General features: G+C 43.4%; 5 protein-coding genes, 2 non-coding genes and 1 pseudogene across 9 annotated transcripts; 3 read left to right on the top strand and 5 right to left on the bottom strand.

Annotated features, from left to right (window-relative positions):
• Positions 1-35,404: 35,404 nt before the first annotated feature.
• On the bottom strand, positions 35,405-35,476 carry trnae-cuc (transfer RNA glutamic acid (anticodon CUC)). Its single transcript has one exon. It is a non-coding gene; the product is annotated as a tRNA-Glu (tRNA).
• Positions 35,477-36,236: 760 nt separating this feature from the next.
• Positions 36,237-36,308, bottom strand: trnae-cuc (transfer RNA glutamic acid (anticodon CUC)). The gene has a single exon. It is a non-coding gene; the product is annotated as a tRNA-Glu (tRNA).
• An 8,773-nt stretch (positions 36,309-45,081) lies between these two features.
• LOC106600207 (caspase-8) lies at positions 45,082-60,684 on the top strand. The gene is made up of 7 exons (XM_014191531.2): positions 45,082-45,370; positions 45,884-47,102; positions 56,320-56,666; positions 57,725-57,759; positions 58,086-58,191; positions 58,366-58,831; positions 60,050-60,684. Exons 3-7 carry the CDS (start codon positions 56,327-56,329, stop codon positions 60,207-60,209), a joined length of 1,107 nt encoding a protein of 368 aa, XP_014047006.1. The 5' UTR covers positions 45,082-45,370; positions 45,884-47,102; positions 56,320-56,326; the 3' UTR covers positions 60,210-60,684.
• Positions 60,685-65,531: 4,847 nt separating this feature from the next.
• On the bottom strand, positions 65,532-74,950 carry LOC100136459 (caspase 8-like protein). The gene is given in 4 exon segments (NM_001123591.2): positions 65,532-66,098; positions 66,207-66,382; positions 66,851-67,010; positions 74,691-74,950. Coding segments are annotated over 3 exon segments (408 nt in total). The 5' UTR covers positions 66,959-67,010; positions 74,691-74,950; the 3' UTR covers positions 65,532-65,974.
• Positions 74,951-83,762: 8,812 nt separating this feature from the next.
• LOC106599939 (protein lifeguard 3-like) lies at positions 83,763-87,335 on the top strand (annotated as a pseudogene).
• A 731-nt stretch (positions 87,336-88,066) lies between these two features.
• LOC123741638 (uncharacterized) lies at positions 88,067-95,378 on the bottom strand. 3 transcript variants are annotated; one of them, XR_006769127.1, is made up of 4 exons: positions 95,279-95,378; positions 90,127-90,415; positions 89,200-89,992; positions 88,067-89,164 (listed from the first exon to the last, which is right to left on the bottom strand). XR_006769127.1 is itself a non-coding variant. In XM_045714801.1 (3 exons), the coding sequence occupies exons 1-3, from the start codon at positions 95,373-95,375 to the stop codon at positions 89,836-89,838; spliced, it is 543 nt and encodes a 180-aa protein (XP_045570757.1). In that variant the 5' UTR covers positions 95,376-95,378; the 3' UTR covers positions 88,067-89,835. The 3 variants fall into 3 exon arrangements, 1 of the variants encoding a protein (XP_045570757.1); XR_006769128.1 differs by having other exon boundaries at positions 88,067-89,059; XM_045714801.1 differs by having other exon boundaries at positions 88,067-89,992.
• Positions 95,379-96,004: 626 nt separating this feature from the next.
• Positions 96,005-105,859, bottom strand: mc6zb (Zygotic DNA replication licensing factor mcm6-B). Its single transcript, NM_001173752.1, is given in 19 exon segments — positions 96,005-96,496; positions 96,617-96,756; positions 96,824-97,057; positions 97,133-97,160; positions 97,163-97,264; positions 97,462-97,626; positions 98,225-98,353; positions 98,433-98,588; positions 98,669-98,776; positions 98,849-98,990; positions 99,974-100,115; positions 100,199-100,349; positions 100,473-100,618; positions 100,726-100,891; positions 100,981-101,142; positions 101,286-101,373; positions 101,486-101,596; positions 102,310-102,456; positions 105,704-105,859. Coding segments are annotated over 19 exon segments (2,520 nt in total). The 5' UTR covers positions 105,802-105,859; the 3' UTR covers positions 96,005-96,391.
• A 7,570-nt stretch (positions 105,860-113,429) lies between these two features.
• Positions 113,430-115,185, top strand: LOC106600212 (C-X-C chemokine receptor type 4). The gene is made up of 2 exons (XM_014191536.2): positions 113,430-113,574; positions 113,758-115,185. The coding sequence occupies exons 1-2, from the start codon at positions 113,560-113,562 to the stop codon at positions 114,862-114,864; spliced, it is 1,122 nt and encodes a 373-aa protein (XP_014047011.1). The 5' UTR covers positions 113,430-113,559; the 3' UTR covers positions 114,865-115,185.
• Positions 115,186-132,867: the final 17,682 nt, after the last annotated feature.

The raw sequence follows: 132,867 nt of genomic DNA, 5'->3' as shown, positions 1-132,867 counted from the left end.
ATGTCAGGTCTGGGACAAGGTAGCACGTCCGGTGAACAGGTCAGGGTTCCGTAGCCGCAGGCAGAACAGTTGAAACTGGAGCAGCAGCATGACCAGGTGGACTGGGGACAGCAAGGAGTGATCAGGCCAGGTAGTCCTGAGACGTGGTCCCAGGGCTCAGGTCCTCCAGGATAGAAGGAGAGAGTGAATTAGAGGGAGCATACTTAAATTCACACGTGACACTGGATACGACAGGATAAATACTCCAGGTATATCTGACTGACCCTAACCCCCCTACACAAACTATTGCAACGTAAATAATGGGGGCTGAGACAGGAGTGGTCGGGAGACACTGTGGCCCCGTCCGACGATACACCCTCAGTAGTGCCTTACGGTCGGATGCCAAGCAGTTGCCATACCAGGAGGTGATGCAACCTGTCAGGATGCTCTCGACGGTACAGCTGTAAATCCTTTTGAGGATCTGAGTATCCATTCCAAATCTTTTCTGTCTCCTGAGTGGGAATATGTTTTGTCGCACCCTCTTCACAACTGTCTTGGTGTGCTTGGACCATGTTCGTTTGTTGGCGATGTGGACACCAAGGAACTTGAAGCTCTCAACCTGCTCCACTACAGCCCCATTGATGAGAATGGGGGCATGTTCGGTCATCCTTTTCCTGTAGACAACAATCACCTCCTTTGTGTTGGTCACGTTGAGGGAGAGGTTTTTGTCTTCGCCCCACACGGTCAGGTCTCTGACCTCCTCTCTATAGGCTGTCTCATTGTTGCCGGTGATCAGGCCTACCACTGTTGTCATCAGCAAACATAATGGTGTTGGATTCGTGCCTGGCTGTGCAGAATTGAGTGAACAGAGTACAGGAGGGGACTGAGCACGCACCCTTGAGGGGCCCCCGTGTTGAGGATAAGCGTGCCGGATGTGTTAACTATCCTTACCAGCTGGGGGCAGCCCGTCAGGAAGTCCAGAATCCAGTTCCAGAGGGAGGTGTTTAGTACCAGGGTCCTTTGCTTAGTGATCAGCTTTGTTGGCACTATGCTGTTGAATGCTGAGTTGTAGTCAATGAGCAGCATTCTCACAGAGGGGATCCTTTTGTCCAGGTGAGAGGGTAGTGTGGAGCGCAATAGAGATTGCATCATCTGTGGATCTGTTGGGCCAGTATGCCAATTGGAGTGGGTCTAGGGTTTCCGGCATGATTGCTTGATGTCAGCCACTACCAGCCTTTCAAAGGACTTCATGGCTACCAATGTGAGTGCTACGGGCGCTAATCATTTAGGCAGGTTACCTTTGCTTTCTTGGGCACAGGGACTATGGTGGTCTGTTTGAAAGATGTAGGTATTACAGACTCGGTCAGGGAGAGGTTGAAAATGTCAGTGAAGACACTTGCCTGGTAATCAGTCTGGGCCCGCGGCTGTGGGAATGTTTACCTGTTTAAAGGTCTTGCGCACATCGGCTATGGAGAGCGTGATCCCACATTCATCCAGAACAGCTGGTGCTCTCGTGCATGCTTCAGTGTTGCGTTGCTCGAAGCGAGCATAAAAGGCTTTTAGCTCATTTGGTAGGTTCTTGTCACCGGCCAGCTCGTGGCTGGGTTTCCCTTTGTAGTCATGAATATTTTCCAAGCCCTTTCACATCCAACAAGCATCAGAGGCGGTGTAGTAGGATTCAATCTTAGTCCTGTATTGACACTTCAGGACAAGACTCTGAATTTCCTTGAGTGGGGCAGCCAGAACTGTGACTTGAACCCAATCGAACATCTCTGGAGAGACCTGAAAATAGCAGTGCAGCAACGCTCTCCATCGAACTTGACAGAGCTTGAGAGGATCTACAGAGAAGAATGGGAGAACCTCCCCAAATACAAGTGTGGCAAGCTTGTAGCATCAGACCCAAGGCTGTAATCGCTGCCAAAGGTGTTTCAACAAAGTACTGAGTAAAGGGTCTGTATACCTATGTAAATTTGATCAAATTTTGATTTAATAAATTGGAATTCATTTCTAAATGTCACACCCTGATCTGTTTCACCTTTCTTGTGATGGTCTCCAACCCCTCCAGGTGTCGCTTATTATCCCTAGCCTCTGTGCCAGTTCGTCTTGTATGCTTTTAAAGGCAACCAGCGTTTCCCTTACTCCTGCTTCTATTCTCTTTTGCTAGTCCTCACGTTTTTTTTTACCTTTGCCTGTTTTCTGGACTCCATACCTGCCTGCCTGACCATTCTGCTTGCCCTGACCTCAAGCCTGCCTGCCACTCTGTACCTCCTGGACTCTGAACTGGTTGACATTTTGCCTTTCCACGACCACTCTTGCCTAGCCCTTTAGGATTGTTTAATAAATATCAAGACTCAAACCATCTGCCTCCCGTGTCTGCATCTGGGTCTCGCTTTGTGCTCTTATACTAAACCTGCTTTTGCTTTGACATTGTTCGCTATTGTGTGTAGATTGATGAGAGAACCAATGTAATCAATTGTAGAAGGCTGTAACGTAACAAAATGTCAAACAAGTCAAGGGGTCTGAATACTTTCCGAAGCACTGTAAATATTGATAAGTCACCTTGTACTGTTGGGTTATATTTTCTTAAACTGTGATGCATAGCTTATGAGTAAATTAATGTTAAACATAACAGGTTTGTATTGTACTAACATGGATTGAGCTACATATAATAATGTGTGACTAACTGGAGGGTTACTGGAGTGTAGGCTGAGTAGACTCGTGACACACACACACAATGCCTGGTTGTGGGGGCGCTCAAGGACAGGTGTATGTGAGGAACTGATAGAGGGGAAAATGGCTGTGGCATAAGAACAGGCACTGTCCTTGGGTGTCGGACTCTCGGGTACACACACGAAGATAAGCTAGAAGACAACTATGCTTGGCAACAAAGATGCGTCTACAGGCTGCACGCCAACGATAGGCTGGAGTAAGTCTAAACCACACCCAAGCCTCTACTATGACAGGCCCTCAGGGAGAGGGAACTAAGTCTGTCAAGAAGTATTTAAATAAAAACTTGTTATGTCATTCCAGTTCTCTGTCTGCCCTGCGTGGTGTCACAGTGAGCCCATATATACGAACATCATATTTACCATTCAAGTGTTTGCATTAATTAAAGTACAAAGAAATCAGAAGTTACTCTGTGCTGACTATTTTTGTTCTGATACCAGATTCGAATTGACGCGAACCCAACAGTACCAAATATGTTTTAAACCATATAGTTAAATTCAGAAATGGTAGGTTGAGACTAATACAGTCAGGATAGTATAACTTATCCCATCATACCCAAGACATTTAGTACAGTCTTCCAATACATTAGATTAATCAAGAGTCAATATCTTAATACCATTAAGGCTTTTTAATGCCACTGATGGTAAACACAAAATTCCTTTTTCATCAATATAATGGTTAACGTTCTTTGTAGAAGTTGCAGAAAGGAAAATACCTACTGTAGCCATGTAGGCTTCCTGCCAATTGTCACTCAAAAAACCATAAGAATGGGTTGTTTTTTAAATTACAAATTAAACTAGCATGTGCATTTCTCTAAGAACCTAGAGGTAAATTTCAGTCAGATAACTCAAAACGAAACCAAAAAAACAAGTTCACTGAAATCCACTATCATTCGCTTATGCCAGCTTAACCATAACCCATCTATACAGTTCAGTATTGCAATATGGCATTATCGGGGTACTGTTACTTTAATTACATTTAACTATAAAAAAATTACCGGGGGGAAATCACGTGACCCTTGATCGAGATGGCTGCATGAACTAAGAGCTCCGCACAAGTAGTTTCCAATTCCTAATCTTACCTCCACTTCAAGTTAAAACTCCTTTAGCTTTAGTCAGAAAGTCATGGCGCCTACAAAAGGCGATGTTACAAGTGACATTTTTACCCTGACTCGAGCATTAGCAGCGGAAAAAGACTCCAAGAAGCAGCTAGCTTTAGAAAAAGCTAGCGCAATTAGCCAGGAGCAAGAGGACCCGATTCCCCACAAGGCCCAACCTCGCACTCTGTCGAAGACATCCTTTCTGAACTGAGATCCCAACGTACAGAACTCAACATTAAATTAGATGCCATTAACGCTCAGCTCAGTGCGATAGGGTGCAACGTGACAATCCTGGAAAATGCTTTGCCTGACATCAACAACAAGAACCATCAACGCGGGGCGCCTGGACGAGGCAGAGGGGCGAATCCTATCCATGGAAAACTTACTGACAGACGCCATGGAATCAATAGCATATGCTAAAAACAAAATAGAACATCTGGAAGAGAAAACAGAGGACCTGGAAAACAGGGGGCGAAGGAATAACAGGGCTCTATTAAACCAGGCTGAAGAAGAGAAACATGCCAATGAGCCGCTACCTACAAGACAAACGCCGAGTGGCTCCACCTGTCCACCGACAGGCCCATAGAACTCGAGAGAGCTCACCGAGCACTGAGGCCCCCACCAGCAGCCAGACAACCACCGTGCCCAATCACCATACGTTTCCTGAGATTCACCGACAAGGTACGAGTCCTACAGGTGGCGAAAATCAACACCATGACAGTGGGAAACGCCAAACTCACTTTACACCAGGACCTGTCAGCTGGAATACGCCGAGAGTTTGACGGGGTGAAGAAATACTCCATTGACCGAGGCAAATTTAGGGGATTCAAATACCCGAACGAGCTCAGGATTCTTCACCAAGGAGCCCTGCGACACTTCAAAACTCTAGGAGGCAAAACGTTTTTTGAAAGACAATCCTGGTCAATGAAAAATGGACCAATGACTAAATGCGATTACTGTTATTACTAAAGGAGGGAAGACAACATATAGCCGACATCCAAAGACCCACGCGCCCCGCTAAATGTCATTATAGCCATCTATTCTATATTTATTTTCCTTTAGCTGAGAGGGATAGGCTCTATAGCCTGACCTACTAACGTTTCAGCCTACTTTTATTTCCCTTTTTTGGTGCTATTATTACTATGTCCCTTGGGGGAGGTATATGTAGGCTAGGCTATAGATTTTATTTTCTCCCTCTTTTAATGTGGTCTGGACGGGGGCTACGTTGTCATTTACTCAATGCGGGGCGGAGAGGAGAGGATGAGGCATTTCTTTGGTGGGTGGGGGAGACGTTGTGCGTTGCTAACTGTTCCCTTTTTTTGGGGAACAGAATTGAGACTAAGCGGGGGGGAGTAATAGATCCAACGGGATATGTCGAGTTGTTTGGGAACTCGGCTGGGGTGTTCAGAGATTGTTATTTTATGTGAACGCAGCTGTAACTATTATCCACCTTTACCCAGAGATGACTTGCACTAATGTTCGATGACGATGACTAGTACCTTAAATCTCTTGACATGGAACTGCCATGGTCTAGGTCATGCAATATAACGGAAAAAGATACCATTTGCTCTAAAAAAGGGAAAAAAGCAGACATTGCGCCATTACAAGAGACACACCTCTGTGATGCCGAACATGCCAAACTCCGCAGAGCCTGGGTGGGACTGGTGTATTTCTCATCTTTCAAATCAAACAGTAGAGGTACAGCCATACTTATCCATAAGCATGTTCCATTCATAATTGACAAAAACTTATCTGATCCGGAGGGGAGATTTATTTAGAAAACTGGGTCACTTTATTGGCAACCAATTACTATCTTAAACATATACGCCCCTAATACAGATACTCCTGCTTTCATGTCAAAAATGATAACCCTGTTCAATGAGCATTGTGCTTCCTTTGGAGGGCTGGCCGGAGATCTTAATTGTACCCTCAACCCAACCCTGGACAAATCATCTCAAGTCCCCACCACAAATCCTAGATCTGCAAAGATGTTGAAGTCTCTTACTAAAGAGATGGGACTGATAGATATCTGGAGAGAGACTAATAGCTCATCTATGGACTATACATACTACTGTAATGTCCATAACACCTACTCCCGTATAGATTACATTTATATCATCCCAAAGAGTTTCATAAATTCAGCCACGTGTACAGTCGGACCCATAGCACTTTCAGATCACGCTTTTGTCCACCTCTGCAACAACATTCCAAGGTCAAAGAGCTGGAAATTCAACACCTCCATGTTATCAAACGAAGCGTTCCATACATTGGTAACTACATGGATAGACAACTACACACAAGACAAAAGATTCTGCTGTTTCTCCGGCCACAATGTGGGACGCTGCCAAAGCCACACTAAGAGGTAATCTAATTGTATATGCTTCCTCTAAGAAAAAAGCAATGGAAGCACACAGGCTAGATCTTGAGGGAGCTGGAACACTATGAAAAAGTACATAAACAATCCCCAGACAGCACCTCCTGGAGTCAACTTAAAGCAGCCAAAGCTGAATTTGGACTATACACGGGAGATAAAAAAAAGTTTCACTAAATAGAAATACCATGAGTATAGCAATAGGCCGAGTAGATTGCTTGCCAATTAAAAAAAAGAGCAGTCAGAGTGTACAATCATGGCTATCCGAACAGCAGAGGACCAGGTCACATATGACCCAAAAAAGATAAATGTAACTTTTCATGATTTTTACTGCAAACTATATACCTCTGAGAGAAAACATACGGAGACAGAACTCCACTCCTTCCTAGAGGGAATCTCGCTACCTAAACTATCAGAGACCGACCGAGAAGATCTCATCTCCCCCTTCACTCCTGAGGAGATCTTGGAGGCAATTACCTCCATGCCAAGTCCCCAGGCCCAGATGGATTCCCCAGAGAGTTCTACAAAGCTTTTTGGCCCCAGCTTAGCCCTATTTTCATGCCAATGCTGGATGATTTTTACAAAAACTGAGTTCTCCCAGACTCAATGCACACAGCTCGCATTACAGTGTTGCTCAAAAAAGACAAGGACCCTCTATCCTGCTCGTCCTTCCGGCCCATAAGCTTGTTGGATTTCGACTACAGAATAATTACCAAATTGCTCGCCAAAAGACTAAACACTCTTCTTCCCAAAATAATACAAGCGGACCAAACTGGATTTATTAGAGACAGATACTCTTCTGATAACATTCGCTGTCTTTTTGATATTATTGATCAAGTAAATGCACAGAAGACCCCTGTCCTGCTGGCTTCACTGGATGCTGAGAAGGCGTTCGACAGGATGGAGTGGAGCTTTCTGTTCTCAGTCTTAGAAAAGTTCAATATGGGGCCAAACATTAAATGGATTAAGTCCCTATACTCTCATCCAAATGCCATGGTGACTACTAACGGACTGAACTCTGACAGATTCCCTTTGGGACGGGGCACAAGACAAGGATGCCCTCTGTCCCCCCTGCTCTATTTGTTGGGGGCGGAGCCTCTGGCAGAGTTGATAAGGAGCAATCCAAGTATTATGGGTGTTTCTGCAGGCGGCCTGCTGCACAAGATTTCGCTTTACGTGGATGATATCTTGCTCTACATATCCAACCCTGAGAAATCCCTGCCTCCCATTTTATACACAATTGCTCAGTATGGCAAGTTTTCAGGTTATAAGATACATTTTAGCAAATCCACTGTCTGCCCTCTCAATCTTACACTCACCAGCTCTATGAAGACACTATGTCCATTTCAATGGAAGACAGGGGTTTCAATACCTTGGGATCTTCATAACACCAGGTCTGAATAGCCTTTAAGGAAAATTATCTTCCACTCCTAGATCGAATCAAGAACGATCTCCCTCCCAATTAGCCTAGTCGGAAGAATTAATGTCACCCGTATGAACATCCTCCGTAGACTGAACTATTTATTTCACATGCTCCCATGCTATCACCCAGTTTCCTTTTTCAAAACAACTAACCAAAGCGTCACCAAATTTATATGGGGCAATAAAAAAAATAAAAAACCTAGGATCAACTGCTCCACTATATCGAAACCTGAATCTAAGGGTGGTCTTGCCCTTCCCTCCCTTCAATTGTACTACTGGTCTACCCAAATCCGCAACATGCTAACATGGTTCACAAGAGTCAACGTTGCCCCTAAGCTCAATTATATTAATTAATAACTTTAGTGAAGTGGGCAACATAGCCAAAACCTTTGTGATTTACAGCACCCTACTAGCGTGGAGGGACTAAGAAATACCTGGGCATTTCCTCCAAAATATGTTCTCACTCGCCTATAGTAGGCAACCCAGACTTGCCAAAAGCCCAGAGTGATGCCAACTTTGATCTTTGGCATACTGTTGGTATCAGGACCTTTTCAGACCTATTTCATCAGAAAATCACTACACTGAAATCCTTTCAAGAGCTCTGCAGTGAATTCAATGTGCCAAGATCCCATTAAAAAAAATATATATAAAAAGATAAATAATCAAATTAGACATGTCATTCACTCATTTACTTCCAAGAGGAGGTTTAGAGCTCAGCTGAATGAGGTTGAAACCCTTCTTGTCACAGCACAATCCATTATAGGCAAAATATCTTATATCTATAGACTCCTTTCTGAGAAAGGAGGCTCCTCCTTTACTCCTTTGAAAATAATCTGGGAAAATGACCTTGGTCTGACTATCAGTGATGAGTTATGGACGGAGGTTTGCGACAGGGTATACGGCTCCTCTACTAATTTAAAAATGAAAGAATCTAATTACAAATTGTATTACATTCCAATGAGACTCCACAGAATGAAAACAGACATTTTTCCTAACCGTAGAAGATGTACCTCTGAAAATGGAACCTATATGCATTTCTTTTGGAGCTGTAGAGAGATTGCCAGATTTTGGTAATCTATACATACTGCTGCACACAAAATACTAGATGTACAGTTTGATATGATCCGTGTATCTATCTTCTTAATGCCTAGCAGGACTTTGTTCTTGATCCTGACAAAGAAAATTAGCTCATGACTCTTACATACTTTGCTAAGAAATGCATTCTTCTATTGTGGGCCTCTAATACTTCTCCTACATTTAAAATGTGGATTGACCAGAGTGTTGACTTTCTCCCTCTTGAAAAGCTCACTTATGACCTCAGCAAGAGACAAGCCAAGTTTGATAGACTCCGGTCTCCACTACTCAACTATATTTCAAATTGGATAGAGTGAATGGGGTGATTGTGCTGTAAAAACTAAAGATTTGCTCGTCGTCTCAGCTTAGGCTGGAAATAGCTAATAAGAACCTTGATAGTGCTGCTGCAAGTCTTATATATAATTTCTATTTGAATAATTCATCTATATATATATATATAAAACATTTGTCTTTTTTATTATTGTTAGTTTTTATAAATAATATATGTTTTAAGTCTGTCACATCTGTGAATGTGGAATGTGTTTTGTTGGTTGAAAAAAACTACAAGTATATAAATGACAAAGTACTGAGTAAAAGTATTTTTCAAATTCCAACTAGTCTTTGAAATTTTTTCACTTTTTCTGTTACCTTAATGTTTTCACACATTACCTGTTCCTTTCAATTTAAGGGAGAAGTAGCAAATGTACTGTAGGAGGTAATTTAATTGGTTGCAACAAAGACATGTGTTTAAAAAAAAAAAAAGAGTCACCTCATTTCTATCAGCATGTTAAACGCACAACCAGAGGGAAACAAATTCGAGACCAGCTTTACTCCGCACACAGACGCGTACAAAGCTCGCCCTCCACTTGGCAAATCTTACCATATTTATCAGGTATGAAGGTAAGACCCAGATGCAGACCACATCAATGAAACAATAGTGTAATACTCACAGGGGCAAGCAATAGTAACTTTAGTTAACTCTACCTACATGTACATACTACCTCAACTAACTGGTGCCCCCGCACATTCACCCTGTACCGGCATCCCCTGTATATATTGTTATATTTTAATGTTGCCCTTTAATTACTTTTCTCTTATCTGTATTTTTTGAAACTGCAGAGTTGGTTAGAGGCTCGTAAGTAAGCCTTTCACTGTAAGGTCTATACCTGTTGTATTCGGCGCATGTGACTAATAAGATTTGATTTGACAGTACAAGGCAGGCAGGGGTCAGTAACCAGAGGTGTGGCAACAGTACCAGACCACAGGTAGGCTCAGGTTCTGGGTAGGCAGAGGTCAGAAACAGGAGACAAAGAGCTGTGAGACATGGTTTTAACTCAGGACACATTAAAAGGTGGGATGTATACGAAGAGTACGGAGCAACAGAAGATGAACAGCAGAGGGCCTAATAATCTTGGAGATGGGAAATGGGCCAATAACCTGGGGGGGAAGAGTTTGCGAGATCCACCCGGAGTGGCAGATCCCGGGTGGACAGCCATACCTTCTGCCCTAGCCGATACTGGGGAGCTGTGGTCTGATAGCAATCCTCTTGTCTTCGATACCTTGAGGTGGTATTGAGGAGGGCCAATCGGGCTCTCCTTCAGGTTAGATGACAGCGGCGGACAAACATCTCGGCAGAAGGTATGCCGACCTCTTCCTCCTGCTCGGGGAAGAGCGGAGGCTGATACCCCAGGGAACACTCGAACGGAGACAGGCCCATGGCAGAGCAGGGTAGGGTGTTGCGGGCGTACTCGACTCACACCAGCTGCTAGCTCCAGGTGGTGGGGTTGGCGGAGACCAGGCAGTGCAGAGTAGTCTCTAGATCGTGGTTTGCTCGCTCCCACTTGCCAGTGGACTGGTGGTGGAACCCAGAGGACAGGTTGGCCGACGATCCAATGAGGGCGTAGAATGTCTTCCAGACCCGGGATGAGAACTGAGGCCCCCGGTTGGAGACCAGGTCCACGGGCAGTCCATGGATCCGGAAGACGTGCTACACCATGGGCTGGGCCGTCTCCTTGGCCAAGGGAAATTTGGGGAGAGGAATGATGTGGGCTGCTTTGGATAACCGGTCGACCAGTCAGGATGGCAGTGTAGCCCTCAGACCGGGGGGGGGGGACCTGTGACGAAATCCAGAGATATGTTGGACCAGGGACGGTGAGTGTGACAGAATAGCCTGGAGGAATTGGCCAACTCCAGGACCGCGTAGCAGACAACCTCAGGCACGAACATCTGGTTATCTTGACCCCCCCAGGTTTCGGCTACGACCGCTGCGCCTCCTGGACCTGTTCCCCTATACCCCAGCTGAGTGCCGTCGCCAGGCAAGAGGTAGGAAGGATTGTCTCGGGCTCCGGGGTGCTAGCCATGGGGTTATAGCGGTGAAACAAAACATCTGGCTTGACGTTCTTGGACCCCGGCCAGTAGGAGGGGGAAAGTAGAACTGGGTAAACAGTGCCCATTTCAGTTGCCTGGAGTTGAGGTGATTGGCGGTGCGGAGATACTCCAGATTTTTGTTGTCTGTCCACACAATGAACGGATGCTCCACCCCTTCAAGCCAGTGCCTCCATTGCCATCTTCACTGCTAGAAGCTCCCGATTCCCCACATCATTATTCCTCTGTGGCGTTGAGGCGGTGGGAGAAAGCAGCGCAAGGATGCAACTTCCAATCCAGGGCAGAACGTTGCGACAGAACAGCCCCCACTCTGACATCAGAAGCATTTGCCTCCACCACAAACTGACAGGAAGGGTCCGGATGAACCAAGATCAGAACTGGGGTGAATCGCTATTTCAGGTCCCGGAACGCCCGGTCAGCGGCCGTGGACCACGTGAACTGAACCTTGGTAGAGGTGAGGGCAGACAGGGGGAGGCAAGGATGCTGTAATCCCAGATAAAGCGGCGATAAAAGTTGGCTAACCCCAGGAGGTGTTCAGCTGCATCCTGGACATAGGCGAAGGCCAATCCACCACCGCTTTCACTTTCTCAGGATACATCTGGACACTCCCAGCAGAGATCATGTAGCCCAGAAAGGGAATGTGGAGCGATGGAAATTGCTCCAGAAGGCACTGGAGATCCTACTGGACATGAAGCATGTATTCTTGAGGGGAGTGGGAAAAGACAAGGATGTTATCAAGGTAGACGAAGACAAACCGATTCAGCATGTCACGGATAACATCATTCACCAGAGTCTGGAACACGGCAGGGGAGTTGGTGATGCTAAAGTGCATGACCAGATATTCTTAGTGGGCGCTGGCCATGTTGAAGGCAGTCTCCCACTCGTCCCCCTCTCGTATCCCCACCAGGTGGTAGGCGTTTCATAGATCCAGAATACAGTTTCCACCTGGAAAGGCTCGAAGGGCGAGGAAATGAGTGGTGGCGGATATCGGTTCTTAACAGTAATGACATTGAGTCCCCTGTAGTCAATGCACGGGCACAGGGTCTGATCCATGAAGAACAAGCCTGCGTCAGTGGGAGGGGAAGAGGGATGGATAAATCCTGTAGCTAGAGAGTCCCCAATGTAGTTCTCCATAGCCTTCGTCTCTGGTCCCGACAACCAGTACAGACGTCCCCGGGGCGGCGTGGTGCTAGGGAGAAGGTCAATCCCGCAGTCATAGGGGCGGTGCGGCGGAAGGGAAGTGGACCGGGACTTGTTCAAAACCTACCAGAGGTCCCGGTACTCTTCATGAATGACGGAGAGGTCCGTAACCACCTATGAGGACCCAGGAAGCCTTCCCGGGGCAGGTTGTGCCAAATTCAGACAATGGCCGTGGCAGAACGGACTCCAGCCCATGATAGCACCAGTAGATGAGTGGATTGTGCTGTTTGGTCCAGGAGAATCCCAAAACCACGGGAATCTGGGGGTACTTAATGAGCAGGAACTGAATGGTCTCGCTGTGATTCCCTGACACCCATAGGTTGATGGGAGTGGTGTTATGGGTGACCCGACATATAGAGCGCACGTTCAACGCTCGAACATCAATGGGAATAAAGAGGGGCTGAGTAGTGATGTCAAAGCGATGAGTCAAGACCAGTGGGTAACTCCCCAGCAGCAAGCTTGTCCTTAACCTCCTCCGAGACGCCGTGCTGGAACATGTCAAACAGTGCTTCCGGGTTCCATGCACTCTCCACTGCCAACGTGCGGAAATCCACTGCATAGTCGGCCACCCTGCGGGCGTCATGCCGGAGATCAATTAACTTACAGGCAGCTTCTGTCCCGGAGAACGGGGCATCAAAAACCTTCCTCACCTCTCCCACGAACCCCTCCAGGCTCACGCATATGGCTGGATGCTGTTCCCATACGGCGGTTGCCCAGGTGAGAGCCCTTCCAGACATATACGTGATGAGGTAGGCTATTTTGGAGCGATCTGAGGGGAAGGAGGGCTGAAGCTCGAAAATGAGGGCACACTAGGCTAAAAACGCCTGACAGGTGCTCGGCTCTCCATTAAATCATTCTGGAGGAGGTAACCCGGGGTTCCCGGGAAGGCAGAGTGGCCAGGTGGTCAGGCTCAGGGGCAGGCAGAGTGGTCAGGCTCAGGGGCAGGCAGGCAGAGTGGTCAGGCAGGCAGAGTGGGCAGGCAGGCAGAGTGGGCAGGCAGGCAGAGTGGGCAGGCTCAGGGGCAGGCAGGCAGAGTGGTCAGGCTCAGGGGCAGGCTATCAGAGTGGTCAGGCTCAGGGGCAGGCTATCAGAGTGGTCAGGCTCAGGGGCAGGCAGGCAGAGTGGGCAGGCTCAGGGGCAGGCAGGCAGAGTGGGCAGGCTCAGGGGTAGGCAGGCAGAGTGGCCAGGTGGTCAGGCTCAGGGGCAGGCAGGCAGAGTGGGCAGGCTCAGGGGTAGGCAGGCAGAGTGGCCAGGTGGTCAGGCTCAGGGGCGGGCAGGCAGAGTGGGCAGGCTCAGGGGCGGGCAGGCAGAGTGGGCAGGCTCAGGGGCGGGCAGGCTCAGGGGCGGGCAGGCTCAGGGGCGGGCAGGCTCAGGGGCGGGCGGGCAGGCTCAGGGGCAGGCGGGCAGGCTCAGGGGCAGGCAGGCAGGCTCAGGGGCAGGCAGGCAGGCAGGCTCAGGGGCAGGCAGGCAGGCAGGCTCAGGGGCAGGCAGGCTCAGGGGCAGGCTGGCAGGCAGGCTCAGGGGCAGGCTGGCAGGCAGGCTCAGGGGCAGGCTGGCAGGCAGGCTCAGGCAGGCTGTCAGGCTCAGGGGCAGGCAGGCAGGCTCAGGGGCAGGCAGGCTCAGGGGCAGGCAGGCAGGCTCAGGGGCAGGCAGGCAGGCTCAGGGGCAGGCTGGCAGGCAGGCTCAGGGGCAGGCAGGCAGAGTGTTCAGGTGGGCAGGCAAGTGTCAAAACCAGGAGGGCGAGAAGAAGAGACACTTTAAAAAGCAGGAGCTGAGACACAAAACTCTGCTTAACCTGACAAACAAGACGAACTGGCACAGAGGCTAGGGATAATAAGCGACACCTGGAGGGGTTGGAGACCATCACAAGAAAGGTGAAACAGATCAGGGTGTGACATTTAGAAATGAATTCCAATTTATTAAATCAAAATTTGATCAAATTTACATAGGTATACAGACCCTTTACTCAGTACTTTGTTGAAACACCTTTGGCAGCGATTACAGCCTTGGGTCTGATGCTACAAGCTTGCCACACTTGTATTTGGGGAGGTTCTCCCATTCTTCTCTGTAGATCCTCTCAAGCTCTGTCAAGTTCGATGGAGAGCGTTGCTGCACTGCTATTTTCAGGTCTCTCCAGAGATGTTCGATTGGGTTCAAGTCACAGTTCTGGCTGCCCCACTCAAGGAAATTCAGAGTCTTGTCCTGAAGTGTCAATACAGGACTAAGATTGAATCCTACTACACCGCCTCTGATGCTTGTTGGATGTGAAAGGGCTTGGAAAATATTCATGACTACAAAGGGAAACCCAGCCACGAGCTGGCCGGTGACAAGAACCTACCAAATGAGCTAAAAGCCTTTTATGCTCGCTCGAGCAACGCAACACTGAAGCATGCACGAGAGCACCAGCTGTTCTGGATGAATGTGGGATCACGCTCTCCATAGCCGATGTGCGCAAGACCTTTAAACAGGTAAACATTCCCACAGCCGCGGGCCCAGACTGATTACCAGGCAAGTGTCTTCACTGACATTTTCAACCTCTCCCTGACCGAGTCTGTAATACCTACATCTTTCAAACAGACCACCATAGTCCCTGTGCCCAAGAAAGCAAAGGTAACCTGCCTAAATGATTAGCGCCCCGTAGCACTCACATTGGTAGCCATGAAGTCCTTTGAAAGGCTGGTAGTGGCTGACATCAAGCAATCATGCCGGAAACCCTAGACCCACTCCAATTGGCATACTGGCCCAACAGATCCACAGATGATGCAATCTCTATTGCGCTCCACACTACCCTCTCACCTGGACAAAAGGATCCCCTCTGTGAGAATGCTGCTCATTGACTACAACTCAGCATTCAACAGCATAGTGCCAACAAAGCTGATCACTAAGCAAAGGACCCTGGTACTAAACACCTCCCTCTGGAACTGGATTCTGGACTTCCTGACGGGCCGCCCCCAGCTGGTAAGGATAGTTAACACATCCGGCACGCTTATCCTCAACACGGGGGCCCCTCAAGGGTGCGTGCTCAGTCCCCTCCTGTACTCTGTTCACTCAATTCTGCACAGCCAGGCACGAATCCAACACCATTATGTTTGCTGATGACAACAGTGGTAGGCCTGATCACCGGCAACAATGAGACAGCCTATAGGGAGGAGGTCAGAGACCTGACCGTGTGGGGCGAAGACAACAACCTCTCCCTCAACGTGACCAACACAAAGGAGATGATTGTTGTCTACAGGAAAAGGATGACCGAACATGCCCCCATTCTCATCGATGGGGCTGTAGTGGAGCAGGTTGAGAGCTTCAAGTTCCTTGGTGTCCACATCGCCAACAAAAGAACATTGTCCAAGCACACCAAGACAGTTGTGAAGAGGGTACGTCAAAACATATTCCCACTCAGGAGACAGAAAAGATTTGGAATGGATACTCAGATCCTCAAAGGGATTTACAGCTGTACCGTCGAGAGCATCCTGACAGGTTGCATCACTGCCCTGGTATGGCAACTGCGCGACCTAACTAAATTATAAATCGCCTTGGCTTGATAAATCTATACATCTACAGAAATAACATCGTCCCTGCTTCTATTGGCTGTTTGAGTGTTTAATAGCTTATTGATTCCATGAGCGTCAAGCCTAACGCAACAGCAAAATGAAATCAAACAGTGTGCTTAAGCATCAGACAAGCTCAGTGCATATGTAGACAAGCTCAGTGCAAATCAACCAAGATTTTTTTTCGTTGGGGACAGCCCTAAAATATACCATCTACTGTAGTTGTAAATCGTTTACACCTCTGGACATTATATCGATTTGACACAGTATCAACCCAATAGTAGCCTTGGTGTGCAGGTCTTCAATTGTCGCAGGGTGGGCATATCCATTGTAAGGCAGGATTATCCATGTGTTGATGGTAAATGCTGATGGATACCCCAGCACAGGAGGTGTGGTACCAACTGGAGCATGTGGAGCACTCCATCTGTGAAAGTACATGTCAATTAGGCCATTGATTCCTTTATATGATGTCACAGCTGAAAGGATAGCGCAGCAATCCACGATTTGGTTTGTTTAACTAGCCACTGCCATTCGATTCTAGATGAAATCATTGACCGACAATCCATTCAACAGACGATTTAGCCATGAATGTGGCAAAGAGGGGAACTTGACAGTTTGGTGAAGAAATTAATTAGCATTTGTTGGCAGTGACTTGTTAAAAAAAACTGAAGATTGAAGTCACTACCTGCTTTAAACGTAAGAAAACGTTGAAAAGAGTGAAATTACTTATCCACCCCTTTAAGGTTATGAACATATATTTACTACAAAACTCAACACCCCCTTAGACCACAGTAATAGAAAGACAACAGCAATTGCCTACCCTCCAGCCATTGTTCATAGAGCAACGGACATGTTTGGGCCCCTTCAAACATTGAAAGGTCAAAGTTCTTAGAGAATTGTCATGTCAATTGTGTGACAAGGAGTTGGAATGCCAACTGACCGGCACTCAGGCTTTTTGCGTAGCTTACGTGAATATGTAAAATTATTCTCACCCAGTCTCCCCCCTCATCTGTTGCACAGAAACTGCAGTAGAGTTTCCTGTCAAGTTCTGAAAGAAAAAAGGAAACATGTCAGCTAATTCACATAATGCCTTAGGATGATATACTATATACAGTTATTGCCAAATATATGGTCACCCTTACAATTTTCTGAAATAATAATTAATTTCTTCTAAAAGATAAATGTTTAGGTGGATTTGAGAAGTTTAGTCGGGCTTTGCGTCTTTCAGCAGTGGGGTGTTTCTATGTTTACCAACAACCAAATTCATAATTAAAAGTAAATGGCAACCTCTACAATCAAACATGGGGAGGTTATGTTAGGTTATAGCCTACTGAGGAATTATAATGTAGTCGGTCAGCTACTTTGACATCCATGTAGGCTAAAACTACAACAAAATGTTGCCAAGCTCAAACATGTCAGGTAAAATAGTGCTATCGAACATTATTAATAGTTTATTAAAGTGGGGCCAGGACAATGTAGCAACAGTAATTGAGATAAGGCAGCAGTGACTTGGCCTTGGCTGCTGGGCTGTATCACCTTATTTCCCATCACACGGTAATGACACAAAAAGCAGTGTATCATGTAGACTAGGCTACGAGTCTTCAGCTTTACATTGTCAGATTAGAAAAAAAGTCAGACAATCTTACCTTTGTCCAGGATCTCTTTGGCCACCTCCATTCTGGCACCACCGATGTTAACATGCATTGGGACAGTTGGGTGACTTAGTGCCTTCTCTCTCTGCATTAACTTTCTGGCCATCTAGGTAGTACATAAAGGACAGACAATGGGATAAATATATCTACCATCTATAGGGCCATTGGGAAATATAAGATTTTGTGAAAGCAGGCCTCCAACTGCCTTGTCATCCTAACAATAATCATCTGATTCATTGTGATAATCTTACACTTTGGAAAACCTTTGTCGCTTGGCTGTAATCATGAAAACAAGGCAGCACACTGGTGATGTTGAAGCTCCACTGATACCAACATTTAACATAGCAACCAAGTTCCTTATTGACCTGAGTCATATTCATTAGTGGATACCATAGCACATCGGTTAGCAATAGGAAAAAAATGGTTTCCTCTTGAACACATACACATGGGTCCCTTCCTGTTTCAGACCATTTTCTTAGGTGTGCACATGACAGGTGTGAAATGTATACTAATTTGTTATGCTAATCTAATCCTTTCAATGGAATGACTTTGGCTAAACCCTCAAAGATCTCTTAATGTGAACATTGGGTGCATTTGCTTTTTACTCATTTTTGGGTGGCCTACCCTTAAGGGTTACGCACAGATTTCTAAAATAACAAATTTGCCTCCTGATTTATCCTGGGAACTAATTAGCATATGAACTCATCAGCAGCACATAAATTCCACAATTGTAGCCGTCGCTTTGCTTGGTGTGCGGTATTGTCATCGCCTGCCAGGGAACATTGCTGAAAACAGATTCTGTCCCAGTTCTGCGGGTTCGTTCCTCAAACCAGTATCTGTTTGGGGAGGAAAACATCAATTGTTTGTACATAGGCCATGACATTCTCTCCTCATTGTTATACTTCCAACAACTTATACACCTGCACAACACATGAATGGCTGCTCATGATCGAAAACAGCATGCCTGAACATAAATCAATAATGCTTAATAATTCTCTTCATAGCATACAACATTCATAAAATGAACATAGGCTAATTAAGTCAATATGCAACCGGACCATAAATGTAAAAGTAGTCTGAACATTGACAGGTCAATTTAACTTGTATGCCGGATATTGGAGAAATGGTCAAACAATATTTTTGGCTGACCATACAATAGATGTACTCAGTGGTGGAAAAGTACTGGGGTGGAGAAATCAGAACTGGCTAAGTAACATAGATAATTAAGATGTCTTATCTGCAGAACATGCTTATATAATTGAACTGTTGAACTCGTCATTAGAATATCTCCTTTCCGACTCTGGTGTTGGCAGCTGCACTGCCTCCAACATATGGACCTCAGTCACCTGGGGCCCAAAGAGGGGAGAAGTCAGGCTTGTCTTTCACATGTCCCCGTTGCTATGCAGAATATCAGCAAGGAATATGGCAAAGGAGGTAAGGAAACATTGCTTCCATATGTGAACTGTGTCTTTATTGCATCCTTCAATCATGCTGCCAAACATACCTTTGTAAAACTGACCATCCTACAGATCCCACTTTGGCGATGTCATCTATAAAATAGCCTCCAACACTCTACTCAGCAAACTGGATGCAGTCTATCACACTGCCATCCGTTTTATCACCAAAGCCCCATATACTACCCACCACTGCTTCATACTCGTTGCCAAACCCACTGGCTCCAGGTCATCTACAAGTCTCTGCTAGGTAAAGGTCCGCCTTATCTCAGCTCACTGGTCACCATAGCAGCACCCACCCGTAGCATGCGCTCCAGTAGGTATATCTCACTGGTCACTCCCAAAGCCAATTATTCCTTTGGCCACCTTTCCTTCCAGTTCTCTGCTGCGAATGACTGGAATGAACTGCAAAAAAAAAAAAATATATATATATATATATATATATATATATGAATCTGGAGACTCATATCTCCCTCACTAGCTTTATGCACCAGCTGTCAGAGCAGCTCACAGATTACTGCACATAGCCCATCTGTAAATAGCCATCCAACTACCTCATCCTCATACTGTATTTATTTATTTATTTATCGTGCTCCTTTGCACCCCAGTATCTGTACTTGCACATTCATCGTCTGCACATCTACCATTCCAGTGTTTAATTGCTATATTGTAATTACTTCGCCAGCATGGCCTATTTATTGCCTTAACTCCCTTATCCTACTTCATTTGCACATGCTGTATATAGACTTTTTCTACTGTATGTTTGTTTATTCCATGTGTAACTCTGTTGTTGTATGTGTCGAACTGCTTTGCTTTATCTTGGCCAGGTCGCAGTTGCAAATGAGAACTTGTTCTCAACTAGCCTACCTGGTTAAATAAAGGTGAATTAAATAAATAAAATCATTGCAAACCATGTAAAGGGATGGCCTAAGTAATGGGGAACCAATCACTTGTCTCCACAGTGTGTGAGTCAGTCACCTCCTCCTAGGGGGAGAGTTTTCACCTTGAACTAGGGGAGAGAAAACAAAGTAACAACAAATATCCTAAGTTCTTACTACAGAACGAAACAAGTTATTGGTATTTGGGGCCTAAGGTCTGGCACAGGATGTGTGGGGTTAGTGTTTGAAACCATTGTACGTCATCTGAGGTTGCACCTATCCTGACCTATGCTGAGATTGCTTCTGGGTTATATACTAACTCCACTCAGTGGGTTCTCACTATATCCACCTTGTGGGTATGGCGACAAGCTCCCTTGTGAAGAAGTTATTCGAATAAAGATTTACACTACCGTTCAAAAGTTTGGGGTGACTTAGAAAAGTGCTTGTTTTTGAAAGGATTTTTTTTTCTTCATTAAAATCAAATCATTAACATCAATTTGATCAGAAACACAGTGTAGACATTGTTAATGTTATAAATTACTTTTGTTTCTGGAAACAGCTGATTTATTATGGAATATCTCCGTAGGCGTAAATAGTGCCATTATCAGCAACCATCACTCCTGTGTTCCAATGGTACGTTGTGTTAGCTAATCCAAGTATATAATTTTACAAGGCTAATTGATCATTAGAAAACCATTTTGGAATTATGTTAGCACATCTGAAAACTGTTGTCCTGATTAAAGAATCAATAAAACTGCCCTTCTTTAGAGTAGTTGAGTATCTGGAGTGTCAGCATTTGTGGGTTCGATTACAGGCTCAAAATGGCAAGAAACAAATAACTTTTTTCTGAAACTCGTCAGTCTTTTCTTGTTCTGAGAAATGAAAGCTATTCAATGTGAGAAATTACCTCAAAACTGAAGATCTCTTACAATGTGTACTACTTCCTTCACAGAACAGGGCAAACTGGCTCTAACCAGAATAGAAAGAGGAGTGAGAGGCCCCGGTACACAAGTTAGCAGGAGGACAAGTACATTAGAGTGTCTAGTTTGAGAAACAGACACCTCACAAGTCCTCAACTGGCAGCTTCATGAAATAGTACCCGCAAAACACCAGTCTCAGTGTCAACAGTGAAGAGGCGACTCCGGGATGCTGGCCTTCTAGGCAGATTGCCTCTATCCAGTGTCGGTGTTCTTTTGCCATATTAATCTTTTATTTATAATGGCCTTTCTGAGATATGGCTGTTTTCTTTCCAACTCTGCCTAGAAGGCCAGCATCCCGGAGTCGCCTCTTCACAGTTGATGTTGAGACTGGTGTTTTGCAGGTACTATTTTATGAAGCTGCAAGCTGAGGACTTGTGAGGCGTCTCTTTGTACCTGTAAGCGAACCCACAAAGGCTGATGCTCCAGATACTCAACTAGTCTAAAGGAGGACAGTTTTATTGCTTCTTTAGTCAGGAGAACAGCTTTCAGCTGTGCTAACATAATTCCAAAAGGGTTTTCTAATGATCAATTAGCCTTTTAAAATGATAAAGTTGGATTAGCTAACACAACGTGCCATTGGAACACAGGAGTGATGGTTGCTGATAAAGGGCCTCTGTACGCCTATGTAGATATTCCATTAAAAAAATCTGCTGTTTCCAGCAACAAAAGTCATTTACTACATTAACAATGTCTACACTGTATTTCTGATCAATTTGATGTTATTTTAAATGGACAATTATTTAATTTAAAATAACAAGGACATTTTTAAGTGAGGCAAAACTTTGGAACAGTACAGACTTGTGTGATAAGTGTGTCTCTCCTCATTTGATAGCATTTAACATTTCCACCACAGTATCCAATTGTCATATTTGAGTAAAAGTAAAGATGCCTTCATAGAAAATCACTGAAGTAAAAGTGAAAGTCACCCAGTAAAATACTACTTGAGTAAAAGTCTAAAAGTGTTTGGTTTTAAATATACTTCAGTACCAAAGGCAAATTGAATAGGTAAAATATAGTTAAAAACAAACGTAAAAGTTCAAGAACAAATCATTTTGATTTCCTTATGTAAGCCAACTGGAAGGCATGATTTCTAGTTTTTTTTTTTTCTTTACAGAGCAAAAAGCACGCCAACACGCCAACACTCAGACATAATTTACAAACAAAGCATGTGTGTAGTGAGTCCGCCAGATCAGAGGCATTACGGATGACCAGGGATGTTTTTGATAAGTGCCTGAACGGGACCATTTCTCACCTGCTAAGCATTCAAAATGTAACGAGTACTTTCGGTGTCAGGGAAAATGTATGCAGTAAAAACTACATATCTTTAGGAATGTAGTAAAGTAAAAGTGGTAAAAAAATATAAATAGTAATGTCAAGTACAGATACCCCCAAAAAGTACTTAAGTATTTTTACACCACTGGATTGACCATACCTGATGTGCTTCACCAGGTTCTCACTCATATGGCTCTCCGCGTTAGGGGAACCAGTAGGGTCCAGGACAATGGCAGAGTGGGTCCTGCGATTGACATACTAAACACAAGCGGTAATTCCAAGTCAGTATATCAAAATGGCCTCAAACATAACATATTCAACAATAGTACTGTCTAATCTCTCACTAAAATGCTCATTCTTGTGGAGCTTACCAAGAATATCCAGTGGTAGTTTCCCACATTGCAAACTCCAATCAAGCAACTGTGCTGCTCCAGATTGGTCTACAGGAATGGGAGTGAAGATAAACTTATACGGTGTGGCAGGCAATCTTTTGTCAGGAAGGTGACAGCTCTCCCTACATTGACCCCTCTAGCCTCTTATTTAGAAACATGACACAAAAGCAACTCTGCGGACATGCCTTTACCTTTGACAAGGTGTTCTTGCGCATCGCCACCGTATCCTCATGCAGGATAATCCCTGCCACAAAGTGATCCACAATAAAAACATCCCCCTCCACTTGAAGGTCAATCCTCTTCAGTTGGAGGTAGAAGTCAATTACCTAAAGCAGAATGGCATACGGTTGGTCAAAGTTCACATGATGCCCAGGCAATACAGTCAACAACTCTAATTGTGCTTTATACCAACTGCACGCATGGAAATTTCATACAATTCAACCATAACATACCTCCCGCTAAGCCACTCATTGGGCTTCAACGTAAGGAAGTCATGGAGGTGCAGGATGGCAACGGATCCCTCCAACAACAATCTTGCGGTTGCCCTGTCCACTCCATCTGACGACATTGTATAGATGAAGCAACTGTGGGCAAACAGAATTTGACCATCAAAAAACTGCCTGACTGTACAGATGTGATCAACGTGCAGAATGTAACCAAAACAGTCACATTCCACTTACTCTATTCTCCAATTCTTCATCCCTGCTGGGGTGTTTGTCAGACAGAGACAAGTCACCCTATTGAATAAATGGTGACAGTTCAGTTTGGGACAGATCTGCATTTTGTGTTAACGGATATACATAAAACCCATGAGGACCACATGGCTTAGTAAATAGGTTACCATTTTAACATACCCAAATAAGAAATGTAACTAAATAGCAACACATAAGACCGACCTGTTGATGAACGGCCAATTGTTCTTCCTGGTGTTTGGCGCCCGTCTGGACATGCTCCTTGGTGGCACACTTATGGCCAGAGCGTTTTGCGGCCAGATGCCTTGTCCTCAGCTTGATTGGCATAGGACTGTCCACACTTCCTCCAATGGCCAGTACAGCTGCCATTCGGTGGACACACCTCTGGGCACTGTCAGAAGCAGAGCAGGAGCACGTCTCCGTTGGCAACAGAGTAACGACATACTCCTTGTCTGAGAAGCCCTGGTAGAGGAACGATTTGGTGCTTGGCACCAGGAAGATTCGTCCTTTTGCCACAATCATCCTGGCTAAGGCCTCCGCTCCAGTTTCTGCCATGACAACCTCTTCGTGCCACACAGGACTGGATGCCTTCAGCAAAAGACACCATGTCTTCCTCTGACATGTGGTAGGGGAAACTGGGTGGCCATTCGCCTGAAATATCTCATGGCACTCAGGTGGAAATTCCCTAGGTTACAGTAGCCCCGCAGCACTTCCCTCAAGGCATTGGTTTGGAGTTGGTAGAGTAGATAAACCAATTTATCTACTCTGACCTTCTTCCAGCCAACCAATGCCTTGAGGACAGCATTGAAGCTCTCTGAGCAGTTGTTCGTAATTCCATCTGACTGGATGCCCAAGCTGTTGAGCACATATTGTGAGCTCTTGTCCATGGCGTCAGAGAGCGACTGATGGAAATAAGCCATGAAACCAGGGCTCCAGTGAAGGCGCACACTCTCCAGTGTGCATTTGTAGTCACTCCTTGATTTCGTGGCCAAGAGCTCTTTGATGGCCTGCTGGTAATCGGCCACAGCTTCGGCACCCTCTGACCCCATCTTGTGCTTCACATTGTTGGAGATGTGGTTCCAGAAATTGACAATCCTGGCTTGCGGCAGCACAGACTGGATTGCTCCCTCAATAGCCGCCTCACGGTCTGTGCAGAAGATTGCTGTTGATAGTTGGGGAAGGAATGAAAGGATGGTGCGAAAGAACAGTTTGTGGTTTTCCATGTGCCGGGTGGTGTGAATGAGGAATGCAATGGGAAGGACAGGTGCCTCTTGAAATGCAACATGACGAAAAACAAGGGGTGAAACATAAAAATTGCCGAGGTCAAATGTGGTGTCATAGTGAAAAATGTGTGCCCCTTGGTGTTTGCTTTTAATAACTGCTTTGGCCTCAACCATTTCTGGTGCTGCCACTACCAGAAGGGTTGCAGGTCGAGTCTCCATATGGGTGACAAATCCGGGGAGAATGTCACCCATCATATGTGTTGCCACCAACTCGTCCCGGTCCAAAACAGTGATGTCCCTTGCTCGACGAATTGTGTTTTTCACTTGTGCCAAGTTCCGAGGTTGGTAAACTGGCATGAATGATGCATTTGGTGGTGGTGGTGGGTTATTGGTCATGTCTGAGTATACTTGGCTAGGTGTTTCACTCTTTCGCCGGGACATTTCATCTATAATTGATGTAGCCGAGCGAATGAAATCCCTTGCTTGCTGCTGTTGGCTGTTGCCGTGGGGGTGGGGGACATTGGAGTGTGCCTCCTCACCAAAGTAGTGAATTAGCACAGGAGTATCAGGCTGGTGAAGCAACTCATACTCCCTTTTTTGGAACCCTGGTGCTTTTTTTCCTGCATAGTACCGCACCCTTAGTATTGGTGAATGGCGAAGAAGGCTGTGGGATCCCTTCTGAATCCATCTTTTTTGGTCCGCCTTCCAGTCCTCACATGACGAGGAACTACCTGCAAACAGAAAAATCTCTCCAGGCTTGGGGGTGGAGGAAGGTGGGATACTTTAGCGGGATCAACCGTTTCAATCATTTCAGCTGCTTGTGCTGGTGTTAAAGGCAGCTGCCGTGTGGTGTATACTTGCTGGGGTAGTGATTGGGGGACCAGGGGTGGTGATGGGGCAATCTGGGAGACGGAGTGGGGTTGTGCATTGGCCATCCTTCCCTTACTCCACACGTCGTAGAGTTGACGGCGATAGCTGAGGGTGTTAGACCTTCCCAGTTCAATGACTATCACAGAAAATAATCCACTTTCCTGATGGTAGCTCGCTGCTGTAACTTCCTCTGGTGAGAGGCCTAGCCTTTTAACAACTGAGGCAATGTCATCAAAAGTTGGAGCTCTCTTTCTCTTTGGCATTCTGACAAGGGAAATGACATTGGTATAAGTATTGAGATTACACTTAGGACAAGTTTAAGACAGTTAACTAACTATATGGAATGTTATATGGAAAAATATCCCCTAGTGCCTCAAATAGTTTACCAAGCCAGACTGGGGTACATTCAGAATGAAATTGAGACCCGTTACATTCTACATAAATGACATATTTTTCAATAAAAATCTGCATGCAGAGTTTGACACTGAAGGTATAGGAAATGGATTTAAAGTGAATTAGATTATTTGAAACAATTCAACCATATCCCCCCTGTAATCAGTGATAATTTTTAAATACATGACTTGCCAAATCATGTCTAAGCAATGATTACTTCCAGGGAGAATGGAATTACGCTATCATTCATAACCAGTGGGCTGCAGGTATAAGGGACATAAGCAGTAGCTAGGGGGCCACATACCATTATTAGGATTCATGTATTAACTTATTGTATTAGAATAGTAAAATACACAAGGTGAAAATGAGATTTGGTTATGAATCAGCAGTTGGTTATCAAATAAAAGTTTGTCACATGCACAGTAATACCTAACAAAAGGTTTGTTTGTAGCTCCCACAATGCAGTAATACCTAACAATAGAAAACACAATCTTGAAAATGTATATAATAAATATCAGAACAAGTTGTGTAAGTCTGAGTCATGTCAGCTACAAACATTTAGATTGGTAAGTTAGTCTAGCCAGTTGTCTTAACATCACTCTCACTCAGATATGGTTAACAAACATAAGTCTTGGCAAGATGTGTAGAATTGCAGGAAATTCCCTGCAATACTGCTCCATGGCAAAATGAGTAATTACCTGAAATGTATTAGAATTGTCCATTTCGCTCCACCGTCAGGTGGGGGGGTAAAATCTTTTTGTACCCCAACAAAATCTCAGTCAGAGCCCCCAAAAGGCATGTTAAGATCCAAATGAACATCAGAACATGGACAGAGGGGGACCAAATGAGGAGAAACAAACTTCACACACCAGTCAGAGTTATACTTAAACTACATCTTTAATAATAAGAGCTTTGCAATAGCAATGACTTTAAACTATTCCCTATTTCTAATGAACCGTTGCGAGTGAGAACACAACGGCTACTGAGATCTTTTATAGCAAAATCCACCCCCTAGTCGACATAACAAACCACAGATATTAGGAACAATTCACAAAGGAAGACTTTATAATGAGAAAGGAGTATCCCGTAGCCAGATAGCATTCGCTATAAATTATGGTTCAGTTGGTTCTAATCTCGTTCTTGGTACTTAATAGCCCAAAAACACCAACTCATCCAATGGCATAACTCAATTGTCAACTCTAGATACTCCCATCTCAAGTAAAACCCCTTCTTGACCCCACTCCTGGACAAGCTCACTGAGGAGAGTGAGCCTCTAGGTCATACACTATCCAAGGATAAGTGCAACATCAGAGAGGACATACAATGGTTCCAGACACTGCCATACACCTCCCCCAATGCCAAAGGAGGGAGTGACTTGCGCACAGACATTGTGGAGACAAGTAATTGGTTCCCCATTAATCACGCCCTCCCTTCACATGGTTTAACAGATACAGTCACATATGAAGACAATGTTCCACCCTGTTCTCTTCCCTTTTTGATATTCTGCATAGCACCAGGGATATGTGAAAGACAAGCCTGACCTCTCCCCTCTCTGGGCCCCACCTGAGGGAAGAAGTGCAACTGCCAACACCAGAGTCCAAAAGGATACATTATAATAACAAGTATATCACATAAGCATATTATGCAGATAAGACATCTTAATTATCCATGTTACCCAACTAATTCTGATTCATCCACCACAGACACTTGATACGTAAGGCCCCAGGTTAGATTGAATGCTGACACTTGGCCCCTGGGGTTGAGTGGGGTCATATGGGTATCAAACTTCATGCTAATGAATTTACCTGGAGTAGGAGTGATGAGTTATTGCTGACGCGGATGACGCAGAGGCTCAAGTGTTTCCACTGTACGAGATATCTGTGGAATGGTACAGACAGTATACAGGTTCGAGGTCAAAAGTCTATTATATGCAAATAACACGATTGGGTTGTCGAGCCGATAATAGAGGCTCTTTACATATATCCCTCCTTTCTTCCTCCCTAAAAGTCTCTGATTATCGATAACTAGAAGGGTTAAACCCATGTAGTGGAACCCTTGGTTTGAACTGCCCAATTCTGTGTAAGCAGTGAGGGAGTAATTAGTACCAAACAGCTCAGTTCTCCCAAAGTGCACCCATTAAAATCTCAACATGTAGAGAAAATATGGTGCTAACTCATTTTAGGCCATGCATATGCCAATCTAATGCTTTTACATTTATGGCGAATAGTGAATAATATTATGTGCGCCCTTCAGGAGAAGTGAGTGATGTCATTAAACTGAATTGAAATCATGATCGTTAGTTATTTTTTACACAGACATCAGACCAAATTATGTAAAAATATTTAGAGGCCACTCAAAATGACAAATTAAGAAAGACTACAAATGAAATGCTTCACCCACATATTAAACATATTCAAGGTATGTCTACAATAAAAAATATAGCGATATACAGATAATGTTTGCCATTTCAGTTGTCATTGATTGGCATTTCCCCTCATCCCAATTCACATGTCATGTCTACATCGTGTAGAACCTTTCCATTTAACTGCATAGTAGGCCAGCCAACATGGGACAAGTGCTGGGGGAAAAAAACAGTCACATGCTAGATCAAACAGTGAAATACCAACAAAGTTTTGCAGGATGTCATCCAGAAAGTGGAAATTTAAGGCCATGTGCAAGGGGTCAAAGGTCACAATTGTGCAGAATGGGAAGTATCACCAATAACCAGAGACTGGATGCATTATTAGTATATTTGTACACAGCTATGCTTAAAGACCGGCACATACACAGAAAAGACACGGTTCATTTTTCACCCGTTAGAATGATTTCCTCAAACTGTCAGATATAGTTTTAGTAGTTCATGAAGGTCTTTGGACACGAAGGTTGTGGTTAGCTAATGGGCCACTTTCACCAAAATGGAGAAATGGCATGTTTTTTGTATAAAAGCAAAAAGTTACAAAAAAAATGTTCTGATAGGGTCTACTACATCATACGAGAATGGTCCTTAGTGGTGCTGCAGACCACCAAGGTAGCAGAAAACCCACTTTCAACATTTGTATATTTCCATAACTGTAAAGGGGAAAAATTATTAGGGTGCATGCATGCAAGTTTGTCTGATAACGCAATCAGTCATTCTGGTCAATTACAGGGCATTTCACCTGCATGTGTTACTAGTGCCATTCTGGGCCTAAGGATAACAAATTGGACCGTTGACCCTTTGATCATTCTAAATTCCGGATGACCTCCACCCATACGGTGTTCCTATCATTTCATATAGCATGGATGACTGACTGCAACAACCCTTTTTCAAACAATTTGTCAACAGTGGGTCATCTAATATCAATTCAAACACAGGAATGGACTTAGCATTATAGCAATCCTATTTCAATTCCTCTTGTGCCTCAAGGCCCCCAATAACCTCCTTTACCACAGAATTTTCAAAATCAAGAAATGTAATTTTAAGGACATGACACTGAAATATAATTTGGATGAAATGTTTTCATGACACTACTTTTGAAATGTGAAGATAAGTCTTACATTTTAGATTGGAAGGTCACGGCCTTTCACTTCAATTAGATGCTTGATGTGAAAGAGCTGGGCGACGGCTATGAAGGAGTCTGGAGGAGGCACAATGAGACATGACAATGGCATGTGTATGTTAAAATGATCTTTATATGAATTTTGGCATGTGTAAAATCTGATGCTATAACAAATAAACCTTACCAGTCACAACTGTGTCGATGACGACTTTTAAGGCGAGTCGAGATTTAGAGTAACCTTGATTTATAAATAACTACTTAATATTATTTGTAGCTCAGTAATTCAGTCACAATTCACCCTTCGATCACAGTCTTGATGCTCTGGAACAGGGAAATCTATGATTTCAAGCACTTATAATGAGCACCTAGACTACAGACACCTGTGTAGCACTGACTACACCTCAACTTGCACTGATGTATGGTCAATTAGACATTAACGACCAGAAATGACTAGACACCTTGTAAATACTTGACTTAACCCTTGTGTAGTCTTAACAGTGTTTACTTCCATTGTCCCAAGGGTAAAAAATTACCCTCCTTCACTAAACCCTGAAAATAAAGCAGCTTAATTGAATTTTAAAGGCCTAATCTATTTTGCATGAAGAAACAACATGTCATTCATCAAACACTTTGTGAATATCTGGGTTTTCCAGAAAGACTGCATTTAGTCAGTGGCCACCACTCATTTTTATTACAACACACATGTCCATTTTTTTTTTTTATACAAAAGTAGACATTTTTTATTATTATTATTATTATTGCTAAAGGTACTGCATAGGTATAAACATGTTTTTTTTCCCAAGAGATAGCACTCGTTCCCCATTCCTAACCAGGGGCTAGTTCTTGTGAGTACAAACAAATCCCTGAGGAACAAATAATAGTGAAGCATTTTTGATGTTGCTTTTTTTGGCATGAAAGAGCTAACTTGAGGTGTGTAGGGCAGTAGGGGCTAGTTCCCATCAAATAGAAGGAATGAAGTGACGCCTTGTGTGAAATGTCCTTTTAATAGAGTTGTGATAACATATTATGTCGTGGAGTAACAATACAATCCTTGTCTGCAAAAGGCAACTTTTACCTGGGGACATGCTTTGTAGACCCTTCAAAGGCGTTCCGATACCTGGTCCCCAAGAAAAAACCCACATGTTATGATAGCTTATAGACAGTAGTAGGCAAATGAAGGGAAAAAGTTACAATATTAAGATGATGATGTTAATAGAAAATGTCTCAAGTAAAAGTGAAAGTCACCCAGTAAAATACTAATTAAACGTCATTGCTAAAATATACTTAAGTATCAGTGGTAAAAGTATCAATTATTTTACCTTCCATATATTAAGCAAACCAGACAGCACAATTCTGTTATTTTATTTAAGAAATAACCAGGGGAACACTCCAACAATCAGAGATAATTTACAAATGAAGCATGTGTTTAGTGAGTCCGCTAGATCTGAAGCGGTAGGGATGACCAAGGATGTTCTCTTGATAAGTGTGTGAATTGGACCATTTTCCTGTCCGGCTCAGCATTTGAAATGAACAAGTACTTTTGTGTGCCAGGGAAACTGTATAGAGTAAAAAATACATTATTTTATTTAGAAATGTAGTGAAGTAAAATTTCAAGTTGTAAAGAAACAGAAAGAGTAAAAGTACAGATACACAATAAACAGATATATAAACGGAATGTAGTGGAGTAGTTTAAATACATTTTTTGTTAAGTAATTTACACCCCTGGAATTGAAAGGAACACCTCAATTACCTCGACAAACCGGTACCTATGTATATAGCCTCGCTATTTTGATTTTACTACTGGTCTTTAATTTTTAGTTAATTTTATTTCTTATTTTTTACTTAACACATATTTTTCTTAAAACGAAATTGTTGGTTAAGGGCTTGTCAGTCAGCATTTCACTGTAAGGTTACACATGAAAACATGTTGTGACCCTGGTGTGACATTATTAAAGCTGTGCTGACACCTAGTGGACATCAAGAGGAACTACACTACACCACACACATACACACTATAACCTTAAAAAAGATGGGATGCTTTACATACGTTGCCCTTTTTTATAAGACACTAATATATATGTCCAATAAACAGACGTTCAAAAATCGTAATGTAAAGCACAAACGACTGGAAAGTTCTTCAAAAGCAACTATAGTGAATCAAGCATCTTTAGGTTACCTGAAATAGGTCAAAGCATATTTTATACTTTCTAATTTATGTAATCTTTATTTAACTAGGCAAGTTGAACTAAACAACATCGACACAGACACAAGTTAGCTGATATTTGGGAACCAGGATTAACACAGAGAGAACATGGCAAAATACAATGTATGTTTCTGTAATACGAGTAGGCTGGTATATACAGTATCATCGGTAACAATTGTGTACAAGCCACCTAGATAATAAAATACAGGGGCTGGCAGTCATTAGTTACATTTCAACCATAGCGATTCCCTAATTGAGGCGCAACAGAGTTCACCGGCGAATGCAGGAACACCGGAAATAATAACTAAACCATCGAACGAGGAATGGTGGAGGCTACCAGAACGAAGAGACATTTTTCGGGATAAACGTGGTAAGTGAAAAACGTTATTACATTGCTCACTCCCTACCCGGTATCTCATTCTACCGTTATACGACTTTGTATGCGTTGTTGATTGGCAACCTTGACATTTACGGAGCTTTTGGAACGGATTCCTGTTGGAACGTTCCACAAATTATTCCCACCCCTTGACGTAGACTAGATCCATGAGAGAAAATCCGGTATTTACTGGTGGTATCCAATAGAAAGAAGAAGTTCCTCATGCCCCGTGTTCACTTGCAGATGGTACCCACTTCCCATTCACCTTTGGGCGGCGTGGGAGGTGGTGAAAAAATATACTGCTCAAAAAAATAAAGGGAACACTTAAACAAGACAATGTAACTCCAAGTCAATCACACTTCTGTGAAATCAAACTGTCCACTTAGGAAGCAACACTGATTGCCAATAAATTTCACATGCTGTTGTGCAAATGGAATAGACAACAGGTGGAAATTATAGGCAATAAGCAAGACACCCCCAATAAAGGAGTGGTTCTGCAGGTGGGGACCACAGACCACTTCTCAGTTCCTATGCTTCCTGGCTGATGTTTTGGTCACTTTTGAATGCTGGCGGTGCTTTCACTCTAGTGGTAGCATGAGACGGAGTCTACAACCCACACAAGTGGCTCAGGTAGTGCAGCTCATCTAGGATGGCACATCAATGCGAGCTGTGGCAAGAAGGTTTGCTGTGTCTGTCAGCGTAGTGTCCAGAGCATGGAGGCGCTACCAGGAGACAGGCCAGTACATCAGGAGACGTGGAGGAGGCCGTAGGAGGGCAACAACCCAGCAGCAGGACCGCTACCTCCGCCTTTGCAAGGAGGATCAGGAGGAGCACTGCCAGAGCCCTGCAAAATGACCTCCAGCAGGCCACAAATGTGCATGTGTCTGCTCAAACGGTCAGAAACAGACTCCATGAGGGTGGTATGAGGGCCCGACGTCCACAGGTGGGGGTTGTGCTTACAGCCCAACACCGTGCAGGACGTTTGGCATTTGCCAGAGAACACCAAGATTGGCAAATTCGCCACTGGCGCCCTGTGCTCTTCACAGATGAAAGCAGGTTCACACTGAGCACATGTGACAGACGTGACAGAGTCTGGAGACGCCGTGGAGAACGTTCTGCTGCCTGCAACATCCTCCACCATGACCGGTTTGGCGGTGGGTCAGTCATGGTGTGGGGTGGCATTTCTTTGGGGGGCCGTACAGCCCTCCATGTGCTCACCAGAGGTAGCCTGACTGCCATTAGGTACCGAGATGAGATCCTCAGACCCCTTGTGAGACCATATGCTGGTGCGGTTGGCCCTGGGTTCTTCCTAATGCAAGACAATGCTAGAACTCATGTGGCTGGAGTGTGTCAGCAGTTCCTGCAAGAGGAAGGCATTGATGCTATGGACTGGCCCGCCCGTTCCCCAGACCTGAATCCAATTGAGCACATCTGGGACATCATGTCTCGCTCCATCCACCAACGCCACGTTGCACCACAGACTGTCCAGGAGTTGGCGGATGCTTTAGTCCAGGTCTGGGAGGAGATCCCTCAGGAGATCATCCGCCACCTCATCAAGAGCATGCCCGGGCGTTGTAGGGAGGTCATACAGGCACGTGGAGGCCACACACACTACTGAGCCTCATTTTGACTTGTTTTAAGGACATTACATCAAAGTTGTTTCAGCCTGTAGTGTGGTTTTCCACTTTAATTTTGAGTGTGACTCCAAATCCAGACCTCCATGGGTTGATAAATTGGATTTCCATTGATTTATTTGTGTGATTTTTGTTGTCAGCACATTCAACTATGTAAAGAAAAAAGTATTGAATAAGATTATTTCATTCATTCATTCAGATCTAGGATGTGTTATTTTAGTGTTCCCTTTATTTTTTTGAGCAGTGTATAAACTTTTCCCAACTTTGAATGCAAATCACCAGCGGTGAAATAAGTATAGCCAGTTATAATAAATGGTGAAATAAGTATAGCCAGTTATAATTGTAATGGCTTAGCAGATAATAAGAAAATACGGTCAGTATTTAACTGGCTACAATAGAAGGAATATAATATATATTTACAAGAAACTCATTCAACAATTTTTGAATAAGTTTTGTTGAAAGAAATCTGGGGGGCGGGGGCGAAATATACTGCTCAAAAAAATAAAGGGAACACTTAAACAACACATCCTAGATCTGAATGAAAGAAATAATCTTATTCAATACTTTTTTCTTTACATAGTTGAATGTGCTGACAACAAAAATCACACAAATAATCAATGGAAATCCAATTTATCAACCCATGGAGGTCTGGATTTGGAGTCACACTCAAAATTAAAGTGGAAACCACACTACAGGCTGATCTAACTTTGATGTAATGTCCTTAAAACAAGTCAAAATGATGCTCAGTAGTGTGTGTGGCCTCCACGTGCCTGTATGATCTCCCTACAACGCCTGGGTATGCTCCTGATGAGGTGGCGGATGGTCTCCTGAGGGATCTCCTCCCAGACCTGGACTAAAGCATCCGCCAACTCCTGGACAGTCTGTGGTGCAACGTGGCGTTGGTGGATGGAGCGAGACATGATGTCCCAGATGTGCTCAATTGGATTCAGGTCTGGGGAACGGGCGGGCCAGTCCATAGCATCAATGCCTTCCTCTTGCAGGAACTGCTGACACACTCCAGCCACATGAGGTCTAGCATTGTCTTGCATTAGGAGGAACCCAGGGCCAACCGCACCAGCATATGGTCTCACAAGGTGTCTGAGGATCTCATCTCGGTACCTAATGGCAGTCAGGCTACCTCTGGCGAGCACATGGAGGGCTGTGCGGCCCCCCCAAAGAAATGCCACCCCACACCATGACTGACCCACCGCCAAACCGGTCATGCTGGAGGATGTTGCAGGCAGCAGAACGTTCTCCACGGCGTCTCCAGACTCTGTCACGTCTGTCACATGTGCTCTGTGTGAACCTGCTTTCATCTGTGAAGAGCACAGGGCGCCAGTGGCGAATTTGCCAATCTTGGTGTTCTTTGGCAAATGCCAAACGTCCTGCACGGTGTTGGGCTGTAAGCACAACCCCCACCTGTGGACGTCGGGCCCTCATACCACCCTCATGGAGTCTGTTTCTGACCGTTTGAGCAGACACATGCACATTTGTGGCCTGCTGGAGGTCATTTTGCAGGGCTCTGGCAGTGCTTCTCCTGCTCCTCCTTGCACAAAGGCGGAGGTAGCGGTCCTGCTGCTGGGTTGTTGCCCTCCTACGGCCTCCTCCACGTCTCCTGATGTACTGGCCTGTCTCCTGGTAGCGCCTCCATGCTCTGGACACTACGCTGACAGACACATATACCAGTTTCATTTAAGGACCAAAAAATGGACAGCTGTGTCAGCAAAAAAAGAAACGTCCCTTTTTCAGAACCCTGTCTTTCAAAGATAATTTGTAAAAATCCAAATAACTTCACAGATCTTCATTGTAAAGGGTTTAAACACTGTTTCCCATGTTCAATGAACCATAAACAATTAATGAACGGCAGGTCCATGGTGACCATCAAAGTTTTTAAATTGTTTTTCACCATGGTAACTGTAAAAAAAAAAAACTATTCAAGATCCTTGCAACCAGAAGTTGTTCAGTGGGGAATAAGCCTATGAGCTTTTGAATACTTCCAAGCAGTCAAAAACGGTACTTTCGATTTGAGTTCGCAAAAGGGTAGTTCCCTGACCGGGAATCGAACCCGGGCCGCGGCGGTGAGAGCGCCGAATCCTAACCACTAGACCACCAGGGAAACGACATTTGTAGTGCCAACAAGTGACATGACATATATTACACAAAGTACACATTTGTCCGATTGGACAGCAACACCAGCTAACTTACAATACTCACACTTGGCTTTTACGAGGGGAGCACACGGCGAGCAAAACTCTGCAGTATCGGTGTGAGGGTAAAATCACTGGGGAAGCCAATCCGTTAAAAAAAAGCCATATGCGTTGTGATTATTGCGTTGTTTGCTCTGTAACCTGTTAGCTCACAGGCCTAGCCACCATGATATATAGGTCGCAATTGTAAATGAGAACTTGTTCTCAACTTGCCTACCTGGTTAAATAAAGGTGAAATAAATAAATAAAAAATATAGGCCTAAATCCGAGACAATAAGAAGACACAGTGTCAGAATAAATGTAACGCAACATCTGTCTGGTGAAGTCCACAAAGCATTTTCCTACAGCATGGTCAAGCAAATTAATGTATCTGACATTTTCAACAGGGCACCGGATAGCTCACAGCACGTCGGCAATTAGCCCAAAGCAGCCCTGTAGTACTTCAGAGCGTCTGCACCTTTGCTCTACCGACTTTGTTAACATGAAGAAAAACATTTAACATGGCCATCAAAGTTGTTCATTGTCATTCACAGTTAACAAGGTGAAACACGATGAAAAAGCCTTGTAACCATAAATTGTTCAGTGGGGAATAAACCTATTACTTTTTAAAATAATCCCAAACACTTAAAAACTGTATTTTCAGCTGAGGGGGTCAAAATCAAAAAGATGTTCCCTGACCGGGAATCGAACCCGGGCCGCGGCGGTGAGAGCGCCGAATCCTAACCACTAGACCACCAGGGAAACCATACATTTAGGCGAGAAAAGTGAAGAAATAAAGCTTTACTTGGCCACGGATATAGCGTAAATACTGTTTTTATAGGGTCATCATGTTAATTATGAATTAAAAGGCACGAGCGATATCCTATGCTCTTGCTTATGCTGGTGTGTCTGTTTGTAGTAGAAATGTCCTTTAGCAAGTAGCTAGAGGTAGCTAGAGTTTATACACTTCATTTTATTGTTCCATCTATTAATCTAATCTGCTCACTGTGATTAAAATGTATATCATTTATGCTTATTAAATACAAACGTTCCCCTTTATTTTCACAGCAGACATGGAGTCCAGCTTCAGAAAACTGCCAAATGGAATCCTTGTCTTAAAGGACAGTAAGGATTCCAGGAGTTACAGGACTAAAACTACTAAAAGAGAATGGAGCAAGCCTGTCTCCAGACAAAGTGGTGGATTCAGCCAGGAGGGCTGTACTGCTCAGAGGTGGCAACCCAGCAAGCAGAGCACATTTGCTGGGTCAGCATAAGATGCGGTTTGGCCTTTATAAGGAGCAGACCTTCAAGTGGGTGGTTGAAAGTGTGCTGGGCTGGGTATTTGGTGGCATCATGCAGAAAGAATCTGCCTCTCAGCCAGCAAGTAGTGATTTAAAAAACCATGATGCTGATAAAATGGCTTTCAAGAAACACATGGATCTCTTCCCTGAGGGCTGGGAGGCTATCAGGATTAAGTCCAACATCCAGCCATCCGCCACCCCCCAGCCATGCAAAGACCAGATGACCACTGGTCCCACTTCCCAGAGGTCCTCAACATCCTCACTCAGGTCATTGCTGGTTGGAAAACTACACCCCTCCCAGAATCTCGATAGGACAATAAGGAAGGTGATTGAAAAGAAGACGGATAACATTACTAAAGAGATCGATGTTAAGATAGGAACGGTCTTGGAAGCAATAGCAGGCCATTCAGCTGAACTACAGAGGGTTGTCAAGCGTGTGGATGAGGCAGGAGGAAGAATTGCTACTGTGTAAACTTCAACTACATCAATAAATAAAGGCACTTGAGAAACAGGTGCGCGAAATGGCGCAGCACATTGACGACTTGGATAATCGAGGACGCAGATGCAATATCCGTGTTGTGGGACTCCCGGAAAGGGACACGTTCAGTATACATTTTCGTGGAATGGATCCCTGGCTACCTACAAATGGATACTAAGGCTGGTCGTGTGAAGCTGGACAACTTCACCCACAAGCAGTGCGTCATGGATGCGGCCAGACGCATCGGTTCTGACGTTAGTCAAAGTCCAAGGGTCTCATTCTTCAATGATTATTCCACAGCGGTTGTACGAAGACGCATGACGTTTGATGAGGTGAAGGCTCGACTCCAGATAATGAATATGGACTACGCACTGATGTACAGGGCCACATTGGAGATTATGGTCAACGGATCGCCTAAAAAACTCTACACACCTGAAGAGGCTGCTGCGCTTATTGACTCTCTCGGGTAAATAACTTTAAGCTGCACCTCTGCAGCATTGGATAACTTTTTTATTTGAATCTGATCATGAAGCAGTGATGTGAGTTCTCAAGTGCTCCTGTTCAGTAATATTCGTATGTTTTATCATTTTTCTTGCTAAAGTAACTGCCACTATAGCTCAGACTAGGGCTGCCAACTGTCCCGTATTAGCCGGGATGTCCCTTATATTGGCCGAAATTGGTTTGGCCCATACGTGATCCCCCTTGTCCCGTATATTCATCCAATCACAGTAATAGCGTAAACGCGCCAATTCCGGAAAAGTAATTGATGTTGTTGTTCGGTCGGTTTGGCATATCAAGGAAATATGGATAAACTTGCAAAAAGAAAGACTGTGCAGCTACAACAAACAATGGGATGCAAAAAAAGAGGTGGGTTAAGGCTGTCAGTGGTGACTCGACGAAAGCTTTCTGTACTTTATGCCGTCAGGAATTCTCAATTGGCCATGGAGGGGAGAGTGACCGAACTCTGCATGCATCCACAGAAATGCACAAGAAGGCTACGCTAGCTAAAGGTGTTAGCAATATCGGCGCATTCTTCGTGACGTCTACTGCGGAAAATGATGATCTGCCTCCTACGGAAGGTGAGCCCGTGTATTTCTCAGTTGTGATGCCTCAAACAAGGGAAATAGAAAAAATGTTTCCAGTGTGCGTCAGATATTTCTCTGTGTCTGACGGAGTGCAGTGCAAGTTACTTGACTTTTATGAAGACAGTGATGAACAAATGGCATACATCAAGCTCTGATGAACTGTCTGGAAAAGCATGAACTGGATATTAGACACATCACAGCCAACTTTGGTCAATTTGGGAAAACACCACTCCGTTTACCAGTTATTGAGCAGTGACAACAATCGCATTCTGAAAGCTAATTGCCCAGCTCACATAACTCATAATGCCTTTCCAATTCCAATATACACTGTATATTCATTCCCATTACACCATACCCACACCGCCGTGTCACCGTGCACTGGCACGCCACCTTTTGTTCCTTATTTAGTAGTGAGAAAGTTGGCAACCCTAGCTCAAACTGAGATATGTGTGAATCTATATTGGTGCCCAGGCTTGGTTTTAGGTGGAAGAGCCTCAATCTTCTTTTATTGATTTTAATTTCCATATATATAAAGGATGAGGCTATAGAGTGGCTATGCGGAGTGAAGAGTCTACATTGGAGAGTTGAAATCCCCTGCATGTTAGCTGGTGGGAAAACCCCCTTCTGGATCTTTACATGTTTCATTTTCTGGTTTAGTATAGTTCGGGTTCATATTTTTTGTTTATGCTTGGTGAGATTGAGGAGAGTTCAACACATGGGAAAAGGTACCATCCCATCTTTACAGTAGGATTCAGTCTGGATATTGGTTGGTCAAAGTGCAGTTAACAGACTGCGTGAATGTATATGGAACATTAGAGGGAGCCATAACCCCATTAATCTTTTTTTTAAATATTTTTTTATTCACCATTATTTAACCAGGTAGGCTAGTTGAGAACAGGTTCTTATTTACAACTGTGACCTGGCCAAGATAAAGCAATGCAGTGCGACACAAACAACAACACAGAGTTACACATGGCCTCCAACACTCTACTCAACAAATTGGATGCAGTCTCCCACAGTGCCATCAGTTTTGTCACCAAAGCCCCATATACTACCCACCACTGCGACCTGGACGCTCTCGTTGGCTGGCCCTCGCTTCATACTCGTCGCCAAACCCACTGGCTCCAGGTCATCTACAAGTCTCTGCTAGGTAAAGCCCCGCCTTATCTCAGCTCACTGGTCACCATAGCAGCACCCATCCGTAGCACGCGCTCCAGCCGGTATATCTCACTGTATATCTCACTGGTCGCCCCCAAAGCCAATTCTTCCTTCGGCCACCTCTCCTTCCAGTTCTCTGCTGCCAATGACTGGAACGAACTGCAAAAATCACTAAAGCTGGAGACTCTTACCTCCCGCTTTAAGCAACAGCTGTCAGAGCAGCTCACAGACACTGCACCTATACATAGCCCATCTGTAAATAGCCCATCCAACTACCTCATCCCCATACTGTATTTATTTATCTTGCTCCTTTGCACCCAAGTATCTCTACTTGCACATTTATCTTATGCACATTCTACCATTCCAGTGTTTTAATTGCTATATTGTAATTACATTACCACCATGGCCTATTTATTGCCTTACCACTCTTATCCTACCTCATTTGCACATGCTGTATATAGATTTTCTACTGTATTATTGATTGTATGTTTGTTTATTCCATGTGTAACTCTGTTGTTGTATATGTCGAACTGCTTTGCTTTATCTTGGCCAGGTCGCAGTTGGAAATGAGAACTTGTTCTCAACTAGCCTACCTGGTTAAATAAAGGTGAAATAAAAAAATGGAATAAACAAACATACAGTCAATAACACAATAGAAAAAAGTATATATACAGTGTGTGCAAATGAGGTGAGGTAAGGAAATAAATAGGCCATAGTGGCGAAATAATTACAATTTAGAAATTAAACACGAGTGATAAATGTGCAAGTAGAGATACTGGGGTGCGAAGGAGCAAAAATAAATAACAGTATGGGGATGAGGTAGTTGGATGGGCTATTTGCAGATGGGCTATGTACAGGTGCAGTGATCTGTGAGCTGCTCTGACAGCTGGTGCTTAAAGTTAGTGAGGGAGATATGAGTGTCCAGCTTCAGTGATTTTTGCAATTTGTTCCAGTCATTGGCAGCAGAGAACTGGAAGGAAAGGCGGTCAAAGGAATTGGCTTTGGGGGTGACCAGTGAAATCTACGGGTGGGTGCTGCTATGGTGGCCAGTGAGCTGAGATAAGGTGGGGCTTTAACTAGCAAAGACTTATAGATGACCTGGAGCCAGTGGGTTTGGTAACAAATTTGAAGCGAGGGCCAGCCATCGAGAGCATACAGGTCGCAGTGGTGGGTAGTATATGGGGCTTTGGTGACAAAACGGATGGCACTGTGATAGACTGCATCCAATTTGCTGAGTAGAGTGTTGGAGGCTATTTTGTAAATGACATCGCCGAAGTCAAGGATCGGTAGGATAGTCAGTTTTATGAGGGTATGTTTGGCAGCATGAGTGAAGGATGCTTTGTTGTGGAATAGGAAGCCAATTCTAGATTTAATTTTGGATTGGAGATGCTTAATGTGAGTCTGGAAGGAGAGTTTACAGTCTAACCAGACACCTAGAATATGTGGACATCTACAAATACCTAAGTCAGAACCGTCCAGAGTAGTGATGCTGGACGGGCGGGCAGGTGCTGGTAGAGATCGATTGAAGCATGCATTTAGTTTTACTTGCATTTAAGAGCAGTTGGAGGCCATGGAAGGAGAGTTGTATGGCATTGAAGCTCATCTGGAGGTTAGTTAACACAGTGTCAAAAGAAGGGCCAGAAGTATACAGAATGGTATCGTCTGCGTAGAGGTGGATCAGAGAATCACCAGCAGCACGAGCGACAGAAAGAGAAAAGAGTCGGCCCAAGAATTGAACCCTGTGGCATCCCTATAGAGACTGCCAGGGGTCCGGACAACAGGCCCTCCGATTTGACACACTGAACTCTGTCTGAGAAGTAGTTGGTGAAACAGGCGAGGCAATCATTTGAGAAACCAAGGCTGTTGAGTCTACCAATAAGCCTTGGCCAGGTCTATGAATACAGCTGCACAGTATTGTCTCTTATCGATTGAGGTTATGATATCGTTTTGGAACTTGAGCGTGGCTGAGGTGCACCCATGACCAGCTCGGAAACCAGATTGCATAGTGGAGAATGTACAGTGGTATTCGAAATGGTCGGTGATCTGTTTTGTTAACTTGGCTTTCGAAGACCTTAGAAAGGCAAGGTAGGATAGATATAGGTCTGTAGCAGTTTGGATCTAGAGTGTCTCCCCCTTTTGAAGAGGGGGATGACCGCGGCAGCTTTCCAATCTTTGGGGATCTCAGACGTTACGAAAGAGAGGTTGAACAGGCTAGTAATAGGGGTTGTAACAATTGTGGTGGATCATTTTAGAAAGAGATGGTCCAGATTTTCTAGCCCAGCTGATATGTAGGGGTCCAGATTTTGCAGCTCTTTCAGGACATCAGCTATCTGGATTTGCGTGAAGGAGAAATGGGGGAGGCTTGGGTAAGTTTCTTTGGGTGGTGCAGGGCTGTTGACCAGGGTAGGGGTGGCCAGGTGGAAAGCATGGCCAGCTGTAGTAAAATGCTTCTTGAAATTCTCAATTGTCATGGATTTATCGGTGGTGACGGTGTTTCCTAGCCTCAGTGCAGTGGGCAGCTGGGAGGAGGTGCTTTTATTCTCCATGGACTTTACAGTGTCCCAGAACTTTTTGGAGTTTGTGCTGCAGGATGTAAATTTCTTGTTTGAAAAAGCTAGCCTTTGCTTTCCTAACTGCCTGCGTATATTGATTCTTAACTTCCCTGAAAAGTTGCATATCGCAGTGGCTAATGCAGTACGCCACAGGATGATTTTGTGCTGGTCAAGGGCAGTCAGGTCTGGAGTGAACCACGGCTATATCTGTTCCTGGTTCTAAATGAATTGAATGGGGCATGATTGTGTAAGATTGTGAGGAAAGCACTTTTAAAGAATAACTAGGCATCTTCTACTGACGTAATGAGGTCATTATCCTTCCAGGATACCCGGGCCAGGTCGATTAGAAAGGCCTGCTCGCTGAAGTGTTTTAGGGAGCGCTTGACAGTGATGAGGGGTGGTCGTTTGACCGCAGACCCATTACGGACGCAAGCAATGAAGCAGTGATCGCTGAGATCCTGGTTGTAGACAGCAGAGGTGTATTTGGAGGGCAGGTTGGTCAGGATGATATCTATGAGGGTGCCTGTGTTTACGGATTTGAGGTTGTACCTGGTAGGTTCATTGATAATTTGTGTGAGATTGAGGGCATTGAGCTTATAATTGTAAGATGGCCGGAGTGTTAACCTCTCTGGGCCAGTGGGACGTTAGCGTCCCACTCTATTCAACAGCCAGTGGAATCGCGTGGCGCGAAATACAAATACCTCAAAAATGCTATAACTTCAATTTCTCAAACATATGACTATTTTACACCATTTTAAAGACAAGACTCTCGTTAATCTAACCACATTGTCCGATTTCAAAAAGGCTTTACAGCGAAAGCAAAACATTAGATTATGTCAGGAGAGTACCCTGCCAAAAATAATCACACAGCCATTTTCAAAGCAAGCATATATGTCACAAAAACCAAAACCACAGCTAAATGCAGCACTAACCTTTGTTGATCTTCATCAGATCAGATGACACTCCTAGGACATTATGTTATACAATACATGCATGTTTTGTTCAATCAAGTTCATATTTATATCAAAAAACAGCTTTTTACATTGGCGTGTGATGTTCAGAAAAAGTATCCCCACCGAAAACTTCCGGTGAATTTACTAAATTACTCATGATAAACGTTGACAAAATACATAAATTATTTTAAGAATTATAGATACAGAACTTTTTTATGCAATCGCTATGTCAGATTTTAAAATAGCTTTTCGGCGAAAGCACATTTTGTAATATTCTGAGTACATCGCAGGCTAGCTAATTTGACACCCACCAAGTTTGGGGCAACCTAAACTCAGAATTACTATTAGAACAATTGGATTACCTTTGCTGTTCTTCGTCAGAATGCACTCCCAGGACTTCTACTTCAACAACAAATGTTACACTTCTGTGAAATCAAACTGGCCACTTAGGAAGCAACACTGATTGACAATAAATTTCACATGCTGTTGTGCAAATGGAATAGACAACAGGTGGAAATTATAGGCAATTAGCAAGACACCCCCAATAAAGGAGTGGTTCGGCAGGTGATGACCACAGACCACTTCTCAGTTCTTATGATTCCCGGCTGATGTTTTGGTCACTTTTGAATGCTGGCGGTGCTTTCACTCTAGTGGTAGCATGAGACGGAGTCTACAACCCACACAAGTGGCTCAGGTAGTGCAGCTCATCCAGGATGGCACATCAATGCGAGCTGTGGCAAGAAGGTTTGCTGTGTCTGTCAACGTAGTGTCCAGAGCATGGAGGCGCTACCAGGAAACAGGCCAGTACATCAGGAGATGTGGAGGACGCCGTAGGAGGGCAACAACCCAGCAGCAGGACCGCTACCTCCGCCTTTGTGCAAGGAGGAGCAGGAGGAGCACTGTCAGAGCCCTGCAAAATGACCTCCAGCAGGCCACAAATGTGCATGTGTCTGCTCAAACGGTCAGAAACAGACTCCATGCGGGTGGTATGAGGGCCCGACGTCCACAGGTGGGGGTTGTGCTTACAGCCCAACACCGTGCAGGACGTTTGGCATTTGCCAGAGAACACCAAGATTGGAAAATTCGCCACTGGCGCCCTGCGCTCTTCACAGATGAAAGTAGGTTCACACTGAGCACATGTGACAGACGTGACCGAGTCTGGAGACGCCGTGGAGAACGTTCTGCTGCCTGCAACATCCTCCAGCATGACCGGTTTGGCGGTGGGTCAGTCATGGTGTGGGGTGGCATTTCTTTGGGGGGCGCACAGCCCTCCATGTGCTCGCCAGAGGTAGCCTGACTGCCATTAGGTACCGAGATGAGATCCTCAGACCCCTTGTGAGACCATATGCTGATGCGGTTGCCCCTGGGTTCCTCCTAATGCAAGACAATGCTAGACCTCATGTGGCTGGAGTGTGTCAGCAGTTCCTGCAAGAGGAAGGCATTGATGCTATGGACTGGCCCGCCCGTTCCCCAGACCTGAATCCAATTGAGCACATCTGGGACATCATGTCTCGCTCCATCCACCAACGCCACGTTGCACCACAGACTCTCCAGGAGTTGGCGGATGCTTTAGTCCAGGTCTGGGAGGAGATCCCTCAGGAGACCATCCGCCACCTCATCAGGAGCATGCCCAGGCGTTGTAGGGAGGTCATACAGGCACGTGGAGGCCACACACACTACTGAGCCTCATTTTGACTTGTTTTAAGGACATTACATCAAAGTTGGATCAGCCTGTAGTGTGGTTTTCCACTTTAATTTTGAGTGTGACTCCAAATCCAGACCTCCATGGGTTGATAAATTGGATTTCCAATGATTATTTTTGTGTGATTTTGTTATCAGCATAATTCAACTATGTAAAGAAAAAAGTATTTAATAAGATTTTCATTCATTCAGATCTAGGATGTGTTATTTTAGTGTTCCCTTTATTTTTTTTTAGCTATATATATATATATTTTTTTTTTAAATTTATTTATTATTTATTTTTCATAGGTTCAATCCAGCTGAACTCGCCTTCCTCACAGAGTATGCTGCCACCATGAGCCCAGTCGCAAAGGCCATCAACATCTTGCAGGCTGAAACCAATGTCCAGATGGGGTGGCTACTTCCAACTATCAACCTGCTGATCACAAAACTTGACTGAATCAAGTTGTCCCTGAAGCCTCTGGTGGATGCGCTACAACTGGGACTGAAGAAGTGCTTCAGCCACATGTTTCACGACCCTGAGCTGATATTAGCTGCAATCCTTCTCCCCAAATTCGAAACAACGTGGACAAAGGATGACGCCACCATCAGAATGGGTAAGACAACATGTGGTTAATTAACAGTATTTTATTATTCATAAACAACTGTGTATAGTGTACATTTGACACTTCATAGATTTGAGAACCACCCATTTAAACTACATTCTTGACTTTGTGGTTCAGTCCAATGGGTAGAACACTTGAAAAATTAAAGGAGAGCCGCACACTCTAGGAGCTTAGATGCAATCATTTTAATAACCAACGTTGCCTCTAGATCAGTCTACTTAGCCCTGTTGCTTGGTTTATATAACGGTAGGTAGTCTAGCGGTTAGAGCGTTGGACCAGTAACCGAAAGGTTGCTAGATCGAATATCCGAACTGACAAGGTAAAAATCTGTCGCTCTGCCCCTGAACAAGGCAGTTAACCCACTGTTCCTAGGCTGTCATTGTAAATAAGAATTTGTTCTTAACTGACTTGCCTAGTTAAATAAAAATATAGATTCATGTAGGCTCATAATGACATGATTTCTATTGTCATCTTCCTTGTATTTCTGGAATGGACTACATCAAGGACCATCTGGAAGAACCCTTGCTGCAGCTAGGTGATGGCACCAGTTCATCAGATGAGGACTTCTTCGCTTTATTGAAAACGTCTCAAGCACAAGAAAGCTCCAAACAGCTGGATGGATACCTGGCCTGTTCAGCTGATCATATGGAGTTGCTCAAGTCCTTCCCGGCAGTCTGTAAGCTGTCTGAGGTTAAACACACCCTTACCTGCATCAGCTGCCTGTGAAAGGCTGTTCAGCATTGCATGACTTGTTTTCAGCCCAGGAGAGCAAGGCTGTATTCCAGAAACTTTGAAAACCAGCTTTTACTGAAGATGAACCGTAAATTCTTAAACTTCAAGTAATGGCAGCTTAACGCTAGCAAGCCCAAGGACACGGGTGCCTTATGCATTTTGTTAATTTATGTTTAAAATTCACAAGTTATAGGTGCCCTTGCTATGACCTGACACTGATTTATAATACAGTTCCATCAGTGGTGATGAAGTTGTGTGTACTTTTGATGCTGTATTTTCTAAAGCAACGTAAGTGCTTATGAGTACTGGCTATATTCCTTCATTATTAAGGCATAATTCTATTTTGTCTGTAAGAGATGTATTTTGAAGTGTTGCCTATTTGACAATCCACTTTTTTTTAAATCTGAGCTCTTACTGCGTCTATAAGACTGTTAACTTTCAGAAAAGCTCAAACCAAGTAAAAGGTCTGGTTGTTTTGCTTTTTGGATTTACGGCTCTTACGCTTCATACTTTACTTTTGATACTTAAGTATATCCACCACTGCTTAATATAAGGAATTGAATGTATAACTTTGTACTTTCACTCAAGTATGATAATTGGTACTTTTTACACAACTGTACTTAAGTACATTTAAAACCAGATACTTTTTGACTTATACTCAAGTAGTATTTTACGTGGTGACTTTTACTTGAGTAATTTTCTATTAAGATATCTTTACAATTGAGTACGTTTTCCACCCCTGCCAGCAACAAGGCACACTTGTTGGGTCAGCACGAGATGCAGTTTAGCCTTGGCTTTAAAAGAAGCAGACCTGTGCTGGGTATTTGGTGGCATCGATGAAGAGTAACGCAAAAAAAAAAAAAACATGCTACCAATCAGATGACTTTGAAGGAGTACTTGGAGGTTCCACCCCAGCATCGAGGAGGAAGTGCAGTCAGCGCAAGCGAACACTGAATTATTTCAATCGGCGAGCGAATCACTAGTCGTACAGGTAAGTCGCAGCTATTACAATTAGCCATCAAACCGTTGTTAATATATATTGATAACCACATCGGCAAAGTATGCTCACTGATAGTTGACACGAAAGTAACTAGCTAGGCCGCTAACGTTACTCATGCTAAACCTGCGCGTTACTGTAATACTAGCTACTTTTACACTAAACCTAATAACGTTAGCTACCGTAGATATCAAGAGTTTCTAAACCTACTAAATCATCTTTGGTATTATTGGGCGGTGGTGGGTAATTATCTTAAGTAAAAGTACCTTAAAAGAAAATGACTCAATTGAAAGTGAAAGTCACCCAGTAAAATACTACTTGCGTAACAATTAAAAGTGAAAGTATTTGGTTTTAAATATGCGTAAGTATCAAAAGTAAATGTAATCGCTAAAATATACTTAATGTATAAAAATGTCAAGTTCAAGTATAAATATTTTCAACTTCCTTATATTAAGCAAACCAGATGGCACCATTTTTTTTATGGACAAGGGCAAACTTCAACACTCAGACAAATTTTACAAATTAAGCATGTGTGTTTAGTGAGTCCGCCATATTGGAGGCCAGGGATGTTTCTCTTGATAAGTGTGAATTGGACTATTTCGGGGGGCGCTGAAGATGGCGACATGAGAGGGTGTTTTAGGGTTTTCTCACAAAGTTTATAGTTTTAGACTGCAGTTGCAATTAGTTTTTTTTCCAACAAAAATGATATCTAACCATACAGTGTAGCTATTTTGAATAATTTTGTAATTAATCAAACCATTGATATATATTTCTGACGATTTCCAACGAACAAGCTCGCTATCGAAAAGTTTCAGCGTTTTGTAGTTAAGTTAGCCTGCTAACGTCTTCATAGCTAGTAGCATGGAATCAGGACATGACAAACTTGCTGAGATAATGGATGTCGAAACTTCCAAGGAGAAAAGAGGCGTTGTTGAAACTCACTCGTATGCTTGCATTGTAAAAAAGGGGGGTGAATGTGATTTCATACCCGAATATCCCAACCAAGGAGCAACTTCCAAAGAAGCTGAGAAGTTAACCATCAATGAGCCAGCTACAGGACAACATCGTCCGCATCCTCACGGCTAAAATCAAAGGGAAAAGGCACGGGGACGTTTGTAAGATCAAGACGAAAATGGATGGAAGAGGGAGAGAAAAATACAAACTATTTCTTTAATTTAGAAAAAAGGGCAGGCGAAAAGACTTCCATATGTAAATTCATTATTAATAATACTCCCAATGAAAATCCAAAAGAAATCTCTCAGCATGTTGCCCAGTTTTATCAGAATATGTATACATCAGCCCAGTCAACTCCCAATATGGATCTTTTCTTAGACAATGTAGCAAACATTGTTAAGAAGATAGATAGATAGATAATGATTTCAGAGATTTTTGGGATGATGAGTTATCTGAAATTTAGATAAGACTGTATTAAAAGCCTTAAGGACAATAGGACCCCTGGAAATGATGGTTTAATAAGCGAGTTTTATAAAGCATTCAATGATAAATTGATTCCTTACATTCTTGCTATGTTTCAAGAATCAATAGAAAAAGGGGAGTTACTGGCTTCTTAAAGCAAGGTGTAACTACTTTGATTCCCAAACCTAATAAGGATACTCTTTTTATATAGACAACCGGAGACCCATTAGCCTGTTGAATAATGATGGGAAATTATTTGCCCTTGTATTTGCTAAAAGGTTGAAACAAGGCTTGCATCATATAATTGATGAAGAACAATCTGGTTTTATGCATGGTCGACACATTAGTAATAACATCAGGTTGATCTTAGATATGATTGACTATAATGACCTCATCCTTGACTTTAATGACCTCATCCTTGATGATAGTTCTCTGATGTTTGTTGATTTTTATAAAGCTTATGACACTGTAGAACATGAGTTTATGTTCAAAGCAATATGTTTTTTGGGGTTTGGTGACTTTTCTTTTTAAAGCAGTCCAAACTTTATATAGTGGTTGTACTAGCTCTGTAAAATTAGCTCACGGGACATCCCAAAGATATGATATTGGCCGTGGCATTAGGCAGGGCTGCCCAAGTAGTCCATTTTTATTTTTTATTGGTTACTCAAATTATGGCTCTTCATAGCAAGAAAGGGAATTTAAGGTGTTTCAGCACTTGGCAATGAATTTACACTATGTCAACTGGCTGATGATACCACCATATTTTTAAGAGACAGGAACGAGGTTTCTAAAGCAGTTTCCTGTATTGAAGACTTTTTCTTAGTTTCGGGTTTGAAAATTAATATCAATAACTTCTCTAGGGCCAGTGGGACGATTTCGTCCCACCTACGTAACAGCCAGTGGAATCCCGTGGCGCGTTATTCAAATACCTTAGAAATGCTATTACTTCCATTTCTCAAACATATTACTATTTTACACCATTTTAAAGACAAGACTCTCGTTAATCTAACCACACTGTCCGATTTCAAAAAGACTTTACAACGAAAGCAAAACATTAGATTATGTCAGCAGAGTACCCAGCCAGAAATAATCAGACACCCATTTTTCAAGCTAGCATATAATGTCACATAAACCCAAATCACAGCTAAATGCAGCACTAACCTTTGATGATCTTCATCAGATGACAATCTTAGGACATTATGTTATACAATACATGCATGTTTTGTTCAATCAAGTTCATATTTATATCAAAAACCAGCTTTTTACATTAGCATGTGACGTTCAGAACTAGCATACCCCCCGCAAACTTCCGGTGAATTTACTAAATTACTCACGATAAACGTTCACAAAAAACATAACAATTATTTTAAGAATTATAGATACAGAACTCCTCTATGCACTCGCTATGTCCGATTTTAAAATAGCTTTTCGGTGAAAGCACATTTTGCAATATTCTGTGTAGATAGCCCAGCATCACAGGGCTAGCTATTTACACACCCACCAAGTTTAGCCCTCACCAAAGTCAGATTTACTATAAGAAAAATGTTATTACCTTTGCTGTTCTTTGTCAGAATGCACTCCCAGGACTTCTACTTCAATAACCAATGTTGGTTTGGTCCCAAATAATCCATAGTTATATCCAAATAGCGGCGTTTTGTTTGTGCGTTCAAGACACTATCCGAAAGGGTAAATAAGGGTTACGCGCCCGACGCGTTTCGTGACAAAAAAAATCGAAATATTCCATTACCGTATTTCGAAGCATGTCAACCGCTGTTTAAAATCAATTTTTATGCCATTTTTCTCGTAAAAAAGCGATAATATTCCGACCGGGAATCTGTGTTTTAGTACAAAGAGAGAGAAACTAAAAACATGGTGTCGCCCCGTGCACGCGCCTCAGCTCATTGTCCTCTGATAGACCACTTAACCAAAGGCGCTAAAGTTTTTCAGCCAGCGGCTGGAATTACATCATTCAGCTTTTTCCAGGGTTCTGAGAGCCTATGGGAGCCGTAGGAAGTGTCACATTACAGCAAAGATCCTAAATTTTCAATAAACCGAGCCAAGAAGCCCAAGGAATGGTCAGAGAGGGTACTTCCTGTACAGAATCTTCTCAGGTTTTTGCCTGCCATATGAGTTCTGTTATACTCACAGACACCATTCAAACAGTTTTAGAAACTTTAGGGTGTTTTCTATCCAAAGCCAATAATTATATGCATATTCTAGTTTCTGGGCAGTAGTAATAACCAGATTAAATTGGGTACGTTTTTTATCCGGCCGTGTAAATACTGCCCCTAGCCCTAACAGGATAAGTTAGTCTTATTTCCACTCAATGATTGTGTTTTACAGGAAGTATATGGTATCCCATTTAAAGATAAGGTTACTTATCTTGGAATTGTTATATGCAAGGATGAAAAAGGAGTGAATTGAACTTTAACCCCATTATTGAGAAAACAAAGAAGAAATTGAACCTCTGGTTAATGAGAGATATTTCTTTATACGGTCGGGTTTTATTGTCCAAAGCTGAAGGTTTATCCAGATCGGTTTATGTGTCGTTATCACTTGACTTACCCCCAAAAATTGTAAAGGACTTAGATAAGATTCTTTATTTTATTTGGAGGAACAAGCCTCACTATCTACGAAAATATATTCTCACTAATACCCAAGAACAAGGAGGTCTTGAGGTTTTAGATTTCAATACTCTAAATAATACTTTTTTTTAAATGTGGATTCTTAAGTATGTTAAGAACCAGAACAGTATTTGGAATGTTTTCCCAAAGTATTTATTTGACTCTGTTGGTGGTTTTAGAATTTTTTGCTTCAATGTAATTTTGATGTTGATCAAATCCCAGTAAAGTTGGCAGGCAATTTTAGCTTGGATGTTAGCGTATAAACACATTTTTTTCCCCCTCACAGATACTTTATATGGAACAACAAATATTTACGATTTAAAAATAAGTCTCTTTTTTTTCATAACTGGTTTGAGAATAAAATTATTTTGGTTGGTCAGTTACTGAATGAGGATATCTACTCTCATATGGGGAATTTCTTGATAAGTTTAAAATTCCAATAACCCCGAAAGAATATGCAATTGTTTTTGATGCGATTCCAAGGGGGGTTGAATCTCTTTTAAATTCCTCTGTGGTTGATGTAAGTAACACAGATTTACACAAAAATATATGAATTGGCAATATTAACATCAAAGATAAATGTAGTAATAAACAGATTAGGAATATTGTTTGTGATACTACAATTCCCTCAGCAAGATTATTTTGGTCAAATATCTATGGTGACATACAGTGGGGGAAAGCATGGGAAATTGCTAACAAATATTGTATCAGTAACAAAGTAAAGGAAGTTTCATTTAAAATGTTACATAGAATTTTTCCTGTGAAACATGTTTCGGAAAGATTCAAGCTGAATATTGACTATAACTGTGATTTCTGCGGAATGGAGAAGGAGACCATTTTGCATTTGTTTTTTGCCTGTATTTATAGTAGGATTGTTTGGATTGACATACATAATTTTGTTACAAAAAAAAATAGGACCGGTTGTACTATTTAATGGTTTTGATATGATAATTTATTTCAGAAATTCTGACATGGATAAAGATGTAGTATATTTAATTCAACTGCTAATAATACTAGGTATTTTTCATATTCGCAAATGGTCTAATTCAAAACCATTTCCTCCCCCTTTATAAATGAATTTAAACAATATGGCACTACTTTAACTAAAATGAAAAACAAAAAGGCAATTAAAACTTGTTGTATTATTAATGAATATGATTTGTTTGTTTAGGATTCCTGGCAATGTAAATAGTTTGTATGTATGCTTGTTTGCATGTGACTATTCCTCTTTTGTTTGTTGATATTTGTTAATTAAAAAAATATAAAAAAATTCCTGTCCTGCTAAACATTCAAAAATGTAACAAGTACTTTTTGGTGTCATGGAAACGTAAGGAGTAAAAAGTACATGATTTTCTTTTGGAATGTAGTGGAGTAAAATACAAGTAAAAGTAATACAAATATAAATAGTAAAGTACTTTAAATTATTTTTACTTAAGTACTTTACACCACTGTACACTACACGATTTATACAATCTTAACAACTTGGACACGCTCACATTTCACTATTTCCTTGTCCATCTTCAACCCCAGGACGTGGGTGCTGACATTACACGATGATTCCCTAGTTGATCCTTCCCTAGTTGATCCTGCCCTAGTTGATTCTCGGTTGTCCTAGGAAAGAAATGCTGACACGCAAACAGCGAGAGGTTTTATTTGTGTGCACATTATTATGTGTAGAAACATCAAAGGAGAGATGGAAACACAGAATATGCACTTAATATGAAATAATCATTATAATATTGTAATGACCTGACTAGATCATAAAGGAACAATTGTCCAGACAGAGGATTGAGTTTACGAATTTACGGTTTGTTAACCCAAATTCATACAGGCTACTGTTTGGCCGTAGCCCATTCTAAATAAATTAAGGATACCCTATAAAACAACCGTGACCTTCTCTTGTGAAGGCCAGACGTAAGAGAGAGAACAATGGCTAAACCTGGTCTTAACTTCCAATGCTCCCCCTGCCCAACCCTCCCTCCACGCCACTCCGCCAACCACCAGGATGCCCGGCATTAGAACATTCTGGGCATTCCCGTGATTGGCAGATAGCAGGTTGATTGGCATGGCAGACCCCGTGAACACTGGGTACTGGTAAGTACAACACAACCAACTAATAGTCTATCTAACACATAACACACAGGTGTCTGTGTGGGTCGCTACAATAAGAATGATGTTTTTGGTTTCTTTCATGGCCCGGTGCCACGTGTGGGTGGAAATTTACTGAAGGACTAATGAAATGGTCTAGAAATATTTAAACTCTGCCCAAACCGGGGTACCGGACCATTTAAAACAAACTCGCCCATTGAAGACAGATGCGTTCTCTCCACAGCTCCACTAGTCTGTCTTCCATCACCTCGGTCCACACAGTGCGTGTTGTTGTTGCTTTCCTTTTCGCCATCATTGTTTTGGTCTCACATGCTGAATGCTCACTGGCTATTGGCAGCAGTCCATGCCCGATTGCGTCGTAGTACTTCTCACACTGCAAGATGCACAAACAAAATTTCAGACGTCAAAGTTATCAGGACATCCGACGGGTCTGGAGAACAGAACAGCCATCATCGGTGCGTCCTTTGACCCGCTCAAACTACAGGAGTCCCTACGTACTTATCCTAGCCCAAGTTCATAGGATTTCCCCCCTATCATGAAACGTCTGGGACGGTAAAAACGTGGCGAATTCGTGGCAAACAGTGCATGCCTGGCATAATTTACTTCTCTCTCAAGTCGGAAAGGTGCTATGTCATAATGTGAACAGCGCAGAGCTGGCGCTAGATACAGTGTAGTCGTAAAGTATTCAGACACCTTGAATTTTTTGCACATTTATTAAAAATAAAAAACAGATACCTTATTTATATAATTATTCAGACCCTTTGCTATGAGACTCAAAATGAAGCTCAGGTGCATCCTGTTTCCATTCATCCTTATCCTTGAGAGGTTTCTACAACTTGATTGGAGTCCACCTGTGGTAAATTCAATTGATTGGACATGATTTGGATAGGCACACACCTGTCTATATAAGGTCCCACAGTTTTGCATGTCAGAGCAAAAACCAGGTCATGAGGTCGAAGGAATTGTCCATAGAGCTCCGAGACAAGATTGTGTCGAGACACGGCTCTGGGGAAGGTTACCAAAAAATGTCTGCATCATTGAAGGTCCCCAAGAACACAGGCCTCATCATACTTAAATGGAAGAAGTTTGGAATCACCAAGACTCTTCATAGAGCTGGCCGGCCGGCCAAACTGAGTAATCGGGGGAGAAGGGCATTGGTCAGGGAGGTGACCAAGAACCCGATAGTCACTCTGACAGAGCTCCATAGTTCCTTTGTAGAGATGGGAGAACCTTAGAAGGACAACCATCTCTGCAGCACTCCACCAATCAGGCATTTAGGGTAGTGGCCTGACGAAAGCCACTCCTCAGTAAAAGGCACATGACAGCCCGCTTGGAGTTTGCCAAAAGGCACCTGAAGGACTCTCAGACCATGAGAAACAAGATTCTCTGGTCTGATGAAACCAAGATTGAACTCTTTGTCCTGAATGCCAAGCGTCACGTCTGGAGGAAACCTGGCACCATCCCTACGGTGAAGCATGGTGGTGGCAGCATCATGCTATGTGGATGTTTTTCAGCGGCAGGGACTGGGAGACTAGTCAGGATCAAGGGAAAGGTGAATGTAACAAAGTACAGAAAGATCCTTGATTGAAAACCTTACCACAGAACAACGACCCTAAGCACACAGCCAAGACAACGCAGGAGTGGTTTCGGGACAAGTCTCTGTATGTCCTTGAGTGGCCCAGCCAGAGCCCAGAATTGAACCCAATCGAACATCTCTGGAAAGACCTGAAAATAGCTGTGCAGCGACGCTCCCCATCCAACCTGAGAGAGCTTGAGGGAATCTGCAGAGAAGAATGGGAGAAACTCCCCAAATGCAGGTGTGCCAAGTTTGTAGCGTCATACCCAAGACTTGAGGCTGTAATCGCTGCCGAAGGTGCTTCAACAGCGTACTGAGTAAAGGTTCTGAATACTTATATAAATGTGATATTTCATTTATTTTTATACATTTGCAAAAAAATCTACAAGTCATTATGGGGTATTGTGTGTAGATCGTGGGGGAAAAACAATGTAATACATTTTTGAATAAGGCTGTAACGTAACAAAATGTGGAAAAAGTCAAGGGGTCTGAATACTTTCCGAATGCACTGTATGTATGGCTGGGAATATGTACCTCAATTCAGAGATGGAAAATGTCGCTGTACTCCTAATTATCCCAAAGTATGTATGGTTTTTCGTGATAGATACTGATTGTTTTTAATGAAACAAACTTTTTCGTCAGCATGCTAGGATAGCTAATGCTAAAGTAACTCCACAGACAGAGGGGAACCCAGACAGACCACAGGGGTATAAATCCAATAATATATTTTTATTCTTTAAGGTTTTATGGCAGACTACAACCTACTTGTGTATTGCAGCCACCTACTGTAGGGGGTAGTTGAACAAAAATATTCCACTGTGTAAAATGGGGGGGACCTGACATACAAAATAAATAAAAAATTCCTCTCCTTTAGTCACAGTTGAAATCACTTCCCTACACAGGTTCAGGGGCCTGTGAAGATGGAGCATTCATCGACAGGATTCGTTGTAAGCCTCTGCTGTAAAATCCCTGAGTCCAAAAAATGCTTAGCAGCACTCATCACAATGCCTATTTTTCTCCGATTTTCTCTGTTTGCACTCTACAGTTGATAACCAACGCAATAAACTACGAAGTCCACCTTCTTTACATGCAACATGTCAGGATCCGTCTGTTGACAAGGAACATTCTCTGGTGTCTCTACTCCTACTACCATTAGCTACCACTCCAGTACAGTAGGTGGCGGTAATGCGCCAATAACATTGGCTGCCAACTACTGTAAAACCCCACCGAAGATGAGGAAGTACAGTGGCGGGAAGTGGCCAAAGATAGAGCTAGATTTTTTTTTTTTTTTTTTTACTTCATGGCTTCAAGGAGAGGGGGCAGTCGTTCTCCCCTGAACGCAATCATAGGCTAGCTATAACTTGTATCAGTCAATGCATTTTGAATGTGACCCATTCTTGGAATTTCAAAAAAACATTTTAGGAACCGGGTATGTTTTATTAATGTTTAAAATATTTAATATCATGAACAATCTTTCTCTCTTAAGGTCCACCATGCAGACGTTAAGAGAGAATAAGACTTTGATTATAGAGATCCTGGCTGCGGAACCTGACTTCATCCTTCAGCATGTGCAGCAGGCGAACATAGTGAATCTGCGTGAATACAACAACCTAAGCGTCGCTGGTCATCCCCCAGAGACCATTATCATCAATCTTCTGGATAAAGTGATGAACAAAGGAACGGCAAAATGCCTTGACTTTGTGACCCTGCTGCAGCAACCAAAAATCATAGATACCTACTCTAGAATGGAGGAAGTATTCAACAACCTCACAGCACCCAGTGACCGCACCTTCAGCACAGGAACCAGAGGCCCATACACAACCCCCAGTACAGGTACTGCACACTACTAGCTGTGCACCACAGGTCTTTCATTGTTCACTGACACATCCACCAGTAGACTCAACACAACATGTCCATTTACAGATCAATCAACTTACATTAGCAACGGTCATCAAATTTGTTATAAGGTTTTAAAAACAATTCTATTAAATGCAACAGTTGGACAATGAGTGAAGATACTCCAAACGTTTAGAATTGTTAAAAACCCATCAGATATTGACTGAATAATAACCCTAACCCTTTATGGATTTGGGTGGGAATTCAGGTATTACATTTGTTGTAAAATGTCCCTCTTTTTTTTCTTAGGATGCACTCATATATACATGTTCAAATTTTTTTTGTAAGATTTTATTTAGGTTAGACAATAGAAAATTGACATAGACAAAAGACAACTTAACATTTCACAGACATGGCTCCAATAAACTAGACATGACGTTGGCTGGGACTTAATGCCCAACCTTTGAAAGACAAAAACACCAACTCAGACGTACATACATTTCAACAAACATTAATGACATCGTACTTGCTCAGACCTACATGTTCCCACCATATCCATACCCATCTTGTTTGTTCTCATAATATTTTTTTTCAATTTTGTTTTTATCCTTTGGATATTTCTAGTGCTTGTAATACTTTATGCCATATGGATTGAAATTGTGCTAATTTGTTTCTCTGTTACCAATCTTTAAAAAAAATATTTCAATAATAATGCATTTGATTCTCCCACTGTCTTAACGATGGAGGATTATTTGATTTCCAGTTAAGTAAACTTTTTCCCAAAATGATTGACCAGAAAAGTATGGTCCAACCCAGGGTCATACCCAGAATCTTTTAACGGGTCTATTTTCAAAGGATAAAGCTAAGAACATTAACAGCTTCAAGAAAACGAAAGATTCTACAAGAACCAATATCACTCCCTAAAAATACACCCCTATGGAACAATCCTTCCCGTACAATAACATGCTGCCAACCAGTACCGTCAGTTAGCGTGGATCTGCTTACTCATATTGTCTGTAGTAGGGACACTAACACATGCTAACGGGTTTTTCCAGATACTACTGACCAGGCGGTTGGAATGAGCAGTGAGGTAATTGCCGCAATCCCGTATGCTTTCATTCTTAGCTGAAACAAAACCAAACAAATCATCACAACTACACAAAACTAAACTGCTCAAAACACAACATTCACAATACTACTCACAACCCAACTGAGCACCTCAGACCACCACCAACTCCAGTCAAGCCAATGAATAAAACATTTTTATTTTTGCACTACAAAACATACACAAGGAACATAGAGCTTTTAACCTGTGTACACAGCTCTGAGTTAAGTGTTTGTTAGTCTCCTGAATGCGCGGTGTGTGTGTGTGTATGCATTTTTGTGCTTAATCCCATGACTTTTCTCTGTTTCCAGGTCTGTCAATACCGAATGACCAGCCTGCCACGTGGTCATTGTTTAATCATCAACAATGTGCACTTTAATGAACTGGGGGAAAGAAAGGGATCAGACAAAGATGTTGGTAATGTAACCAATGTGTAAAACAGTTCTAACATATTTGTTCCATATTGTTGTTGCATGAACATTGATCTTGTTCCTCTTGTCTCAAAACATCCTGATATTGTAAAAGGGAGATATTTATGTGGCTTGGTTTAGTGTTTGTCTTGAAATTGTTTTGTGTGTGCTTTTCCTGTAGTTGTTCTGGAGGATGTGTTCCAGTGGCTCGGTTTTAAGGTGACTGTACTCCTGGACCAGACAGCAGTGCAGGCCCGCGAGGAATTGAAGAGGTTTGGTGACGAGACGCATGGCGACGCCTTTGTCTGCTGCGTACTGAGTCATGGTGACAAAGGAGTTATCTATGGCACAGACGACGAACCCATCTCCACCAATGACCTCTTCTCACCCTTCAAAAGCACCAACTGCTCCACCCTCGTTGGCAAGCCCAAAGCCTTCTTCATCCAGGCATGTAGGGGGAAAGATATCCAAGCTAGAGTGCAGTTGGAGGCAGACGTAAATCCAGGTCCCCAGATCTACATTCCAGCTGATGCCGATTTCCTGGTTGCCATGGCCACTGTTGAAGACCACTGCTCGTTCAGAGACACAACCAGTGGGTCCTGGTTCATCCAGACTCTGTGCAAACAGCTCAAACAGGGCTGTCCCAGGTGAAGCCTGATTGAATATGTGCTCTAAAGCACCAATTCTGGTGGGTCACGTCAGGAGGTTTTGAATGGCTCGCAGGCATCTGAGTAAAAACAAAGTTTATTTATAATTTTTTAATGAAAAAAATACTAGTCTGAACTTTAAACCAGGTTAAAAAGTGTGTAGAAATTATAATGAACTTACATTTTTTTAAATAATTTAAAGTGGCAATGCGTCACTTTTTGGGCGACCTGACCAAATTCACATAAATGTGAGTTATAGATCTATCATTCTAATTGAAAGTCTAAAGCGGTAGATCTGTTCTATGTGCGCTATTTCTATGCCTCCCGTTCTTTATTTTTTTTGTTATGTCTTTTACTTTCGGTTAGGTACACAATCTTCAAAGACCTGAAACAACAATTTTATATATATATAAAATATATTTCAGTGGTTTAGATAGTATAGTGTAGAGAATCATTGCACCATCTTATTTTGTCACATAAACTAAAATTAGGCTAACTATTACAGTTTTAGCAACCAGGAAATGGCAGAGCGATTTCTGCATAGTGTAATTGTAATCTCTGAAAATGTTTTCTTCATCACAGTATTTTCAATATAAAGCTATTAGCAGCGCTATTTTGGTTGATTTTTGTGGTCTCAAACTAGTGAGTTGATTAACATTCTTAAAAGAATATGGGCAAAATGTTATAATTGACAATGAAAGAGGTGGGAATGTTTTTCCCTATAATTGTTACATTTACTATCAATATAGCATTAAAAATAGTTTTCCAGATTGTATTTTAGAGATTTATTTTTCGCGATACGAATTATTGGGTCGCAAATGAAACAGCCTAGTACAATTTCTGTCCCGAGGCCAAGCCATTTGAGAAACAATGCTCTAGAGGCTAAAATATTCTTACATGGTCATGATCTAACAAAGCAGATGTTTAGTAGGAAAGAGCTGACAATACAAAACTGAGCATATGCACCAGAATAACGGTGTTATTCAGAACTCCAGTCTACACACTGTCAGGTATAAACCAGGGACTTGTCTAGTTAAATAAAGGCTAGAACAATATTACCATAAAATCTATTAGCTCGCAGTGAGCAAGTCCCCTGACTAACCTGAAATTAATGCATTGCTGGCGATGAGAGCTGTATATTTTATGGGCGCTGTGTTGTCTTTACTGGGTGTTAATGTCTTCGTTGTCTGGTATGCGTGTGTCTCCTGCTCTCTCTAGAGGTGATGACATCCTGAACATCCTAACACAGGTCAATAGAGACGTGAGCCAGATGGATGTCCGATACTGGGAGGCCGGCAAAAACAAGCAGGCCAAGCAGATGCCCGAGCCCAAGTACACGCTGACGAAGAGGCTGGTGTTCACAGTGCCGCCCCAATGAGACGACGCCAGAGACAGAAGAGAAAGTGAGACATCTCACAGGCCAATTTTTTTATGGTAGGGTAAGGCGGGCGGAGAGACAGTTCTTATTGGGCAGTTTTCCATTGAAAAAAATCCTGTCTATATAAGTGGGCGTTCCCTCTCACGTGAGCATGCCAGATTTTACCAAGGAACTGTTAGCTCACTCGGGAAAGCGTGCCATTGCGGCATCTCAATCAAGTAAACTAGCCTAGATTTAACCAAACTAAGAATGTATTTGATATGTGAAGAGACAATTCAGAATCACCATTCTTTGTAAACAAGTGGATTCTCATAGCAAGAACAAAGTAATTGATATCAACACATTGCTTAAGCTTGACTTTATTACATGTTGTGATTTAATCTTCTTTCCTTATTTAGGTTATTTTTACAATCATGTTCTTACCTGCCTTTCACCTTAACACATTTTATACCTGAAAATAAATATTTTAATCAACGGTTGGTTGCTGAAGTCTTATTAAATCGCATTCTCCTCAGAATTAGAGACATCTTGTTGAACTTTAAAAATGTGAAACATGGCTAATAGAAAAATAGACACCCATTTTACTGATCCATCTCCAGAACACATTTATTACATATAAAGTAAATGTTCCACAATTTCCAGCATTTAATGTAAAAATGTATTAATCTCATGAGTTTGAAACATCTTTCAGGAAATCAGACATGCCAACCAATGTTAAACACACTGTCTTATGGGAGATGGGCCAAGGTAGAGGCTGCTGTGGTAGGGTTCCTGAGAGTGACAGCTTACTGTTAAGACATGACAGCCATTCTGAAGTGTCTCGATCCAGAAGGAGGGACAGGATTTGACGCTTTAAGTCAGCCAACCAGAGGTTTCAGATGTAGGGGAGGAAGAGTTTCTTGGTGAGGGTGTACTTGGGCTCGGGCATCTGTTTGGAGTCTCTATACACTCCTCTGCTGACCTCACGATTCACACGTGTCAGCACCGACAGAATATCCTCCCCTCTACACAGGAAACAGGAAATACACATCACGATACAGCTCACCTGTTATAGAGATGTATGTTTTTAACCTTTATTTAACTAGGCAAGTCAGTTAAGAACAAATTCTTATTTACAATGATGGTCAAAACCGGAAGACGCTGGGCCAATTGTGTGCCACCCTATGGGACTCCCAATCACGGCCGGTTGTGATACAGCCTGGATTCAAACCAGCGTGTTTGTGGTGATGCCTCAAGCACTGAGATGCAGTGCCTTAGACCACCCCGGGAGCCCAGAGATCACAACGTTGTATCTGCCATTATGGTGTCTGACTGCATGGGCAGCGTCATTGAGGCCATCTCCAATAGTCAAATTTCTTCTTTTGATGTTTGAAAAAAGTAGCAAGCTTATATTGGTGACCTGCAGTGCCGGAGTCTTGAAATCAAATCTTATGTGAAATGAATTTGTGACCACGAGACGCCGGTCATATAGCTTAAAGCCATTTACAAACTAAACAAACCAATTTGAAGAAGACCATAAGGGTCTGATCATTGGCTGATCGCTCCCAACCCGTAGGAATTCCCACCCAGTTGACTATTTAAAGGCCCAATGTAGTCAAAATTAAGTTTGGGCTTGCCTGGTGACATCACAAGGCAGTAAATTGGTTAATAGACCAATAACGAAGAGAGTTCCAAATCTCTGTCAATAAGAGCTAGTTTTAAGTTTCCCCTCCCTACTCAGACCACTCCCAGATAATCCTAGCAAAATTCTTCCTTGAGAAATAGTTTGCTAAAAAATTCTGAAAAACTATTATAGTAAGGTACTTATTTGTTACCCAGAAATGATTTGATATTGATATAAAAACGGCTGCATTGGGCCTTTAAAATGGTGGAATCCCTCAATGGCAACATCACAAAAATTGGTTATTTCTATGTAATGATCTTTATACATCTCTATGGGTAATGCCAAACCTAACCCCCTTCCCTTTAATTCACCTGTCCGCTCCCCACTCCAGCTGTTTGCAGAGCTCCTGGATGTAGATGGAACCTTCCTTAGTGTTTCGGAATGACTTGCACTCCTCCACTGTTGCCATACCAATCAGGAAGTCTGCATCCCAGGGGATGGACTCGATGGCGCCGGCGTCTGCCTCATACCGCCCCTGTCCCTCTCTCTGCCTTATGGAGGGCAGGAATACGGACCCTTGCTGGAAGCCCTTCCCCTGGCAGGCCTGGATGAAGAACAGTTTGGGTTTGCCCATCAGAGAAGGACACTGCTCGCTGGTGAAGGGTTGTGTGAGGGAGCGAATGGGCACCTCCACCCCATCTGTCCCAAGCACACAACCCTTTTCCCCATGGGACAGCACACACACCACCTAGGACCAGACACAGGGATTAGAACAGTTGAACCTACTTTAATTCATTGGAGTCCAATTGGGCTTCAAGAGTAGAGCTACTGTACCTCCTGAAGAGACTGGAGAGTTATGACCTCACTACTCACCAGAGCGTCTGCATGTATGTGACTCCGCCCTCCAAGCGCCTCTACCGCCCTCAACATGGTCTTCTCTGTCAGGTCGCTACACACTTCCACTTTAAACCCCAACCTGGAGAACACATTATGCAGAGCCTCTACACACAGAGACAGAGAGACAGATGGCAGAATTTAACATCCAGGTTGGCCAATGAGATCAGGCTCATAATATCAACCAATGAGCGAGAATGCCTACTCTCGTCCTGCTCAGTTCCTGGTCTGTCTGTCAGACCTGAAAATCCCATGAAGTGGTGGTTATTGATGATTAAGCACGTCCCCCGAGGATTACAAGTCATGGAATAGTGCTCCATCTGTTGGGCAAACACACACACAGGAGTTACCACCATGGACAAAAACAAAAATAATCAACCAAATGTTAGATTCTATGTTTGGTGTCTAAAGTGTATCCCACTGTCTAACCTCAGAGGTCTTCCAGGATGGCATCGTTGAAGTGGTCACCTGGTCAGGCCCAGACCCAGGCTGAGGTTCCGTCATTGCATCGGAGTACAACCTTATGCTTTGCCCACGTTCAACTGTGGACAAGAACACACTTCAACTACCTGTGTGTGTGTGTGTGGGTGTGTGTGTTTATGTGTGTGACTTACGGTTTGGCCGTGTCTCTGATATAGACAGGCTCTGTAGTGACTGAGGGAAGCTGAGTTGCTGTTCCTGGTTGCTGATTGGCTGAACAGAGTACTCCTGCTGTGACACACTGCCCCTTGCTGAAAAACAGCAACCACATGAAAAAAATAACTATTTTAATATACTGCATAAATACTGAACTATCAATCAGCGCAAGAGAGTGGTGTGAGAGAGAAGAGTGAACAGTGAGAGTGACTTGTACCGGCTAGCCAGGTGTGTCAATATGTACCTTCTCTATGCTGCCGTACTGTGTTGGCCAGCTGTGTGTCACACTCCTCCAGTATCCTCTGTAGCTCATCCAGTCTGTCCTCTGTCAGCAGCTCCTGCCTCTCCATCTCACACAGCACCTCCAGGGCCGTCTATGGGGGAGGAAGAGCGAGAGAGAGAGAGTGTAATTGTGTGTGTGTGTTAGGCTGCGTTTACAAAAAGGCAGCCCAATTCTGATCTTTTGCCCACTTATGGGCAAAAGAGCTGATCTGATTGGACAAAAGACCAATTAGTGAAAAAAAAGATCAGAATTGGGCTGCCTGTGTAAACGCAGCCATAGAGCTCCCATTTTCAGCCCGAACCCGACGGGGCCTGACGGGCTTTTAACAGTCTGGGTCTGAATTTCCGAGAATTGATTCGGTCTGTGCGGGGTTCGGGCTTGCTGCACACCTTTTACTACTACTACTGCTCTCTCTTCGCTGCAGTAGCCACTATCGGCACCAGGATTACAATATTGGCTGGGTATGAGACATTTGTGGCCATGACGAAACATATTTTTCTGATGATTGAAACGTTTTCAAATTGTGACGCGAAAAAGGCTGGAGCGCACTCGGGAGATTCTCAGAATCAGGAGAAGCCGACACATCCTAACAAATATACACCCTATGACTGCACCGCTAATGGGCCCTTCTTGACCTTGTAAACTATTGAAAAGAGACCCATAACTGATCCAAATGTTTTCCTAATCAGGTCTAGGCTTGATGCCGTTATTTCAGAATAACATGCATCCACACACAACATGGGGCTTTTGAGCAATTATGCAAATGATGGATGTTCAGTAGAAAATATACTTACCATAAAACTTCAGTTAATAGCACAGTATTTATTTGCTTAAATCACTGAACACAACATGTGCTCATTAGAGACTGACTTCAATTTGAGCCAGGCGTCTATTTCCTTAAGGCACACAGCTTTTGCTCATTTGCTTAGTTAACTGTATAATTCCAGCATTTTAAACAATTCTTCAATTCCTACACTAATATGTTATCATGTACACACTACGTCACATTTATTTTGTCTTAGTATGCCTAAAAAAATAAATATAATAACAATAATTTTCCTTGACAGAATTATTATTATCTTCTTTGACTGTACATTTGTCAGTTCTTACTTTCGCCACTAGGCGGCGATCGGACAATTTATGGTGATTCACAGTACTCCTGAAGTTGTTGACTATGTGCTTGCCAGTTAGCTAGCAGTTCTCAGCTGTTAGGAGCCAACGGCTAGCAGTTGGCTAGCTTACTGGCAATAAAAACGGAGGATTAAATAATTCAGTAATGACTCAAATTATGGAAATTTAACAAAATCAAACAAACCTCGTAAAACAATTTATGGTAATTCATGGTAATCTCGTAAGAAATTCAGATAGACCAGCGTTTATTTGAAACAGGTGTTCATTTTCTGAAATGTGTGCCGTTGCCCGGCTATTAAATAAGGGACAGGCTGCTATTTGAGACTGCGTTTAATTGAAGTATTACGGTGTTTGTTCGTTTAATTATTCTAGGTTCTTTTTTCATTTTCAAAATAAAATGTTTTGTTTTATCGTTTTTAAAAAGGCATGAATCATGCTGTGTGATGACATGAATTAATGATTGATTGAGATACAATGGCCTAAGTGACTGAAGATGGCTATAACACGACAAGCTCGATGGTGGACAGATTAAGCAAGGCTACTAGCCTACTAGGCCTAATATTGATAAAAGTAACACTTATTATTATAATAATTCTAATAATAAGAGAAATAATAAGAAAAAATACAAGACCAAGAAGGAGGAAGAGACATGTGCCCTGCATGCGTATTCTGTGCTAAATGGGTGTTGGAAGATTTAAAAAAAAGTTTGTCTTTTGACCGTTTAGAATAGATCAATGTAAACACTAAAGAAATAAAACAATCCCAGAGTCTTTTCTAATGAAATCAAGTTGTAAAGCCTTTATTACAGCATAGCAAAATAAAACAGTCGCATTCATAAAATGCAATTGCTTTATACATGTTGCGGTTGCGTGAGGCTTGAAGCTCAATTGATATCGGATTACGTAATCAGTATTAAACAAACACTCAAAAAACGGGCAACAGCAGCAAGATCTGTCTAATTTCTAAAGCTATGGATATTTTGTAGTCAAGATACATTCAACGGAGAGTTCTGAGAAAAGATGCTTCCTCGTCTTCCCACGCTGCTGCCACCTCAACCACATTGTTGTCAACAGTCAATATAGCCTACTGGTGAAATGGCAACATTATCTTTTCTAGAAATCGGGTTCATTCCATTTATGTGATGTTGGACTCGGGTGGGGCTCGGGCTAGGTCGGACCGGGCTCAAATTTTCTAGTGTGCATTTGCAAATGAGTGTGTTCATGTAGGTGTTCTTACAGTGCAGAGATCCAGTCGTCCTCTGGGCAGTTTGTCGCTCAGCAAAAACTTCATCTTAGTGAGATTCTCCTTAGTTACATCTTCTGAGACCTTATACAACATCCTCCTGAGAGAGAGTGAAAGAAAGAGAAAGACGTAATGCAACCAGTGAATTACCAGAATGTCCAGCTGTGCTATGTGGTGAGAATGCAGTCACACACACCTCTGTGCTCACCTGTACTGTGAGAGGGCAGGGCATGCGTCTGTCTGGGTCGGCTGTCTGCTGTCTGTCTCCAGGAGGCGGAGAAGGTCCAGTCGACCAATGACAGAGAGAAGTTGGGAGAGGAAGTAGTGGTCCTCCAGCAGGCTTTTCTCCTGCAGCCTCAGGAACAGGCCACGCCCATCCTCCACCTGAAGCCAGACCACAAAGGATTAGACGGTGTTGCGTTCTGATTCTCTACACTTGCTTTCACTGCTTGTAAAAGGAATGCACTGATGTGAAATATAATGATAGGAAACTCTATAGCCATGGACCACTTTGAAAACAAGCGTTTTAATTAAAGCTTTACTTAAAACATGCTCTGGGGATCCAATGTACATTTTGAGTTAAAAATGTTTTATACCCAAATTCAATTCAAATTGATGGTATTGGTTACACCTTTCACCAGTTTCCATTTGGCACTTGTAACATCTGAAAGGATTGCATAGCAATATGGCAGAAACTCCATAGTCTGCTTGAGGGCTAGGATGTGCTATTACCACAATCCTAATACCTATCATCCAATCACTTCAAAAAGAGGTTAGTATTGGCCATTCATCTCGATTTTAGCCCTCTGTATGTGGGATTTTATCCCTCTGTATGTGGTCCCTATCCCTCACCGTCTCCAGGCGTTTCCTTTTGAGCACATCTGTGCACAGGAAGCACAGGGCAGCCACCTCAGAGGAGTCCAGCTCCTCATCGATACGGGACAGCAGGCGCAGGTCCATCACACACTGGATCCCCTGACCAGACCGCACTACAACATCCACTTGCACAGGGCTATGAGAGAGCGAGAGAGAGAAAGTAGAGGAGGCTTGAAGTCCAACATGTTGGTGCATTATTGCTGGGTCAGGTATGAGGAGATGACCAGGAGGAAGGCTTCCTAAAGGGCTATGAGAAGTGACCAGCCTCTATATAACTCCTGGATGACAGGATGAGAAAACCACAGGCCACAGTCATCAGTGAAGGATGTATGAATGAAGGAGAGGTGAGCTCAGTGAGTTGATATTGTTTTATAGATAGGATGTCAACATGTGTTTTTTTTTTTCCATCATTACCTGATTCGTTTTTTCCTAGTCATAGATGTTTTTATTTTACCAGGCAAGTCGACCGATAACAGATTGTAATTTACAGCAACCACCTGGGGAATAGTTACAGGGGGAGGAAACAGATGAATGAGCCGACTGGAAGCTGGGGATGATTAGGTGGCCACGATGGTACGAGGGCCAAATTAGAAATTTGGCCAGGACACCGGTGTTAACACCTTTACTCTTACGATAAGTGCCAAGGAATCGTTTGTTACCACAGAGAGTCAGGATGGACACCCATTTAGTCCCATCCGAAAGACAGGGCAATGTCCCCAATCACTGTCCTGGGGCATTATACTCTCGTTACATGCTGACCAGACTGCACGCGCGTCTGCCATTGCACGCATGTTGATTTTGTCTCCCCACACCAGACGCGATCAGGACATGCAGGTTGAAATATCAAACTCTGAACCAATTATATTACATTTGGGGACAGGTCGAAAAGCATGAAACATTTATGACAATTTAGCTAGCGAGCTTGCTGTTGCTAGCTAATTTGTACTGGGATATAAACATTGGGTTGTTATTTTACCTGAAATGCACAAGATCCTCTACTCAGTTTATCTTTCAATCACCCACGTGGGTATATGCTCCTAAAAACCAATGAGGAGATTTGAGAGGCAGGACTTGCAGCGCGTTGAGCATCACAAATAGAACCAAGTTCTATTTTAGCGCACGGCTACGCAGACACTCGCGAGCAATGTGGGTGCAATGATTGAATAACATGTACATTTATTTTGCAACGCGAGCGGTGTGGTCAGCATGTTAGACCAGAGGAAAGAGTGCCTCCTACTGGAAAATTATTCAACCCGTCTCAGCTAAAGTGGGGTGGGAAATACTCAGTAGGGTCTCTAATAACCAAATCCGTGTAATTTGAGGGGGACTGTGTTGTGCATATTAGTGATCGGCGCATACTAGAGACAGGCTTCTATTTCCTGGGGCATTAGGATCGCCTTAGACCAGAGGAAAGAGTGCCTCCTACTGGGGGGGGAGAAATCAGCTTTAATATTACGGATAGATTGTAGCTTCCATCAATGTAAATGTCTGCATCATTTCCAATCCCCGTATATTTTTGGGGTAACACACACACACAGGGTTGCAAAGGGTCGGGAAACTTTCCGGTGAATTTCTGGAATTTTCCCAGAATTTTTCCATGGGAAGTTAAGCCATGGAATTTGTGGAATTTTGCTTAAATTCATCAAAAAAGTTATAAGCTAACTGTGAACCTGTTTTTGTGGGATACACAGAAGGCAATTCTAGGTCTTGTGGCATATTTTGGTTAAACTATCCCCAATGCAATGGAATTGCAACCCTCTGCATGCACAGTGCACTCTTCCATCACATGTACAGCCGATTCTCAAGATCTTACACACTAATGAGATGCTATTGAGCCCACACTGTCTGAGTCAAGGACAACATGCTTTCTGGTAAGTTTTGATTACAATACTGGGTGGGGTGAATATATTTTATATGACATACCAGATTTCTTGCTAACTAGTAAATAGTAGCCTACAGCAAAGTGTGTTTAAATGATTTCTAACTTGTTAACAATTTCTACTAGTTAGTTTTTGCTTCCATGTGGGTTTTAGCTTGCTTGAGCCTGCTAGCTGAGGAGTATTAATTCACCTGTTTCCATACATGTTTCATTATAAAACATTTATCTTACAAAGGAATTGTTTAATCTAACTGCTTAACTATTTATCTGTACATGGAAGTGTGTGTATATATATATATTTATTTTTTTCCCCCCCCTCATCTTTACAGGAAAATGCCATGGGCACTACCTGATGTGTAGAGACATTTCACTGCAGCTAATAAGGAAGAAAAAGCAGTGTACATTTGCAAATACTGTGCCAAATCATATGTGAAGAATGCAACAAAGATGCAGAACCATCTGGCCAAGTGCATAAAGTTCCCTCAGCACTCACAACAAGCAACCTCTGACAAAAGTCCCTCTACTTCTATTCAAGGTGAAAATGATGAATCAGATACCTTATCAATAGCAACAGCTCACGGTCCTCCTGGAATCAGAAGTTTTTTTGACTCAATTGCAGAACGTAGTCCAAGAAATGCTGATTAATTTATTGCTCGAGCTGTGTATGCAACTGCTTCACCTCTGATGCTCACAGGCAATGTGTATTGGAAGAGATTTCTGAATGCTCTTCACCCAGCATACACCCCTCCAACCAGACATGCTTTATCTACTCATTTGCTGGATGCAGAGTTCAAGTGAAGGTCAAGCAAATCATAGAGAAAGCAGACTGTGTTGCAATCATCTCTGATGGGTGGTCGAATGTTCATGGGCAAGGAATAATTAACTACATCATCTCCACCCCTCAACCAGTATTCTACAAGAGCACAGAAACAAGGGACAACAGACACACTGGTGTCTACATTGCAGATGAGCTGAAGGCAGTCATCAATGACCTTGGACCACAGGAGGTATTTGCACTGGTGACAGACAATGCTACAAACATGAACGCTGCTTGGTCTAAAGTGGAGGAGCCCTACCCTCACATCACACCCATTGGCTGTGCTGCTCATGCATGGAATCTGCTCCTCAAGGACATAACACTGAAAACAATGGATACACTCTACGAGAGAGCCAAGGAAATGGTTAGGTATGTGAAGAGACATCAAGTTATAGCAGCAATCTACCTCAACAAGCAAAGTGAGAAGAATAAGAGCACCACATTGAAACTGCCCAGCAACACTTGTTGGGGTGGTGTTGTCATCATGTTTGACAGTCTCCTGGAGGGGAAGGAGTCTCTCCAAGAAATGGCCATATCACAGTCTGCCGATATGGACAGCCCCATCAAGAGGATCTTCCTGGATTATGTATTTTGGGAGAGAGTGGTAAGCAGCCTGAAACTCCTGAAACCTATAGCAGTAGCCATTGCACAGATTGAGGGAGACAATGCCATCCTGTCTGATGTTCAGACTCTGCTTGCAGATGTAAGCGAAGAAATCCGTACTGCCTTGCCCACATCACTGTTGCTCCAAGCAGAGGAAACTGCAGTTCTGAAATACATCAATAAGCATGAAGACTTCTGCCTGAAGCCCATACACGCCACAGCGTACATGTTGAACCCCAAGTATGCTGGCAAGAGCATCCTGACTGGTACAGAGATCAACAATGGTATCATGACTACTGTGTCTTGCCACAGTTCTTGGCAGTCTTGCGAAGTACACTTCCAAGCTAGGGCATTGGGATGGAGCTATAATATGGCAGTCGTGCCAGAGGCTCTTTCCCCTGTTGCCTGTCATCCTCCAAATCCCACCAACATCAGCCGCCTCAGAGCGCAACTGGTCCTTGTTTGGGAACACACACACACACACACACACACACACAAACACACACTAAAGCACACAACAGGCTGACCAATAAAAGTGTTGAGAAATGGTGGCCATCCGGGCAAATTTGAGGCTTTTTGAGCCTGACAACAAGCCATCCACAACCAGGCTGGAAAGTGACAGCGAAGATGAGGCCTCAGAGTCTGATGTTCAAGAGGTGGACATTGACGAGGTCCATGGAGAAGACATGGAAGCTCGAGAGGAAGACAACCAAAGCTTTAGTTTCTAGACTATCATTTTGTTGAAAACGTTTTTGGGATTAAACTGAAATTGCAACCAACTTTCTATGGCTTCTTTAAAAAAATTATGATATTTTGGAGATGATTTCAATTTCAAATAACCGAAAGTGAGCGGTTGTAATCTGCACAAAGGGAAAATGGCCATTCTTGAACATGAGGTGAGACATTCTTACTACTCTATATGTACATGTCTTTCAGCCTCAACAGGAGTGGCAACAAAGTGGCAAGGTTCCAGCTAGCAGCAGAATATTATACTAGTAGTAAAGATGCAGATTTTCCCCTTCAAAATAAAAGTCTCTATGCAAAGAAATGCTCAACTTCGGGAATATTTATTTTTAGCACTCGTGCAGTACAACTGTTTTTCACAGCATTGCCATCACCTTTGGAAAAAACAAATAGATGGATTATTTGACATACAATATTAAAAATAAAAGTTATTTCTACCAGCATTTCTTTTGAAAGTTTACACAAATATTGGTATGTTGAAAGCTATTGTCCAAAGTCCACAAATGAACTCAAGCTTACGGACAATGTCAAATGTGATATAGCGAAGCATCTGGGTAAGTTGGGTGCGTAATTACGCAGTTACTTTCTCGAAACGGATGACACAAACAACTGGATTCGTTATCCCTTTCATGCCCTGCCTCCAGTCCACTTACTGATATCTGAACAAGAGAGCCTCATCGAAATTGTATCAAGCGGTTCTGTGAAAATGTCATTTAATCAGAAGCCACTGCCAGATTTCTGGATTGCGCTGCGCTCAGAGTATCCTGCCTTGGCAAATCGCACTGATGCCCTTTGCAACCATGTACCTATGTGAGAGTGGATTCTCAGCCCTCGCTAGCATAAAAACTAAATACAGGCACAGACTGTGTGTGTGAAATTATTTAAGACTGAGACGCTCTCCAATACAACCCAACATTGCAGAGTTATGTGCATCCTTTCAAGCATACCCTTCTCATTAACCTGTGGTGAGTTATTCACAATTTTCAATTAACAAATAAAAAGTTTTATATGTAAGATGGCTAAATAAAGAGCAAAATTACTGATTATTATTATAATAATATTATTTGTACCCTGGTCCTATAAGAGCTCTGTGTCACTTCCCACAAGCCAGGTTGTGACAAAACTCACACTCATTCTTATGTTTAATAAATCTATCGTGTGTGTCAGGCTTACAATGATAGCAAGAATTTGTTCTTAACAATACAATGTACATGAGATAAAAATTGGGTTGTAGAGAGAAAATTATTCTACCTTTCTCAGCTAAAGTGGGGTGGGAAATACTCTAGGGTCTCTAATAACCAAATATGTGTAGTTTTGGAGGGGGACTGTGTTATACATATTAGTGATCGCATTATACAGTTACATATCTGGATATTATTTTTGACGATGTATATCGTATCAACAATATCGCAATATTACTTTTGCGCTGGTTGGCTGCCCCTGTACTTTTGGGTGTCAGGGAAAATGTATGGAGTAAAAAGTACATTATTTTCTTCAGAAATGTAATCAAGTAAAAATTGATAAAATATATATAGTAAAGTACTGATACCCCAAAAAACCACAGATACCCCTTCCACTGCCCCCAATGCTGTACATGGGATACATATAGCCCATTAAAGTCCAAAAGTCAAACCTTTTTATTGTGACCAAGCTGGGTTTAAGAAAATAATTGGAAGGCTATGCATAGCTGGGGTGAACCTAGAGCAACATGATTTTACTGGGATACTGACAACTTTTTATTTGTTAGGCCAAGCAATTGACCTGATGCATTATTTGGAACATGTCAAGGCTGCCCTCAGGCTGATTTAAATGTGTAAAGGTGCAGCCAGCACATCCCCATTAGATTAATCTAGGACAGATTAATGTCAGTCCATCATACTCTTTGAAGCAGTTCTCAACCAATCACCAATCCATTAGGGCAAGACAAGAGTACATGAAAGTCTAGTACGGAATGGCATTTTATTTCACACTGGAAGCAAACAGGGTAAGGACAATTTTTTTTTACGATGTTTTGTTTTTCTAGCTGATATTCAACACAGCAATAGTAAATTATTTTATTGTTTTTGAATTAATATAACATGCAGGACTAAATGAGTGTCTATAACAAGACAGACTGAGTAATAACCAGCCGTTTGACAAAACCCCCCTGAAAAACAGAATATTTGATTAGTATAAAGACTTTACATCAGGGATCATCAACTAGATTCAGCAGCGGGACGATTTTTTTCTTGAGGGGATGGTCGGAATATAATTACAAATAATTTGTAGACTGCAAGAAGCCCAAACAGATATAATATTTGACTAAAACAATTTCAAACCTTACTTACAATTGTATATGATCACGTGTCTCTCGATTATGCATGGAAATACTTCAGAACAGATTTCACTTATTAAAATAATTTGGAGCTGATTTCCTTGTGTTTTTATAGTTATGTACAATGATACAATTCAACAACAAAAAAGCTCAGAAAACTTTACGTAAGGCAGCCCCCAAGTTATGCTGTTATGCTTTTTTACAGACCCTACTTTTATTTATTTTACATTTATTTAACTAGGCAAGTCAGTTAAGAACAAATTCTTATTTTCAATGACAGCCTAGGAACAGTGGGTTAACTGCCTTGTTCAGGGGCAGAACGACAGATATGTACCTTGTCAGGTCGGGGTTTCGATCTTAAAACCTTTCGGTTACTAGTCCAATGCTCTAACCTCGAGGCTACGCTACCGACCTACAACTTAGTTGTGGCCAATGGAATGGGTGGAGTATAAAGTGCTCCTGGCCCCGACTGACAGGACGGAAATCGATTCGGAAGAGGCGAGTTTGATAAGAACTCACCCCGTTCCTGTACAAAGGACCGAAGACAGCTTTTTAACAAAGTCACTTTTTTTTTTATATACATGTTTTCATGTCTTAAAAAGGTTTTACTTTTGTTAAATAATTTATACACATTTTAAATGGCTTTTACACATTTGGATGTTTTACATGAAAAAGTACTTTTATTTATGGTTGTTTTTACAACATGTACTTTTTAACAACTTAAATGTAATATTCAAATGCTGTTTTTATGTGTATAAATGTTGTAAATGTATAAATGAGCTGTTTAAAAAGTAAATGTGACAATAAAACTTTTCAAAAATAAATAAAGTGCTCCTGGGTAATTATGACACATTCACATGATGTCGGAAACTCGAGTTTCCCACTTGGGAAGTATCAGAATCAAACAATAGGAAGCTTTACGCAAATAACTTACATTAATTTGACATAAAGTGAACGTGGCATTAGACCACAGTCCCCCATGAAATAACACCATCTGTAGATTCTACAGACCCAACTGAGTATTTCCCACCCCACTTAGGCAGAGACAGGTAGAACATTGGCCATTGATTAAAATTTGACATATTTTTTATCAGCTAATGATATTTTAATCCCAGCCTCTGTACCCACAGGAGGCCTGTTGGTAGGCCGTCATTGCAAATAAGAATTTGTTCTTAATTGACTTGCCTAGCAAAATAAAAGGTTAAATAAAAACTAATAAATACAGTGTTGAAATGTGGGCTTTTATTTAGAAAGTTCCCCGATTAGCATAAAAAGTGAGGTCATCATTTGTGCTGCTGGCAGAATAGTTTATTCTGTACTTTTGAAATCGCAAATACTATGCAAAAAATGGCTACACCATGTTAAATGAAATCAACTTGTAATTAAACTGTAATACAGCATTTTAATGTTGTCATGGATAGGAACTTAAAATAAACTTTAAAAGGCGGACAAAACTCACCTTGGGTCGGCTGGGCGAGTATTTCCCGCCGGCTTCTTCTACTAACGAAACTACGTAGTCAGTTAATGAGACGCCAATGAGATAAGACACGACTAAATAAAGAGAACAGCCAATTCACTCAACTGTAACATACACTGTACACAAAATTTATACAAAAAAATAAAAAATAAATACCACTGCCACCGCACTCTTCGAGCTGTCCCGTTTTCTTTCGGTTCGACTTCTTCTCCACGGTTTTATCATTTGAGTCAGGAAGTAAGTCATGACAATGGGCGTGGTTGTACAGTAACATGACGCATTGAAAAAAATGCTCAAAGATTTCGACATCCCTCTTCTGTTTACAGAGACAGATAATTATAGGGCCTTCGATGTTGTATGTACAGTTGAAGTCGGACGTTTACATACATTTAGGCTGGAGTCATTAAAACTCGTTTTTCAACCAATCCACACATTTCTTGTTAACAAACTATAGTTTTGGCAAGTCGGTTAGGACATCTACTTTGTGCATGACACAAGTCATTTTTCCAACAATTGTATACAGACAGACTATTTCACTTATAATTCCCTGTATCACAGTTCCAGTGGGTCAGAAGTTTACATACACTAAGTTGACTGTGCCTTTAAACAGCTTGGAAAATTCCAGAAAATGTTGTCATGGCTTTAGAAGCTTCTGATAAGCTAATTGACATCATTTGAGTCAATTGGAGGTGTACCTGTGGATGTATTTCAAGGCCTACCTTCAAACTCAGTGCGTCTTTGCTTGACATCATGGGAAAATCAAAAGAAATCAGCCAAGACCTCAGAAAAAAATCCCAAGTCTGGTTCATCCTTGGGAGCAATTTCCAAACGCCTGAAGGTACCACGTTCATCTGTACAAACAATAGTACGCAAGTATAAACACCATGGGAGCACACAGCTGTCATACCGCTCAGGAAGGATACACGTTCTGTCTCCTAGAGATGAACGTACTTTGGTGAGAAAAGTGCAAATCAATCCCAGAACAACAGCAAAGGACCTTGTGAAGATGCTGGAGGAAACAGGTACAAAAGTATCTATATCCACAGTAAAACGTGTCCTATATCGACATAACCTGAAAGGCCGCTCAGCAAGGAAGAAGCCACTGCTCCAAAACTGCCACAAAAAAGCCAGACTATGGTTTGAAACTGCACATGGGGACAAAGATGGTACTTTTTGGAGAAATGTCCTCTGGTCTGATGAAACAAAAATATAACTATTTGGCCATAATGACCATCATTATGTTTGGAGGAAAAAGGGGGAGGCTTGCAAGCCGACGAACACCATCCCAACCGTGAAGCATGGGGATGGCAGCATCATGTTGTGGGGGTGCTTTGCTGCAGGAGGGACTGGTGCACTTCACAAAATAGATGTCATCATGGGGGAGGAAAATTATGTGGATATTTTGAAGCAACATCTCAAGACATCAGTCAGGAAGTTAAAACTTGGTCGCAAATGGGTCTTCCAAATGGACAATGACCCCAAGCATACTTCCAAAGTTGTGGCAAAATGGCTTAAGGACAACAAAGTCAAGGTATTGGAGTGGCCATCACAAAGCCCTGACCTCAATCATATAGAAAATTTGTGGGCAGAACTGAAAAAGCGTGTGCGAGCAAGGAGGCCTACAAACCTGACTCAGTTACACCAGCTCTGTCAGGAGGAATGGGCCAAAATTCCCCCAACTTATTGTGGGGAGCTTGTGGAAGACTCCACAAAACGTTTGACCCAAGTTAAACAAAAGGCAATGCTACCAAATACTAATTGGTTGTATGTAAACTTCTGACCGACTGGGAATGTGATGAAAGAAATAAAATCTGAAAGAAATAAAAGCTGAAAGAAATAATTCTCTCTACTATTATTCTGACATTTCACATTCTTAAAATAAAGTGGTGATCCTAACTGACCGAAGACAGGGAATTTTTACTCTGATTAAATGTCAGGAATTGTTAAACTGAGTCTAAATATATTTGGCTAAGGTGTATGTTTTTTTAAACAAAGATGGTGTAGCAGTGCAGACGTTGTTTGTCATTCTCCTGTGTAAATTAGTTTTTTCGTCTTTATTTGAAATATATTGAAATGTATACAATCTCTTTTTCCATTTTTAAATTAAATATACCTTCCGGCAAACCGCCTCATCCAATGTGATACGGATCTGCTATTTTTAGACCTTATAGCCAGAACCTCCATCAGAAGCGAACCAGTTACTAGCTATTTAGTCATTGTTAGCCACTGCTAGTGGCCTTTACCTGTAGCACAGACACCACCCTCTTTTAGCCTGTTTTTTCTCCACTACAACACCGGATCGCTGCCGTAAGCCCTGGACCATTACTCCTGTTCATCGCAGTTAGCTAGCTGCTACCGAGTGGCCCAGCCCCGATGCTAGCTTTGAGCCAGGCACAGGCCCATCTCCCGGCCTGCTCAGTGGACCCTATGATCACTCGGCTAAACAGCTGATGCCTCCCGGACTCTTCACTAACACGACTAGAATCCACTACATCACCGGATTCTTGCCGTAAGCTCTGGACCTTTGCATCGGATCATCGCAGCTAGCTAGCGGCTACAGAGTGGCTATAGTGTCTAATGCCCTTGTCCGAAGCTAGCACCAGTTGCCTCAAGCCAGGCGTATCTCCCGGCTAGCAAACAAAATTACTACAGCTACAATACCTCTTTTGCCAACTGGCCTGGACCCTTTGTTGACACGGAGCCCCGCCGATCCATCACGACTGGTCTGCCAACGTAATTCCATCTGTTGTGCCCTCACCCGGCCTTTGCCGGACATCGGTGAAGATGCTTCTACTAGCCCCGGCCTGCTAACTTTTTTTGGAACGCCGTGTCTCCGCTTGCTAGCGTAGTAATGACTACCTAGCGGCTTCCCTGTTTCATCTATTGCTGTTCACTGATCACTATGATCACTTGGCTACATAGCTGATGCCTGCTGGGCTGTTCATTAATCACAGTACTCCATTTTGTTTATTTTGTTTATTTTGTTTATCTGTTGGCCCCAGCCTCGAACCCAGGCCATGTGTGTAGTTAACTGACCCTCTCTGCCCATTCATCGCCATTTTACCTTTTGTTGTTGTCTTAGCTGATTAGCTGTTGTTGTCTTACCAATTTGTTGTCTTAGCTAGCTCTCCCAATCAACACCTGTGATTGCTTTATGCCTCGCCTTATGTCTCTCTCTAATGTCAATATACCTTGTATACTGTTGTTTAGGATAGTTATCATTGTTTAGTTTACTGTGGAGCCCCTAGCAACAATCAACATGCCTCAGATACCTCCTTTGTCCCACCTCCCACACATGCGGTGACCTCACCCAGCATAACTAGTGCATCCAGAGATGCAATCTCTCTTATCGTCACTCAATGCCTAGGTTTACCTCCACTGCACCCGCACCCGCAGCCTACCATACCTCTGTCTGTACATTAATCTATCCTACCACGCCCAGAAATCTGCTCCTTTTATTCTCTGTCCCCAACCCACTAGACGACCAGTTTTGATAGCCTTTAGCCGTACCCTCATCCTACTCCTCCTCTGTTCCTCTGGTGATGTAGAGGTTAACCCAGGCCCTGTGGGTCCTCAGGCGCTCTCATTTGTTGACTTCTGTAAACGTAAAATCCTTGGTGTCATGCATGTTAACATCAGAAGCCTCCTCCCTAAGTTTGTTTTACTCACTGCTTTAGAACACTCCGCCAACCCTGATGTCCTTGCCGTGTCTGAATCCTGGCTTAGGAAGGACACCAAAAAGATTTACATCCCCAACTACAACATTTTCCATCAAGATAGAACTGCCAAAGGGGGAGGAGTTGCAATCTACTGTAAAGATAGCCTGCAAAGTTCTGTCATACTTTCCAGGTCTATGCCCAAACAGTTCAAGCTTCTAATTTTAAAAATGAATCTCTCCAGAAATAAGTCTCTCACTGTCACCGCCTGGTATAGACCCCCCTCAGCTCCGACCTGTGCCCTGGACACCATATGTGAATTGATTGCCCCCCCCATCTATCTTCAGAGTTCGTTCTGTTAGGTGACCTGAACTGGGATATGCTTAACACCCCGGCAGTCCTACAATCTAAGATAGATGGCGTCAATCTCACACAAATTATCAATGAACCTACCAGGTACAACGCCAAATCCTTAAACATGGGCACCCTCATAGATATCATCCTGACCAACCTGCCCTCCAAATACACCTCTGCTGTCTTCAACCAGAATCTCTGCGATCACTGCTTCATTGCTTGCGTCCGTAATGGGTCTGCGGTCAAACGACCACCCCTCATCACTGTCAAACGCTCCCTAAAACACTTCAGCAAGCAGGCCTTTCTAATCGACCTGGCCCGCGTATCCTGGAAGGATATTGACCTCATTGCGTCAGTAGAAGATGCCTGGTTATTCTTTAAAAGTGCTTTCCTCACAATAAGCATGCCCCATTCAAAAAATGTAGAACCAGGAACAGATATAGCCATGGTTCACTCCAGACCTGACTGCCCTTGACCAGCAAAAAAACATCCTGTGGCGTACTGCATTAGCATCGAATAGCCACCGCGATATGTAACTTTTCAGGGAAGTTAGGAATCAATATACACAGGCAGTTCGGAAAGCAAAGGCTAGCTTTTTCAAACAGAAATGTACATCCTGCAGCACAAACTCCAAAAGGTTCTGGGACACAGTAAAATCCATGGAGAATAAGAGCACCTCCTCCCAGCTGCCCACTGCACTGAGGCTAGGAAACACTGTCACCACCGATAAATCCATGACAATTGAGAATTTCAATAAGCATTTTTCAACAGCTAGCCATGCTTTCCACCTGGCCACCCCTACCCTGGTCAACAGGCCTGCACCGCCCACAGCAACTTGCCCAAGCCTCCCCCATTTCTCCTTCACCCAAATCCAGATAGCTGATGTTCTGAAAGAGCTGCAAAATCTGGATCCCTACAAATCAGCTGGGCTAGAAAAGTTGGACCATCTCTTTCTAAAATTATCTGCCACAATTGTTGCAACCCCTAATACTAGCCTGTTCAACCTCTCTTTCTTAACGTCTGAGATCCCCAAAGATTGGAAAGCTGCTGCGGTCATCCCCATCTTCAAAGGGGGAGACACTCTAGACCCAAACTGCTACAGACCTATATCTATCCTACCCTGCCTTTCTAAGGTCTTCGAAAGCCAAGTTAACAAACAGATCACCGACCATTTCGAATCCCACTGTACCTTCTCCACTATGCAATCTGGTTTCCAAGCTGGTCATGGGTGCACCTCAGCCACGCTCAAGTTCCAAAACGGTATCATAACCTCCATCAATAAGAGACAATACTGTGCAGCTGTATTCATTGACCTGGCCAAGGCTTTCGACTCTGTCAATCACCACATTTGTATCGGTAGACTCAACAGCCTTGGTTTCTCAAATGATTGCCTCGCCTGGTTCATCAACTACTTCTCAGACAGAGTTCCGTGTGTCAAATCGGAGGGCCTGTTGTCCGGACCTCTGGCAGTCTCTATGGGGGTGCCACAGGGTTCAATTCTCGGGCCGACTCTTTTCTCTGTATGTCGCTCTTGCTGCTGGTGATTCTCTGATCCACCTCTACGCAGACGATACCATTCTGTATACTTCTGGCCCTTCTTTGGACACTGTGTTAACTAACCTCCAGACGAGCTTCAATGCCATACAACTCTCCTTCCATGGCCTCCAACTGCTCTTAAATGCAAGTCAAACTAAATGCATGCTCTTCAACCGATCGCTACCAGCACCCGCCCACCCGTCCAGCATCACTACTCTGGACGGTTCTGACTTAGGTATTTGTAGATGTCCACATATTCTAGGTGTCTGGTTAGACTGTAAACTCTCCTTCCAGACTCACATTAAGCATCTCCAATCCAAAATTAAATCTAGAATTGCAATTTCGCAACAAAGCATCCTTCACTCATGCTACCAAACATACCCTCATAAAACTGACTATCCTACCGATCCTTGACTTCGGCGATGTCATTTACAAAATAGCCTCCAACACTCTACTCAGCAAATTGGATGCAGTCTATCACAGTGCCATCCGTTTTGTCACCAAAGCCCCATATACTACCCGTCACTGCAATCTCGTCGGCTGGCCCTCGCTACATATTCGTCGGCAGACCCACTGGCTCCAGGTCATCTATAAGTCTTTGCTAGGTAAAGCCCCGCCTTATCTCAGCTCACTGGTCACCATAACAACACCCACCCGTAGCATGCGCTCCAGCAGGTATATCTCACTGGTCATCCCCAAAGCCAACACCTCCTTTGGCCATCTTTCCTTCCAGTTCTCTGCTGCCAATGACTGGAACGAATTGCAAAAATCGCTCTAGTTGGAGACTTATATCTCCCTCACTAACTTTAAGCATCAGCTATCTGAGCAGCTTACCGATTGCTGCAGCTGTACACAGCCCATCTGTAGATAGCCCATTCAACTACCTACCTCACCCCCATATTGCTTTATTTACTTTTTTGCTCTTTTGCACACCAGTATTTCCAGTATTTCTACTTGCACATCATCATCTGCACATCTATCACTCCAGTGTTAACTTGCTAATTTGTAATTACTTCGCTACTACGGCCTATTTATTGCCTTACCTCCTTACGCCATTTGCACACACTGTACCTTTCTATTGTGTTATTGACTGTACGTTTGTTTATTCCATGTATAACTGTGTTGTTGTTTGTGTCACACTGCTTTGCTTTATCTTGGCCAGATCGCAGTTGTAAATGACAACTTGTTCTCAACTGGCCTACCTGGTTAAATAAAGGTGAAATATTTTTTTTTATAAATAAATATGTAAACTTCCGACTTCAACTGTATTAAGTGCAATCAAGACAACCACAATAGCACATTTTCCTTCAATAAAAAAATAATGCTTTATTAAAATTTCAATTGAGACCACACACAGCTGAAAATGAACTCTAATTCCTAATTTATGTCTCAATAATCTAGTAAAGTCCCCCCCATGTCATTTCCTTCATAACAACTGCTCTGCCTTACTGCCCAAACCACTAATAGTTCAGTTGACACACAGGAGATGAAAGAACTAATGCATTAAAGAGTCAAAGGTCGCGCACCTGATTACACATATAGAAGTAGGACTAGTCTACCTGGCCTGCGCACAAATATAGGCCTATAAATGTGCCCATTTGGGGATGTCTGATAGTATTTCTGATTGTCTTAACTCACCACCACTAATGAGCTGTGGAGCTTCTCAAAGTAATTTTTCTTCAACTATGTGCGGAGGTCAAAATCATAAAAAACGCTCTTCCAAATCTATTCTTTTCTAATGTAGATTACTTCTCCTTGCCATTATTATTTACCTGATGATAAGACAAGATGTGAAAAAAAAAGTTTTGCTAACATATGATGGGGATCCCTGGGTAGCCGGTTTTCCTGGGAGGGGGTCCCTGGGTCACCGGTTTTCCTGGGAGGGGGTCCCTGGGTCACCGGTCTTCCTGGGGGGGGGTCCCTGGGTCACCGGTTTTCCTGGGAGGGGGTCCCTGGGTCACCGGTCTTCCTGGGAGGGGGTCCCTGGGTCACCGGTTTTCCTGGGAGGGGGTCCCTGGGTCACCGGTCTTCCTGGGAGGGGGTCCCTGGGTCACCGGTCTTCCTGGGAGGGGGGTCCCTGGGTCACCGGTCTTCCTGGGGGGGGTCCCTGGGTCACCGGTCTTCCTGGGAGGGGGTCCCTGGGTCACAGGTTTTCCTGGGAGGGGGTCCCTGGGTCACCGGGTCTTCCTGGGAGGGGGTCCCTGGGTCACCGGTCTTCCTGGGGGGGGGTCCCTGGGTCACCGGTCTTCCTGGGAGGGGGTCCCTGGGTCACAGGTTTTCCTGGGAGGGGGTCCCTGGGTCACCGGTCTTCCTGGGAGGGGGTCCCTGGGTCACCGGTTTTCCTGGGAGGGGGTCCCTGGGTCACCGGTTTTCCTGGGAGGGGGTCCCTGGGCAAGAGAAGGTTGAACTGTATAAACTCAATTCTCGTTCTCTTTCCTTCTTTCTTGGGTGTAGTGTTCAGTGCATGTAAAATGTGTGGTATATGTAATAGTAGAATAGTGGTTATTAGAAATTTCCTTTCGGAGCGTGGTTGCGATGTGTGCCCGGTGTATGTGTGGTTGTTCTGCGGTGTGTGTGAACCACAGATATATGCAGAAGCACATGGAAACTCTCCACTTCAACCCAATTATCCTCTAAAGACATAACTACTATAAACCACTCAGAGCCTTTAAGACTAAATGAGCAGTTTCGTTAGCTGTGCGTACGTGCGTGTGTGTGTGAATGTTTAGGATGCAGTGAGAGTAAAGGCTCAGCTATTTCCGAATTTACAATGAGATGTTTTTAAACTCCTTGTATACAGTACTTCATTTTTCTTGTTTAGCGAAAGAAAGTAGCCTAACTTATAAGAATCCTCTCTTAGTTCGGGGTAACCTTAACCACTCTCTCTCTCTCACTCCTTCTCTGTCTCTCTCCCAGACAGTATGCAGCGGTCTGATTTCCTCCCAGACGGTATGCAGCGGTCTGACTTCCCCCCGGGTTTTTGATGACTCTAGTACCCACCTCTACGGCCCCTGAGGTGGTGACTACTCCCCTCTTCCTGCATACGGCTTCCCGGCCTATGGAAGTCCCCCACCAGGCCAGCCATCTGCCCCCTACCCCTCTGGTCCCCATGGTCCTCCATACCCCGGTCAGCCTGCAGGGTACCCCGTTGGGACCTACCCAGGCCAGCCTCACCTTGGTGGTCCAACACCAGGGTATCACACCCAGCCCACAATACCACCCATGCCCCGCATCACTACTCCTACAATGCCAACCAGTGCACTGTGCGGTAAGCCTGAACCCTCCTCTCTCACCTGGCTGGGGCTTATTCTGAGCTTTCTCTTACTGCCGAATAAGCTCTTTTGCACAGATTAATACGAATCCTTGATACTGAAGGTTATACTTTAGTAGTTGATCACCAGTCTTGTGTTCTGATGATGTTACAATGTCATTAATGAGGTTTCTGCTGATGTCACAGGCGATGGGGAGGGGTTTGCGGCATGCAGCTTCGACAGTCTGAAAGTGCGACATGCCTTCATACGAAAGGTGAGACAGCACAACAAGCAAGCACACACAAACACAAGGTGATAAAATTAAACAATAAGGCACGAGGAGTGTGGTACTGTATATGGCCAATATACCACAGCTAAAGGCTGTTCTTACTGTAAGCGCGACACAACGCGGAGTGCCTGGATACAGCCCTCAGCCGTGGTATATTGGCCATATGCCACAAACCCCCGAGGTGGCTTATTGCTATTATAAACTGGTTACAAATGTAATTAGAGCAGTAAAAAAATACATGTTTTGTCATACCTGTGGTATACGGTCTGATATACCACGGCTGTCAGCCAATCAGCACCCAGTTTATAATATAGTATAATATTGTCTCTTTCTCTTAGGTGTATATGATTCTGGCATCTCAGCTGCTCATCACTGTCGCACTCGTTGCAGTGTGTGTGTTACTATGACTGTGGTATGTCTGTGTATTAGTGGTTTTGTGTTACTGCACACGTGTGTTGAACTGAGTTACTCTTCTCTGCAGTGACTCTGTAAAGCGGTTTGTGATCAGAAACCCAGCCGTCTACTGGTTGTCATTGTAAGTACTATCCCTTTGTACTGACCTATGTTTTTACAGTGTTGTTGGATTGACAGCTGTGCTTGGCCTATGTCTTGGCTGTGCTGTTTGATTGACAGCTGTGTTGACCTATGCCTTTGTAGCACTGTGTATATCGTCACTCACATTCTGCCGGTCTGCCGTAAAGGACCCAGGTGAGTCTCTTTCTTAAAGAACATCACCTCTAGAACATGACAATAAAGTTGACCATAAAGTTAATAATAGAGTTTACAATATAGTTGACAATAGAGTTTTATTGTATTAAAGTGCTGCCCTTAACGTGGCCTCTTGCCTGTCTTTAGGAGGAAATTCCCACGGAAAGTCCTCCTGCTGCCCACCTTTGTAAGTAACTAGCACTATTCTGTACTGGTCCAGGCTAGTCTATAGTCTACAATGGTCTTTACTGGTCTATGATGGACTTTAGTGGTTTGTGCTGGCCTGCTGTGGTTTATATTGATCTGTGTTTTCTGTTGCACAGACACTGGCCATGTCCTACTGTACATGACAGGGACCATATCCAGGTGAGACAGACACACACACACAGTGCGGTAGTAACGTCTGTCTGTCGCCGTGTGTGCGTCTCTGCTCTGTGTGTAGTTTCTATGATACTAAGGCAGTGTTTCTGGCTCTGGGCATCGCGGTCATCGTATGCATCATCACCACCACAGTATTCTGCTTCCAGACCAAGGTAAGAGGAGAACGGCGCAAATGGAATGCCATCAAACTCCTAGAAACCATGCGTTTGATACTATTCCACCAACTCCGGTCCGGTTGTTACCATTAGTCCGTTCTCCCTCAATTAAGGTGCCACCAACCTCCTGTGGTGCGTGTGTATGTGTGTGGACCTCACCTCATGCACAAGCCTATTTTGTGTACTGGGGGTCGTTGTCATGGTGACAGGCATTATCACAGCCATTGTGCTCTCCTTCACATATGTGAGCTTGCATGTTAGACACCAGGTGTTTGATACCATTCCAATGACTCTATTCCAGCCATTATTATGGGCCGTCCTCCCCTCACCAGCCTCCGCTGATGCCGAGTCATGTTTTTTTTTTTTTTACCATTACTATTGTATTACCGCAATGGTTCAGTGTTTTCTAATGGTGTCGTCTCCTCCTGGCCAGATTCCTTGGCTTCACATGGTGTATGCGGCCATTGGAGCCATAGTCTACACACTACTGAGGATAAAACACAGGTAGATGTAGTAAGATGTAGTACAAACAGAAACACTTAAACTGTATGAGCATGTGTTTCTTCCTATAACATATATAATATGTATAATATATGTCTGATATGCTGAGGTTTGTAGTGATGGTATTTCTGATACATTGTTGTTTGTATTGATGTGTTGCTAGTGGGATATACTTAAGCAATAAGGCACAAGGGGGGGGGGGGTATATGGACAATATACCACAGCTAAGGGCTGTTCTTAAGCATGACTCGTCGTGGAGTGCCTGGATACAGCCCTTAGCCGTGGTATATTGGCCATATATCACAAACCCCCGAGGTGCCTTATTGCTATTATAAACTGGTTACCAACGTAATTAGAACAGTAAAAATAAATGTTGTCATACCCATGGTATACGGTCTCATACCACAGCTGTCAGCCGATCAGCATTCAGGGCTCGAACCACCCAGTTTATAATAGCAGTTTTACTGTGGTAATTTATATATTACTGTGGTTATTTATATATTACTGCTATTGTAATGGCGATTCCCAATAAGTCACTGCCACAAGAGAAAGCCGTCCATAACGCGGTGTCAAGAATCAGCTTTCCAAACGTTACTCTTTTTGGGTAAAGTTCCCATATATTGCGCATATAAAATATAAATAGCTACAAAACAGATTCCTATTCAAAAGGTGCAGAGAGAAGCACTCTATAAGCTGTATCTGTGATATGGTAAGAACCTCTCACCTGTGCTAACCCTTCCTGGTTACCTATATACATGTGACCTATGACCCCAAAATAAAGTGCCCTCTAGTGTACAAAACAAGTTAAAATAACCCTTGAAGGATAACATACACAACACAGAAACAGGCCAAAATAGTTCCTACAGCTATAGTTCTGCTATATTGCTGTGCGTAGTTTCTGACATACCACACGCATCTGTAAATCGGCAAAGGGAAGAACTCCATCAGCCCGGAGGAATACGTGTTTCCAGCACTCTCCATCTACGTCGACATCGCACAGGGCTGCGTTTCAAACTCAAAAGACACACCCTCGTCCACTTACCCTCGCCTTATGCCCTTGGGGGAATCCTCGCGGCCATATTTGTCGTCGGTCCAAATGATTAGCCACGCATGGGAAGTTTGCAATGTAAGTCCCTCAGCCCTCGTTTTTAATGGAGTGTGCGAGTGTACAATTATGTTCACATCGGGCCTGAAACGCCCCATAATTCAATTCACGATGATTGTACATCCGCTAAGAAAAGTCTGCCAAAACTTAAAACCTCAACATCAATATGGAGTCAACATACAAGTGTAAGTAAAATGAATGTAAATAAGTTAGAAATGGTGCTACTAATGCACAAACGTCTCGTAAAAGTCATGTTTTTGTTTGGTTAGCTTTTGGAAATTGTAGAAATAAAACATTTTCCTTCTTCAGAAGTAGCTAGGCAGGCTAACGTTAGTAAGCTACAGTAGGCGTTTATTAATACAGTTAATATAATTAGACATGCAATCATAATTGGCTCTAGTGAATATAATGACCACAGGAAAAGGAGGGCCAGGCATGCCCCCATTCTCAACCACAAGCTACCAGTGGCTGAAAACACAATCGTAGTGGGACGAACGAGTGACGAATTTCCGGGAAAGGGCGGGCCATTTAAAATGAATTCCTTTCTCCCTCGCCCTGCAAGTCTAAACGCGTCTGACACGTCATCAGAAGTGTCCACTTAATTTGAGGGCTGATGGTGTGTCTGTTTGTTTGGAATGCACCCCAGACATTCCTGTGGCTGCTGAAGCTCATCTGTGCAGACTCCCCTTGAAACAATGAGCTGGGAATAGTGAGGTACTTTCCGAAAAAATAAATTGTCTGCCGAGGGCAACACTGCGGTGAAAAAAAGCCTATATTTACATTTTGCTTATGAGTGCATATCAAATTACTTTTGGATTACAATTGGATTTTAAGGCTCATATAAATGTCCTGCTTAATATGATGTTTATGTCATCATCGCAAATCAACTGCACTATACTTAAACACTTCCACCAGTAAAATGGCTCTTTGGCTAGCTTTTGCTACAGCCTATATCATTTACATTTACATTTTAGTCATTTAGCAGACGCTCTTATCCAGAGCAACTTACAGGAGTGAATGCATACATTTCATACATTTTTTTCTCCGTACTGGTGCCCCGTGGGAATCGAACCCACAACCCTGGCGTTGCAAACACCATGCTCTACTAACTGAGCCACACGGGACCACGACCAATGAGTTTTAGAATTCTAGCTAACAACTGTAGCATTCAAAAGTTATTTTGCAAAGGTCACAACCAAATATAATCTTAGCGACTGTTCAAGCAAGAATCAAAACATTATTGTAAGCGCATGAGAACCCCAAAAAGTTAGTTTGTTTATAGCGGAAATCTATACTATGTTGAATAGGCGCAGATGGCGACTGCTTTCTTACTGCTGCCAAGAGTTGTGCGCATCTCAGTCTTGTACTGGGAAAAGGGTCCCCTGATATCAATCTTGCTATGAGACATGGATAGAGGCAACATCAAAGTAGAGACAGGTTTTATTTTTACTTCTTCTTCTGTGGATTTCATATGGCGGTTGGCAACCAACTTTAAGGTGCATTACCGGCACCAACTGGACTGGAGTGTGGACCAGAGACAATGAAGGCTCTTCAACCCCTCAAATCTAATGGCAATCGCTCCTTTTCTCTCACATATTTCTGGCACTGAAATAGAACATGTTCCACTGTCTCCATCTCCTTCCTGACCATGATCACACCTCCCAGTCGGATGTTTCCCCACCACTTTCAATGCACTATTTAGCCTTGTGACTACACTTTCCTCCCTTCTCTCTCGGGCCTGAGGACCTCCCTGCCCCCACCTTTTCCTGAATCTTATAAAGGTGTCTTCCCTTACTCTCCCTGTTCCACAACTCTTGCCACTTACTTTTAACCACTGTTCTTATTAATCCATTAGCTTCTGCTTTACTAATTGACAATTCCATCTCAACATTAGGGTGTTTAAGAGCCTGATTGGCAATAATATCCACTTCCTCGTTCCCCTCTACACCCACATGAGCTGGTACCCAGAGGAACATCACAAATACCCCCCCATCTGTTTCACCTTATACAAACACTGCAAAACTTCATACATACATACATGAGACACATATTAATTTAAGCTCATCAGTGCTGCACAGGAGTAAGAGCAGATGACTACCCTGTCTGGCCTCACCTCCTCCACCCACTCTGGATAAATTATCCGCTGCTCTTTTTTGTATTTATTTTTACTCTGCATGTCTGATGCTTTTCTATGATTTAAACATAGGTAACAACAAGGTAATCATGAGCGAAAGCTCTGGGCTGACTGGCGTGATTTTGATACGCCGTTTGGTAATGGTCTCGTCTTAGTGATGCCATCTTATAGATGTAAATTCATTTTCATTTTATGTAAATGCGATGACTGTTTCTGATGTATTTGTTGTTAACACATACAGTGTACCTATTATAGTATTGTTGTTAACACATACAGTGTACCTATTATAGTATTGTTGTTAACACATACAGTGTACCTATTATAGTATTGTTGTTAACACATACAGTGTACCTATTATAGTATTGTTGTTAACACATACAGTGTACCTATTATAGTATTGTTGTTAACACATACAGTGTACCTATTATAGTATTGTGAAATGTTTAGCCTTATTGTCATGTACTGGCTTGAACATACAGTTCTAGACTCGAATGTGTTTAGAACCCTCAGAACAGAACATTCGATGACATAGCAGAACACTGAGAAAAGGCCCAAATTCACATCTCAAAGCATTAAAATACAAGATTCTATTCTACCACATGAGAAGAATGGAAGTTTTAGACTATTGATATTAAATGATTGACTGTTGAGAGAAATCATATGGGAACACAGTTTGCAGGGTGTACTTACTGATGCATGTTTGAAAAATCTGGAAAGAAAAGGTCTGTTGAATGTAGCAGAATTGACATGGCCAGCGTTTTTCCTGATAAGGTCACGACATAGGAAGAACTCTGGATCCTATACTGACCCGCGCAGACAGTCTGTGTGATCCTCATGGACTTGTTTACAGTTGATTCATATACATTCTTGTAGGTGTGAACACCGAGCAAAGTAGTACGGGTGTCTCTCAACAACTGTTTTCAATCTGTATACATCAGTCTCTTTTTAAGGCTTCGTCAGTCCAACGGTAGCAGAGGCAGTGAACACACACACAAGCTGCAGACATACACATTCACTCAAGCACGCACACACACACATCTTCTCAATGTAGTTGGGATCAGTCCAGTCTGTTGTTGCGGTAGCGGCTGCCCTCGTACTCTCCTTCATTGGACCGGTTCATCCGCTGGCGAATCCTCAGCTGCTTCAGGCGGTTCTTATCCACCTCTCTCTTGGTCAGGATGAACCCTATTATACCTGCAGGGAGACCTATCATCCTATGGAGAGAGGGGGAAGAGAATGGGAACTTATCAAGGGGGTTATTCACCTGAATACAATATCAAATTGTCAGCTGTTTCTCTACAACAGAAATCGGAACGTAAACCACGCTAGAGAACAGAGGGTCTCTCACCAGGCATAGCCGATCTTCATCATGGGGTTCTTGGCCTTTCTCGTGGGGATGTACACTGGTCCCTCCTCCTCCTCCTCAGTCTCTTTCTCTTGCTCTTTCTGCGTGTCAGTCGTTTTCTGCTGATCGGTGCTTCTCGGCTGTTCTGTTTTGGTGCTGATCAGTGTCGACCTGGTGGTGGTCAGTGGCCGGGAGAGTCGGGCGAGACACCGGGGAGGAATGCACCTCAGAGCCTGTAACTTGACCGGGCACCTCTGTGTCCATAGTGACCGGCCTGGAATCTGACACAAACCTAAAACAGTGAGAGTATTGGTCAGGTCAAATAATTCTAGCCTTCAGCTTCAGCTGCCTGCGTTAGAGATGTTGACGATGAGTACACATAAAAAAAAAAAAATTAAAAAATGAGACGATGTCTTTTCATCCATATTGGGTGAACCGGTTGGAAATTACAGCACTTTTTGTACATAAGCCCCCCCCCCCCCCCCCCATTTAGGGGACCAAAAGTATTGGGACAAATTAATTTGTGTATTAAAGTAGTAAAAAGTTTAGTATTTGGTCCCATATTCATAGCATGCAATGACTATTCAAAGTGCTGAAGTACAGAGGCAAAACAACATTTGTCACTGTCCCAATAGTTTTGGAGCTCACTGATAGTCTTGTGATTGTTCAGGTAACCATTTAATTAACTATTTAGCAGTCTTATAGCTTTTTCCCCCAAGCCGTCTCGGAGCCTGTTGGTTCGAGAGACGATGCTTCTATACTGTTTAACGGACGGTGGCAGAGTGAACAGTCTATGTTTAGGGTGGCTGGAGTCGTTGGCAATTTTTCGGGCCTTCCTCTGACACCTCCTGATATAGAGGTCCTGCATGGCAGGGACCTCGACCCCAGTGATGTACAGGGCTGTCCGCACTACCTTCTGTAGCAATTTGCGGTGCATTTGCCATACTAAGAGGTGATGGAGCTAGTCAAGATGCTCTCAATAGTGCAGCTGTAGGACCTTTTCAGAATTCGAGGACCCATGGCAAATCTTTTCAGCCTCCTGCAGGGGAAGAGGCACTGCCGTGCACTGTTAAGTCCTTAGTGATGTGGACGCCAAGGAACTTGAAGCTCTCGACCCCCTCCACTACAGCCCTGTCAATGTGGATAGGGGGCATGCTCTCCCCTTTTTCCTGTAGTCCACAATCAGCTTCCTGGTCTTACTGACGTTGAGGGAGAGGTTCTTGTCCTGGCACCACAATGCTAATTCTCTGACCACCTCCCTGTAGGCTGCCTCATCTCCATGGTGATCAGGCTGTCGTGTCGTCAGCAAACTTGATGATGGTGTTGGAATTGTGCGTGGCCACGCAGTCGTATGTGAAAAGGATTACAGGAGGGGACTAAGCACAAACCCCAGAGGGGCCCCCGTGTCGAGGGTCAGCGTGGCAGAGGTGTTGTTGCCTACCCTCACCACCTGGGGCCAGCCCGTCAGGAAGTCAGGATCTAGTTGCAGAGGGAGGTGTTCAGAAACATGGTCCCCAACTTGGTGATGAGCTTTGAGGGGAGTATGGCAGTGAATGCTGAGCTGTAGTCTATGAACTGCATTCTCACATAGTTATTTCCCCTCTTATCCAGGTGGGAGAGGGCAGTGTGAAATGCAATTGTTAATTAATTACAGGGCGATAGTCATTTTACCTTGGAGTTCTTGGGAACAGGGACAATGGTGGTCAGCTTGAAACATCATGGGATTACAGACTGGAACAAGGAGAGATTGAAAATGTCAGTGAAGACACTTGCCAGCTGGTCTGCGCTTGCTTTGAGAACGCGCCCTGGTATTTCGTCTGGCTCGGCAGCCTTGCGAGTGTCAAACTGTTAAATAGTTTTACTCACATCAGTCACGGAGAGTGAGATCACGCAGTCACCCGGAACAACAGGGGCTTTCACACATGACTCAGTGTTGTATTCCTTGAAGCGAACATAAGTATTTAGCTCATTTGGGAGTTCTGCATCACTGGGCATCTGACGGTTGGGTTTCCCTTTGTAATCCATTATCGTCTGCAAGCCCTGCCACATACAACGAGTGTCAGAGCCGGTGTAATATGATTCCAACTTCCTCCTATATTGTCCTTTTGCACGTTTGATGTCTCGTCGGAGGTCGTAATGGGCTTTCTTGTATGCGTCTGTGTCCTGTTCCTTGTAAGCGGTAGCTCTAGCTTTTAGCCAAGAGGGGATATTGCCTGTAATCCATGGTTTTTGGTTTGGATACATTCGTAAAGTCACTGTGGGGATGACGTGGTCTATGCACTTATTGATGTAGCCTGTGACTGATGTGGTAAACTCCTCAATGCTATCGGGTGAACCCAGAACATTTCCCAGTCTGTACTAGCAAAACAGTCTTGTATCCTCGTGTCTGCTTCATCTCGATCCCAGGCTGTGTAACAACCGGCCGTGACCGGGAGTCCAATAGGGCGGCACACAATTGGCCTAGCGTCTTCCAGGTTAGGGGAGGGTTTGGCTGGGGGGGGCTTTACTTGGCTCATCGCGCTCTAGCGACTCCGTGTGGCAGGCCGGGCGCCTGCAGGCTGACTCCGGTCGTCAGTTGAACAGTGTTTCCTACGACACATTGGTGCGGCTGGCTTCCGGGTTAAGCGGGCGGGTGTTAAGAAGCGTGGTTTGGCAGGTCATGTATCGGAGGACGCATGACTCGACCTTTGATTTAACCTTCGGTTAAAATAAATAAATAAAAGCAAGATAATAGAGTCGTGATTAAATTTGCCGAAGGGAGGACCTTGTATGCATTTCTGTGGGTAGAATAAAAGTGTTGCACAGTTTTAGCGCCCCTTGTGGCGCAGGAGCCGTGTTGGTAAAAGTGATGTAGAAAGGTTTTAAGTCCTCCCCACGTTACTGTCTCCACCTGCAAGAAAGGCTGCCTCTGGGTGAGCGGTTTCTTGTTTGTTTATGACCCCATGCAGTTCGTTAAGTGCCAAAGTGGTGTTGGCTTGCGGAGGGATGTAGACTGCCATGATAATTACAGATGAGAACTCTCTTGGTAGATAAAAGCCTGCTGCTTACCATGTGGTATACTATATCAGGTGAGTGAAAGCTCGACATTTCTTTCACAATGGAAACAGCGCACAAGTTGTTGTTTATGAAGAGGCACACCCCTCCCCCCTTGGACTTGCCCATGGCCGCCTTCGTCCAATTGTGCCACTGCATGGAGAAACCACAGAGTTTAACAGACATACTGCTGCACTGTTGGAGCTAGGAACAGAAGCATTTCGCTACACCCGCAATAACATCTGGTAAATATGTGTATGTGACCAATAAAATTAGATTTGCTGTGACAGTCATCCAGCCACATCTCTGCAAGGCATATAATATTGCAGCTTTTTAAGTCTCTGATGGATGAGCTTAGTTTGAGAGTCTCCTATCTTATTCTCGAGTGACTAGACATTTGCCAATAGAACATAGGGAAGTGCCGGTCGATATTTTCTTCCGTCTCAGTTTTAGAAGGATGCCGGCTCGTCTGCTGCATCTACGCCTGCAGCGTTTTGGTAGCCCATGAAACAATGGAATGAACAAAGGAACAGCTGAGTCAGAAATGAAGTCGAAATCGAGGTTAGTAACTGTCGATTCTTTGTGGGTCTGTGTAATCTGAGGGAAATATGCATCTCTAATATGGTCATACATCTGGCAAGAGATTAGGAAGTGCAGCTCAGTTTCCACCAAATTTTGTGGGCAGTGGGCACATATGCCTGTCTTCTCTCTCGGTCTGCCTACGGTGAACTCTCAATAGCAAAGCTAAGCTCACTGAGTCCATACATAGTCAAAGCGTTCTTTCATTTTGGGTCAGTCACAGTGGTCAGGTATTCTGCCACTGTGTACTCTCTGTTTAGGGCCAAATAGCATTCCAGTTGGCTTTGTTTTTTTAGTTAGCTCTTTCCAATGTGTCAAGTAATTATCTTTTAGTTTTCTCATGATTTGGTTGGGTCTAATGGTGTTGCTGTCCTGGGGCTCTGTAGGGTCTGCTTGTGTTTGTGAACAGAGCCCTAGGACCAGCTTGCTGAGGGGACTCTTTCTTTAGGTTAATCTCTCTGTATGTGATGGCTTTGTTATGGAAGGTTTGGGAATCACTTCCTTTTAGGTGGTGTTAGAGTTTAACAACTCTTTTCTGGATTTTAATAATTAGCGGGTATTGTTCTAATTCTGCAATATTTTGTGTTTTACATTGCACACAGAGGATGTTTTTTCAGAATTCTGCATGCAGTCTGAATTTGGTGTTTGTCCCATTTTGTGAATTCTTGGTTGGTGAGAGGACCCCAGACCCATATAATTACGAATTTGAATACTAGAAAGGACATGAACCTTCTTATGATGGTCAAAAGGTCAGCCATGTTGGTCAACCGTGATTTGTCAGTGCTGTGATGAGATATTATCTGCACTGTATGTGTATTAAGTAGCTAGCCAGACAGTTTGAGGAATGATTCCATTATATATATTTTTCAAATTAACTGCCAATATGCCAACATTCCATTCCAGCAATACAGTCAACCCACAGCCATACACTGGCTGCAATCAGTTGATAATGGGACTTAGACAAGTTGTACATGCACCAAGTACTGATATTGTATCATATAATAGCACTCACAGCTTTCCATGAAAATACAATGACATTTATGGTCTGTTTACAGATACAGCATTTTAAAGGCTATTTATACAGAAAATTGGTATAAAACCCATGTAAACTGTATATATAATTATATGACAGTATTTAAGACTGGTTTTGATTTTCTCCCAGACCAAGATAGCTACCATTTTGGCCCCATTACGGAAATGTTAAGGTTTAGGATATCCCCTCTTGTAATTCTATAGGCTCTCTATGCCCGAGACCTCAGAGGGCACTCGGTTCTATAACTGACTTATGTTTTGCCACATCCTAATTGGGATGTCGAATTTAATGTTCATCTTTGACGGCGTAGAAGGAGGCCCTTTTTGCCTTGTCTCTCAAATCGTTCACAGCTTTGTAGAAGTTACCCGTTGTGTTGATATTTTCATCTGACCTGTTTTCAAACCACCAGACAAGGAGAGGAACAGTTTTGCCCCTAAAAACTGCTGACACCCTCTGTTTATGAGTTTTGTCGAAATAAAGGTGGTTTTAAGCTGTTCAGAGTAAACATACCTTTAAACATCACCGACCTCGCAAGCTTCCTACAGGGCGCCGCCATCTTGTTACGTAAAAGTAAGGTCGGCTTGGACATGCGCAAAGCGTCATTCATGCTTTCTACGGCCCTCTGCTGCCACCTAGCGGATGATTCACCGATAGATTTTCCAGACAGTGTCATTTGGATTAATATATCAGAAGAAGATGCGTTACATGATTATCTTTGGCTATACTCATTCATTACAATCATCTCAACTCCAACTAGGTATAAATGTGATCCCCCTCCACCCAGGTTAATAACTTAATTATCTTTGCTAAAAGTTTACTGTAGGGGTGTCAAATTCATTTGGAACTGGGGGCCGCATTCTGTCTTCAAAGAGCCCCAGGGCAATACTGAAAATGTGTCATATTTCCTCACTGTAAAAATTTGCTGAAGAGTCCTCTATGCATCCTTTTGGGATTTTTTCAATTCTCCCCGACTGTCTTGCTTTCATTTCGGTGATTATTAGTGAGCTGGACAGTCAAGAAACTGCATGAATGTAGGCCCATTATAATTTCTACAGTTTCGTTTTGGTTTTAGTCATTTTGAAGTATATTGCGTTAGTGTTCCCCGAAACATCACTGGCGACAAGGAGGGCATAAACAATATCAAACATTTGATTATTCTTCTTAGTTTTTTTGGGAAGCATTTGTCCACATGCTACAACAGTTATTTCAACAACCCAAAAAATTGTACAAAACATATGCATCAAAGGGTAGACTTTAATTTGTGTGTATTCTTTTATACATACATTTAACATGGGAGGTAAAACCATGCTAGTCAGGATTAACATCATGTTAACTGAGGAGACCCACAAACAGCCATGTGCCAGTAAAAGCCCTGGAGAAATCAGAGCAACATTATTCACCTGGCTACAACAATATAAATAAAAGGCTTAAAACAGGGTAGAGTTGTTTAAAAACTCTATAAAGCAGCAATAAAATTAAACATGACAAATGTTGAGAATGTAATTACACTGACCAACATTCAACAAAAACAACTTCAAGGAGTCCTGAATTGGAGTCCAACGTAAAAGTTATAGAAAGAGGCGATTGAGAAGGAGGGGGAAAGTGCTAGGGAGGGAGACGGGTCTAGTCCTCCAGAGTGTAGTTGGGGTTGACGACCAGAACTTCTTCCTGTGCCTCCGTCTCTGACCCTTTCAGCCCTCCCTGAGACAGCTCTATCAGGATATGATCCTACAGATGGAGAGAGAGGAAAAAACAGTAATAGTAAAGATGTCTGTTGGACATTTAAGGTTTGTAAAGGTGTTACTACTCCGACTCAACGCTGCAATGGGTGCGTTTGTGTTTTCTTACGTAGTGCACTAGTCTGTGCAGGACTTTCTCTATCAGGCTCTTCTTGTTGATGAGTTCCTCTTCTGAGTCAATCTCTGACTCCATCTCCTTCAGATACCAGTTGATTACTGCGCTCTTCTTCAACTCCTCTTCCTCCTCAGCTGCGCACACAGGTAAACAGTTAACACATGTAGAATGTGTAGAACGTGTGCGTTTTGGGTGTCTTACCCTCTTCGGCCCTGCGGAGGTGCAGCACCAGCAGGTTGGAGATGCGGCGGTACTCTGGGAAGGTCAGACGCAGCGGCGGCTTGGAGCCGCTGTCAGAGCGGCCGCTCACAGCGTCGGCGTGTCCGTTAACGCCGTTGGTGCCGCTGTTAGTTCCGTTGGAGTGGCTGTTCATTCCGTCGGCGTGCTCGTTAACCAGGCCGTTTACGCCATTCACTCCGTTGGGAACGTCACGACCTGCAGAGAGACAGAGAGGTTTCAGTACATGTAAATATCTGGAGTAAAGCGGCAGTAGTACTAGTGGTTGTGTACCGTTCTCTCCCTCTTCTTCCTCCTCCTCCTCCTCATCTCCTGGTCTTGTTCCAGATTGACGTCAGGCGTCTCCACTCTGATGATGGACTTATTCAGCAGGCGGAACGCCTCCTTCACGTGCTTAGGCTGGACCTGCCGGGAACAACAAACACACGCTTTACGACAGAACACCCTACACACTTTATTAGCACGCAATCTATGACAAACCGACAGAGCAAACGTTATCAGGACAGAACCAAACAACGAAACACAGGTTTTTGAGAGCAGAAAGCAGTTGTGTGTGCGTCTAAGTTCTTGGTACGTTGGGTATAGGGTGTGTGACCTCTAACCTCGTCGCAGCAGTGCATGCGGGCCATGCCCTCAGAGAGGCGGATCATGCTCTCTAGCTGCCGCACCGTGATTCGCCAGGCCGACTTGGCCACGCCCCCAGAGCCGTCGCGCTGACGCAGCCGTTTGTACTGCTCCACGATGAACTCCTCAGACTCACCAGAGATCTACGCACCGACACAAATTCAGCCACATCAGTACTACTCCATTGGAATTGGGCATAAGCCCCATAACAGCACAGAAACACAGGATATGTTTACATGTATACTCAGATTAATATAATACTTCAATTAAAACATTTACATGGACGCATCTGAAATCAGGCTACATTTTGCGAACTCACTTTACTGGCGCGAATGAGAAGCTCGCGCTAGCACACGCGCAGGTCCAATACACTACTGGAACTCCTATTCAGGTGTTTACAAGTCTTAATATTTCGAAAGATTGCTTAAAAAAAAAAGGTGTTTTAAAAAAATAAATCGGTGTATGCTTACTTCTTTTTAAAGGGAAAAGCCACAAAAACAGTATTTTGGTATTCTTTTCATTAGTCCACTGTTGATGCAGTCCCAAAATTGTCAGCAGTCAAGTTTAAGATATTTGACTTTCAAGAAGCAAAGTGTCACCGGCCACATCATCATATGATAATCAGAGTAAGGTGTTTACATGACTAATGCCATAAATCAGCTTAATATCTAATTATTAGAGTGCATGTAAATATACTCAGTGTGAAAATCCTTGAAACACACACACACACACAGCACTTACCTTGGGTTTGAACTGTCGGGCGAAGAGCAGGTATCTTCTTATCTCATCCAGAGAGTAGAGTCTGTCTACTGAGTTCTCAATGCGAGAGTGCAGATCCACGATACGCCTGGCTATGGCATAGTCTGTCACCTACACACACACACACATTTCCATTAGTAATTATACACACACATAAATGTTCTCTCTTACACACACACATAGAACACACCTCATTGCAGTCGTCCACCAGGATGAAGAAGAGGTCGAAGCGGCTCATGATGGGAGCGGACAGGTTGACGTTCTGTTTCAGACTCTTGCTGCGGTCGTAGCGACCACCGACCGGGTTAGCAGCCGCCAGGATGGATGTACGGGCATTCAGAGTGGCCTGGAGGACAGGAAGGAAGGTCAGAAGGACAGAGTGTGCGTGTACCTTGACTCCAGCTTAAGTGATGGTGTGTGTGTGACCTTGACTCCAGCTTTAGTGATGGAGATGGTCTGTTGCTCCATGGCCTCATGGATGGCCACTTGGTCTCTGGTCTCCATCTTGTCAAACTCATCAATACAACACACACCCTGTCGACAAAGAGAAGCACATCCCACTTTAAGCACAAAACACAGACAGAAATTCAAACACACACCACACACGTTGTCAGCGAGCATGAGAGCTCCGGCCTCGATGACGAACTCGTGTGACTCCTCGTCTCGAACCACGGCTGCTGTTAAACCAGCTGCACTGCTGGCCTTCCCACTGGTATACACAGCCCTGGGACTGAACTCCTCCACATGCCTGAGAGAGAGGGGACAGTGTGTGTGTAAGTACACCATGGGTATCAGTGGCAACCCGTCATTCAGGACAGGTGGCACAGAGCCCCACCTGTTTTGGGACTCACATTTTTAGCAACAAACAAATAAATAAATAAATACATGTCCAGTAGCTTTGATTGGACTGATCGTGTCAACATCTCATTTTCACAATCTTAGCTAGCAGTCGTCATCGTGAATCAAGTCTACTGGCAAGTCCTTTTTAACCCTCGTCATATGAAGAGAAAATATCAAACATCAGTGCTCATCGGCCATAGGACATAAACATTACACAACAAGTTGGAAATTGCAAATTCAACAATGAGTGGTTTGGAGGGAATCGTGACAGTGGCTAACTGCAAGCATTGCAACTGGGAAGTCAGACTGGGAAGATGGATGACTGTTCAAAACCTAACTCGGAATTGGAAATCTTTTGATGGCAAAATTTGCCAACGAAGGACCGCCGCGCACAACAAGGTGAGTCATAAAACATCTTATATGCTGCTGCATAAATGATGATATTACGCCAGGGAGACATAGTCAGCCATGTTTTTTCTAAAGGCAGTAAATTAGGCTGAATTAACTGTTTCCCTGCCAGACAAGGCTCCACTGATAGCTAGGTGTAGCGGTGGTAAGGATTCACGCCATGGTGCTGGAAAGAAAGCTCTGCTGTTGAGACAGCTTTATGTAGTCCCTAAAACATTTGTGGGCACCGCTTATCTGCCTTTATAGTGCAATTCATGTATTGTTTAGTGTTGTGGCTTTGTTTGAGATTTACATGCCAAAATCGCCACTGGTGGGTATAGAGATGGAGGTGGTTTTGTGTGAGGGTTAGACATGCATTGTGCAAGTGAATAGGGGTGTAGTGTGCAAGTATGTCGTTGTGTAAGTGTGTAGGCTATAGGGTGGAGGGATTTTTGACATAGAGGAGTGTATAGTGTGTAAGTGTGCAGGGTGTAAGAGTCTTACTTGAGGAACTGGCTCTTGGCGGTAGAGGGGTCTCCTACGATGCAGACGTTCACATCTCCTCTGAGAGATGTTCCCTCCATGGTGGTTTTGGGAACACCCCCGAACAACATCAGCAGGATGCCACGCTTCACCTCGTCATTACCTACACACACATATTATACATTTATTACGCACACAGAATACCCCATGCAAAGGCTGTGTTTGTAGTGATCGTGTAGTGCTGACCGTGTATGGTGGGGAAGAGGCTGGTGCCGAGGTTGTGGTAGAGGTTCTTGTCTTGGCTCATCTCAAACACCTTCTCCCACTCCTGAACTGACATCTGGCTCTTGATGCTCTCTGCTGTCTGATCCTCATCACGCAGCTCCTTCCCTCCGAACTACACACACGATTACAACTCCCTTCAAACAAACGGCGTACATGCATGTGTGATATGGCCACCAGTTTGTAGTGTAGGGGTGTGTGTGTGTGTGTCTCCAAGGTTTGAGTGAGGGTGTCGTACCCTGGGGTTGGTAGGAGCCACATGGCAGGCGAGGAAGGCCAGCCTGTAGGACAGCTCTCTGACTCCCAGGGCTTTAAGACCGCGAAGGCCCTCGTTCTCATAACCCTGTCTCCCTCCTACGCGGGAACTGGTCTCCGCTCGCACACCTAGAGAGAGAGAGATGGGGAAATGGGTCATGCCAGCGTGAACCGTGTACGTGTCATGCCGGTGTGATTGTGTCTGTCGGTGTGTGTGTGTGTGTGTGTGTACATACCTGCGGTGCTGAGCTGGGAGACGTCGGGCACCACTATGAGAGAGCCAGTGATGTCACAGCGGTCTCCGGCCTGGGCCGTCTCTACGGCCTCAGCCCTCAGAATCACCTCTAGGGAGCGGGGGATGGACCCTCTAGGCAGCTCTGCCTGGGTCTCCTGGATACGCACCTACACGCAGAGGTTAAGACGCGAGCGTAAGACACACAGAAGTGTCACACACACACACACACGCCTCAGTACAGACAAACACAATCTACCTTCTGGAAGTCGATGAATTTGGAGCGGTGTGTGTCGAGGTGGAAGCGAGCGCGGTTGCTGCAGACGGGGTTCCTGCAGACGGTGGGCGGGGCGTACTTGAACTGCTGGGGCACGTCCGGACACACCCCCTGGCAGTCCAGACACAGGAACGTCCCGCTCACCTGAAGGAGACAGAACCGAGAGGATCAGACAGTTGTCGCACAGCTAAAGATTTGTTCAGGAACGATATCTGCAGCGCGGCCGTCATTAACTATCCTCACTACTCCCTAGCTCTATACTAGGGTATGCGGTGTGTGCAACTCACCAGTTCTGGGTGTACAGGGTGTGTCCTCACCACCTGTGCACTGATGCGCACCAGAGAGCCAATACGCAAGGAGGACAGCTCACGGATCCTATCACGCAAAAACAAGGACTGTTAGATCACGCGCAAAACATCTTACAGAACAGAACCTGTCGGGAACACTATGTGTGTGACTTGTAACTTCTGTCGGGTATGCGTCTTACTTGTGTCTGGTGGGCAGGTCCTGGACGGCCAAATAGAACTCCTTATTCACAGGGATATTCCCGTGATCCCTAGCAAAGTTCCTCACCGCACGACAGAGGAAGGGATATACTCTGGAGAGAAGGAGAGGTAGAAGGAGAAACAAAAGGAGAGATAGTTTGTTTGCTGGACTGTGTAACGTTTGGATCATCAATAACAGTCAACGTTCTAGGACTGTTCTAAGGGCTCTGTTAAGCCCGAATCAGATACAAAATAGCCGACAAAAGGCGAGACGAGATAAAACGAGCCAGTTTTAGAATTGTGTGTTGTAGAACAGCTGACTAAAGAGGGGGCATTAAGATAAAAGACGGGTGGTTGGGACTGTTTACGGTGTTTCTTTATAATGACGCGGTACAAATTTGAAACTAAATTGCCACTTGTAGCAAACAAGCATAATTAATTACATGCACCAGAAACAGGGCCTATTTCGTGACTTGCCAGATATATAGCTAGCTGCTTGGCTAAAAACAGAACGTCAGCGCACTGTACCTTTCGATTGGCTAAACGGATCCATCTCGTCGCAAGTCTCGATAAGATGTGACATGTTGAACATCGGAAACTTCCGCAGCGGACATGAAACATTCTAAAATTAGACCGCTCAGATCAAGCAAACTTTGTTCTACAACTGCCTCGCCTCCTCTCGGCTGTTGCATCTGAACTGGGCTTTAGAGTTTGGGGAAGGTCTTATGAAGGCCCACACCGTTTTTTTTATGGATTTGTAATAAACGCCTTTTATTTTTTAGGAATAGTGTCTCGCCTCGTCTTCCGGTAATATAACTATAACTACCTGTAGAAGTCCTCCTGGATGGTGGTTGCCAGTTCCTGGTTAAATCCTTCCAGATCAGTGAAGGAGACCAACAGAGTGTTTCTCTCAGGCCTGATCAGCTCCTCAGCATCACGGACATACTTCACCTCACCGTCTGATGTCTGGTACCTACACACACACAAACAAACAGTTTTATTACTCGTATGCATCCCATTTTCATGTATAAGGTTATTAGAGGACTCGTATGAGGCTAGACCGACTATGTGCACATCTTAACCAACTTCAACGTGCTTGTTAGCTTGCTAGGTTTTAACAGTTCCAAAAACGTTTTAAGATGCGATTAAAAAAAAATAAAAAAATAAAGTTGCTGTAGCACAGGGGTTCCCAAATGTTTTCCAACTCGGGGGGGGCACTTCCAGCACTGGGGAACATCCCGCGCGCCACACCCAAGCCCCACGTCTATTTCTATGGGAATAAGCACAGTTCATGACAAACTGTTCACACCCCTCTTGTTGGTGGAGAGAATTTTGCAGTTTTAAAGCTAATCTGCTTGCAATTCTATACATTTGCCATGTCTAATGTGTATTCGTGTGATATGAGTAACAAAAATTACAACAATATCTATGGGCTAAAAACCTAAATGAAAAAACGTTAACTGACATGGGCTAGTTCATTTGGGCATTTCTGACAAGTTATAAATAGCTCTCTTAGGTATGCAATGACTAACATGACAAGAGCAACTGACGATGCCCTACCCAATTCAAATCGAATTGTATTTGTCACATGCGCCAAATACAACAGGTTACAGTGAAATACTTACAAGCCCTTAACCAACAATGCAGTTAAGAAAAAATTAACACAAAACTAAATTAAAAATAAGAAAAAGTAACAAATAATTAAACAGCAGTAGTAAAATAACAATAGCGAGGCTATATTCAGGGGGTACCGATACAGAGTCAATGTGCAGGGGCACCGGTTAGTCGAGGTAATATGTAGGTAGAGTTATTAAAGTGACTATGCATAGATAATAAACAGAGTAGCAGCAGCGTAAAAGTGGGGGGCAATGCAAATAGTCTGGGTAGCCATTTGATTAGATGTTCAGGAGTCTTATGGCTTGGGGGTAGAAGCTGTTTAGAAGCCTCTTGGACCTAGACTTGGCGCTCCGGTACCGCTTGCTTGCGGTAGCAGAGAGAACAGTCTATGACTAGGGTGGCTGGAGTCAGGCAGTGATGCAACCAGTCAGGATGCTGTTGATGGTGCAGCTGTAGAACCTTTTGAGGATCTGAGGACCCGTGCCAAATCTTTTCAGTCTCCTGAGGGTTAATAGGTTTTGTCATGCCCTCTTCGGGACTGTCTTGGTGTGCTTGGACCATGTTAGTTTGTTGGTGATGTGAACACCAAGGAACTTGAAGCTCTCAACCTGCTCCACTACAGCCCCGTCGATGAGAATGGGGGTGTGTTTGGTACTCCTTTTCCTGTAGTCCACAATCATCACCTTTGTCTTGATCACGTTGAGGGAGAGGTTGTTGTCCTGGCACCACATGGCCAAGTCTCTGACCTCCTCCCTATAGGCTGTCTCGTCATTGATCAGGCCTACTACTGTTGTGTCATTGGCAAACTTAATGATGGTGTGAATTTCGTACATTCTACTGCTACAACTTTTAAGAGTAAGTTTAAAGCAAGACTAAGTTTCTTACAACAACAAAAAACATATCCAGTCCATAGTTTGGACACACTTACCTATTCAAGGGTTTTTGTTTCTTTTTACTATTTTCCACATTCTATAATAATAGTGAAGACATCAGAACTATGAAATAACAAATATGGAATCAAGTAGTAACCAAAAAGAGTGTTATATTTGAGATTCATTAAAAGTAGCCACCCTTTGCCTTGACAGCTTTGCACACTCTTGGCATTCTCTCATGAGTTAGTCACCTGGAATGCTTTTCAATTAACAGGTGTGCCTTGTTAAAAGTAAATTTGTGGAATTTCTTTCCTTAATTCGTTTGAGCCAATCAGTTGTATTGTGACAAGGTAGGGGTGTTATACAGATAGCCCTACTTAGTAAAAGACCAAGTCCATATTATGGCAAGAACAGCTCAAATAAGCAAAGAGAAAATACAGTCCATCAATACTTTAAGACATGAAGGTCAGTCAATACAGAACATTAAGAACTTTGAAAGCTTCTTCAAGTGCAGTCGCAAAAACCATCAAGCGCTATGATGAAACTGGCTCTCATGAGGACCGCCACAGGAATGGAAGACCCAGAGTTACCTCTGCTGCAGAGGATAAGCTCATTAGAGTTACCAGCTTCAGAAATCAGCAATTACCTGCACCTCAGATTGCAAGCCAAATAAATGTTTCAGAGTTCAAGTAACAGACACATCAACATTAACTGTTCAGAGCAGACTGTAGGAATCAGGCCTTTATGTTTGAATTGCAGCAAAGAAACCACTACTAAAAGAACACCAGTAAGAAGAAGAGACTTTCTTGGGCCAAGAAACATGAGCAATGGACATTAGACCAGTGGAAATCTGTCCTTTGGTCTGATGAGTCCAAATTTGAGATTTTTGGTTCCAACGGCAGTGTCTTTGTAAGACGCATAATAGGTGAATGGATGATCTCCGCATGTGTGGTTCCCACATTGAAGCATGGAGGAGGAGGTGTAATGGTGTGGGGGTGCTTTGCTGGTGACACGGCCTGTGATTTATTTAGAATTCAAGCCACACTTAACCAGCATGGCTACCACAGCATCCTGCAGTGATATGTCATCCCATCTGGTTTGCACTTAGTGGGACTAACATTTGTTTTTCAACAGGACAATGACCCAAAACACACCTCCAGGCTGTGTATGGGCTATTTGACCATGAAGGAGAGTGATGGAGTGCTGCATCAGATGACCTGGCCTCCGCAATCACCCAACCTCAACCCATTTGAGATGGATTGGGTTCAGTTGGACCCCAGAGTGAAGGGTAAAACAGCCAACAAGTGCTCAGCGTATGTGGGAACTCCTTTAAGACTGTTGGAAAAGCATTCCAGGTGTCTACCTCATGAAGCTGGTTGAGAGAATGCCAAGAGTGTGCAAAGCTGTCATCAACTCAGAGGGTGGCTACTTTGAAGAATCTAAAATATATTTTTATTTGTTTAACACTTTTTTGGTTACTACATGATTCCATGTGTTATTTCAAAAATAGTGATGTCTTCACTATTATTCTACAATGTGGAACATAAAGAAACGCTTGAATGATTAGGTCCAAACTTTTGACTGGTACTAATAAATATATATGTTTAATCTAGACATAACATTGTTGTCTCTCTAGTTTTGCTAGATATCCAATAGCTATTATCTAGCTATCTATAAATCTACCAGTCAGCAAACGTTAGGTAACAAGAACAATAAAATAATGTCACTCACTCTTCTAAGAAAGCCTGGAAAAGCTTCTGGCATTTCTCTGCCAACTCGTCTTTCACCATCTGTCCCGCATTCTCCTGAGTCGTCTGTGCAAGATCCATCTTTTCACTGGATTAATACTGAAATTTAAAATTGTTTCTAAAATCTCTTCCGTCTTCACTTGACGAAACATGCACGCTGGAGAAGAAAAAGTGGACTTTTCGCGCGAAAACAAGGACCATGTGACGTTTGGGGCGACACAGTTGACCAATCCCATCGTTGTATCTTGACACCGTGTAAAAGACTGAAAGATTCTAGCCAATCAAATGTGGTATGCAAATACGAACCCCTTTTCTCCTTGTCGGAGCAACGTTGTGTAAAACCATAGCGCTTTACAGGTAGAAGCTACTTCCAGAGTGATGGTGGGGTACAGTTCTGCGATTTCGCCACTAGAGGTAGCTGTTGAACGGATAGAGCAGGTTCTCAAATGCAGCATTATTATATTTGCGTGTTGGTTTTGTAAAAACGTGTTATGGGTGTAAAATGGCACAGTGATGCCATCTGTTGGTAAATGTTACTTACTGCAACCGGTGTGCTTGGGATACCCGGATGTCTTGCAATATACTGAACAAGACTGGTTACTCGCATCAATGCCTCTGTCTCGTCATTTAACATTCAAACAAAACTGTCTGGTTTCATGGTCTTCCACAGGGGAAGGACGAGGACCATAGCCTGTCAGTCCTCTCTGGCAAAATGCCTTTCTCTCTCATCTCTCCTCCAGAGAGTACACAGAAGTTAACTCTTATCTGACAGGTGAGAGCAACATGGAGATCGCTTATCACCTGCCATCAGGGCTGGGTAAGTTACTTTCTAAATGTAATCCGTTAAAGTTACTAGTTACCTGTCCAAAATTGTAATCAGTAACGATTTTTGGATTATCCAAACTCAGTAATGTAATCTGATTACATTCAGTTACTTTTAGATTACTTTCCCCTTAAGAGGCATTAGAAGAAGACCAAAATGTATGTTACCAATTGAACGACATCTATTGCAGGATAAATCAATGTTAAAGTTTACATAGCTGGCCATATATGGATGTTAAATTTTACTTTATGGGTTGGTTATGTAGGCTTCTTCTAACCCATCGCTTTCTACTACATCTAATAATACGATTAAATTATCTCTTTACATTAAAAACCAAAGTCTTATCAGAATTTCAGTCATTCCCGTAAATGTTATACCCCTTGATCTTCAAGAATAAGACTTGGAAATATGGAAGTATAGATTAGCCAAATTGTTTTACCTAAGCATGACCCCAAAACTAAGGACTTATTAGCCAGCCCTTCTCTGCTGTTTATGATTTTGTTGTCATGGAGGACTGATTGGGCTCATTGAATCGAGTTGAAAAATAAATGCTGCGCTCATGGAATGGCATGCTTTGAGCTCTACTGAAAAGTGCTATTTACATGTGAAAAATGAATGCCATATGCTGCATTTGCTATAGGCCTATTGTTTATCTTTGTGTTGGTGACACTTTGATATCTTGATAATATGCAGCTGTTTAAAGTACAAATCCAAAGATGAAACAATAAGAAAACGGTTGCCCCACCTCTGTTTTGGTAAAAAGCTGAGGGATGGGCCTGGAGAAATGTAATCACTCAGATTAATAGACAGAGCTATAGATGCAAGGACTGACCATCCATGATATCAGAAGTATTGTTTTAACCATGTTATGAGGCTATACAGTGTTTGTTTACATTTACAATGTTTACAAACATTGGAGAAAAACAAGTTTATATTTTGGGTCCTCATGGAGTGACAGTTGAACTATGCTCATGAGGCATTTGTAAGTTCTATTCATCAGGAATCAATGGATATATATATTTTTTTAAATATAAGTTCAAAAATGGATGTAGCAACTACAGATTGCCCCTTTAAGGCTGTCAAAAGTGTGCGAGTTTGAACATGTGTCCATTAGGCCAATGGAATTAGATTGAGCAATAAAAGCTCCACTTTTATTCCATAGGCTGGGATCCGCAATATGCAGCTGGTGCAAGAGCACATTTTTTCACTGGCTGTCCACTGGTTTCAAAAACAATTATTGATAGGCAGCTTAAACTTCTTGAATTCATCCATTATTGGGTTCAAATAGACATTTAGATTTGTGAACAGCCATCCACAACAACCACAATCCGTGAGGCCGAAATAACTAAATGAGAGAGCAGCAGTGTGATTCACATCAATGCGCTATGTAGATAACAATAATAAGTGATGTCCGTACTACATCACTGCTGTCATCCTTTACCTCCAAGCGTTTATTCACGTTGGATAATCATTGGATGACGACAGCAATCGTACCATTGGAAGACATAGCTTGGGCTGTATCCTACAAAAGCCTATTCCTGCTCTTTTCCCGTGATCCATCAAACCCATTTGGTGTGTCGTCATAGTGGACTTTGATTTGTGGTAAAACTCGCTCAGGATGGAACAAACTTAAATGTGCGCCTTTTTTCAACGCTGATTTGAATATCATTGAGAAAACAGAGACATGTCGAAAAAAAATTCTGCAAACCTCCTTTCTGAATTTAAAAGTAATCCTCAAAGTAATCACATAGTTTTTCAAAAGTATCTGTAATCTGATGACAATATTTTTGCTGGTAACGTAACGGATTACAGTTACCGTTTTAAAAAAATAATCCGTTACTCCCCTACTCTGCCTGCCATTCACCTGTCCAGTTTTTCCACATTCTCTGCTGCAGAGGATAAATTCATTAGAGTTACCAGCTTCAGAAATCAGCAATTAACTGCACCTCAGATTGCAGGCCAAATAAATGTTTCACAGAGTTCAAGTAACAGACACATCTCAACATTAACTGCTCAGAGGAGACTGCGTGAATCATGTTCGAATTGCTGCAAAGAAACCACTACTAAAGGACAGCAGTAAGAAGAAGATACTTTTTCTTGGGCCAAGAAACATGAGCAGTAGTACTTGCTGAGCAAGCAGCGTGATTCCTTTAAATATGTATTCACATGTCCAGTGTTTTTACACCAGAGCAGATAAAGGAGAAGAAGCCCGTTTATACCATTAAAGGGATAGTATGGGACTTTGGCAATGAGGCCCTTAATCTATACTGAACAAAAATATATTAAATCAAATAAAACGTTATTTGTCACATGCGCCGAATACAACAGGTGTAGACCTTACAGTGAAATGGTTACGTACAAGCCCTTAACCAACAATGCAGTTTTAAGACAAATAAGTTTTAAAGTATTTACTAAAATAAACTGAAGTAAAAAAATAAATAAAAAAAAGAAAGTAGAAAAATAATAAATAATTAAAGAGCAACAATAAAATAACAGTAGCGAGGGTATATACAGGGGGTCAATGTGCAGGGCACAGTAATATGTACATGTAGGGAAAGTGACTATGCATAAATAATAAACAGAGAGTAGCAGCAGCGCCAATAGTCCAGGTAGCCATTTGATTAGCTGTTCATGAGTCTTATGGCTTGGGGGTAGAAGCTGTTAAGAAGCCTGTTAAGAAGCCACATGTAAAGTGTTTCATGAGCTGAATTTAAAGATCCCAGAAATTTCCCATACTCACAAAAAGCTTATTTCTCTCAAATTTGGGGTACACGTTTGTTTACATCCCTCTTAGTGAGCCTTTCTCCTTTGACAAGGCAATCCATCCACCTGACGTGTATGGCATATCAAGAAGCTGATTAAACAGCATGATCATTACACAAGTGCACCTTGTGCTGGGGACAATAAAAGGCCACTAAACTGTGCAGTTTTGTCATACAACACAATGCCACAGATGTGTCAAGTTTTGAAAGAGTGTGCAATTTGCATGCTGACTGCAGGAATTTCCATCAGAGAGGTTGACAGAGAATTACATTTTCATTTTGTCTACCATAAGCCTCCTCCAATGTCGTTTTAGAGAATTTGGCAGTACGGCCTCACCGCAGACCACGTGTGACCATTCCAGCCCAGGACCTCCACAGTCGGCTTCTTCTTCTGCGGGATCGTCTGAGACCAGCGACCCAGACAGCTGATGAAACGGTGGGTTTACACAACCAAAGAATTTCTGCACAAAGTGTCAGAAACCATCTCATGGAAGCTCATCTGTGTGCTCGTCGTTCTCACCAGGGGCTTGACCTGACTGCAGTTCGGCGTCGTAACTGACTTCAGAGGGCAAATGCTCACCTTGGTCACTGGCACGCTGGAGAAGTGTGGTCTTCACGGATGAATCCCGGTTTCTACCATACCGGGCAGATGGCGTCATTTGGGCAAGCGGTTTCCTGATGTCAATGTTGCAAACAGAGTGCCCCATGGTGGCGGTGGGGTTATGGTAAGGGCAGGCATAAGCTACGGACAACAAACACAATTGCATTTAGTCGATTTTATCTATTTGAATGCACAGAGATACTGTGACAAGATCCTGAGGTCCATTGTTGTGCCATTCATCCACCGCCATCACCTCCATGTTTCAGCATGATAATGCACGGCCCCATGTCGCAAGAATCTGTTCACAATTCCTGGAAGCTGAAAATGTCCCAGTTCCTCCATGGCCTGAGTTCTCACCAGACATGTCACCCATTGAGCAAGTTTGGGATGCTCCAGATAAACATGTACAACAGCGTGTTCCAGTTCCCGCCAATATCCAGAAACTTCGCACAGACATCGAAGAGGAGTGGGACAACATTCCACAGGGCACAATCAACAGCCTGATCAACTGTATGCGAAGGAGATGTGTGAAGCTGAATGAAGCAAATAGTCACACCAGATGCTGACTGTTTTTCTGATCTATACCCCTACTTTTTTTTTTTTTTTTATCTATCTGTGACCTACAGATGCATACCTGTAATCTCAGTCATGTGAAATCCCTAGATTAGGGCCTAATGCATTCATTTCAATTGACTAATTTCCTTATATGAAATGCAACTCTGTTGCATGTTGCATTTTTATATTTTTATTCAGTGTACTTCCCCAGAGTCAGATGAACGTGTGGATACTATTTTTATGTCTCTGAGTTGAATATGGGCTTCACTGCCAAAATGGTGTACTATTCCTTTAAGATGTAGCCCATCTCAGTCTGAATTTCCCAGGATTGTTCAGAGCCTCACCAACAGGAAAGTCTGTCTTGCATTGACAGACGAGTTAACATTCTATAGGCAGTAGACAAGTACACACACCCGAGCGTATAGACCATCACTATAGTGGTGCCGGGGGGTAGAAGGAGAGAGGAAAATAGAGGAGACGAGTGATGAGAAGAATGAGGGGTAAAATTGAGGGCATTTGTGTCTGTTTCAAAGCTGGATGTACATATCTTTACAGGTGTGTATGCGTGTACGTGTCTGCATGTGTACAGGAGTGTCTGTGTGTGAGAGATCTTTCCAGCTGTTTGCTTTTCCTAAATACAGAGGGAGGAAGTCCTTCCTGTTATGAATACTCTATGACTAGAGGAGAATAATATGTGTGTGTGTGTGTGTGTGTGTGTGTGTGTGTGTGTGTGTGTGTGTCACCAAACCCTTGACACATTAGCAGCTGCATGGGTTTGGGAAGTGGTACGTTTTGGATGTGGGGTATGCCTTGTGCATCCGTGTGTGTGTGTGTGTGACCGTGCGTGCATCCGTGTGTGTGGCTGAGGGGTGACTGATTCGGGAATGGGTACTTGTTAGGGAGTGTTGATTTGTCTTCTCTTCTCTCTGTTTTCTTCATTCTTCCTCCTCCTCTTCCTCCCTCTCTCTGCCAGGAAGCTCTGTTTTAATGCTGGGAGAGGCAGTCAACTTCCAGCTTCTGTTTCTCCTGCTTCCGTGTGTGTATGGGAAGTGCTTGAGAGGCCCTGGGAAAATTGACTCTGCTCGTCACTCACCGAGCCACCCTCCCATGTAACCTACTTGGCTCTAAGTTGAAACGGCTCAGCTGGCCAGCAGAAACAGCAATACTGTGAGTTCCCTACCTAGTGTTCCCTACTGTTTCTTTCCACCACCTTTTATTTTACACCAACATCCTACTTATGTGGGGAAATACTCTTTTCTTGGTCCTCTGTTCTGGTGCGTGTGCGCGTGTGTGTGTGTGTGTGTCCCTCGGGTGGTCTGTAAAACAGCTGAAGGTATGGAGCTAAACCAGCTGGTTACCAGCGCTGTCGTTGGAACAGGCTCCATGGTAACCCTGTTAGACCAGAAACACCTGCTCGCCTGTGTGTGTGTGTGTGTGTGTGTGTGTGTGTGTGTGTGTGTTCTGAGTCAGTTCATGCCCATATACTGTAAGTGTTGTAGGCCTACAAGAGACTCTGCTGTAGTAGTGTTCATATTTGTGTCATAAGGCCTGATAACAATCCCCCCAAAAAACGCATTTTCACTTCAGTCTTTTGGAGTCTACATGAGAGTGGGTGCAAAGTGGAGTTCTAATTAGGCCTATGAGGAGAGGGAGATACAGTGGAGAGAGAGAGAGAGAGAGAGAGAGAGAGAGAGAGAGAGAGAGAGAGAGAGAGAGAGAGAGAGAGAGAGAGGGGGGGTACAGATTTGGGATCTTAATTTGATCACTGTGTTGATGACAATTTTGTGAAGTGTATTCAAGGTTTAAAAATGCTTCTGAAGTTTGTAATTTCCACTTTGAAATGTCAGACTCTATTTGCCCTGACGTGAAATGTATCAACCCATACAAAACATAAATGATCATCCACATAATAATTCACATTCCTGTTGCTGCAGGAGTTTTTGTAGCAAACTGGCTCAAATTAAGATCCTACTGTATAAGGGTGTGAGAGTGGTAAGGGCAGGGTGACACCTTCGTCAGTGTTGTCTGGGTCTGACTCTATGTCTGCACAGGATATGCCTCACCTATAACGAACATCACACCCACGGTGTATACCACAACCCTAAACACACATCTACCTGAACCCTTCACAGGCTGTGGGTAGACTGAGCGCCCAAAATGCGCAATGGCACCGTGCGCCTGGAGTATGGACTAGCGTACTGAGAGGCGACACGGTTATAACACACACACACACGGTTCATTTATTGTCAAAGAACCCGTGGGAGAACATGGTATTTAACAGAACGGAGAACGGGAGGAGACACTATCTGATCTGAGAATAATATCACACACACACACACACACACACAATAATAATAATATCAGATGACGCAAGTCAGAGAATTCTCTCACACACCTGTGCACTTCTTCATGGTGCCACTCATGCAGGACTGTTCTGATTCAGCTCTGTGTCAAAGGGACAAAGTGGTGCAAACACAAATCTCGCTCTCCCTCTCTCTCAATTTATCTCACTCACCCACAGCAGCTGTACCCTCATACATACAGATGCACTACAGCTGTGCGGTGAGAATGTGTTTATAACGTTTCCCCTCTCCTTTATTGTTTGACTGTCAATAGACAACAACAGTATTATATCATCATGCCATTGTCAACAATATTATTCTCACAGATGTGATGTTAGGGGCCTAAACTGTAAACAAAGGCGTGCGCGCGCACGCACACACACACATGCACACACTCAAATATCCTGTGATAGAGCCACTCTCAGCACCTGACACCTCGAAAACAGGAAAAGCATTTCAGCGGGTCACAGATGTGTGTGAGTGTGTGTGAGTGTGTGTATGTGTGTGTGTGTGTGTGTGTGTGTGTGTGTGTGTGTGTGTGTGTGTGTGTGTGTGTGTGTGTGTGTGTGTGTGTGTGTGTGTGTGTGTGTGTGTGTGTGTGTGTGTGTGTGTGTTGGGGGCGGAGCAAGGGTGGAAAAAGGGTAGGCTCAGCTATTTAACCTCACCGGGTACAGAACTTTACTCCATTTGGAGAAGAGAAAGACAGAAGTGGCAGGAGAGAACAGAGGGAGAGACTAAAATATAGCTGTCTCCATCATGTCCTACTACGAGGTATGGCTTGTTTTAGCATTTAGGCCTTGTTAACAAAACTTTTCGGGGACTTTATATGGCTGTCAGCATTTGTCTTGGTTATCATGTTAATCACTAATCAGATTGTAGAATCGGTTCTTAAAATGTTGCACATCGTATTTTTTAAGTGTACTCAATTATCCTTCTCTCTCCCTCTCTCTGTAGCACTTTGTGATACAAGAATCGGATTATGACTACAATGACACGATTTCCGGTTTTGGTTCTGGCTTGGGCGATTTCGGCGCTGGATTTGAGGAGCCATGTGACCGTGAACTGCTGAGCCCCAGCGTGCAGAGTATCTTCATCCCGGTGGTGTACGGTTTCATCTTCACCCTGGGGATCACCGGGAATGGCCTGGTGGTGTTTGTACTGGGCTGCCAGCGGAAGGCCCGGCTCAGCCTAACGGACCGCTACCGGCTGCACCTCTCCGCCGCCGACCTTCTCTTCGTGCTGGCGTTGCCCTTCTGGGCTGTGGACGCAGCACTAGGGGACTGGCGCTTTGGAGCAGTCACATGTGTCGGCGTGCATGTCATCTACACGGTGAACCTGTATGGCAGCGTGCTGATCCTGGCCTTCATCAGTCTGGACCGCTACCTGGCCGTGGTCAAAGCCACGGACACCAGCACCACACACATCCGGCAACGGCTAGCTCGCAGGTATGTGTACGCTGGTGCCTGGCTGCCTGCTTGTCTCCTCGCCATCCCAGACATGGTGTTCGCTCGGACTCAGGAGGCAGGGGAAGGGGAGATGGTGTGTGCAAGGCTCTATCCGCCAGAGAACGCCCCACTGTGGGTGTCGCTGTTTCACCTTCAAACGGTGCTGGTGGGGCTGGTGGTGCCGGGCCTGGTGCTACTGGTGTGTTACTGTGTGATCGTGTCCAGGCTGACCCGCGGCCCTCTGGGAGGCCAGAGGCAGAAGAGGAGGGCGGTGCGGACCACTGTGGCTTTGGTTCTCTGTTTCTTCCTCTGCTGGCTGCCGTACTGCATTGGTATCACAGTGGATGCTCTCCTCCGCTTGGAGCTGATCCCGCGGGGCTGTACGTTGGAGTCAGGCCTGGGGTTGTGGTTAGCGGTGTCTGAGCCAATGGCGTACGCCCATTGCTGCTTGAACCCGCTGCTCTACGCCTTCCTGGGTGTGGGTTTCAAGAGTTCTGCTCGCCGCGCCCTCACACTTACACGCATGTCCAGCCTGAAGATTCTCCCGCGTAGACGAACAGGCGCCACGACGTCCACAACGACAGAGTCAGAGTCATCTAGTCTGCACTCCAGCTAAGAAAGATAATAGTCTATAGCCTAATAGTGTGTGTGTGTGTGTGTGTGTGTGTGTGTGTGTGTGTGTGTGTGTGTGTGTGTGTGTGTGTGTGTGTGTGTGTGTGTGTGTGTGTGTGTGTGTGTGTGTGTGTGTGTGTGTGTGAGAGAGAGAGACAGGAGAGTAAGACTGCTGGTCAGTTCTTTCTAATGTCTTGAGATGTTTTTGTAAATATTTTTTGCTTTGCCAGCATTCACTGTTGTTATGGTATGCAAGTATGTATGTATGCTTTTTTTTAAACTTCTAAACATGTTTGTAATAAAATGTAAAAAAAAAAAAACATGATTAATCTTCACTTGGTTCTCTCATTGAGTGGTGTTACGGTGTGCGTGCGTGTGTGTGTGTGTAAGAGAGAGAGAAAGAGAAAGAGAGATGAGGTGTAATCTTCACGCTCTTGAAAGTGAAACGTATAAATCCCCATGGTACGGTTGGCCAGTCAAGCTCACTTAAACCATCCTGCTGTGTGTGTGGGCAGGGGGGGGTGGACATTTATTGTTTCTCCAGATGTTGTTATGGGAACTGTATAGCCCCCACCCACACAGGTAAGGGACTATTTGTGTGTGTCACATCCCGTTATGATCATCATGGCATTGCTGCCCCCCTACCCACACACACACATTCACATTGAAAATGAAATTGGCTGATGTTTCAGACCATAGCCACGGGATGTAGGGGTGCTGAGGGGGCTACAGCACCCCCTGATATATCACCCCCAAGAATAATACAGACAAAAGAAAAGTAGGAAAAAAAGTATTTCTCACAAAAATTGGTGCACTAGGCCTTTATTACTTCTGTCAGCCCAAAACATCTCTGGTGGCCATGTTCAGACGTGTGATACTGGACCAGGTGTCAGTGTTCACAACAGCAGAGGAGTTTTTTGCATCTTAACAACAGACAAATATTCCTGTGTGTGTGTGTGTGTCTCTGTCTGTCTGTCTGTCTGTCTGTCTGTCTGTCTGTCTGTCTGTCTGTCTGTCTGTCTGTCTGTCTGTCTGTCTGTATACAGTGCCTTGCGAAAGTATTCGGCCCCCTTGAACTTTTCGACCTTTTGCCACATTTCAGGCTTCAAACATAAAGATATAAAACTGTAATTTTTTGTGAAGAATCAACAACAAGTGGCACACAATCATGAAGTGGAACGAAATTTATTGGATATTTCAAACTTTTTTAACAAATAAAAAACTGAAAAATTGGGCGTGCAAAATTATTCAGCCCTCTTAAGTTAAGACTTTGTAGCGCCACCTTTTGCTGCGATTACAGCTGTAAGTCGCTTGGGGTATGTCTCTATCAGTTTTGCACATCGAGAGACTGACATTTTTGCCCATTCCTCCTTGCAAAACAGCTCGAGGTCAGTGAGGTTGGATGGAGAGCGTTTGTGAACAGCAGTTTTCAGTTCTTTCCACAGATTCTGGACTGGATTCAGGTCTGGACTTTGACTTGGCCATTCTAACACCTAGATATGTTTATTTGTGAACCATTCCATTGTAGATTTTGCTTTATGTTTTGGATCATTGTCTTGTTGGAAGACAAATCTCCGTCCCAGTCTCAGGTCTTTTGCAAACTCCATCAGGTTTTCTTCCAGAATGGTCCTGTATTTGGCTCCATCCATCTTCCCATCAATTTTAACCATCTTCCCTGCCCCTGCTGAAGAAAAGCAGGCCCAAACCATGATGCTGCCACCACCATGTTTGACAGTGGGGATGGTGTGTTCAGGGTGATGAGCTGTGTTGCTTTTACGCCAAACATAACGTTTTGCATTGTTGCCAAAAAGTTGGATTTTGGTTTCATCTGACCAGAGCACCTTCTTCCACATGTTTGGTGTGTCTCCCAGGTGGCTAGTGGCAAACTTTAAACAACACTTTTTATGGATATCTTTAAGAAATGGCTTTCTTCTTGCCACTCTTCCATAAAGGCCAGATTTGTGCAGTATACGACTGATTGTTGTCCTATGGACAGAGTCTCCCACCTCAGCTGTAGATCTCTGCAGTTCATCCAGAGTGATCATGGGCCTCTTGGCTGCATCTCTGATCAGTCTTCTCCTTGTATGAGCTGAAAGTTTAGAGGGACGGCCGGGTCTTCGTAGATTTGCAGTGGTCTGATACTCCTTCCATTTCAATATTATCGCTTGCACAGTGCTCCTTGGGATGTTTAAAGCTTGGGAAATCTTTTTGTATCCAAATCCGGCTTTAAACTTCTCCACAACAGCATCTCGGACCTGCCTGGTGTGTTCCTTGTTCTTCATGATGCTCTCTGCGCTTTAAACGGACCTCTGAGACTATCACAGAGCAGGTGCATTTATACGGACACTTGATTACACACAGGTGGATTCTATTTATCATCATTAGTCATTTAGGTCAACATTGGATCATTCAGAGATCCTCACTGAACTTCTGGAGAGAGTTTGCTGCACTGAAAGTAAAGGGGCTGAATAATTTTGCACGGCCAATTTTTCTGTTTTTTATTTGTTAAAAAAGTTTGAAATATCCAATAAATTTCGTTCCACTTCATAATTGTGTCCCACTTGTTGTTGATTCTTCACAAAAAATTACAGTTTTATATCTTTATGTTTGAAGCCTGAAATGTGGCAAAAGGTCGAAAAGTTCAAGGGGGCCGAATTCTTTCGCAAGGCACTGTATATATATAGTATATATATAAAAATGCCATATTATATCATCTTTGTCTCTCAAAATCATTGTAATGTGGATAACCTTAAAAATCTCAATGAAAATGATAAAAATCTTCAAGGTAAAATTCAACCACAGAGCGCCCTTAGATCGTGGGAAAAGGCCGCACTTGACAGTTGCACTTGAATCATTGCCACGGTGAATGGCTAGGCACGCCACGCTATGAATACCCAGACAATTGCAGAGATTTTGATATGACCGCCCACCGTTGATATGGTGAAAACAACGTGTTGGGAGGCAGAGGCTCAGAGACTCACATCAATACCTTTGTCATATAACACTGTGAAACTAAGAGTTGATGCGATTGCTAGCAATCAGGAGGAAAATCTGACTGAATGACTCAACATACCCATCATATACTCTCCAAACGGATGTTAGCTGTGAGGGCCGAGATACCCATGCATTGACTTTTGCTCGCTACATGTCGGGGGATGCTATTCACAAGGCCATATATTTCTGTTTCAGGGATGTTCAGTGTGCTGCAAGGCTATATTGACGAAAAACAGATTCCATGGGATTGAATGGTGACTTTTGCACAGATGGAGCTCCATCTATCACGGGACAGCAGACATGCCTCTGCACTCTAGTTATGAATGTGTCTCCCTCTGCCATATGGACGCATTGTATGATACACCCACTGAGCTATAATGGATACACCGAGAGCAACTGGCGGCAAAAGAGCTGAGCGCAGAACTCGGGAGATATGCAGGAAGTAAGTTCGATTGTAAACTACATTGCACAAACAAAACTATGTGGAGATGTGGGATCAGAGCATGACAATGTTCTATCTCACACCGAAACTTGGTGGTTTTTGAGGGGGAGTGTTGGAAAGAGTTTTCGAATTGAGAGAGGAACTGTTGTCATTCGCAATGGATGTAAAAAAACGACTTTGTTGAATTTCTGTGTAATGAAAAGAAAATGTGTATCCTTGCCTACGTAACAGACACGTTCGGGAAACTGAATGAACTGAACGCAAGCATGCAGACTAAATGCAAAAAAAAAATATACAGATGAGTGACCAAATCAGCAGAATCCATTTGATTGTGATCCTGGCTCAGTTGACATGCCAGTGAGGGGTTTGGATTTCTGATCGTTAACTATTATTAATCGTTAGTTCTAATAGAGACATGAGGGGTGCATTAGCCCAGGGTTTACACCAGGAGATGTCTGTAGGAGGAAGGGTTATGGTGGGTGCAATTAAGCTTGGGAGTCGTTCCTCAATCTTAATCTTTTCTTTTTATTGGCCAGTCTCAGACATGGCTTTTTTCTTTGCAACTCTGCCTAATAGGCCAGCCTCCCGGAGTCGCCTCTTCACTGTTGACGTTGAGACTGGTGTTTTGCGGGTACTATTTAATGAAGATGACAGTTAAGGATTTGTGAGGCGTATGTTTCTCAAACTAGACACTAATGTACTTGTCCTCTTGCTCAGTTGTGCACCGGGGCCTCCCACTCCTCTTTCTATTCTGGTTAGAGCCAGTTTGCTCTGTTCTGTGAAGGGAGTAGTACACAGCGTTGTATGAGATCTTCAGTTTATTGCCAATTTCTCGCATGGAATAGCCTTCATTTCTCAGAACAAGAATAGACTGACGAGTTTAAGAAGAAGGTACTTAATTTCTTGCCATTTTGAGCCTGGAATTGAACCGACAAATGCTGATGCTCCAGATACTCAACGGAGTCTAAAGAAGGCCAGTTTATTGCTTCTTTAAATCAGAACAACAGTTTTCAGCTGTGCTAACATAATAGCAAAAGGGTTTTCTAATGATCAATTAGCCTTTTAAAATGATAAACTTGGATTAGCTATAACAACGTGCCACAGGAGTGGTTTCTGATAATGGGCCTCTGTACGCCTACGTAGATATTCCATAACAAATTAGCCGTTTCCAGCTACAATAGTCATTTACAACATTAACAATGTCTACGCTCTATTTCTGATCAATTTGTTATTTTAATGGACAAAAAATGTGCTTTTCTTTCAAAAACAAGGCCATTTCTAAGTGACCCCAAACTTTTGAACGGTAGTGTATCAACAACCGTCGTTTCATGTGACACAAAGATATGTGCCTGCTGGGACATACAAGTGTATCTGTAGCTGCAGTAGGCCTACACATGATTTTCACCTACCAACACGCACAGATCAGCTCAACAGTATGAGCACCACTAGGCTATTAAAGATTCTTACAGGCTTCATAACTTGAACGAGATTGCTGTCGAATTTGTAACACTATGCAATGAGTGTAAGCAAGCCACAACATCAAGTGGGAAATATTTTCTGTGTGGGAGAGATTTACACACACGCGCACACACTATAGCAAAAGAACTGGGAGGGGGCGAAAAAGTAGGCTTTGGGGTTTTATAGTACTCACCAGGGGCGAAAATCTGATATCAACTTTGGAGGGGACAATTACATTACGTTTTCTCAAGAGCAATTCCTGAGGGGGACACCAAAAGTAGTGCTGTAACACATAGCCTACATTGTAATATGGTAAATGTATATTGAGGAACCAAACAAATAAGGTGTTTGCCGTACTCGCACCAATTCCGTTTCAGTGGTGTTTGCTATAATCTTTGCTACCCGGGTTAAATAAAGGTGTAATAAAATAAATAAATAAAAGTTCCCTTGCGACAATTTAGCTTTTGTAACGAGACCATTAAATATATTTAAGACAATGGTAGAAGAGAGTGTAGTTCTGTTCAGTTTGGACTTCAGTTTATCGCTAACCTTATCACAGGGACTTTGAAGCACTAACTTACATCATCTGCATGCTGATCTTGGAATAAATTGACGATAGCAAAGATTCCATCTTTGACGAGGCCACATAAATGGAATAGGTACTAGCTAGCTTAATAGTTCATATTTGCGCGCTAGCTCTGCATATTCAGCTAGTGTGTGTGCGCGATTGACTGGATTAACCTCACGTCAGTTACGTTCATTGAGTGCCTTTCAGACAGTGGATACGACCCCTCTGTTACCTTGACAACGAAGGAACTGGCAGTGGATCAAACCATTGTGAGGCAAAGGGTGGGGGGGTTGCAATCTTTTGAAACTTAAAAACGTGCTATTAAGTGTCTATAATCAGCACAATTGCTTTCATTGCATATTATTGATATTATTTAAATTACATAGTTATGTTTCAGTGATATATTGGAGGGGACAAATCATATTTTTCCCAGGATGGGGGGGTCGTGTCCCCCCCGTCTCCCCCGGGATTTCCGCCCCTGGTACTCACATCACTTTTACAGTAGCCTATCACTCAACAACTGTGTAATGCAAATGAATGATTATAGAGTGAATGTTTGCCTACTTCTTTTAGTAGGCTACACACGGTATTGGTCCTACTACTGCGACATACAAAATGTAGGCCTACAATAATGTAGGCCTATTGGAAATGCAGCCATATACACAACTGTCATTTTGCACACACGATGTTGAAGAGAAGCCTCGTGAAGACCTAGTAGCCTAAGATCCGCTCATTAAGTACACACCGTAACCATCGATTCAGGACCATGGACAGAAGGTCACCGCCAGTCAACGCGATGAAAGGTTAACGTTAGAGGCCCAATTTCAGCACCACTGGAGGGGATAGCCAGGTGCACTGTGACAAGCCCACTTCAGAGCACCACCAATTAGGCTACATTGGTAATTGTCCCTATACCCATCAAATAACGCAAAGCTGAATATCTATCAATAGCAGTTAAACCTGCAAAAGCAAGCAATGAATCACAGATAAATCAAAAAGATGCATTGAAGTAAATAGCAAAGGCCTAAACTTTACATTACATACAAATAATTGGCAAACAACCAGTAGGCTTACATGAGGGCAAACCAATGAATAAATAATTATGTCACGGTGGCCAGGGCCAAAAAGGTTGTAGCTTACTATTTAGAAGAGTTGCAGCCTCCTTGATGCAGCATCATGTGAAGTTTCTGATTCCATTATCCTTCCTGGCGAAATGTACTTGTCAGGTCCCTCTCAAATGTCAGCTGGACAAGCTGGGCTTTTTGTTGATGTAAAAGAGTGTGTATTCACTGAATACGTTCTTCAGGGTGGATAAATGTTTTGCACATTGCTGTAGATTCCACAAAAAATGTCATGTTTCAGTGCCAACAGCACAGTCGGCATTGCTGACAAAGGCCCGTCGGCGTATCTTTAAGACCACTGAGTGGGGTCCATTTGTTGTTGCTGACTGTGGTTGTGATTTCACTTTCCAAGAATGTGCGAGCCACAATAAACTCTGCTTCCACTGCAGGGGCGGAAAATCCCGGGGGGGGACGGGGGGACACGACCCCCCCATCCTGGGAAAAATATGATTTGTCCCCCCCAATATATCACTGAAACATAACTATGTAATTTAAATAATATTAATAATATGCAATGAAAGCAATTGTGCTGATTATAGACACTTAATAGCGCGTTTTTAAGTTTCAAAAGATTGCGACCCCCCCGCCCTTTGCCTTACAATGGTTTGATCGACTGCCAGTTTCTTAGCTTGCTACGTAACTGCCGTGAGGTTCATCCAGTCAATCGCGCACACACACACTAGCTGAATATGCACAGCTAGCACGCAAATATTAACTATTAAGCTAGCTAGTACCTATTCCATTTATGTGGCGTCGTCAAAGATGGAATCAGCATGCAGATGATGTAAGTTAGTGCTTCAAAGTCCCTGTGATAAGGTTAGCGATAAACTGAAGTCCAAACTGAACAGAACTACACTCTCTTCTACCATTGTCTTAAATATATTTAATGGTCTCGTTGCAAAAGCTAAATTGTCGCAAGGGAACTTTTATTTATTTATTTTATTTCACCTTTATTTAACCTGGGTATCAAAGATTATAGCAAACACCACTGAAACTGAATTGGTGCTCGCTAGCTTTGCAAATTCAGCTATTGTTGGAAGCCAGCCAATATGAAACAAACTATTAAAATTACAAAAGGTTGCAGCATATGTTGTGTAAATGGTGAACTCATACAGCTGTCAACTCTTGTCATTTTAATCCGTTTCACATTTTCTAGCTACCTTTTAGATCGAAGCCAATATAGAATGATTGAAGATGATAGAAGCCCATCTCCTACTGTAAATAACCTACACACTGTGTGTGTAGCCAGCCAGCCAGCCAGGTAGAAAAATGGCAGAAAAATAAAAGACGGACATCAGAGTATTTTTCAGTACACCAAAACGCAAAGTAAGAACCCAAGTAGCCTAATATCTCAAAGACTAGTTGATAAAATGTTCATAAGAAAGAAATGAAATTCTAATGGAAATGTTTCACAATGATGTCATTAGGCAGAGCAGGCAACAGATGGCACACAGACAGCAGAGTTGGGGACAGATATGCAGGGACAGACTGGCAGAGACAGGGAGTCTCAGGTAAGTTTGTTGAGTCTTTGTTTGGCAACATTATGAAAGGTTCTCAATTTTTTTGACTTGTAAAATAGGAACATAATTGGAAAATGCCATGGATACCCCCACTCTCAACTTAAACTGGTGACTGAACTAAGATTTGTTAAAGGAAATGGTATTGCTGTTGTGATTAGTTGTGTAGTTTTGGGTACCGGTAGTTAGGAGTACGGCAAACACCTTATTTGTTTGGTTCCTCAATATACATTTACCATATTACAATGTAGGCTATGTGTTACAGCACTACTTTTGGTGTCCCCCTCAGGAATTGCTCTTGAGAAAATGTAATGTAATTGTCCCCTCCAAAGTGGATATCAGATTTTCGCCCCTGTTCCACTGGTTCAGTTTTGGTTAGATTCAACAGGTTGTCAGGTGCTAGTGGCTGGGTTAACAGAGGTTCAGGTGCTTGTTGTGATGTTACCCTCGTGCTGTTGGTGCTACCGTAGGCCCTGGTCATCTAGTCTGCACTCCAGCTAAAAAAGGTAATAGTCTATAGCCTAATATTGTGTGTGTGTGTGTGTGTGTGTGTGTGTGTGTGTGTGTGTGTGTGTGTGTGTGTGTGTGTGTGTGTGTGTGTGTGTGTGTGTGTGTGTGTGTGTGTGTGTGTGTGTGAGAGAGAGAGACAGGAGAGTAAGACTGCTGGTCAGTTCTTTCTAATGTCTTGAGATTTTTTTGTAAATATTTTTTGCTTTGCCAGCATTCACTGTTGTTATGGTATGTAAGTATGTATGTATGTATGCTTTTTTTTATTTATTTTTTTTACTTCTAAACATGTTTGTAATAAAATGTGAAAAAAAACATGATTAATCTTCACTTGGTTCTCTCATTGAGTGGTGTTACGGTGTGCGTGCGTGTGTGTGTGTTTAAGAGAGAGAGAGAGAGAAAGAGAGATGAGGTGTAATCTTCACGCTCTTGAAAGTGAAACGTATAAATCCCCATGGTACGGTTGGCCAGTCAAGCTCACTTAAACCATCCTGCTGTGTGTGTGGGCAGGGGGGGGTGGACATTTATTGTTTCTCCTGATGTTGTTATGGGAACTGTATACCCCCCACCCACACAGGTAAGGGGCTATTTGTATGTGTCACATCCTGTTATTATCATCATGGCATTGCTGCCCCCCTACCCACACACATACATTCATACATTGCACAAGCAAAACTATGTGGAGATGTGGGATCAGAGCATGACAATGTTCTATTTCACACCGAAACTTGGTGGTTTTTGAGGGGGAGTGTTAGAAAGAGTTTTCGAATTGAGAGAGGAACTGTTGTCATTCGCAATGGATGTAAAAAAACGACTTTGTTGAATTTCTGTGTAATGAAAAGAAAATGTGTATCCTTGCCTACTTAACAGACACGTTCGGGAAACTGAATGAACTGAACGCAAGCATGCAGACTAAATGCAAAAAAAAATTATACAGATGAGTGACCAAATCAGCAGAATCCATTTGATTGTGATCCTGGCTCAGTTGACATGCCAGTGAGGGGTTTGGATTTCTGATCGTTAACTATTATTAATCGTTAGTTCTAATAGAGACATGAGGGGTGCCTTAGCCCAGGGTTTACACCAGGAGATGTCTATAGGAGGAAGGGTTATGGTGGGTGCAATTAAGCTTGGGAGTCGTTCCTCAATCTTAATCTTTTATTTTTATTGGCCAGTCTCAGACATGGCTTTTTTCTTTGCAACTCTGCCTAATCGGCCAGCCTCCCGGAGTCGCCTCTTCACTGTTGACGTTGAGACTGGTGTTTTGCGGGTACTATTTAATGAAGATGACAGTTGAGGATTTGTGAGGCGTATGTTTCTCAAACTAGACACTAATGTACTTGTCCTCTTGCTCAGTTGTGCACCGGGGCCTCCCACTCCTCTTGCTATTCTGGTTGGAGCCAGTTTGCGCTGTTCTGTGAAGGGAGTAGTACACAGCGTTGTACGAGATCTTCAGTTTCTTGCCAATTTCTCGCATGGAATAGCCTTCATTTCTCAGAACAAGAATAGACTGACGAGTTTAAGAAGAAGGTACTTCATTTCTTGCCATTTTGAGCCTGGAATTGAACCGACAAATGCTGATGCTCCAGATACTCAACGGAGTCTGAAGAAGGCCAGTTTATTGCTTCTTTAAATCAGAACAACAGTTTTCAGCTGTGCTAACATAATAGCAAAAGGGTTTTCTAATGATCAATTAGCCTTTTAAAATGATAAACTTGGATTAGCTATAACAACGTGCCACAGGAGTGGTTTCTGATAATGGGCCTCTGTACGCCTACGTAGATATTCCATAAAAAATCTGACATTTCCAGCTACAATAGTTATTTACAACATTAACAATGTCTATGCTCTATTTCTGATCAATTTGTTATTTTTATGGACAAAAAATTTGCTTTTCTTTCTTAGCTGCAGTAGGCCTACACATTATTTGCACCTACCAACACGCACAGATCAGCTCAACAATATGAGCACCACTAGGCTATTAAAGATTCTTACAGGCTTCATAACTTGAACGAGATTGCTGTCGAATTTGTGACACTATGCAATGAGTGTAAGCAAGCCACAACGTCTCCAAGTGGGAAATATTTTCTGCGTGGATGAGATTTACACACACGCGCACACACTATAGCAAAAGAACAGGGAGGGGCGAAAAAGTCGGCTTTGGCGTTTTATAGTACTCACATCACTTTTACAGTAGCCTATCACTCAACAACTGTGTAATGCAAATGAATGATTATAGAGTGAATGTTTGCCTATTTCTTTTAGTAGGCTACACACGGTATTGGTCCTACTACAGCGACATACAAAATGTAGGCCTACAATAATGTAGGCCTATCTGAAATGCAGCCATATACACAACTGTCATTTTGCACACACAATGTTGAAGAGAAGCCTCGCGAAGACCTAGTAGCCTAAGATCCGCTCATTAAGCACACACCGTAACCATCGATTCAGGACCATGGACAGAAGGTCACCGCCAGTCAACGCGATGAAAGGTTAACGTTAGAGGCCCAATTTCAGCACCACTGGAGGGGATAGCCAGGTGCACTTTGACAAGCCCACTTCAGAGCACCACCAATTAGGCTACATTGGTAATTGTCCCTATACCCATCAAATAACGCAAAGCTGAATATCTATCAATAGCAGTTAAACCTGCAAAAGCAAGCAATGAATCACAGATAAATCAAAAAGATGCATTGAAGTAAATAGCAAAGGCCTAAACTTTACATTACATATAAATAATTGGCAAACAACCAGTAGGCTTACATGAGGGCAAACCAATGAATAAATAATTATGTCACGGTGGCCAGGGCCAAAAAGGTTGTAGCTTACTATTTAGAAGAGTTGCAGCCTCCTTGATGCAGCATCATGTGAAGTTTCTGATTCCATTATCCTTCCTGGCGAAATGTACTTGTCAGGTCCCTCTCAAATGTCAGCTGGACAAGCTGGGCTTTTTGTTGATGTAAAAGAGTGTGTATTCACTGAATACGTTCTTCAGGGTGGATAAATGTTTTGCACATTGCTGTAGATTCCACAAAAAATGTCATGTTTCAGTGCCAACAGCACTGTCGGCATTGCTGACAAAGGCCCGTCGGCGTATCTTTAAGACCACTGAGTGGGGTCCATTTGTTGTTGCTGACTGTGGTTGTGATTTCACTTTCCAAGAATGTGCGAGCCACAATAAACTCTGCTTCAGTTTTGGTTAGATTCAACAGGTTGTCAGGTGCTAGTGGCTGGGTTTAACAGAGGTTCAGGTGCTTGTTGTGATGTTACCCTCGTGCTGTTGGTGCTACCGTAGGCCCTGGTCATCTAGTCTGCACTCCAGCTAAGAAAGATAATAGTCCAAAGCCTAATATTGTATGTGTGTGTGTGTGTGTGTGTGTGTGTGTGTGTGTGTGTGTGTGTGTGTGTGTGTGTGTGTGTGTTTGAGAGAGAGAGAGAGACAGGAGAGTAAGACTGCTGGTCAGTTCTTTCTAATGTCTTGAGATTTTTTGGTAAATATTTTTTGCTTTGCCAGCATTCACTGTTTTTATGATATGTAAGTATGTACGCTTTAAAAAAAAATTCTAAACATGTTTGTAATAAAATGTAAAAAAAAAAACATGATTAATCTTCACTTGGTTCTCTCATTGAGTGGTGTTACGGTGTCTCTGTCTGTCTGTCTGTCTGTCTGTCTGTCTGTCTGTCTGTCTGTCTGTCTGTCTGTCTGTCTGTCTGTCTGTCTGTCTGTCTGTCTGTCTGTCTGTCTGTCTGTCTGTCTGTCTGTCTGTCTGTCTGTCTGTCTGTCTGTCTGTCTGTCTGTCTGTCTGTCTCTGTCTGTCTAGGGCAGCGGTTCCCAAACTAGGGGTCCCTGATATGAAAATGTAGTTGCCGGAGAATTTTCAAAATCCTAGTAAAAAAAATTATAATATATATATATATATATATATATATATTATTGCATCTTATATCGTCTTTGTCTCTCAAAATCATTGTAATGTGGATAACTTTAAAATTCTCAATGAAAATGATAAAAATCTTCAAGTTAAAATTCAACCACAGAGCGCCCTTAGATCGTGGGAAAAGGCCGCACTTGACAGTTGCACTTGAATCATTGCCACAGTGAATGGCTAGGCACGCCACACTATGAAACCCCAGACAATTGCAGAGATTTTGATATGACCGCCCACCGTTGATATGGTGAAAACAACGTGTGTGGAGGCAGAGGCTCAGAGACTCACATCAATACCTTTGTCATATAACACTGTGAAACTAAGTGTTGATGCTATTGCTAGCAATCAGGAGGAAACTCTGACTGAATGACTCAACATACCCGTCATATACTTGAGGTCCAGGGCAGAATGCTGGGACAGGACAGCCCCCACTCCAACATTCGAAGCATTGGCCTCCATTACGAACTGGCGGGGTGGGTCAGGATGAACCAAGATGGGCGAAACAGTGTTTCAGATCCAGGAATGCCTGGTTAGCAGCTGGGGACCACGTAAACGGAACCTTGGGAGAGGTGAGTGCAGACGTGGGAAGCCAGGGTGCTGTAACCTCAGATAAAACAGCGATAGAAGTTGGCGAATCCCAGGTAATGTTGCAGTTGCACTGTGGACATAGGCTGGGGCCAATCCACCACCGCTCTCACTTTCCCGGGATCCATCTGTACACTCCCTACAGCAATGATGTAACTCAGGAAGGGGATGGTGGAGCAATGGAATTCGCACTTCTCTGCTTTCACAAAAAGCCGGTTCTCCAGGAGGCGTTGGAAAAGCTGTCGGATATGGAGCATGTGTTCTTGGGCAGAGCGGGAGAAAACAAGGATGTTGTTGAGATAGACTAAGACAAACTGGTTCAACATGTCGCGGAGGACATCATTCACCAGAGCCTGGAACACAGCAGGGGCGTTGGTAAGGCCAAATGGCATGAACAAATACTCATAGTGAATGCTGGCTGTGTTGAAGGCAGTCTTCAACTTGTCCCCTTATCCGCACCAGGTGGTAGGCATTCCGTAGGTCCAGCTTGGAGAATACAGTGGCCCCCTGGAGTGGCTTGAAGGCCGAGGAGATGAGTGGTAGCGGTTCTTCACAGTGATGTCATTGGGGCCCCGGTAGTCGATGCACTGGCGCAGGTTTTTGTCCTTCTCCACAAAGAAGAACCCGCCACCGGCCGGGGAGGCAGAAGGACGGCTGAACCCTGCAGCTAGGAAGTCCTCAATGTAGGCCTCCATAGCCTTGGTTTCTGGACTCGACAGAGAGTACAGTCATCCCTGGGGCGGAGTTGTGCCTGGGAGAAGGTCGATCCCGCAGTCATAGGGTCAGTGAGGCGGAAGCGAAGTGGCCCGGGCCACCTCCCGGAAGTCCTGGTACTCCGCAAGAATGGCGGAGAGGGCCGGGGCAACTTCCGAGTCCCCAGCACTGACTTCAGGCAATGAGCGTGGCAGAACGAGCTCCAGTCCATGATGGCACCAGCAGACCCGTCAATAAGGGGATTATGTCGCTGGAGCCAAGAGAATTCCAATACCACGGGAACCTGAGGAGACTTAGTCAGCAGGAATTGGATTGTCTCGCTGTGGTTCCCTGACACACGTAGGTGGATGGGGGTGGTATTGTGGGTGACTCGGCCTATAGAGTGCCCGTTCAGCGCTCTAACATCCATGGAAATGGGCTGAGTGGGGATGCCCAGCTTGGACGCCAGGATAGCGTCCAGAAAACTATCATCGGCCCCAGAGTTGATGAGTACCTGGAGAGATTTTGACTGGTTCCCCAACAGCTGGATGCCATGGTAAGGGGAGAGAAAAAGTTCTCTGTATGGCCCACCAGAGTACTCGTCCCTTCTTGATAAGCCTGGGTTTTTAATGGGCATGTAGCTACGAAATGTCCCGTAACTCCACAATATAGGCAGCTCTGGGTGTGGAGTCGGCGTAAGCGCTCAGCCGGAGTCAATCTAGCCCAGGTGCATAGACTCTGAAGGAGGCGAGTCGGCAGCCCTCAACGGAGAATCAAACACCTTCCGAACTTCCTCCACAAACGAGTGCCCTCCCGGACATCAGCGTAATGATTTACACTATCCTCGAGCGGTCCGCGGGGAACGAAGAAGGCTGCAGCTCAAATGAGGGAGCACTGGGAGAGAAAAGCCCGGCAGGTTCCGGAATCTCCAGTGTAGCGCTCTGAAGGAGGTAAGTGGTGTTCTCGGGACACTAGAGTAGGCTGGAAGATTACAGTGTGACCCAGTGCCCCATGGGGAATCCAAGGAATTGCTCCAGCAATGAATCGAACGCCTGGTCATAGCATTCTGCCAGGGTATGGAGTCCCTCCATAAGACATTGCAGTAACTCCTCGTGTCTTCCAATGGTGGCTCCTTGCAGGGAGACAGCATTGTGAAGCTGGTCTGAGTCTGCTGGGTCAGTCAGGGCCAGTTCGTACTATCTGAACTCAGGATAAGACCCAGACGCAGACAGCTAGAGTCACAGATGTGTATTGACCCAAACAGGTGGACGCCAAGAGACAGGTCAAAGGCAGACACATGTCCGTAATCCAGGGCAGAATCAGTAAGGTACCGAACACCAGGCAGGCTAGGGGTCAGGACAGGCAGAGGTTCGTAAATGGGTCAGAGTCAGGCAGGTACAGAATGGCAGGCAGGATCGGATTCAGGGCAGGCAGAATGGTCAGAACCGGGGAAACTAGGAAACAGAACTTGAGAAAGCAGGGAGATGGGAAAACACGCTGGTAAGACCTGATAAGACGAACTGACAACAGACAAACCGAGAACACAGGTATAAATACACTGGGGAAGATGGGCAACACCTGGAAGGGGGTGGAGACAAGCACAAAGACAGGTGAAACAGATCAGGGTGTGACAGTTTTCCTTTCCTTATTTTGCATACAACCTTCCCACATATTTCTGTGAATGGTGCAGGATAGCTGCTTTGCTTTGGAACATTCCTTGCACATTCCTTTTGGTCATGTTCAGGCAGTGGTGCAAAGTCCTTATTAAAAAAATGTTTGTACTACTTAAGAGGGGTATCTGTGTTTACTATTTATATTTTTTGACAACTTTTACTACATTCCTAAAGAAAATATTTTACTTTTCACTCCATAGATTTTCCCTGACAACCCAAAGTACTCCTTACATTTTGAATGCTTAGCAGAACAGGAAAATTGTGAAATTCACGCACTTATCAACAGAACATGTGGTCATCCCTGAACACAAATGCATCTTTTGTAAATAATGTCAGAGTGTTGGAGCCTCTTTCTAGGCCCTCTTTCTAGAGCTCAGAACTGAAGATCACTGACGTCATGATTCAACCTTATTTTTGTCCAGGTTCCCAGTTGTCTTGAAAGCACCTTTTGATGACAAAATTTGATGACAAAAATTGCCCACAAGATGGACCGCTGTGTCACCTTCCTGTTCAAGTGAGCACAGCACAACAAGGTGAGTCTAAAAATATATTGTATGCTGCTACATAAATGACGTAATCTGCCAGGTAGATATGTATACTGTAGCTAAGAAAGTAATAATTAGTGTAAGTTCTGTAGCAAGCTGTTAGTAGCCCATGTGCCTCACCCAAATTATTAGTCCCTTTCCCCCTCATAATTTAGTCTACTGTTCTGACTTGGTGGTGCACATGTTGCCTATAGCCTGTTTTAGATAAATATAATCATCTGACTTGGTGTATAGGGAGAATACTATAAGAACAGCCCATGTTCTGAATTCTGTTGCTCTACAAAAGTGCTGAACAAATAGTTATGTTAACTACGTCTGTCCTTGCTAGCTCATTAATGTCTTAATCGAAATTACGGATTGTCTCTTATCTGCTCGTCGTCCCATTATGCTATAGTTTGTACATCTCAATTGTCAGTAGAAACCACATTTGTTTAAGCAAGTCAGCCATATCAGCTATGGTTTTTTTAAAAGGCAGTAATTGAGGCTGAATGAACTGCTGTTAGCCAGGTGTAGCAGCCAGGGGCGGAAATCCCGGGGGGGACGGGGGGGACACGACCCCCCCATCCTGGGAAAAATATGATTTGTCCCCCCCCAATATATCACTGAAACATAACTATGTAATTTAAATAATATTAATAATACGCAATGAAAGCAATTGTGCTGATTATAGACACTTAATAGCGCGTTTTTAAGTTTCAAAAGATTGCGACCCACCCACCCTTTGCCTCACAATGGTTTGATCCACTGCCAGTTCCTTAGCTTGCGAGGTAACGTAGAGGTCGTATCTACTGTCTGAAAGGCACTCAATGCACGTAACTGACGTGAGGTTAATCCAGTCAATCACACACACACACTAGCTGAATATGCAGAGCTAGCGCGCAAATATGAACTATTAAGCTAGCTAGTTCCTATTCCATTTATGTGGTGTCGTCAAAGATGGAATCTTTGCTATCGTCAATTTATTCCAAGATCACCATGCAGATGATGTAAGTTAGTGCTTCAAAGTCCCTGTGATAAGGTTAGCGATAACCTGAACAGAACTACACTCTCTTCTACCATTGTTTTAAATATATTTAATGGTCTCGTTGCAAAAGCTAAATTGTCGCAAGGGAACCTTTATTTATATATTTTATTTCATCTTTATTTAACCCGGGTAGCAAAGATTATAGCAAACACCACTGAATTGGTGCTCGCTAGCTTTGCAAATTCAGCTATTGTTAGAAGCCAGCCAATATGAAACAAACGATTAAAATTACAAAAGGTTGCAGCATATGTTCTGTAAATGGTGAACTCATACAGCTGTCAACTCTTGTCACTGCAATCCGTTTCACATTTGCTAGCTACCTTTTAGATCGAAGCCCATTTAGAATGATAGAAGATAAGATGATAGAAGCCCATCTCCTACTGTAAATAACCTACATACTGTGTGTGTGTAGCCAACCAGGTAGAAAAATGGCAGAAAATGGCAGAAAAAAGACGGATATCAGAGTATTTTTCAGTACACCAAAACGCAAAGTAAGAACCCTAGTAGCCTAATATCTCAAAGACTAGTTGATAAAATGTTCATAAGAAAGAAATGTAATTCTAATGGAAATGTTTCACAATGATGTCATTAGGCAGAGCAGGCAACAGATGGCACACAGACAGCAGAGTTGGGGACAGATATGCAGGGACAGACTGGCAGAGACAGGGAGTCTCAGGTAAGTTTGTTGAGTCTTTGTTTGGCAACATTATGAAAGGTTCTCAATTTTTTTGACTTGTAAAATAGGAACATAATTGGAAAATGCCATGGATACCCCCACTCTCAACTTAAACTGGTGACTGAACTAAGATTTGTTAAAGGCAATGGTATTGCTGTTGTGATTAGTTGTGTAGTTTTGGGTACCGGTAGTTAGGAGTACGGCAAACACCTTATTTGTTTGGTTCCTCAATATACATTTACCATATTAAACGTAGGCTATGTGTTACAACA

Source organism: Salmo salar, chromosome ssa03 (genome assembly GCF_905237065.1).
Source record: "Salmo salar chromosome ssa03, Ssal_v3.1, whole genome shotgun sequence".
NCBI lineage: Eukaryota > Metazoa > Chordata > Actinopteri > Salmoniformes > Salmonidae > Salmo > Salmo salar.
This window is presented reverse-complemented; position numbering and strand designations above follow the sequence as displayed.

Excerpts from the sequence above, each read along its gene's own strand:
- LOC106600207 (XM_014191531.2), top strand. The coding sequence starts at position 56,327 with ATGCAGACGTTAAGAGAGAATAAGACTTTGATTATAGAGATCCTGGCT. Across the intron at positions 57,760-58,085 it reads CGGTTGGAATGAGCAGTGAG|GTCTGTCAATACCGAATGAC; the intron begins GTAATTGCCGCA and ends CTCTGTTTCCAG. Across the intron at positions 58,832-60,049 it reads CTCAAACAGGGCTGTCCCAG|AGGTGATGACATCCTGAACA; the intron begins GTGAAGCCTGAT and ends TGCTCTCTCTAG.
- LOC123741638 (XM_045714801.1), bottom strand. The coding sequence starts at position 95,375 with ATGAATGACGCTTTGCGCATGTCCAAGCCGACCTTACTTTTACGTAAC. Across the intron at positions 90,416-95,278 it reads GAGGTCGGTGATGTTTAAAG|GTTTGTGTCAGATTCCAGGC; the intron begins GTATGTTTACTC and ends TCACTGTTTTAG. Across the intron at positions 89,993-90,126 it reads ATGAAGATCGGCTATGCCTG|GATGATAGGTCTCCCTGCAG; the intron begins GTGAGAGACCCT and ends CTCTCTCCATAG.